The sequence below is a fragment of the Artemia franciscana genome, chromosome 13, assembly GCF_032884065.1.
Source record: "Artemia franciscana chromosome 13, ASM3288406v1, whole genome shotgun sequence".
NCBI classification, from domain to species: Eukaryota; Metazoa; Arthropoda; class Branchiopoda; order Anostraca; family Artemiidae; genus Artemia; species Artemia franciscana.
In genome coordinates, this window is record NC_088875.1 from 33,949,014 (window position 1) to 34,093,192 (window position 144,179).

Below are 144,179 nucleotides of genomic sequence, written 5' to 3' on the forward strand. Positions count from 1 at the left end.
TACTGTTTTTGAATTACTACAGTCCCTTTTCTAGGGTATTGGTACTTTGGAAATAACATAAAATTGATATAGCTCTCAGTAATAGATGACCCTCCGTGTTCAACTTGACACGAGTCCGTGGAATGATTTTTGAGGCTAAGCAATTGCATGTAATTAAGTTAAAAGCTGTTGTGGTAACCCAGGGAAGAATAAAAAAAAGCAAAGACATGTAACATACCCATCGACCAAACATAATTCAGAAAATATTATCGAAGAAAAGTGCTAGATAAATAATAATAAAAGGAAAATTTAAAGTTATGTTAACAAAGTATTTTATGAATATAGAGGCTTATGATCTTGTGACAATGATAAGAGCAGAGGCAGTAAGACAACAGGCACAAAAAAGAAACAAAACTGTAGCCTTTGTTCTTTTGTGTGGACCAAATCTTTTGTCCCCTTCCCCCCAACATGAAATAGGAAGTTTTCTTACCCCACCCCATCTAAAAAAAGAAAAATGTTTCTGAAAGTTTCAACACAAGTTTTTAATCCACACAGATAAAACCTGTGTTGTCTGATGTAGCACAACTGTTTTCAGAGCTGAAAACTGAGGATTGGCTCGGAGCCAATGAAATATGCAATTATCAGTTCGGGCATAGCTCATTAGATTTGAGGTGTTTCTATTTTTTTTAGGTTAGGATGGCTTATATTTACTAACTACGATATTGCATGTCTACGGAACCTTCTTTTTGATTGAATGTGTTTGGGTGTACTATTTGTCCTAGGTGATAGAACGGGTGGGTAGGTTCAAGGCGTCACTCAAGCGCTTTTCTGTCTTAATTAATAAATTAAGAAAACAGTTGTTTTCTCACCAAATAATTAAGTTTAACACATTATTATGGATAATCATAAAAATAATAAAAACCAAGGAATCCCCGCACCACGTCTAAAGTCCGAGGTGGAAGCAACACTGAAATCCCTTAAGTCCAATAAAGCACCTAGAATATAAGGCAGGCAAACAGAATTACTCAAAGTAGAATGTGACGTCGCTATTGATCTTTACCATAGAATAGTAGCAGCTGTGTGGCAAACAAAATACTTCCACGAGTTCTAGACGACATCCGTCATAGTCCCCTTGCTTGAGAAAGGATCAATAAGTTATTGCAACAACTTCAAACCCAAATCACTCACTGGCCAATCCACCAAAATCATCGCCGAAATGCTCCTAGATCACATAAGAAACATGGGAAAACATATATATGATTATTAAGCTGGATTCCTTCAGGACAAATCCAACATAGCTCAAAGCTTTGTTGTCAAATAAATCATGGCGCTCTATTTGGACTTCGGCAAAGAACTATACAAACTGCCCATCGACTTAAAGCAAGCATTTGACTTGATCTGACGATATGGTCTCTGGCATATCTTAGCTCACTGCAGAATCTCCTCTGATAATACTGACACTATAAGGAGTATGTATGAGAAGGGGAAAAGCATGATGCAGACTAGAGAATGATTTACTTAAGAGTTTTCTACCTCTACTGGCGTCCTTCAAGAATGGCTATTCTCATCCACTCTGTTTTGCCTAGTCCAGAATGATATATTGATGCTTGTCTCTAATGCTGCGGGAGTTGTCTAAAGGGGATATCTATTCGACCTAATTGCATACGCTGATGGCGTTAATCGTCTGAATGGAAAAATAGAGGAGATCCAAGCCAGTGCAAACACTATCGACGATGCAGGTAGTCCCTTTAGAATGAAGAAATCACCAGCAAGACCAATAAGATTAGAATAGCATGACACACAGAGAAAAATCCCTCTCACACCGACATTACTATTCAATAAGAGAAAATCGACTGAGCTGATCAGCTTGTTTACCTAGGGAGCGGTTGATATCCACAAGTGACTCCTCAAAAGACATCAAACGACTCCTGGCTCTTGCCTCCGTAGGTTTCAAGTCACTGACTTCTATTCGGAAATATTAGTGCCTGTCCATGATCCTGAACATAACTTTACCATGCTTTAGTTATTTCGGTTGTAACGTATAAACCGGAGACATGGATCCTAAAAACCCATGACAAACACCGACTGGTGTTCTCTTAACTCCTCTCAAACCATCCTGCAGATCCTCCAACTCCAACAGCTTCTATGGTTAGGACACGAAAATCGTATATTTCGGCCCAATTGCCTAAAGTAGCTTTTGAAGGAAGAATTAATACCTCTCGCCCAGGAGGATGACTTCCCAAGCTTTGGTGGGAAAACTTTTCCAACCGACATCCTCCCCCTCCCCCCAGTATTGCTGACGACTATGACAAACCGGGAAGCATACCAGAAATCATGCCATGATGCCAACAGAAGAGAAATCCCGAGTTGGCTAACCCGGTCAGGGCTTAGTGATTATAATGAGCAATCGGTAATGTGTGATTGGCTTGGAATCAACCAACATTAGCAATTCTGTAGATAGGTAGTAAAAACCAGACGATAGAGCAGTTTAAGCAATAAAATAGTACATAAGTAAAATAGTAAATAACAGTAAAACAGTATTTTTAAAATAGTTTGAGAGGTAAGGACTACCAGTTTAAAAGAGCAGAATAGGATAAAGCTTTTCTTAAAAAATAGGTATAGCTGACAAACAAATATGAGGTTTTTAGCTAGAAGAGAATTAGTTGTTCAAATTTCAGCAGCGGTTCAATCTTCAACTTCTTCTTAACGTTCCGCTAAGCTCTTAGCGCTGCGAGGTTAAGGAAATTCTAATTGTGCATAGGCAGCATTTGCTAAAATCGCAGGAACAAATGCTCTATTCGTTGAATGAAAGTAAATTAATAGCTTAATTAAAGCAGTTTTTATTTGTTTTTATTTTTACTTGTTCGTTTTTCTTCCTTTTATTTATTTACCAAAACTGTCAATTACTCATCAGGTACAACTTTGAACCTGATAAATTAAATCTATTTAATATTTTATATATCAATGAATATATCTATTTAATGATAAATTAAAAAGAAATAGAATGAGCACATTCCCTAAAATAGTTATATATTTTGCAGTCCATTTATTGAGAGCCTAGATTCTCATGGCTATAAGTGTGTATGCCCTAAATCGTTTTACTTAGTCGTTATTACTCAGCCCTCAGAATTTATTCCACCAACTTTAACTAATGAAATGTTTTAAAAGCTTGAGGTGCGTAAGACGTTTAAGATGTATTTAAATATGTAAGTTTTGAACAAACTTAGTGCCCCATCTTTATTTAATCTTTTAACGCTTGAAACATTTCACCACAAAAAATTATAGATATTTCCCTACTAGACAGTGTTCACTAACATCGAAAAAAATATCAAAGTTATTTTTTAATTAAAAACAATAGAATTACAAAAGAATAGTTTAAAGAACAGAAAAGTCCTGAGGCGTTTCAACTTTTTCCGACTCCGAATTCTGTATTCCACTATCGAACGAATGTTCTGTCCGCGAGAGCTCAGCTTTCTTAGCTTTACTTTTAGCGAGGCTGCTTTCTGAGTCTACTTTTGCAAGGCTGCTTTCTAAGGAATCTTCATCAAATGATCCAAAGTATCCACTTTCTGGCTTTCTTGGTTGCAAATAACACTCACTGATAACGTAATCAGGTATTTTAGTGATATTTTGATAGAAATGTTCGAACTCTGAGCCTGATTTTAGTTTAGTAGTAATTTCTATAAAAGTAGGGCGTTTCTTCGTTTCTCTTTGGAAACATCCTCGCATTATTTCACGAATGATCTTTGGGCATTCATTTGGTGGAGTGAGGTGAGTACCCCTGAGAATAATTTTCACAGCCTAAAATTAAAATAAGTTGTGAGCCTTAAGGTCTAAATGGAAATTTATAAAAAGCTCCCTCCCATTGGAACATTTCATGTAATAAATTTATTTCTTACTTAGTTTTTAAGCTAATAGGTTACTTGGAATGAGTAAAACAGCATACCGTTTCCCTTCAACAACCTATTCCATGTTCCATTCAAATAGTACCTATTCAAGTTTGCACCCAGGAGAAGGATTACGGGGTTAGAACTCCTCCCCTCCCCAAATTTTAACCGACCCATGAAAATGTAATAAAATGTAGTAATAATTTTAGTTTACGAACAAATTTTTGATGAGTAATTTTTTTATTGTATGACCTCCCCCCTGAGAAAATCCCCCACCCGGACAAAAATCCTTCCTGGATACGCCTTTGAACCTAATTCTAAGTATGCCGTTACAACAATCAGTGCACAAAACTCAAGAGCACAAGCTTAAGTGCACAAATATTGTCAATTATTTCTTCAATCAGCCACATTCCAATTCAGTACTATCGTGAGGAACAGTTTTTATTTCTTTCCCCTAACAATTATCATTTTTCCCCTCAAAATCATCACTGGTTGCATAACATTGACTAAAATAAATCAAAACTATAAATAAGTTTTATGCGTACAAATTTAAAATGGTCCTTTTTTTTCAACGAAAACTAAACCTTCTTGTCAAAAAGTACTACAAAGTAAAATTTTATCTTCTAAAAATTGTGCAGCTATTGACAATGGTGAAGATATGTCACAAATATCGGTCAAATATTTCACCAACTGGTCATATTCTTGTTCAGTGCCACCGTGAGAAATAGTTTTATTAGTCCATTTTCCCGCACAATCATCACTGGTTGTGAAAACTGAACCTTCTTTTCGAATAGTATTTCAAAGTGTAACATTGACGTCTAAAAATTGCGCAGTTATTGATAATGGTAGAGAAGCAAATTACTCCCACGTCATTTAAGGTTAATTCTACACACTTAATTTGCCTTAAATTATATATATAAAAAAATAAAATAGTTACAATCCCCCTTCCGATGCCTTTAACAAAAATTAAATTTCCAAAATTAAAATTTCCAAAATTTAAAAATTAAAATTAAAATAATTATATGTAAATGTCGATTAAAATAAAACCGACTAAGACCAGTTGGCTAGAGAAATCAGAAGAGAATTCGGTTAAGATCGAAGACCAGGGATAGACTACTGTTATTGGTACCTTGCTATGAGACAAATAATGTGCCCAACAAAAGTTATTGTCATTACTTGAAATCCAACTGGTTGAAGAAATCAGGAAACCCTTAAGAGTAGCAATCTGCTGTGTCACCCCTTTCTCTTCTGAGCTTTTGAGTCTAAGCTTTTAGTCAAGAACGTTTTACACATTCTTATCAGGCAGAAATAGAGAATCGGACAGACGTACTCATTTCTGGCGGATAAACTGAAGTTGGTGCTTCGGTACCCGGGATCGGGCCTCAATGGATCGAGGTTCAACCTGCTAATTCCACTACCCAGGAAATTTGAAAATATCTAAAATTCCGTGTACAGGCTGCTAATCTCAGTGATGAAGACAATTAATCAAGTAATGTAGATAAGAATAATGTAGATACCGTAGTATATTAAATGGGAACCGCTGCGATCATGACAAGCTAAATAAAATTATACTAGGAAAAAGAAGTTGATTATATATGCGGAAGAAAAAAGGAACAAATCTTCATTGATGTGCTATCTCCTTTCCCTTCCACCCAAGAGCTGAAAATGTAAATTTATGAGAGCAAAATATTTTATGTGCTATATAGAATTCATGGTGGCTCTAACCAAGGAGCGATGCAAGAAAAAATGTACCCCACCCCTCAAGGCCTCATTAAAAATTGTCAGAACTGAAACTCAACTTAGTGGAAATCCTAGGGTACCGTAAATAGAAAGCTAATCTAGTGACAAGCTGCGGTGGGAGCTTGCAAATCCTGGACCCAAAGGTCCCAAAATTAGTAAAGGGCCATCCCAATTTAAGATTCCACGGGGCACCGGCCCAGGTACCAAAGGCCCAATTTTAGTGAGAACCTAGTAATGGCCGCCACTTAGCCAAGATGGAATTCTGCACATAGTTGATTCTGAATACGAGTATTCTAAGATGTACAAACACTTTTTTATTTAAAAAATCATCAAAGTTTAACATCTTACGCTAATTAAATTATGTAAAAATAGGTACTTAGGTATTATACCGAGCATATTGTTGTTCTGGATCTGTTTAAAATCGTTTTCTCTGTGTGCATACGCAGACAATCAGGTTAGTCTGAGTGAGATAAACTGCTATGCAAGTATATTTTAATTAAATATTCAATATATGGAGGTGGTTGGTTAGGTATTTAATATATTGCGCCCTAGGCGGCCTGCTTCCCATAATTCTCTGTTGTAGTTTCCATAATTTTGTAACTAAAGTTTTATATTTTCATGATATTTTGGTATATTTCATTATGATTACCCTAACTTCACTTCTCGAGTGCAGTCGGTATAATACTCAAGTACCTAAAAATAGGCTAGGCGGGACTGGCCTTACCAAGGCTGCTCTGTGTTGTAAAATTTCCCATTAGCTTACCATGGCCTAATTTCCCTGGCCTTACCAAGGCTGCTCTGTGTTGTAAAATTTCCCATTAGCTTACCATCCTATTAAAGAAATAAGATTCAAGTATGTGTACCTCTTCATTGGAAAATCCATAATATGGTTGTTTGCCCCAAGAAAATATCTCCCATAACACAATTCCATACGACCAAACGTCAGATTCTAAAGTATACCGTCCATATACGATCGCTTCTGGTGCCATCCATCTTACAGGTAAAAGTTTAGAACCGCCCACCTGGAATATATAACATTATTACCAAAGAGTATGGGCAGCTTATAACAGTGGCAACTGGCGCTAGTGTCGACAAAAATAACTATCAATGCCATCTAGCGTCTGGCGATACTTGGTATTTTTACCAGTATAATTTTAAGAATATTTATTTAATTTGTGTAATTGATAGAATTAGGGTGGTAATAAGTGTTTGATCTCAGTTCCCAACAAAAAAAAACGATTATATAGCTTGAAAAAAAAGTCAAGTGTCGCTAAACGGTAGATGGCATTGATAGTTTTTCGTAGACACTAGCGCCAATTGCCACCCTTATAAACTACCCATACTCTTTGATTGCTACAACATATTTTACTTAGCGTCATCACATAAAAATCAGTAAAACGATAAGAGAAGGAACCCAATTATTTAGAAGCTCAGGAACAAAGAGAAAACACTTTTCTATAACTTTCTATGCATGCTTAGGGGGAATAAAATTAAGATTGCAGATATTACACCAAAGAGTCTTGAGTTTATTAGGATTATCAAAACTTTGGGAAAAACCTTGTGTTCGCAACTTAAAAAATAGATACTATAAAATTTAAGAAACACCAGTTCTTCCTTCTTTGAAACTAACCAGCTCAGCCTTCTTAGGTCAATAAGGAAAATTCTGTTGATTAAGAAGAAAAACCAGCAAAATTTTCTCCAAAGGAAACATACACAGTTAAGTACAAGGAATCCTCTACCGCGCTTATAGAGCCGTACAAAATTACTCAATGCGGTTCTAGGAACAAGCATTAGCGTTTCTAGAGTCTAGGCGTGGGCGAGGGGGTGGGGGAGAAGCTGCCACCTCTCCCAGTTTTTTTTAGATCTGACATTAAATCCCCTTTATTTTATATTACGATCCTATTTTTTTGTATACCTTGCCTTCCCAGTTTACAGGGCCTTAAACTGTTACTGGTGGAAAGTACTTGTTTGATTTTAAATTGACCACAGTCTTGAGATTGCTGCCAATCTGGTTTAAAACATATGTCGTTTACTTGCAGCCTTCAATAAACAATCCAAGTTTGCCAAGACAAATAAACAAAGTATTCGATGACAGGACCATGAGATGCTTCTAAAGAAAGCAGAGGGAAGCAAATTCACTCACAAGGGGAAAAAGGGAGGGGAATCAGTCGCCTTCATATCCTTAAAGATCCAAAAAGAGGAAAATCTTATAATATTTAGAGAAAAACGGAAAACTCCTTGGACAAGTCACATTTTCTCACAAACAGAAAGAGCATGAAAGATGGGCAGTTTGGCACGAGAGCCAACTCCCCCTAAGAAAAGACTGCATTTTCCAATTATCCCCGGGTTCATTTCGTATAAGATCTACCAGGTCACAAATCCACGATCTCAGATTTTGATAGAGCTGCAGGTTTATTCTGTTCATGAATGTTAGCCACTATTTTTTGCTGAGGGGGAGAGGTGTCTTTGCGGTTAGTCAAAGTTTTTAAATTCTGACTCTTCTATCATGGAAAACGCCTACAACAGAAAACAATTTATACCTTGAAAGTATTTTTGCATAAAATATAGATCAATTATAAAAATAAATCAGTCAATACTAATTTATTTCTCTGGAAAATAATTTATATTATTCCTGTTTACAGTCTAAATTCGATGAAATCATAAAATTTTCTTTTTAATAAACATGTACTACTGCTACTAACAACTCACTGCACTATCAAGCGGCCTGAAGCCGACAAAGCTACAGTTCCCCTGGTAGGAGCTTAAGATCTTTTCTTACGACATCGTACCACCCAATTCGGGGACAACCTGCTTTTAGTTTGGCCCTAGACGGTTAGCCGACAAGGATAATCTTTGGAAATCTGTCTCATCATTTCTCTCATTAAAGCCCTAGAGAGCCTATTAACCACATTTTTCATAGAGCTTACTGATTGAGATACGATCAGTTAGTTGGGCACCCAAAACAATCCTTAAGCAATTTCTCTGGAAAATATCTAGCAAATCCTCCTCCGTTTGGAGTGCCCACGCTTCAGATACCATATTTGCGGGATATAGCCACGTTTTCGTGTAGCTTACTGTTTTAAATACGGTCAGTCAAACAGGTACCCGAAAGAAACTGCTGTCAGCTGAAAACATCTAACAAACCCTTCTCCGTCTTTCGGAGTGCCAACATTTCCGAACCATGCTTGAACACTGTCATAACTGTAGCTACTAATAGTTCAATCTTGGTTCGCAGACTTATCTTCCTATTCTTCTAAACTTTTTTTAATGTGAAAGAACCCTGGATCTAGGCTATTCTACTTCTAGCATATTCGCTGCACCCACTATCTTTCTTAATAATATTACCTAAGCTGTCACTTCTTTACCTTCACTTATTCCTAGTCTTAGTGACTTAATAAAATTAACATCAATTTTTAAACCTATTCTTGCACCCTGAACCCGCAAATTCCGTTTTTTAGAGCTTCTTTACTACTAAACCAAGTCGCTGCTTACTTACAGTTCATTACTAGAACCGTTTGATAAAATTTTAGTTATTTTGTGTTAACATTTTATTGTCATAGCTTTTTGTTGTTTTTTCCCAAAAATTTCAGTGATAATCAGGTTTGAACCTATGACATCTTCATGCAAAGTCAAATACTCTACCACTGGGCTGCGTATTGTGTGTATACTAGTATTATATGTGAAAATTATGGGCAAATTGAGTAATTTATATTTTTTAATGTGAAAGAACCCTGGATCTAGGCTATTCTACCTTTAGCATATTCGCTGCACCCACTATCTTTCTTAATAATATTACCTAAGCTGTCACTTCTTTACCTTCAATCAATTCCTAGTCTTAGTGACTTAATAAAATTAACATCAATTTTTAAACCTATTCTTGCACCCTGAACCCGCAAATTCCATATTTTAGAGCTCCTTTACTACTGAACCAAGTCGCTGCTTACTTACAGTTCATTACTAGAACTGTTTGATAAAATTTTAGTATTTTGTGTTAACATTTTATTGTCATAGCTTTTTGTCGTTTTTTCCCAAAAATTTCAGTGATAATCAGGTTTGAACCTATGACATCTTCATGCAAAGTCAAATACTCTACCACTGGGCTGCGTATTGTGTGTATACTAGTATTATATGTGAAAATTATGGGCAAATTGCGTAATTTATATTCCGTTCCCCTGGGACTATGGAGGTCATTTCATAACCGAAAGCTTGATTATTGAACTTTTCAAACAGTTCGTGGTGTTACTATCGACCCGGCTCAATAGTAAATGAAACTCTAAAAACGGATTTTTGATGCTAAAAGATACATCAAAAGAATCGAATTTTCACGCTGATTTTAAATATATAAGTTTCATCAAATTTAGTCTTTGTCATCAAAAGTTACGAACCTGAGAAAATTTGCCTTATTTTGGAAAATAGGGGGAAGCACACCCTAAAAGTCATAGAATCTTAACGAAAATCACACCATCGCATTCAGCGTATCAGTGAAACCTATAGCAAACATTTCAAGCTCCTATCTACAAAAATGTGGAACTTCATATTTTTTGCCCGAAGACAGATCACGGGTGCGTGTTTATTTGTTTGTTTGTTTTTGTTTTTTTCCCAGGGGTCATCGTATCGACCAAGTGGTCCTAGAATGTCGCAAGAGGGCTCATTCTAACGGAAATGAAAAGTTCTAGTGCCCTTTTTGAGTGACCAAAAATATTGGAGGGCACCTAGGCCCCCTCCCACACTCATTTTTTCCCCAAAGTAAACGGATCACAATTTTGAGATAGCCATTTTGTTCCGCATAGTCGAAAACCATAATAACTATGTATTTGGGGATGACTTACTCCCCCACAGTCCCTGGGGGAGGGGCTGCAAGTTACAAACTTTGGCCAATGTTTACATACACTAATGGTTATTGGGAAGTGTACAGACGTTTTCAGGGGGATTGTTTTGGTTTGGGGGTGGGGTTCAGGGGAGGGGGCTATGTGGGAGGATATTTCCTTGGAGGAATAAGTCATTGGGGAAGACAAATTCAATTAAAAGGGTGCGGGATTTTCTAGCATTACTATAAAAAAAAACAAGGAAAAAATAAGCATGAAAAAGTTTTTTCAATTGAAAGTAAGGAGTAGCATTAAAACTTAAAACGAACAGATTATTACGAGATTATTACGCATATGAGGGGTTCTAAAAATACTTTAGCATAAAGAGCGAGGTATTTAGGATGAGATAAATACCTCGCTCTTTATGCTAAAGTATCTTTAGTAATTTCAACTATTTATTCTACGGCCTTTCTGATTCAGGGGTCATTCTTAAAGAATTGGGACAAAACTTAAGATTTAGCGTAAAAAGCGAGGTATTGATGAGGTGACAAACCCCCTCATATAAATAATAAAAAAATAAAAATATACAAGTTTGTTACGTAAGTTAATTCTTAAGTTACGTATATTTTTTATTAATAAAATTGTTCATTAAAAATTAAAAGTTCTAGTTGCCTTTTTAAGTAACCAAAAAGTTGGCGGGCAAATAGGCCTCGTTCCCCACCCCTTAATTCTCAAAATCGTCAAGTCAAAACTTAGAGAAAGCCATTTAGCCAAAAAAAGAATTAATATGCAAATTTCATTTTAATAATTTATGTGCGGAGAGCCAAAATCAAACATGCATTAATCCTAAAACGTTCAGAAATTAAATTTTAAAAAAATATTTTTTTTAACTGAAAATAAGGAGCGACATTAAAACTTAAAACGAACAAAAATTACTCTGTATATGAGTTGTCACCTCCGCAATCCCTCGCTCTTTACGCTAAAGTTTGACTCTGCCACAATTCTACTTTTTAAAACAATTAAAAACTTTAGCGTAAAGAGCAAGGCGTTGAGGAGGGGACAACCCATTTCATATACGGAGTATATGAATTATACTCCGCACGCACCCACGTACGGTGCGTGTATACCCTCCCACGCACATTTTCTCCCACGCACTTTTTCACCGAAGACATCCAATGAAAAGGCTATCAGCCCATCCCAGAGGTGGGGCAAGGGCTGTAAGCTATACAATTCGGCCATTCTTTACATATAGAATTTGTTATTGGGAAAGAGAGGCATGTTTGACCTTTTCTATAAAAAAAAAAAAAAAAAAAAAAAAAAAAAAAAAAAAAAAAAAAAAAAAAAAAAAAAAAAAAAAAAAAAAAAACAGTCAAAGGCATTCAAGGCATTCAGGTGAAGTTCTCAGGAAATGTTGAGGGGAGTATAGAACCAAACCAAACACTGTGAATGCAATTTGTCAAAAGAGCGTATTCCAAGAGTGACTCTGAGCATTAAGCTGGAACTTTCAGGGAATGATGGGGAAATAATCGATTGCTAAAAAGGCAATAAGCGCACGTTACTACTTCTACTAGCAATAGTCCTACCACCACCACTACTACTATTCCTACTACAACTATTATTTTTGTTGCAACTACTACAAAGGCTGTGAAAATTTCAGAAAATGTTGAGAAAGAAGTTGAATTAAGTCAAAACCGGTCGCCCAACCAAAGCAATATCTTACTACCAAATCAACCAAATTGATATTACCAAAGCAATATCTTAGGTAATTCATCACACGCTCTCTGCATGCAAAGTGTCAAAAAGGCACATCTCAGGAATGGTTAAGGGTATTAAGTTGGAACTTTCAGGGGAATAATGAGGGGGATGACCAGTTGACAAAACGGAAGTGTGAGCACATAACTACTACGATTACATTTTCGATTTTGATTACTACTAAGGCTAAGAACATTAAGGTGAAAGATTCAAGATGTGTTGAGGGGGGAGCTAAACTAAATTAAAACAAACTATGTGGAAATAAATTTTTAAAAGGGCTTATCAGCTGTATCTTAGGATTGATCTAGAGCATTTAATTGAAGAAACCATGACACGATGATAGGGATGCTCAACTGACCAAAAGACAATATGTGAATACTATTGTTATTACTGTTACTGCTACAACAACTAAGGCTAATAGTATGAAGGTAAAATTATCAGGGAATATGTTGGGGGAAGTTGAACTAGATCAAAACGCACATTACTTATGTAGGTTTTCAAAACAGCTTATCAGCAGCATCTTAAGAGCGGTTTGGATTAAAAAAGTTGAAACTTACGAGGCGATATTAGTATATTACTGCTATTGCTTCTACTAAAATTACTACTACTACTACTACTACTGCTACTATTACTATCATTACTACTACTAAAGCTAAGGATATTAAGCGTATTAACAAGCTAAATCAAAACACACTGTGTGCATGCAGGTTGTCAAAAGGACATATCAGCAATGTCCGAGAAACGGTTTAGGGTATTCAGTTGAAACTTTCAGCTTGTGTTGACGGGGATGTTGAAAAAACAAACGGTGGTATGTACACGCTGCTGCTAATACTACCACTAATACTACGGCTATTGCTACTACTGAAGTTAAAGATATTAAGGTGTAGCTTTCAGGGAATGTTTAAGGGGATGTGGAACTAAATAAAAACACACTATAAGGTTGTAGATTATCAAAAGGTGTACCAGCAATAATCTCAGGAAGAGCTTAGAGCATTAAGTTGAAACTTTCAGGGTATTTAGAGGTGGTTTTTAACAGACAAAACGGAACTATGTTCATACTGCCACTACTACAGATATTAAAATTACTGCTACAAGTGAGGCGAATAGTATTAAGTTGAAACTTTGGGGAATGCTTAGAAGAATGTTAGACGAGTTTCAACTTAAACAAAATATACTATGTAGATAGAGGTTGTCAAAAGGGCATACAAGCAGTATTTTAGGAACAGCTTAGAGCATTAACTTGAAAGTTTCAAGTCGTGCGGAGAGGGATATTGAACTAACCAAAGGTACTCCATGCACTGCACATTGGTACTACTGCTACTGCTGGTACTCCTACTACCATTACTACTACCACTGAGGCTAAGGGAGTGAAGCTGAAACTTTCAGGGAATGTTTAGAGGGATGTTGAACTTAATCAAAACACACTCCGTGTACGCAGACTGTCAAAAGGGCGTATCAGCAACATGATCTAGAGTATTGAGCTGAAAGTTTCAGGGCATGTCAAGGGCGATTTGAACGAACCAAAAGGTAATATTTGCATACTACTACTACTACTGCAAACACTACTACTACTAATGCTACTACGGCTAATGCTAGTAGTACTACTAAACCAAAGGGTATTAAAGTGAAACTTTTAGAAGATGTTGAGGAGGATTTTGAAATAAATCAAAGCTCATTATGTCGACTCAGGTTAGCAAAAGGTCATAACAGCTTTAATACCCTAAGGTGCTGCAAGGATATTGCTAATGCACTCGTTGGATAACCCACATGTGCATAGTATATTCCAATTCAGTTCAACACTGCCTTCACCATTCCATAAAAGTTTTGTTAATAACCTTACCGTTAGCAATAGTAGTAGTTATTTTAGCAAGAGCATTGGGAGTAGCATTAGTAGTACCAGTAATAATATTCACTTTGTGCCTTTTTGGTCTAATTGAACATCCCCTCCTCATGTCCTGATAGTTTCAGCTTAATAATTTAAGCCATTTCTTAGATTTTGCTGACCCTGATATGCCCATTCGATAACCTGTATGCAAATAGAGCGTTACGATTTAGCCAAACTTCCCTCCAACAGTGTCTAAAAATTAGAAGTGGATACCATTTATCTTATTAATAGTGGTGCTAAATAGCAGAAGCAGTAGTATACTACTACTACTTCTAGTTGTACTATGCAAATGATGCATTTTTAATAGTTCAACACACCTCTCAACATGCCCTGAAAGTTTCAACCTAATTCTCTATGCTGTTCTTGAGATACTGCTGATATGCCCGTTTGACAGACGGCATACATATAACATGTTTTAGTTTAATTAAAATCCCCTTCAACATTTCCTGAGAATTTCTCCTCAATACATTTAGCCTTAGCAGTAGTACTAACAGTAGCAGTAGAAGTATCAGTACTAGTATAAATATAGTACCTTTTGGTTGCTTCAATATCCCCCTCAATATGCACTTAAGTTTCCAACTAATGCTCCAAGGTGTTCGTATTATATAGTTCTTACACTTTTTTAATAACCTGAATTGACATATAGAGCGTTTAGAAATTATTCTTATATTCTTCTAAACATTCCCACATAGTGCCTGTTGGTTAGTCCAATATCCCCCCTAACAAGACCTCAAAGTTTCAGCTTATTACCCTAGACCCGTGATTCCCAACGTCGGGTGCATGGCACACCGGTTGTACATGGTAATATTTTGGTAATATTTGGGCATGGTAATATTTTGGTAGGTTAATGGGCAGGAAGTGCACCGTTTGGCTGACTATACTTTAGAGCCTTAATTTTGAAAAATAAAAACATTTTTCATGTGAATAACGTCATATTCATATGCATTTAAAGAGTAAAAAAGATAAACGATATACCCCCTCTTATTTGAGGGGAATAAGAGTATTGTGATTCCAACTTGTAGTTATTCGTGAATAAAAAAACCCTGAAAAATGTGAATGTTAAACTAGTTCACAGAACTTGTTGAAATTATTCTACATAAACTTCAACACACAAAATACCACGACCGAATCAGCATGTGAAACGTCTCTTTTTCATTATGCATATACACCTCTAAGTGTTCTTTGGGATCGCTTGTTTCCCAATAGTAAGTAATTCGAGGATTCGTTTGTTATACAAAGATTCGCTATGCGGTTGAGAAAATCCTACAAAATGAACTGAAAAAAGTTCGACGAAATGTTAAGATTTATGATTTGTGTATAGCTTTGTATTCACACCAAACCCCCTTTATTTTAATTAATCTTTATAAAGAAAGTAGTTCTTTCCTTTTTAGACTCCTTTTTCACTATTGAGACTTTCCAGCTTTTCTAATCAAGTTTAGATAATTATATTTTGAACACTTAGTACCATACTTCAATTTATGTGCAACATAGATATTCGAAATTATGATTATTGAGACAACAAACCTTATAATAATCAGAAGCATAAACATCTCTGCTCATCCCAAAATCCGCGATCTTCACAACAAAATTCTCGTCGACCAAACAATTCCTGCAGGCGAGGTCACGGTGGACAAATCTTCGGCGAGAGAGGTATTCCATTCCAGATGCTATCTGCCAAGCAACTGAGAACAGATCTTCCTAAAAGAAAGTTTACAACATGATGTTACTGCAAAGTTCAATTGTCATTCACAAATAATTTCATTTTTTTCTCTGTTTGAGAACTGTATACTGTCATTTTTATTGGTATTGTCAATTGTCATCCAAAAGCTTTTTTTCTTTTTTTTTGAGAAATATACTTCCTATTATCAATTTTAATTGACATTATGTATTGTCCTTCAAAAGCTTTTTATTCTTCTTCTTCCTCTTTTTGAGAACTGTACATCTTTTGTATGGAGCTCGAAACACATCGAGTTCCGACTCTCTGCCTACCTTTGCTTGAAAGCTAACGTTAAACTTTATTGTTTATTTAATGAATACGGTCAAATTGTAAAATATTTGATACACCGTCTTTGAACGACCTTTCGGCCATGAAGACACAAGAAAGGTCACATAAAAATGACTTATGACAATGGAATTGACACTATGCATAAAAAAAAAAAGATAAAGATCCTCCTGAGCCACTGCTGGCGCATAGGGCGTCAAATCAAGAATTCAGTTGCTGAGTCTTTTTACAGGGATAAGTAGCAAGCTTGTGGCACAACCTTGCTGCGGCGAGGATCGAACCCAGGGCTCCGTATTGCCAAACAGAGCAACAATCCGCTGTGCTACAACAAAATTGACACTATAATGGTCAAAAATTTGAAAAAAAATTATATCTGTAACGGAAGTTTGTGTAATTGATGGCTGATACCTTCGCATGGTTCACAAAAGTTTTACCAAATCTCTTTTGTTCTTGGAATGTATCTCTAAGGAAAAAACAGTTTATATAAATGTAAAAGCGGCGAAAAAACAGTCATCGTAAGACAGAAGAGGTTTCTGCAATAATCCACAATACTTAGAGACAGAAATGGTTTTACCAGCGCTTCTGAGCTAATTATTAAAGTAAGCTGAGAAACATTTAATCAATTTATAGTGATAATGAGTTTATGTGTGTATTAACTTTTTTAATTTTTACTTATTGACCACCATATTACTCTCTCATTAGTAGTAGAACAATTTTATTAGAAAAATTAATTAATTAACTAAAATTAATTAATTAACTCATTAAATTAACTTGGCGAATATTTATTTGATTCTCATTACCTTTTTGTAGCCTATTATGATAGCTCGAGTATAACGATTTTCATCTGGTTTGAGTCAAGGCTCAAGGGGAGAAAGTTACCAGATTCGAAACCCTTCCCCTTCTAAAATTTTTGTCCGACTCGTATATAAGCATTAAAAATGTGTATAAACGAATTTTTGATGTGTTTTGTAAAGTTTTTAAAATCCCTTCAATCCCCCCCCCTCCCAAAGAAAATACTCCCCGCCAAAAAAATTCCTAAATATGCCCCTAGTCTGAGTGCAATTTAATGCTACCGCAAATATAATCGCCGAATATTCGAACTTAGCTCCCTTTCGGACGGATTTAGTGAACTTGTTAAATTACCAATTAGCAAATAACGCATTCAATTCAACGTGCAAAATTAACATTATTTTTTACGAATTTCCATTCCTAATTGGAATACTAAGTAAATCTCAAGGGAGTTTGTAAATCTCATTTTAAATACAAAAGTACTGATGGACTTAGTGATTGGATTATAAACTGGAAATGGAAAGAATAAAAAAGAAATAACAAATTATTTATATTAAAAAAAGAACCTCAACTGACCACAATTTGTAGGTTAATATGATATACTTTTTTTTTTTACTTTGCACGGCAGCACGACCCTCCAAAGAAAATAAATAAGCTTTATACATTAAAAGTCATTTAACAGTTTATTAATATCATAATATAAGAGAATATGCTTAATCAAACGATATATAAAGGGAAGTCCTTACGCAATTATTAACAGAAATACGCTCAGCTAAGGCACAACTTGGGTAAATCAGTTTACCTTTTTATAACAAAATTTATTGGAATTAATGTAATCTTAAAAAAAAATTAGCAAGTATATTTAATGTTTCGTTTTATATCAAAATTTTCTATTTCTACTTCTAGAATATTCTGTCACATTTCCTACTTATAGAACACTCTTATTTTCTTTTTTCAATTAAATCAATTCCTCCAATCAGCAAATCAGTTCCAGCTTAGACCGTTGCAAAGCTTTAAACCTTTATTTATCGGCATAAAAAGAACGTGCATGAGCTGAGGTAAAAGCCCAAAGAGTGAATCAGAAATGAAAGAGAAACAATGAAAATAAATCAGAAAAGAGAGACAATGAAATGAATACTCGATCCACATAGGCACTCCATACGTGGAATAAAGCGAGATATAGAGAATATACCTTCATTTTTTTCGCTGAATTTTTAATTTTTATTTACTGAATTTTAAGTGTCACTTCCAGCTTAACTGCAACCCAGCTCCCCTCCGTCCCCCACTTATACCTTGATATAGCTCTGGGCTACATAAAAAAATGCTGATTATGTTGGAGTGCATTATTTTTTATTTGTTTTTTTTTATTATTATTATTTCTCGTCAACATTTGGTTCGCGATGACAAATAATCTTAATTTGAAAAATTACAAAATCAGCTAGCTTGTATATATAGCCTAGGACTATGGCAAATTAATAGGAGGGATGAGAGGATATTCTCAAGACAGTATGAACTGCACTGCTTTGAAACACACAAAAAACAAAACACCAAAAAATTAATACTTTTCGTCACATTTGACTTTTTTTGTCGGCAACATGGAGTCAAATCCGGTATTATACTATTTAGCGCATGCATATGAATAAATAATTTAATTAAAAGGGGGAATGGGCGCTGGTATTTTCTCTTCATAAACATGAATTTCCAAAGCTTACTGTTGTGGTAGGTCTCTCATGTTTCGTTTTACGACTTTATGAAAGTTGAAACTTTCAGGAAGATTTTTGTTTTGTTTTTGTTTTTTGTTGTGTTTTTTTTTTGGGGGGGGGAGAGATAGCTTAAAAATTTGCACCAAAGGAGGGGGTTGTTATTTTTTCTACAATTCTTAAAAAAGAGTATGCATATAGTATTTATGTTATCCGATAGGTTTTGCTGCTAGTTTAGTCTATATAATTGCATAAGGGTAGCAAGGACTAGATTATGGGGTGGTAGGGTCATCACAATAGTTATATTTAGCTAGCATCGCTTATCGTTATTTTAGTACTTTACTAGCCATACATCTAGAGTCGACACCACGACACAAAATAACCTCAAACTAAATTTGCCCAGTCATGGAAAATTTTGGTTACTAAGACTTCAGTCAATGTGATTTTTCAGCTAAAAGTTTCAATTTTTTGTTATATAGCATATTTCGTATGTTTTTAATCAAAGAATACAAGTTAATAGTAAATAATATAAGAATGTTCCTAATACTTATTTCGACTAAATAATATTTCATAAGGTTAATCTTCTATGTTTTTATGATTCTTTAAAAATTTTTACTTTTCTAAAAAAGTATCTCGGGAAAGTGGAAAGATTTTCAAATAAATTACAGTTATTATCTGTTGAGTCATATTGTTTGGGAATAGTTGTACATATATAAAAATTCCTCCCTGTATTTGACGGTTCGCTGGTCCATATACAAACAAAGTACAATATACCCATCTTCCTGATTCCCTCAGATTTGGTCCTCAGCTTGAATATGCTTGTTTTTGTACTCTGTCAGGACTTTTTCGCTTTTCGCTCCGCATCACCAGAACTCAACCGTTTAGACTTCTTAGTTCGATACGACTCTCAGCAAACAAACATAAGTATGCTTGATTAACAATTGCTTCACAAGGATATAAAGCACAAATAATCTTTTCTTCAGAAAAATAGAGAGAAAAACTTACTTGTTGTAATGAAACAATTGACTTGTCATCTCCCAATAGAGGGGTTTCTGCACGTAGTATTTTTGAAAGGTCACCATAGGCCATAAACTCAAATACAAGCCAGGGTACAGAGCCTGAAACAAAGAATTAGCTTTCGAAATATTAAGAGTGCTTATAGTAATTATTACCTAAATAAAATTTACCCGATGACGAAATTGACATCAAAAGTTAAAGTATCAAGGACAGTCAAGCTGAAATATGACTGTTTGAATAATGTTAGGTGGGAACTTAGACTGGTATATATTTCTAATTTCTTACAAAAATTTTTAAAATTTCTTCAAAAATTATCTTAATTTTTTTTTAATTAGGAAAGACTGGAATACTTCTAAAATATAGACCTCCTTAAAAAAAAAGAAACGTAGGTGAAAAATCAGGGGAAAATAGCTAAAACTATATGGCACCAAATAGCTCAAGAAGGAGCAGGTTTCCTTTGAAGGTGCAGTTGTCTTTGGAATCAACATGTTTTTGATGTTTGTATTTTATGGACGGAAAGCGCCGTCAAATTCAACTCATTAGTTTCGCTTATTTATTTTCACGGTTCAACTTGGAAACACTGACAAAAATGTGGTACTGTCAAAAAACCTCTTATTTTGAAAAGACCAAAAGCATAATTATTGAAAATTACGGTTTTCAGGTATAAATAGACCTGAGATGTGTCCAGGGGGATCTTTCTATTTGATGTCCTTGGTACTTCAAGTGCAAGTCTATTTTATGCCTTAATAAGATATCAATGCAGAGATTATGACAGGCACGGACAGTGGGGGCTTACGACTGAATGCCCTTCTTACCTCTCCCTCTGCGTCCTTTTCTGATTTGAGACAATCTTGGAATAAAACAGAGCCATAAGTATAGAATGTATGTTTAAATAGGCAGTAAAATAAAAAGCAGCAAAAATACACAGAAGCAGAATGGGGCCTTCTAAGACATATTGTGTTCTTGTTCTTATTTCTTGCTATTACTAACTGTCGTTGAGTCCTGACAGCCTCTCCTCTTGTATTCTTTACGAGCTCTAATGCATTTTAGGCTATACTTGAGATCAAAAACATAATAGATGGACATCATTACACACAAAAAAAAAACTGTAGTAACACATCTACAACTTTCTAAAGATGGTTTTTCTAAGCGTATGTTGAGGTTAATTTCCAGCATCAAACCTCTTGCCTTTTAATATAGATCCAGTAAGCACTCTAGTTCATATGGAGAAGTATCTGCGCAATTTTTCGTATTGTCATAATCAAGTTGGCATTTATGTTGGATCCCTCCTCGTCTGACGGTAATCCTATAAAGTGGAATCGAACTATAACTTGATCAAGACAGCCATTAAAAAGCTGCATACCCCAAAGATTATGTCTCATCCTTTGACTGAATGTTGCTTTATCATGTATCTGTATCCGACACAACACTATTCTCTTCAAGACGGCTGTAATGATGGTGGACGAACCTGCCTAAAATTTTGAGTGGTAACTTTCAAATTCAAATTATTCTAGGAGATTAAATGATCATGAAAGCACTAATGTGATTAAAAAGGGGAAAATGACACTGAAAAAATCTGATTCCCTCTAACTGAAACCAATACTGATTTCAGAAATTAATAAGTTATAGATTTTTTGTTTAGTAGACAAAGATAGCAATGATAATCACGATCTGTGTTTCAGAACTTCTTGAAGTGAGTCTCTCCCTTTTCTGCAAGAAACATAACGCAACAGCAATGAGTTTACAGCTAGCTTTCTTGTAACTTGTTTGGTAAGCACCTCTATTTTATACGATTGTTGACGTACTAATCTGAGGGGTTTTTGGATTCCGTAGAACTGCTGCTTCATACTTACAAGACAAGCAAGCGTTTGAAGTCCATTATTATAATTTTTCTATAACAAGAAAAAAGTTCCTGGAAAAAGTACATACTATTATCCCTCCGCCATCGACTTACAAGAAGAGTACACTGCTCGATGTATTTAGGATAGGTATATAACAGCAATCATGCAAGAAAAAAGAATTCAAAAATCAGGGAATGTATGTTGGTTGGAGGGAAACGTTGCAACACCCAATATTGATAAAATATTAGAATTGTGAACATATGGTGTTTGGTGCATGGCACTAGTAGCTTCCTGGTCCCTGAGAATGGTAGTTTAGCAGTTATTTTTAATGCTCAAGGCTATTTAGAACCTAAGATATTGACAAGACTATGTTTCACGGCAGCCATTCTGTGACATATAAGATGGCTGTCAAGTTGGACTTTCACAAGTAAAAACATCGTTTTCCTGAATATTTATGCCACACGTTTTCTAAAACTGTAGAGTTCTTAAACTCTCCACAAAAATGTGGCAAAATTAGACAGTGAATCAGACAACTTATATCATCTTCATTATGAAGAACGGCTCTGGAGGCTCTAGGCTCTATCTATCAATTTCGGCTTATGATTTTTATCGTGGCAACATGATTGAAGGTTATAAGATCTGCAAAGGACACTTTTATGGTAACATTGTACAAACCAACGTTCTACAGTTCAGTGCACCCAGTGTACGGGGCCATCAATTTAGGTAGACACTTCTTCTAAGACAACAAAATACCAACCTTCTCCAATCAGGTCATCAGGAAGTGTAATAGTCTACCTTCATCAATAGTAAACAGTCCAAATAATATTCATTCAAGTAAGAGCATGATAATTTTCGTGGACTTGATGGGCTTTCTAGTTTTCATTTTGAAGAGAATAATAAAAGGCTTGGAGATGCATTTTGTATTAAATCATTATTATCATATTCTTTCCCTAACGCAGGATTTTTGGACCTTGACTTAAGGATCTGCAGTTAGGCTAAACCCATAACTGCAGTCATGAATTTAGGTAAGATGATCTCTTAAGCAGAACTATTTCGTAAAAGGTGAGAGATCCTTCCAAGGGCGTTCATCACTGCCCTCTTAAGTGTCGCTTATTGTAAGACAAGTAGAGTTGAATTCGTGAAGTATAGGTTTTGTGCTCTTTCAAAGTGGAATATTAAATTTTCCCCAAAAAACATTGGAAATTATAATTCGGCGTATTTATTGGCATAAGTGGATTTAATTTGTAGCAGATGCAGATTTGAAAAAAAATTGTACAAATTATATGAATAAACGGAAACCATAAACAAAGTCACTGAAGTTGTAAGACTTTTTGAGAGAGAACACCCCTTGAAAAACTTAGAAAAGATTAAAACTAAACTCGTTTGTTAACCAAAGAATCTTTGTCTTATTTCATAAGCTTTTTTTTGTCTCTTCTCTTTTCTAGATTTAAATGATATAATACATTTATTTCGATTCATTTTATGAATGAATAGAAATCCAATATAAATAAAAATAGAAAATATTACCTTGATGAACTAAACCCAAAAAGTGATGATATTTTGTTGAGAGAACGTTGAACGTTTTCGTAAAAGGTGAGAGATCCTTCCGAGGGAGTTCATCACTGCCCTCTTAAGTATCGCTTATTATAAGACACTTCACAAGTAGATTTGAATTCGTGAAGCATAGGTTTTGTGCTCTTTCAAAGTGGAATATTAAATTTTCCCCAAAAGACATTGGAAATTAAAATTCGGTGCATTTATTGGCACAAGTTGATTTATTTTGTGGCAGCTGCAGATTTGAAAAAAAATTGTACAAATTATATGAATAATAACAGAAACCATAAACGAAGTCACTGAAGTGTAAGACCTTTTGAGAGAGAACACCCCTTGAAAAACTTAGAAAACGTTAAAACTAAACTCGTTTGTTAACCAAAGAATCTTTGTCTTATTTCATAAGCTTTTTTTGTCTCTTTTCTAGATTTAAATGATATAATACATTTATTTCGATTCATTTTATGAATGAATAGAAATCCAATATAAATAAAAATAGAAAATATTACCTTGATGAACTAAACCCAAAAAAGTGATGATATTTTGATGAGAGAACGTTGACATTACATGTGCTTCTCGTCGAATACTATCAGCAGCCGCTGAATCTGTGTACCTGCTCTTCAAAATTTTAACAGCCACATTTTTGCAGCCATTTTTTGATGCCAATTTTCCTATTAAAGTATAAATTATTTAATATTTACTTTTAACTGGGTAAACCTACATTATGCTTGAAATTCGGTAGTCTTGAAGGAGTATGCCCGTTTGAACTAGCGACAATAAAAGCACATTTCTTACTTCGTTCTAATCATTCAGATAGCCATCAGGTAATCTTAAAAATTTAACAGCCGTTTGTGAGTCATATTTTGATTTACATTTTTCTGTTTAAGTGTAAATTAATTTGCATATGCTTGTAATAGGGTGAATCTAAATTACGACTTAAATTGGATAGTCTTGCAGATTTTCGTAAAATTTCCCCCAAATAATCCACCCCTGTTTTATAATGACGGGAAAAAACATTTTATTCTAATAGCCATGTATGTGTTGCCATCTTGCAGAAGAACGACCAAAATTTACGAAAATTAGTCTTTATCTTCATTAAAAATAGAACCCAGGAAAAGCAGTATCCCATTTAAAAATTAAAACGATTAGAACGTTAGTAAGCTTGACAAAATGAAGGACATAGGTAGCTGATGAAGTCTTATCGTAATATGAGCTGAATATGAGTACCCTATTAAAGTTAAAAAAGTAAATATTAAATATTGTTTATTCACCGCGGATAATGAAATAATAAAGTGTATAATACTTTTTGTGTGTGTTTATTTCAGTATCCCCTGATGGCCTCTCACGCACCTCTTGTTCAGCATTTCTTTGTGGTGGCTTTTTGTTCTTTATTTGATTGACCAAGCTATAGTCTGTTTTTTTATTATTATGATTATGATGGGATGTGTTGGTGTATGTCCCACTATTTATATACTCAACTTTACGAGCCCTGCTCTCCGTTGGGGGTTGATAATTTTTTGTATCTTTAAATAGATTAGATGAACCAACTGAAACAGTTACTAAAACTACCTTTCCCGGGAACATAGTAGCTCAAACCTAAACCGAAACAAAAATGTCCTGATAGCAATAAGATAGATAGACCAACTGAAAAATTGATCCTATCTGTATTCTCAATCTTGTTATTGCAGAAATTTTTCATAATTTAAATCTTCTTTTGGTGTTTACTATGCTTTGGGCGAAGTTAAATATCTAGGATAAAAGGAAATTTTACCAGACGGTTCTGTCTCATATATCTCAGGAAACATCACCTGAACAAATTGAATTAGAACACGCCATCAGCTCAAGTATACAAACTGGTTTCTAATTGGCTGATTACCTTTACCTGAACTTCAGCAAGTTTACACAAACAAGCTACGTAACGTGAGTTTCTAACTAGCAATTTGAAAACTACTTTAATAGCTACATTCAATAATAATATTAATAATTTGATGAACTACCTTTGAAAACGACTCCAAAACATCCTTCACCTAATTTGCTGAGGAGTGTTAAATTTTCTCGCGGCAACCGTGCCACTTGGGAAATGTTTAAATTCTCTGTCTCTTCCACAAGTCCATAGCTAGGATTAAATACACAGCCTTGTGGGTCAGCTTTAGCCCCTGAATCGACAGATGTGATCTGAAAATCATATTAAAATATGTAAATTTAAAACTCTAAGGTTTACCAAAATATAATTCAAGGCGTATCTAAATAAGCAACGGCACAAAAATTAATTTTATTGCTGGATTTTATCATATTTACATACACCCTATTGTGGTTATCTAGTGGATACTTTATATTTCATATTCGCCATGACATTAAGTATTGAAAAGTTCTTCATATGCAGTGTGCATAGGGGAGGGCTCTCAGATTCTCCTAAAAAAACCATTTTTTACAAATCCTCATCCTCTATTTTCTATATGTCTTGCACAATTAACCTATCTTTAAAGACTTTTGACGAAAATACCTACCCCACTTACAAAATGTCAGAGGTTCCCTCCGAAGCATATTACCACTTATGTACCTATGTATATGCTTTTTGCAAGCCATGTAATGCTAAAGGTAGAAAAATTTGAGGATTCGTTAAATCAACGGTATAATAGGCATAATATTGAACTTGTGAAACTTTTTTATCTGTTGGATCACATTTTTTTTTTCAATCGTATGCTCATTTCCAAATAATGAGAGTGTAACGTTAATGGTGCTTTTAGGAAAAAGTATTATGTTTGCTTGTTTTATGCTATTGAAATTTAAAGTCAACAAAAAAAATGTTTTCTTATATAAAAAATTTGAAATGTTTCGACAGATGAGCGGGAAGCGAAAACCACAGATGATAAGATCTGTGAGATGGGAAGAGATGATAAGATCCACAGAGAGATGGGAAGCGAAAGCTACAGATGAGCGGGAAGTGGTCTGAACTTAGTGAACTTAGGCTAGCTATGGGGCTCAGAGGCACCATTGGGGGGGGGGGGGTCAAGGGGGGGGGGGCAAATGCCCACCCCAGATTTTCCAGGGGGCCCAAGCTTCCACCACAAAGGGCCCTTTTCCGGCCATAATTATCCATTATGTCCAACATAATCCATTCTTTTCAAATGATTTGAACTAACTGCACGCCTATTAGCCAAAGAGCGTAATTACCTGACGATCTTTGGGGTAATTACGTTGTTTGCTATTAATCATTGCAAACTTTGAAAGTAGGTTAGATTCATAATAAAAGTCTCAAGTTCTATCAAATGCCCCATGCCCATCCCAAGATTTTGCCGAAATGGCGCCTCTGATGGGGCTATATTATTAACCGGTTCAAATACAGAAGCAGCTTTTAAAACAGCATTGGTTGTCATTTTTCAGTGATGATGCCGACGCCATGTACAGCAAAAAATCAATGTACGCTGAACATTTACACTAATTAGGCCTTTTTCTTTTAGGATAGGACAATTTACCCAGTCAAAATACCTACAAAACGGAATAATGATTTGAAGAAGAAAAAAATATTAACGAATATACAAATTATAAAATAATTTAAAAAAAATACAATTTACGAGACTTGGCTTCCTCTACCTACCAGCACCTAAATTCCTCGCGATTTTTTCTGTTGTTCTTTCTTTTTTAAAAACAAAAATTCATTTTGCCGGCTCTGTGTTAAGAAAAACTACTGCTTTAAGACCTCGTTTTCGTCTCACACTGCTCAACACGCTAACCGTACTCGGTGGGACGGGCCATTGGTTCTTAAAATGGCCTATTTCTCCATCTTTTCTTTTATTCTGTATTGATTTTTTTTTTTTTTTTTTTTTTACAGGATGGTTCCAGAATCGATGTATAAGAATTGTCACGGTTTTGGCCTTGTTACGCCTCACACGAATCCATCTTGTTCTAGAGAAGCTTTTTCATAAATCTCTTCCATTCAAGATATAAGGGGGGGGCGGGTCACAGTTTTCGTAACCCCAAACTCTGCATTTGTTCTCACCGATCAGTCTGGAAAAAAAAAATTAAATTGATGTGATACTTAAAAATTACTCCGTCCCAGAATAAAATATTTCTGTTGAAGAAATACAATTTTGAGAACTTACAGTATCAACAAACATCTGTGCTTCTTTCTTCCTTCTTCTTGTTTTCAACCAAAAACCAGAACCAACAATAGATAGAGCAACGAAAGATAAAAGTAGAAACACTGCCAAAACGGCAGTTAAACCATCGTGGTCAGTCGTTGCGCTGGAATCTTCTTCCTAGAAAAAATAGAAAGAAATAACTTGCATGCAATCAACGACAGTTAAAACACTCAACATTATATATAAATTTTTACTTGAAACTAATCAGCCCTTTTTCAGTGAACCTTGAAGATTAAAGAAATCTGTAATAAAATCTTGAAAGAAGTCTTGGCAGGTACGTGCGAAGGAAGAGGGCCTCGGAGCCTGCCACCCTTCTGAAATCTTAATTTTTTTTTTAATTACTAGCTACTTCTTACTCAAACGAGAAAATTATTTATTTTCTGATATCGAGCACCTCCGCCCCCGGACACTCCTTGTATTATCCTCCCCAACTGAAAGGAAAAGTTGCTATTATAATTGCTCTATCAAAAGTTTGTGAAATGCTACTTAGAAAAATTAAATACAATGATACCTTGTTACAGCGCAGTACTTTCAGCCGGACCTTTCAACTGTAGGTGTCCAGTTCAATCGTGCATATAGGAAGGAATAAACTCTAAAAAGCTGTTTGGATAATTATTTTCTGTTTGACTTGTGTTCTAATATCTGTCTTAAATTTAAGTAATTTAAAATCTGTTTATTTAATATCAATTTTAAACTTTGTAATTTACATAAATCAAGGAATATTTTTGTCACAATTACATATTTTTTAATTTTTTTCTTTATATTTGGCCGAAGATCTAAAACGATTTATCATTCGTGCATAAAAAAAATTCAGATCCTTCAAGGATAACAATGCAATTTCGTGGTATTTAGGTTGGCTATAATGCTGTCTGTCCTTCTTCTTTCTTTCTTTTTTACAAGTTATTCCTTAGTTATATTCATTAGCATAAATAGCGTAAGGCAAAATACTTTCCTTTTGTCGAAATGAGAACCAAGTCCAAGTTCTTTATTATTATTCTTTATTATTATTATTATTATTATTCTTTATTATTATTATTATAGTTCTTTGTTATTCTTTATTAACTATACTATATTATTATTCTTTAAAACTATTCACATAACATCCCCGGCAGGGAGACTGGCTCGAAAGCCGGGCGACAATACAAATGGTATAAACAAACAAACCCAGAAGAAACGAATGTCATCACACTTCTCACTCTATCTCACACCAAAAATAAGTGTCAAAAAAACATTTATGAAAATTATTGTCATTATTTATCCGATAGCTGAAGGGCCGGGAACAACTCACAAATTAATATTTACTAATTAGCAGAGCTTTGATTTTAGTTTTTAATGTTAATAGCGATAGACTCTGATCAAAACAAGATTCATATATGTTCCAATAATTTATAATAATATTTTTAGGCAAAAATCTAGACCGTTCGGAGACAATGAAAGGCACAGGAAGCTCACTTAAAGAAAAAAGAGTATTATATGGTCGGACTGAGGGAGGGTCTGGAAAAAATGATTTAAAACAATCTGGTTGAAGATCCTTTAGATAACGAACACGGAAAAGTATACATTGAAAAGCTAAAATGTGTCTAACTGGAATGATATTAAAGTAACTGTAAAGACTCTTAGTTGGAGATTTACTAGGAAGAGAAACTGGGGAATGAAATAACATCTTAAGGATTCTCATTGCTTTATTTTTGTAACTTGACAATGAGGGAAATATGTGACTGAAATGTACTCAAATAAATAATCGAACAATGATTAATATACGAATGAACAAGAGAAAAATAGATTGATTTTAAAGCATTAAAAGGAAGGAAAAATTTAAGAAGATGGATTACACCTTCGTTTCTTCCTAAGCCTCAGGCTAGTGATATGAGCTTTCCAGCTTAAATTCTGGTCAACAATGACACCAAGATACCGAGTTGTTTGCACTCGATTTATTTTTATTACTCGACAACCAAATGTGACTTCAACCTCTTTTAACGTTGGTACTGCAGTAGAAGTTCTTGAAAAAAACATAAAAAGAGTCTTTGAAGTGCTGACAACCAATTTGTTACAATGGAACCAGTGAAGCATCTTTCTCAGTGATAATTCGAGATTTGATTTTAGAGATTGATGATCTATGTCGCAGATAAAGTTGGCTGTATCATCAGCAAACAGTAAACTGAGATCCATATCAGTCCTATGGCAGGTTAGGCTTAGAGGGAGATCGTTTACATAGATAAGAAATAACAGTGGTCCAAGTATAGACCCCTGAGGAACCCCAACAGCATTATATAGGTTTTCATCATCTGAAATGTAGCCATTTGCATCCAATATTTGTTTTCTGTCGTTGAGCTAACATTCAATTAGAAGACTCGCTTGTCCTTTAACACCGCAATTATGTAGCTTAGATAATAGAATTTTATGAGAAATAGTGTCAAAAGCTTTTTTTATGTCAACGAATATAGTTGCAGATAGCAGACCTTTATCCATGGCACCATTCAAAAACTGGGCACCAGTACAACTCCTTGTGGATTTAGTATTATTTACTTCGATTTTCAATTGGACTAAACAGTTCTTTGTAACTGCTGGTGTTAGTATTTCTAATCTGTATAAGCCTTCAGTATACTATCCTTTAATCTCTCTCCTCCTAATTTCCTAACTCTGTTTTATAGCTCTCTATAAGCCTTTCCTCCCACGTAGGGGGAGGGCTTTAAGATCAGGAAAACTACTTACACTTACTTTTTTTGTACTTACTACTTTTTGCACTGGGCTGTTTTAGTCCTAGTGAAGGCCTTAAGTCTCTGAAGCACAGATTCCACTTGGTCATTTGTCTTATGCTATTTGCTTTGGATTTAGGGGGGGTGATTTTTTTAGATTTATATATATTTATCTTAATAAGGATGGCTTGAATAGAATAAGTAATTCAGTATTACTGTAAAGCTAGGATTCATCAAACAGTTCGGGGTAACGAACTGTAAGTAAAGAGCAACCCGGCTGAATTGAAACAGAAACTCTAAAAAAAAAGTATTTTGATACCAATAGATAAATTGAAAGAATCGGCTTATTATGATGATTCCAAATATATAAGGTTCATTAAGTTTAGTTTTACCCATCAAAGGCTACGAGCCTCAGAGAATGTGCCTGCTTTTCCAAAAAAGGAGGAAACACCCCTTAAAAGTCATAGAATCTTAATGAAAATCACACCATCAGATTCAGCGCATCAGTAAATCCTAGTGTAGAGGGTTCAAGCTCCTATCTGCAAAAATGGTTTTTGCCAGAAGAAAGATCATAGATGCGTGTTTATTTGTTTTTTTTTTTCTGTTTGGTCTTTCTTCCAGGGGGTTATCGTACCGAAACAATGGTACTAAAATATCGGGAGAGGGCTCATTCACACGGAAGTTAAAAGTTTTAGTACCAATTTTTAAGTGACCAAAAGATTGGAGGGCAACTAGGCTCCCTCCCATGCCCATTTTTCTCCAAATCGTCCGACCAAAAATTTGAGATAGCCATTTTGTTCAACATAGTTATAAGACCAAAAAACTATGCCTTTGGAGATAATATGACCCCCCACAGACCCTGGGGAAAGGTCTTTAAGCTATAAAATTTGCCCATTATCTACGTATAGCATTTGTTATTGGGAAGTATGGATACATTTTTCGGGGGGGGGGGGCAAATTTTCTACTGGAGAGATTTCCCATGGGATGAATTTTTCATGGGGAGGGAAGTTTCTCGGGGGAATATTACGCTGGGGGAATTTGCCAGAATTCCTATACGAAATTCCTCTTATCTCTTTGTCTTCTTGCTGCCTCTTTGCCTAATCAATTTTACACGTGGAGATGTTAAGGGTAATTGTCCAGAGTACTGGGAGGGATTTTTCCGTGGAAGTGGAGCCAGATTTCCTGGCATTATTTAAAAACGACCAGAAATTAAATTAAAAAAAACAAGTTTTTTCAACTCATAGTAAGGAGCAACATTTAAACCTAAAACAAACAGAAATTATTGCGTACATAGGGCGGTTGCCCCCTCCTCAACACCTCGCTCTTTACGCTAAAGTTTAAATTTTGTCCCAATTCTTTAAGAACGACTCCTGAAACACAAGGTCCGTTAATTAGAACAATAAGAAGCCTTTTTGAAGGTACTAAAAAACTTTAGCGTAAAGAGTAAGGTATTGAGGAGGGGGCAACCCCCCTCGTATACGTAATAACTCCTGTTCGTGTTAATTTTTAATGTTGCTCCTTACTTTTAGTAGAAAAAACTTGTATTTTTTTTATTTAATAGCTAAAAAGCTCGCTAGGAAGCAGTAACACATTACAAATAACTTGGCTGCATTCAAGGGTTTGGTGACAAAAAATACTTTATTAACCTAAGTTCCAAGTCTACAAACTGGGGTTCCCAATTTTCTAAAGGAATATAATGATGCGGTTTCTTGAGACCCCAGGGATACTTATAGATTCTATCAGATAAACTTCCATAGAAATTTTCTTTCAAAGTGACATGGATTTTTATTTTTTCCTGTCATTCCGCAAAACGTCATTTTTTTCATGTATAGTTAAGTTTCTATAGTTGTTTTATTTGGAGTGCGCAATTACTCTGTTTCTTTAGGTTTAATTTTCTGCTGGTATGATCTTCTGTCTCTAAAGTTTTTTTTACTCCGGCAATTTTCTATGGATGCAATTTTCTATAGGCGCATTTTTTTCAGTCCCAAGACTCCCTAATCCTACGAAAATCAAACACTTGGTGAGAATAAGCATCAGTGAAAGGAAACCTCTCTTTTTGTCAGGGAGGAAGGTGATTTTTCGTCAACAGAGAACTAAATGAAAACATACTATGTGCATCCAGGTTGTCACAAGGGCGTGTCTGCAGTATCTCAGGAACGGCTAAAAGTGTTACGTTGAAGCCGGCAGAGCATATTGAGGGGGAAAGGATGATAATTTGAGAGAAAATTTCAAGGAGAAGTTGGATGCTAAAGCGGAGAGTCTAAAATTCGACAACGTAGAAGATGTATGGAATAATTATCAGAAAATAGTTTGTGAAGTCGCTGATGCTGTCTCAGGGAAAAAAGTTAGAAACGTATCTAAGAATAATAGTGAAAATGTTTTATATTTAATAGAGAGGAGGAGGGGATTGTACTAGAATTATTTGAGTAATAGATCAAATGAAAATAATTGGAATGTAAAGAAAGTGGAGAGGACACTAAAATATGAATTAAGTAGGTGTGAACTTGTGGAGGCCATGGATAAAACTGTTGAAGATCTGGAAGATATGGCTCGGTGGCATAGTAGTAAAATATTGCACTGGCATGGTAATAAATTGAGAGTGAGTAGTATATCTGGACTTGTCCCAGTTAAAGATAGGAACGGGGCAACAATTAGTGGTAAGGGAAGAGCTAAAAAGAGTTGGGCAGAATATTTTTAGAATGTGCTAAACCGCGATAGAGTTAAAGGGAAAGATATAGAAAAGAAAGAAAACGGCTGTGACCCTTTTGATGTCAAGGATGATTTATTTTGTAGGAAAGAATTAGAAGCAGTAGCCTACTAAAAGGACAAAAAAATAATAGGGCCCAAATACTGAATGCATGGTAAATGAGCCTTTTAAATACGGTGGTTATGGAATTAGAGGTAAATTACTGAAAACGATGAATATGATTTTTGAGAAAGGGGAAGTACCTAGCAATTTTAGGAAAACTCAATTTAAACCCATCTTTAAGAAAAGTGATAGGAGTGAGTGAAAGGTAAAGAAGATAAGAGTGAGTGTGGTTGGTTGGTCTGTTGATGACTTGGTGAGAAGGGTGCCCAACTGACTGACCGTATCTCAAACAGTAAGCTGTACAAAAAATGTGGTTCAATCTCGTTTTGTAGGGCTATAATGAGAGAAAGATTGAGATGGCTAAGACAAGTTCTGCCGATGAAGGATGACAGATTGTCAAAGATAGTTATTGTCGTCCAACCGTCTAGAGCCAAACAAAAAGTAGCTCGGCCCCAAATAGGGTTGAAGGATGCCGTAAAGAAAGATTTAAAGGAAATGAGAGCTTCTTGTGAGGGTGTAAAGAGGGAGGCTTCTAATAAATCGGGATTGGGGAGGAGCGTACGTAGCTGTGTCGGACTCAGGTGGCATGGTGCTGCAGTGAGCTATTAGTAATAGTAGTAGTAGTTCACCTAAATCAAAAGAAATGATGTCAATCAAGGCTGTGAAACGGGCATTATGTTGAACCTTTCAGGGAATGGTGAGGGAGATATTGAACTAAATCAAAATGCACTATGTGCTTCCAGGTTGTCAAAATTCCATATCTGCAATTTCTCAGGAACAGGTAAGGATGTTATGTTGAAACTTCCAGGAAATGTTCAAGAGGATTGCACCAGATCAAATGATGCCAAGTATATCTAGGAAGTCAAAACGGCATTTACAATATCTCAGGAACGACTTAGAGCATTAACTTGAAATTTCAGAGAAAATTTAAGGAGATGTTGAAATAAATAATCCAAAGACGCTACATACACCATGTTTTCAAAAAGGATGTATATGCAATATTGCAAAAAAGGCTAAGGAGATTAAACAAAAACTTTCGGGAAATACCTAGGGGGACGTTGGGTGATGAGCTGGATCAATAGAAGATGTGTGCATACATTTTGCCAAAAGGGTGTATCCACAATATCTTGGGAACGAATAATGGTATTAAGTTCAAATATTCAGGGAGTTTTACGTGGATGTTGAACTGGATTAGAGGACACAGTGTGCATCCAAGTTATCGAGATTGAGTTTCTGCAATATCTTAGGCACGTCTAAGGGCACAAATTACTGCCTTAAGATTCACAGCTGAAACTTTGAGGGATTATTGAACGTTTGTCGGGTACAATGAATTTTCGGAAATAATAGGTTGTACCGATTCTTAGAATTTGGTTGTATTTACTTTGTATGTGGGTGTAAATACTCTTGGTTTACATTGCCTAAAATCTTGTTTTTCTGCTTTAAAATCAGCAAAATATAACGCAATATGATTTTAAAATTAAATAGTCTATCAATATTCGTCTACATTCAAGGTTGTAACAGGATGGGAGTGAGTTCAGCCTAATAGAAGGCCAAAAATTATGTATATTTGCAATCCATTTATTTTAATAAAATTCCCCCTCCCCATCCATTTAAAACGTTATCGTGTAACTATTCTTAGAACGTTTTGTAAAAAGTTTTCCAAAATATAAATAGCAAGCAAAATTCTAAACTCTTAAGCAGAAAAACCGAGTATAACTTATCAAATTTTTCTTTTATCAACCAAAAAAAAATTCCAATTAAAAACAAAAAAAAATTAAAAAATAAACATTGTAAAAATAGAAGTTTTCCTAAAAAAGTAAAGAGCTACATTAAAGTAAAGACAAGCAGAAATTAAGTCAAATAACATTTCAAACTCAAAACGAATAGAAATCAATATCGACGAAAGAATGAGACCCAAAAGGAAGAGAAAGGAAAATTAATAAGCAAGTCAAAACCTAGAATGAACAGAAATTACCTCAAACAGGAGAAATGTTAACACCCCTAGGCCTTCTAAAGGCCAGAACGTCATAATTCATAGCAATTTCTGTCCGTTTTGGCTCTCGTTCACTCATTAATAGAGATTTTGGTTCACTTCAAGTTTGAATGACTATTTTAGTTTTTTTCTCGTCTTTGGCTTAATGTACCTTTTTACTTTTCTCTGAAAAACGTCTTTATTTGGGAAAAGCTTTTTGAATTATTATACACAAGCGATGGACATTATCACAGTGACATATACAGTCAACGAAAAGTTGTCTGATGATTGAAAATAAAACAATGGCACTTTGTAGCAGCAACAGATAAAAGTGCTGCCTCTTTGTACGGATTAAATAAAAAAAACAAGTTTTTTAAATGAAAGTAAGGAGCGACATTAAAACTTAAAACGAACAGAAATTACTCCGTATATGAAAGGGGCTTTTCCTTCTCAACGCCCCGCTCTTTACGCTAAAGTTTGACTCTTTCCCTTAACTCTACATTTTAAAACAGTGAAAAACTTTAGCGCAAAGAGCGGGGCGTTGAGAAGGAAAAGCCCCATTCATATACGGAGTAATTTCTGTTCGTTTTAAGTTTTAATGTCGCTCCTTACTTTCACTTAAAAAACTTGTTTTTTTATTTAATTTCTGAACGTTTTTAAATCAATGCATGTTTTGATTTTGGCTCTCCGCAGAGGAATAATTAAAACGAAATTTGTATATTTCTGTTTTTTGGCTAAATGGCTTTCTCATAATTTTGATCGAATGGTTTTGAGAAAAAAGAGCGCGGGAGGAAGCCTTATTGCCCTCCGATTTTCGGTTAATTAAAAAGGCAACTAAAACTTTCAATTTTTTACGAATCTTTTTATAAGTAAAAGATATACGTAACTCATAAATTAGCTTACGTAAAGAACTTTTGTATTCTTATGTTTTTATTACATATGTGAGGGGGTTCGCCCCCTCGTCAGTACCTCGCTCTTTACACTAAAGCTTAAATTTTGTCCCAATTCATTAAGAATGACCCCTGAATCTCAAAAGCCGCAGAATAAATAGTTGAAATTACTAAAAATACTTTGGCGTAAAGAGCGCGGTATTAGGAGGAGGTGAGCCCCTCATATGGGTAATAATTTCTGTTCGTTTTAAGTTTTAATGCTGCTGCTTACTTCCAGCTGAAAAAAAACTTTTTCATTGTTTTTTTAAGTAATGCTAGTGAATCCTGCGCTTCCTTCATGGAAATTTTCTTCCCCCATGACAAATTCCTCGATGGAAAGTTCCCCCAGCATATTCCCCTCTTCTCAACCCCTGCCTCTAACCACAAAAGCCTCCTGAAAACGCCTGTACACTTCCCAATAACCATTATTATATGTAAGCACTGGTCAAAGTTTTGAACTTGTAACCCCTCCCACGGGGACTGTGGGGGAGTAAGTCGTCCCCAAAGACATAGTTATAAGGTTTTTCGACTACGCTGAATAAAATGGCTATCTCAGAATTTTTGATCCGTTGACTTTGGGAAAATAATTAGCGTGGGAGGGGGCCTAGGTACCCTTCAGTTTTGTTGGTCACTTAAAAAGGGCACTAGAACTTTTCATTTCCGTTAGAATGAGCCCTCTCGCAACTTTCTAAGACCATTGGGCGATACGATCACCCCTGAAAAACAAAAACAAAAACAAATAAACACGCATCCGTGATCTGTCTTCTGGCAAAAAATATAAAATTCCACATTTTTGTAGATAGGAGCTTGAAACTTCTACAGTACGGTTCTCTGATACGCTAAATCTGATGGTGTGATTTTCGTTAAGATTCTATGACTTTTAGGGGGTGTTTCCCCCTATTTTCTAAAATAACGCAAATTTTCTCAGGCTCGTAATTTTTGATGGGTCAGACTAAACTTGATGAAACTCTTTTGATGTAACTCTTGATATCAAAATTTCATTTTTTAGACTTTTGGTTACTATTGAGCCGGGTCGCTCCTTACTACAGTTCGTTAACACGAACTGTTTGAAAAAAGAATAATAATGATTTTCAAAACAGCCAACGAAAAAAGTAATATTTTGTCCGATGACGAAGAAAAGGATGACCCTTTTTGCAGTGACACTCTGTATGACAACAGAAGAAAACAATGTCACTTTGTGCAATGATACTTTTATAGTGTCCATCTCAAGTTCCTTTTATTATCAATATACATCCATTTATAAACAAAAATATCCCAAAGGGCTCAATGGCCCTTTAATGATGTTAGACGTCATCGACCGAAAAATTGATGACGTCAAAACAAAGGTGGAATGTTTTTAGGGCAAACTGTTTGAATTTAAAAACTAGTCCTAGTACCAAATGTATCGTTTAAAGATTATAAATTTTGGGGAAGCCTTTGTAATATTTATTAAAAAAACAAGCTTTTTTAACTGAAAGTAAGGAGTGACATTAAAACTTAAAACAAACAGAAATTACTTCGTATATGAAAGGGGCTGCTTCCTCATCAACGCCCCGCTCTTTACGCTAAAGTTTTTTACTGTTTTAAAAAGAAGAGTTGAGAGAAAGAATCAAACTTTAGTGTAAAGAGCGAGGCGTTGATGAGGAAGCAGCCCCTTTCATATGCGAAGTAATTTCTGTTTGTTTTAAGTTTTAATGTCGCTCCTTACTTTCAGTTAAAAAAACTTTTATTTTTTTTATTTAATCGCAGTTAGAGCTCTGCTGATATAACAACAATTAAATTCCGAACAGAATCTATCGTTTTCCCAAACCAGCATGAAAAACTGTTTCTAAGCATTGTAGTCAAAGGTTAAGCAAATCCTCTCAGAATTATTATGACCTAGAATTTCTAGAATAACCCTAACCATGTAAATTTTCTTGAATAAAGCTCATTTCTTTGAAAATCTTCTAAGTTCACACTCCCCTACAAAGCTGAAAAAATGTTGTTAAAGCGAGAGACCAGTCGTAGGTAAGATATTAAATAAGCTTTTCAGTTCGTTCAGCCAAATTCTATCGGGATTTAAAAGTAATTCAAACAAAAAAGAGCTTTGAGCTTTCATCATTTCTTCCTAGAGGCATCTCAGGTTTCTAGCAAGGAATTCACATTAGGGAATTATTATTTGAAAACAGATTATGACGTTAAAGGTATCCTCACATGTAGATGTGCAACTTTTATATTACAGTAATGTTTGAAGTTGATTAGCAGTCATATTTAGATCAAAGTTGTGTTTTCATGCGCCAGATTTGAAGCGTGTTTTGAGGGGTTTGAAAAAGTCGTTTTCATGTTCTCCGTGTTCATCCCTGTGAAACCTTAAAACGTTTTCATCTTGCGAGTTCCAATCCTGTTGGACACTAGCTCCTCAAAATTGTAATGTGCCAGAATAGTATGGTTGAATACGGGTTCTAAGACTACATTTACCCGCTTTGAAAACGCCACTCAAAACGGTAATCTGCAAAACACGTGCTGAACTCCGTGTTGGATGTGGGTGGCCTAAAAGCACAGATCAAGAGAAAAGAGAGATTAGTATCACATACCTCCGTGTTAATAATTCATTAGCGTTATTTTTGTGACATCAATCACCCCATTTCTGTAAGCCAATCACATTCTTCCTTAAGGCATGTCAGAGAGGGAAGTCAAACAACCTCACCTTTTTACCCGTTGTTGTATTTACCTGTTGTTACTTTGTTAAATTTTGAGGCAGTAAAAAGAAATTAAAACTTGAATATCTTTTCTTATGAAATTCAAGGCAATTGAATTCTTAGAAAAAGTTGCCGAGTTACGACATTTTTGCAAGTAAACTTTGTGTTTAGACATTTTTGAGAGTAAAGTCTATGCGCTTAAATATTAAGAGGCCATTGACTTTTACTAGGTCATTGACCGTTAGACATTACTAATGATCTGATTCAGCTCGCTCCGAAACCTAGCTTTAGCCTATCCTGGAGACTTGATTTGACTACTATTGACTACTATTGACTACTATTGACTATTTTATTTAAATTACTGCTAACAAATATTTCCTGTAGATTATTCTGATCTCACAACATAAAAGATGTCACATGAAAAAGACATTACAAGGCTACAATCTAGTAAATCAAATAACGAATAACGACTTGAAGTCCTCTGAAATGACGGCAAAGTGAAATAAAAGTGCTTCCTTAAAACTGTCATGTCAAAAAACAATCAAATGGAGGTTCTCACCCCCCTCATCTTGAAAATCCACAGAAAATCGAAGTTCATTTGGGTCACACTAGCAGGTGCCCCTTTTTTCCTACTTCTTCTTCATACTTGGCTAAATCAATCTCTGGGTCCTTGCCAAAATTCTGCTGAGAAGAAGGTTGGACACAGCTACCTCAAGACTTAGTCTTAGATGAATCTCGGTAGGCTGTTGGTAAATTTTCCAGACTAATTATTGTACGGGAGGGGGGGGGATAAGAGAGGCCCGGTACGAGTACAGAAGTAAAAATACTTACATAACAGTAAATTACTAATATTTCACAATTTGCATTTATAAATTCAGATTCCGGAATAGTATCGATAACAATGTGAACATTTAGTCATTTACATAAGGTACTGAAACAAACAGGTACTGAAACAAACAATACCTGTGAACTTACAGTACCTGTAAGTTCAGGTACTGAACTTACAGGTACTGAAACCAACAGTGCGTGACTCGGTGTGACCCGGCTCAACAGTAGCCATAACTCTAAAAGCCGGAATTTTGATAACAATAGATACAGTAAAAGAATTAGATTTTTATGCTGATTTTAAATGTATAAGTTTTATTAAGCTTAGTTGTACCTATCAAAGGTTACGAAACTGAGAAAAATTTGCCCGAATGTCACAAAAAACGGGAAGCACCCCCTGCAACTCATAGAATCTTAATGAAAATCACACCATCAGATTCAGCGCTTCAGAGAACCTTACTGTAGAGGTTTCAAGCTTCTATCTTCAAAAATATGGAATTTTGTATTTTTGTCAGAAGAAATATCACGGATTGTGTGTGTTTCTTTTTTTTTTCTTTCTTTCTTTATTTTTTCCCTATGGGTGATTGTATCAGCCCAGTGACACTATAGCGTCGGGATAGGGCTAATTCTAACGGAAATTAAAAGTTCCAGTGTCCTTTTTCAGTGACCCGGAAATTGGAGGGCAGCTAGGCCCCTCCTATGCCACTCTTTTTCAAAGATCATCCGATCAAAATTCTTAGGTTGCTATTTTGTTCAGCTTAGTTGAAAGGTCCAATATCTATGTCTTTTGAGATAACATGACCCCTCACAGCCTTGGGGAAAGTTCTTTGAGTTATAAAAATTTGCCCATTGTTTACGTATAGTATTTTTTATTGGGAATTATGCATCCATTTTTGGGTGGGGAGGGAGGATGAAATTTTTGCTGGAGGGATTTTGCACGGGAAGATTTTCCATGGAGAAGGAAGTTTCCAGGGGGTGAACTTTTCAGGGAAAATTTTATACTGGGGGATTTTCTAGAATTCCCAAACAAAATTTCTTTATTTGTCTTGCTTTCTCTTTACCGATTCAATTTTACGTAATTATTAAATAAGATAAGGGTAATTGTCTGGGACAAATTTACACCAGGATTGAGTGGTTTAGAGAATAAACCAATGGGGAATAGGCACTTTTCCGTGGAGGTTTAGTTAGATTTCCATGCATAACTTGAAAAATGATCATAAATTAAATATATAAAAAAAAAAGTTTTTTTCAGCTTAAAGTAAACAAAAACATTAAACTTAAAATGAACAGAAATCATCACGTATATGAGTGGGGTTGTCCCATCCTTAATACCTCGCTCTTCAGAATAAAGTTCTTTAGATCTTTTAAAAAAACTTCTTATTTTTCTGATTAACCAACTCTGTGTTTTTAGAAACCGTTTTTAATGAATTGGGATAAAAAATCAAAGTTTTGCGTAAAAAGCGAGGTGCTGAAAAGGGTACGACCATCGGGTGGCTGCAATATAGATGAGGTTTGTCCATTAAAAATTTTTTCATTGCTGTTTATTTTGATTTGAAAAACTTCTTTTTATTAAATCTTCGAAAGGCAGCCAACTTTTACTTCTTTGAACTTGTGTTATAATGTTGGTAGGAATTGATTCAATAGAGAAAGTTTGCAAAGGTGTGCATTGAATTGAAAGTTTATAGATTAGGTCAGCAAAAGCGGAATTTCTTATAGAATATGTTAAGTTTTTTTCCACTAGCAAGAAAAGTTGAGTTTACGCAAAGCTAAGCTAGCTGCAGCCTACAACAGCCTGAGAATAGGTTTGATAAAAAATTGAAAGTTGATTAGAAAGCCGAATGAATATCCGCTAGCATTATCAGCCAGTCGGTCTATAAATTTGAAACTGTTCTGGTACGATCCTTATGGCTAATAAATAGCCATATGTCAATCCCTATGGCTAACAGGGTAAAATTACCAGAATCACACTGAAAGTTTCACCTTTTTGATGGTTAAAGAATTGAATTAACTAAATAATGAACCAATAAACAACGCTAATTACAGAGGAGAATTTAGTTAAAGAAATAAAAGCTTTTGAAAACTTTTCACTTCTTTGTTATCAAAACTTATTGAGGAGTATTTATTGAGCTGTTGCATTACTAAAAACGAACACACAACTGAAATTTGAGGTTCATAAGATATTGAAGACTGTACTGTAAGTAAGTTATACTTTTCTAGGGTTTAAGATTCATTGTAGTCAAACCCTTATTAAAGAAAAGCCTCTAAACTATTTGGCTGACATAGCTAAAAACTTACCTTCGTGGATAAAATTTCTGCTAGTATTCATTACTGTACCCTGGATTATTTAGATATAACGGTGGCCTACTACCCATTAACTCCCACTCTTCACATTAAAGTTTGCCTTTAGCATAGCGGCACCTCGAGAAAAAGAGATCACTTACTGTTTTAGTTTTCAAAATAAAATGAATCTTCATAAATTAAATGACGCTCGTGCAATAAAAGGGGAACTTAATCCCCTAAAGTATGAAGTGCACTGTAGGGGTAGATGGCACTAGTATATCATCCAATCAATAACAAATTATTTTTTAAAGATTACAGCTACTTGAAGAATTTTATCCTCTTCGGATAATATTTGATATATTACGGAAGACAGCACACTGCTGCTCCCAGATCTTAAATAATTTTAATAATTTAATAATTTTTTCCGGGAGGGGGGGGGGGTTGTGCTTGGGGTGGATTTCTATAGGGAGAATCTTCTTCGGGGAGAAAAATTTCTGGGGGCTGAATATTCCAGGGAAATAATTTCAAATCTTTCGGACCCCATTCCCAAAATATGCGTCTTTATTTATCTGAAAGTTCATTGAAAGTTGCATATAAGTACTTCTTTAGGCTTACGGCACACTGTACTCCCACTCCCACATTAGGATGTACCGGCCCTTCTTCATAATAGTTAAGTCGTTATTATACATCACTGTGCATAATTTACTCAAGTCCCAAGTAAATAAAGCAATTTTAATGAAGCAATAAAACCATTATTTATATTAACTGTTCATTTTGCATGAACTGTGTGCAACTTTAAGAACAAAAAGGCCAACGTGCAGTGCCATTAAATCTAAAACTGGGAAGCAAAATTTTAAGTTTGTAGATAACTTTAATTCGCTGGTCTATCTAGTTTGTCTAGTTCTTCACAAAAAAAACTTTCAAATCATCATTCTCTTGGCTTGAAGGGGAATTCTGTGAACAATCCTTTTATAGATAATATAATTCTTTATGATATTAAATAAAAAAACTAGTTTTTTTAAATGAAAGTAAGGAACGACATTAAAATTTAAAACAAACAGAAACTACTCCGTGTACGAAAGGTGCTGTTCCCTTCTCAAGGCCCCACTCTTTACGCTAAAGTTTGACTCTTTCTCTCAATTCTACTTTACTAAACAGTAAAAAACTTTATCGTAAAGAGCGGGGCGTTGAGAAGGGAACAGCCCCTTTCATACACGGAGTAATTTCTGTTCGTTTTAAATTTTAATGTCGTTCCTTACTTTCAGTTTAAAAAACTAGTTTTTTTATTTAATTTCTGAACGTTTTTGAATTAATGCATGTTTGATTTTGGCTCTCCGAACATAAATTATTAAAATAAAATTTGTATATTAATTCTTTTTTGGGCTAAATGGCTTTCTCTTAGTTGTAATCAGACGATTTTGAGAAATAAGGGGTGGGGAAGGCGGCCTAGTTGCCCTCCAATTTTCGGTTACTTAAAAAGGCAACTAGAACTTTTAATTTTTAAGGAACGTTTTTATTAGTAAAAAATATACGTAACTTAAGAATTAACTTACGTAACGAACTTTTATATTCTTATATTTTTATCATGTAAATGAGGGGGGTTAGTCCCCTCACTAATACCTCACTCTTTACACTAAAGCTTAAATTTTGTCCCAACTCTTTAAGAATGACCCCTGAACCAGAAAGGCCGTAAAACATATAGTTGAAATTACTAAAAATGCTTTAGCGTAAAGAGTGAGATATTTAGGTGGAAACGAACCCCTCATATGCGTAAAAAAAGTTTAAAAAACTTTCATATTTATTTTTTCATTGTTTTTTTTTATAATAATTCTAGAAAATCCTGCGCCCCCTTATTGAATTTCTCTGCCCCCATGACATAGTCCTCCAAAGAAAGATCTTTCCACATAGCCCCCTCCCCTCAACTTCCCCAAACCAAAATAACCCCCGTGAAAAAGGTCTGTACACTTCCAAATAACCATTACTGTATGTAAACACTGGTCTAAGTTTGTAACTTACAGCCCCTCCCCCGGGAACTGTGGGGGAGTAAGTCATTCCAAAGACATAGTTATTATGGTTTTCGACTATGCTGAACAAAATGGCTATCTCAAAATTTTGATCCGGTGACTATGGGAAAAAATTAGCGTGAGAGGGGGCCTTGGTGCCCTCTTATTTTTTGGTTACTTAAAAAGGGCACTAGAACTTTTCATTTCTATTAGAATGAGCCCTCTCGCAAGATTCTAGGACCACTGGGTCGATACGATCACCCCTGGGAAAAAAAGAAAAAAAAAACAAATAAACACGCATCCGTCATCTGCCTTCTGGCAAAAAATGCTTGTTCGTGTTAAGTTTTCATGCTGCTCCTTACTTTCAATAGAAAAAACTTTTCATATTTATTTTTTCATATAATGCTAGAAAATCCTGCGCCCCCTTCATTGAAATTCTGTTCCCCCATGAGAAGTTCCTCCGTGGAAATATCCTCCCACGTAACCACCCTCCCTCAACTCTCTCCCCGAAACCAAAATAATTTCTCTGAAAACGTCTGTACACTTCCCAGTAACCATTACTATATGTAAACACAGGTCAAAGTTTGTAACTTGCAGCCCCTCCAACGGGGACTGCGGGGAGTAAGTTGTCCCTAAAGACACAGTTATTAGGTTTTTAGACTATGGTGAATAAAATGGCTATCTCAGAATTTTGATCCAGTGACTTTTGGGAAAAGATGAGCGTGAGAGGGGGCCTAGGTGCCCTCTAATATTTTTGGTCACTTAAAAAGGGCACTAGAACTTTTAATTTCCGTTAGAATGAGCTTTCTCGCGATATTCTAGGACCACTCAGTCGATACGATTACCCCTGGGGGAAAAAAAGAAATAAAAAACAAATAAACACGCATCCGTGATCTGTCTTCTGGCAAAAAATGCGAAATTCCACATTTTTGTAGATAGGAGCTTGAAACTTCTACAATAGGGTTCTCTGATACGCTGAATCTGACGGTGTGATTTTCGTTAAGATTTGATGACTTTAAGATTGTATGACCTATTTTCTAAAATGAGGCAAATTTTCTCAGGCTCGTAACTTTTGATGCGTATAACTGATCTTGATGAAACTTATATATTTAAAATCAGCATTAAAATACGATTCTTTTGATGTTACTATTGGTATCAAAGTTCCATTTTTTAGAGTTTCGGTTACTATTGAGCCGTGTCGCTCCTTACTACAGTTCGTTACCACGAACTGTTTGATAATCATTTTACAATTCCAAATTAAAAAAAATACTAAAAATTCTCCAGAGTCCTATTGCCTGTAAATTCTCCAGGGTCAAAAACGATCAAAAAATATAGAAAGAACCTGTTCCCAAGAAAACTCATGGGAAAAGCTACTAGAAAATCCCCGAATAATATCTTTCAAATTTCCAACAATTCTAAGTGGGTATAGACCACGTGAATCTATAATTTGAGCATGCAAATTATGCTTTGACTATTTACATGGCAAATTATACGTTAGATTATACTTTAGAATCTAAATACACTGTCAATTTACATTCTATACAAAATTAAAAAAAAGAATTATGGAAGAATGGCATAAGCTTTTTTTTAATCAAATTCTTCCAAAAGAATCACATAATCATTCATTACAAATTTATCTTAACAAATGCTTTTTTCCAGTTAAACTACGCAAACGCTTCACTAAGCACAGCATCAATTCTCAGAATCGAAACAAATTTTGAGTTGACAATATAAATATGGTTCTATACGAGTATGGAAAACAAGGGGGCTTTGCAGGAGAATTTTAACAATAGGGTTCAGTGGACAGATTTGAGTTGCCACTTTTTACAAAGGAACGGGTTTTAACCTACTCAATATATATATAACAAAAAAGAAGCTATGATGACTCAAAATGTCTTCAAAATGTAAAATAATAAAACAAAAAAACGTAAAGTCCCGGGGATACTTTACAAAATAGATTTCCGGAAAAAAAGGTGGACCAGGGGTGTAATTTACTATGGGGTAGGAATGGGAGAGCAACTACTATCCCCAAATCTCAGTCCCCCCAACTGAAATTAAGTTTCTTCAAAAATCTTGTCAAAACTAAGATTCAAGCATCCACAGAAACAGGCCAGTTTTCTTTAGTACATCTTTACCTTTACGGAACTATATGGCTCATTTTTCAGTTTTCACTGAGATATTCACTTGATTTAGGAAAAAAGGCACCAACTATCCCCCCCAAGGATTTTTACGAAATTATGCCTCTGGAGTAGACAGAGAGCTCCCAGAAAGGCTGAGATGAAACCATAAAAATAACCCAAGTCTTTGGGAGTATCAGAGTTGAGACTTGATTTATTCAACAGAAAATTTGAGCAAAAATTAAGAATGTACCATCATATTCTTTGTTCAAAGCTCTATGGCTGGGAGTGCAGAGAAGAAAAACCCATCAAAATAAACAACAGACACTATAAAAAAAAATGGCAAACTGTCGTTCACCACACGTCAACTGCCGTAAACTAAGCTAAAGCGAGGTCCCATGCTCAATAAACCTTACCAGCATACGTTTTTAACCTGGAACGCGGTCAAAATTGAAACTTAAGCATAGTAAGAAGAAGAAGTATTCGACAGTATTTCGGACACTGAAAGCTTAGAGCATAACGACTTTGTAGAAGTAATATCATAAGGTGACTAAGATATTAGCCTTGTTTTAATCGCGATAAATAACGCTCAGTACCTGAGTATCTAGGAGACGGACGAGGTCTGTTCGCTGTTGATGATGCTGCTCAAGGAATGTCATGTTTATATGCTGAGCGGATTTAATTTCCTTGACATTGACATTTCTGGGAAATGTGTCGATAACTAGAAAAAAAACCACATTACTATTATTTTGTCATATTAACTACAATTAATTGTATTCTTATTTTTACATTAAAGCATTAATTTATCATTCAAAGCTAATAGATATAAATTAAATGAAGTCAATCCTTGGTAAAAAGACTTGAACAAAGATTAAGTATGTTAAAAGAACAGGAGAATAAACAAAAAAAACCGCTGGTAAAATAAATATTTAGACAACAACCGAATAGCTTACAATCCCACAACAAAACAAATTTTCATTAACAATCGAACTGTGATGGCCGGATTTGGAAACATAGATTAACCATTTCAAAGCATGTTGTGATTTGGATTGAGCTTTCTATAGCCCATTTGCAGTCCAGAGTCTCAAACCGATATACAGAGTCTGGACTCTGAATTCGATATATCGACATATCGGTTCCGAGCAAGACTATCAGAAAATCATGAAAAATTCAGTACAAAATCGATAAATTAAATTTTAAATTAGATTTTAAATTTAGTCAATGAAAACATAGTACCGTCGGAGAGCCAAAGAATAAAATAGGACTGAAACGTCTTATCAACCTAAACATTTCAATTTCTCATTAAAATTTAGCTTAAATTGTTCTTGTTATTGATGATATTATTATTGAAAACTTGATTATAAATAGTAATCTGGTTTGTAATATTTTCGATTTTCATCGAATATTCGAACACTTCAAGAGAGAATCGAATTTGTGGAAGAAAAAAAAAATCTACAACAGAAGATTAGTCAAGTGGACAACTTCACTTACTTGCGTAATATTATTAATAAAGATGGTGGTTGCATTGAAGATATTAAAGTAGACTAGCCAAGGCCGATATTTTTTCACAGTTGAATTTTTTTTCGAAGAATTGCGAACCAAGGTTATAATGCTGGAACCTACATTGATGACAGAGGTCAAACATGGTTCTAAAGCGTGGGCACTCCAAAAGAGAGAGGATAAATTTTCCATTTAACATGTTTTCCAGAGAAATTGCTTAAGGACTGTTTTGGGTACCCGACTGACTGACCTTATCCCAAACAGTAGGCTGTCGAACAAATGTTTTTTTTTTAATTCTGCTCTCTAGGGCTACAATGAAAAAAAGATTGACTTGACAGGTTGTCAAAGATAGTTCTTGTCGGCCAACCGTCCACAGACAAACGAAAAGCAGGTCGTCCCCGAATGGGGGGGGGGAGGATGTCGTGAGGAAAGATTTAAGGTAAGTGGGAACTTCTTTGGAGTGTGTAAAGAAAGAGGCTTTAAATAGATTGGGATGGGGGAGAAGCGTGCGTAGCTGTGTTGGCCTTCGGAAACTTGGTGTTGCAGTGACTCGTTAGTAGTAGTAGTAGTATAGAAATAAAATAAGAGTAATTGAAACAAGCATAGATGCAAAGGAGCAAAAACTTATTCTTTGAATGTTTAAAAATCTATAAAAACAACAGAATCAGTCGCAATTCATACTAGAACTAACAAGTAAATGAAAGCAGATCCATAGATTCAGAAAAAAGAATAGAGACCAGATTCAGCTAAATTTTAGGGTCAGGTTTCCCCGTTAACCAGGAGTCACGCAATGCATTCGGAATTGAACCTTTATAATGGAAGAATAGAATAAATAAACAAGAGCCTGTGATATTTCGATCCCTATTCATTTTTCTGCCGCAACATCTTGTTCACCGTTACTGTACCAGAGAACGACTGTCAGAAAGCGGCAGTGCTGATCCTTGTGCATTGCAAGAGAATTCAAAGAAGTGAATCATTTGAAAGAAGAAATAGAGCAACATCCTTTTTATTTCAAATCCACATTATTAGATAATATACTAAATACCTTTAGATGGCTAAAAAAGTCTTGTTTTGCAACAAGAAATTTAGAAATTGATATTCGTAAATTAAGATTTTTTTTTCCAATCGTGTATAAGCACAGCCGTAATTTATAATAATACTAATAATAATAATAAAATATGAAGAACCAACCCCCGAGTTAGATCAATTAACAGCATACCAAAAAACAGACCGTTTTGGCATAGTTTCTTTTGAGGCAGCATACAACTTCTGGCGAGGGGGGACTTGAAAAAAAACAACAAAAAACGATAACATACACAAAAAAACGTAAAAAAGCATAGAAAACCAAGAACAAAGCTGTTCTCTTAAAGGCTCATTCACAATAATTTTCACCAACACTAAGATTTAACTAGCCCTCATTTGAACCAATCAGATTTTTCATAGAATTTTCTGATCGGTTGAATAAGTGTCTAGGAAAAATTCTCAATGGCTCAAATTAGCGCGAGCTAAACCTTGGTTCAAACAATTCGTGGTAACGGATTGTAGTAAGGAGCGACACGGCTCAATAGTAACCGAAACTCTAAAAATAGAATTTTGATACCAATAGTTATATCAATAGAATCGCATTTTAATGCTGATTTTAAATATATAAGTTTCATCAAGATCAGTTAAACCCATCAAAAGTTACGAGCCTGAGAAAATTTGCCTCATTTTAGAAAATAGGGGGAAACACCCCCCAAAAGTCGTACAATCTTAACGATTGTTCACACCATCACACCATCAGATTCAGCGTATCAGAGAACCTTATTGTAGAAGTTTCAAGCTCCTATCTACAAAAATGTGGAATTTCGCATTTTTTTACCAGAAGACAGATCACGGATGGGTGTTTATTTGTTTTTTTGTTGTAATTTTTTCCAGGGGTGATCGTATCGACTGAGTGGTCCTAAAATGTCGCAAGAGGGCTCATTCTTACGGAAATTAAAAGTTCTAGTGTCCTTTTTAAGTGACCGAAAAAATTGGAGGGCACCTAGGCCCCCTCCCACGCTCTGTTTCCCAAAAGTCACCGGATCAAAATTCTGAGATAGCCATTTTATCCACCATAGTCGAAAACCTGATAAATATGTCTTTAGGAACGACTTACATCCCCGCAGTCCCCGTGGGAGGGGCTGCAAGTTACAAACTTTGACTTGTGTTTACATATAATAATGGTTACTGGGAAGTGTACAGACGTTTTCAGGGGGGATTTTTTGGTTTAGGGGGGAGAGTTGGGGGGGGGGACGTGGGAAGATATTTCTATGGAGGAACTTCTCATGGGGGAAGAAAATTTCAATGAAGGGGGCGCAGGATTTTCTAGCATTATTTGAAAAAAGAATGAAAAAATGAATATAAAAAGCTTTTTCTACTGAAAGTAAGGAGTAGCATTAAAACTTAAAACGAACAAAAATTATTACGCATGTGAGGTGTTTACCTCCTCGTTATACGTTATAGTATTTTTAGTAATTTCAAGTATTAATTCTACGGCCTTTGGGATTCAGAGGTCATTCTTAAGGAATTGGGACAAAACTTAAGCTGTAGTGTAAAGAGCGACGTATTGACTAGGATAGAACCCCCTCATATACGCAATAAAAACATACGAATATAAAATTCGTTACATAAGTTAATTTGTAAGTTACGTATATTTTTTCACCAATGAAAATGTTTGTAAAAAATTAAAAGTTCTAGTTGCCTTCTTAAGTAGTCGAAAAATTGGAGGGCAACTAGGCCTCCTCCCTCGCTCCTTTTTTCTCAAAATCTTCCGATTAATTGCAATTAATTAATATGCAAATTTCGTTTTAATTATTTATGTGCGGAGAACCAAGATCAAAACATGCATTAATTCAAAAACGTCTAGAAATTAAAAAAAACAAATTTTTTTAAATGAAAGTAAGGAGCAGCTTTAAAACTTAAAACGAACAAAAATTACTCCGCATATGAAAGGAGCTTTTCCTCCTCAACGCCCCGCTCTTTGCGCTAAAGTTTCTTAATGTTTTAAAAAGTAGACCCGACACTAAAGTTTTACTCTTTCTCTCAATTCTACTTTATTAAACAGTAAACAACTTAGCGTAAAGAGCGGGACGTTGAGGAGGAAAAGCCCCTTTCATATACGGAGTAATTTCTGTTCGTTTTAATTTTTAATGTTGCTCCTTACTTTCATTTATAAAAACGTGTTTTTTTCATTTAATATTCAAAAGAATTCATAGTGAATGAGCTTAAAGTTTTAAGGTGGAACATGGACCTCAAGATATATCTTGCCACTAGATACATTCTAAAACGTTGAAATACTAAAAAAAAAGGTCAGTAAAAGGATTGTCCTTTCAATGAGTTTGAAACTGGAGTGTTTTGAATTATTATTTTTAGCTTAATGAGATTTACTTTTAAAGAGGTTAATCCAACCTATGGTCAAATTCCAGTAATTAGGTTTTGTAATGTCAAGTCTTACAGCACTTGGGTTGGGCTCAATTTTTTAGAAAGTTCGCAAAAAAATATGCCAAAATCGCAATTATAATTTTACAAATTTTAAAGGTTTTTATACAGTACTGATGAATCAATTAAACTGATAGCAAAAGTCGTAGAAAAAATAATCGAAGAAAGTTGTAGAAAGATAGCAAAAGTCGTAGAAAGCAGCTAGAGCGTCAAGTCTCTGACAATTGAGGTTTTATCCAATTGCTTAGCATTTCAGCCAAAAGTGTGTTGTTAAGTGCAGGAAATATTTATATTTGTAACTTACCAACACGTCTTGGGCATGACCCATCTGGAAGAGGTGGCGAATGATCGTGAGGGCACACGCAAACAGCTGTTGAATTCGGTAAGACCAAACATGCTGCTTCATCTCCACATTTTTTTTTGGCACATAATGATGCTATTAATAAATTATACTTAAACACACTTAAGACAAATATTAAAAAACTCAAATAAAGAGTTAATAAACAAAGAACCACGTTGGAATGCTTTTGCTTCACAATAACCCACAAATTACGCTAAAGTCTTGAAGTTCTTTAACAATACTTCTCATTCAAATTCAGCGGCCTTGTGTCTAATGTTAAAGAGGGAGATTGAGGAAGGGGTGGCCCCCCTTATGCAAGGAAAAATTTCTGTTAATTTTAAGTTTTAATGTTGCTCTTTACTTTCAGTTGAAAAACAATTTTATTTTGTTTGATTTCTGACCGCTTCTTAAATCTGCCAGGAAATCCCCTCACCGAGTAAAATTTCCGCTGTAGAATTCCCGCTGGAATCTTTCCTCCCCGCAGGAAGGCCAATTCTCTTGGCTTATCTACTGTTATCAAAATTCCGCTTTTAGAGTTACTATTGAGCCGAGTCCAAACTTAATTACAGTTCATCACCACAAACTCTTTGACTGTCGAAAATGTTACCAACCTTATCTAATCTTAATAATGAACTCCTACAACAGTCACTATTACCATAGCTAATCATACCATGAATAATCGGACCACAACCCCAACCAAGGCCATTTCTACCATGAAAGTTTCTACTACGGCTTGAGTACAACTAAAGCTAAACCAAAGACAATTTTAACTTTCAAAACTACAAAAGAGTCTTTCTATGAAAGGTAAATTTAGAATTTCAAACGAGCAATATTGATGTTATATAATATCAGACAGTTCGTGGTAACGAACTGTAAGTAAGGAGCGACATGGCTCAATTGTAACCGTAACTCTAAAGAAACAGTGTTATGATAATTTTTATGCTGGTTCAAATATTTAAAGCTATTTAAGTTTAATGTTACCCATCAAATGTTACGGGTCTGAGAAAATTATCTCGAATTTTAAAAAGAGAGGCCATCAAGTTCACCATATCAGAGAGCCCTATTGTAGAGGCTTCAAGCTCCTACATACAAAAATGTGGAATTTCGCATTTTTTGCCATATCACAGATCACGGATTCCTGTTTATTTGTTTTCTTGTTGTTGTTCCTTCGTTGTTTTCCCCAGGGTGATCGTATCGAATCAGTGATCCAAGAAGATTGAGACAGGGCTCATTTCATAGGAAGTCAAAAGTTCTAGTGCCCTTTTTAAGTAGCCAAAAAGATTGGTGTGCAGTTGGCCCTCCTCCCATGTCCCTTTTTTCCCAAAGTCGTCCAAAAAAAATTTTGAGATAGTTTTTTGTTTAGCACAGTTGAAAAGTCCAATAACTATGCCTTAGGGGATAACATGACCCCCATAGGCCCTGGCAAAAGGGCTGTAATTTACGAAGTTTATCCATAGTATATGCTATTGGGAGGTACAGAGATATCTTGTTTGTTTTTTTTGTGGGGGGAGGTATTTTCTGCTTAGAGAGATTTACTACGACGAAAATTTTCCGTGAAGAGGGAATTTTTCGACAGTGAGCTTTCCATGGGAACATTTTACACTAGAGGAATGGCCGAGCTTTCAATAAGCCGCAAATGACTCCCAAGCGACTACTTATAACCTATAATCGAATACCATCTGGATCGCCGTGGCCAAACTAGGAGGTTAGTGTTGCCAGAGTCTCTGGGGGCATTAGCAATCTCAAATAAAAGCCAATAAGAATTGATGCGAAGCGGTGCTATATTGTGAAGAACAATGGGGCATAGATCATCTAGGCTTCAAGTAGCATTAATTTCAAATGATTTACATAAGAAAACACTAGGCAATATTTACACGTGGTTTACGTAATCTAAGCAAGTTAATCAGAATTTTCTCAGAAACTATCGTCTTTTCAAATGCAAGAACTAAGTTTTTCGTTTATTTCGTAAGGAAAAAATAGGAGAGTCGCCTCTTTTGATGTAGCATAAATTACAGAGAATCTATATTCCAGTTTGAACGGTACAAAACTAAACCAAAACTTCTGCCATTTATGTATGGTTACAAAAATAATCATAACGCTTATAAGAAAGTGGTATTAAATGGGGAGGCGAAACAAATCAATCTAATACCATATTAAATAAAAGAACAAGTTTTTTTAACTGAAAGTAAAGAGTGTTATTAGAGCTTAAAACGAACAGAAATTATTCAGTATATGAAAGGGTTGTCCCCTCCTCAACACTCCACTCTTTACGCAAAGTTTCTTATTGCTATGAAAAGTGGAGTTTTTACAAAGAGTCAAACTTTAGCGTTTTTTATTGTTTTAAAAAGTAGAGTTGTGAGAAAGAGTCAAACTTTAGCGTAAAAAAGCAAGACATTGCGGAGGGGACAGCCCCTTTCATATACGGAATAATTTCCGTTCATTTTAGGTTTTAATGTCGCTTCTTACTTTCAGTTAAAAAAAACATTTTTTTTTAATTTCTGAGGATTTTTCAACTAATACAGGTTCAAATTTGGCTCCCCGCACATGAAAAATTAAAACAAAATTTTTATTACGATTTTGGCAGATTTATTCCGTATGTAAAGGTTTATTTCCTCCTCAATACCTTGCTCTTTACGCTTTAGCTGTTAGCACTTTTTAAAAAGCTTCCTATTCTAATTAAACGGCTCCCTTGTTCCAGTAGCCGTTCTTAAAAAATTTGGATAAACAAGAATATTACATCGTCTTTTACTTCGTATTTAAGTGCCGGTTGAAACTAGATCTGAGCCAAAGGAATCAAACCCGAATCTTACGAGTTTAAATAATGACAAAGGAATTATATTAAAAGACTATCCCATATGCCTGATGTATGCTTGAGGAAATCTAATATGCTACTCAACAGAGACACAAAGAATGGTTGTTCTCTAGTAAATTCAAGAATTTCAATTTCCGCTCGTAGTTTAATTTGGTTCTTAACTTTTCTGTAAATAAATCTTTTTGGCGTGTGAACTGCTCTTTCAATAGACTGCTGGAGATAACGATTATATTGAACGGGCAAGTAGGCTTGAGGGAGAGGTAGGATTCATGGGGCTGCCAAGCTCTCGAGAATCCTATAAACAGGAGGATGTTACGAAAAATAAAGATGCTAAGAAAAATAGGGACAAAGTCGCAAAAATAGACCTTCAGAAGGCACTGATTACGCACCTTGTAAAAACATGAAAATTTTATTTCTTTCTTCTATTTACGTAAATTCTTTCGTATAAAGTGGCAAAATTAGGAGTGTTGTCCATGATGCTCAAATTGAGCTTAAATGTTAACAGTGACGCTAATTAGGGAGGAAAGATAGGGGGACAGCTCACTCTAGATTTCTAAAAAAATCAGTATTTTCTTTAAAAACAAATAAAAAAAAACCCTGTGACCCCTCATAGACTTTGGAATTTACCTTTTTCTTTTATCTACATTAAAAAAAACCTTGAGATAAACTCTTGGAGCTTAGGAGAAGAGAATATCACAAAGTCTGCTTTAGACAAGGTGTCACCCGCTGTCAAAGATGTTGTACACCTGGTACATGGCAGAAATACGCCACACATTGCACGAAATAGACAATGCCACACGAAGAAGCACGGTGCCGCAAAAGTCTGCTCCGTGCGGTAGAACAAGTGGCACTTAAAGATGTAGACTAACAGCAGGTCATAGGTAGAGGGCAGCCCCTTGGCTACTGGTAGATTTAGATTTCTTCAACATTCGCTGTACGATTGTCCAAAATGAAAGGAAATTTCTTACATTACTCATACTTTTGAGTTAAATGCACAAACTGAGGTTGTCAGCCGCGGTTGATCGATTGGTGAAGCCATTGGAAGCACTAGGTATAGCCGTTTTGATTTCATCCAATTTCAAAGTCGTCGTGTACTAGCAATTTTCCCTCTAACCTAGTGACTTCCGATTTAAAACACACTATTTATGCCATAATATGAAAATACAGCAAGTGCTCATCAGCGTTGCGTGACTCAATAACATTATTTACGAGTCCAGAACCATCGTAACGAATCACAGAAAAAAACTGTTAGAATCAAAATTGGTACATGTGAAACGATTTTATATCTAATATATGCAGGAAAAATATAAGCAAATTAGCCATATTGCTTCCAGCTATTTCTTTCCTAAATACGAAAAAAAATAAGAAGACATTATCTGACATATTCATAAGACCATAGTTTTAATTCTATTTTCAAACCAACCTTCATCTTCTATCATTTAGTAGCGAACGTGTTTTGATCTTGGACGGCCGTGTGAGAAACGTATTAATTTTGTTTATCTCCTTTATTCTTAAATTTCAAATTGATCATAATAAATACACCGTAAGTAAAGAGCCACATGTACCAAAAGTAACTGAAACTCGAAAGAAAAGAAAATAATACTAATGGTATAGCTAATTTATAGCAAAAGTTTGGCTTTTCCTCTCTCTCGGTGCTCCAAAAATGAAACACACTGAAGTAAGACAAAAGATTAGCTTTTTTTTACCCCAATACTTCGAAAATTAAATCACTTATTTATTTGAATTTATATTCAACATTAAAATTGTCAGTTTAAACATTTCGACAGGCAATCAAAAAATGACACGCTTGCTATTATCAATTGGCTCTAAGTGCTTTACTCTTAAATGCTATCATAACAGCTTTAGTCAAGCTTCAGACTAACGAGTGAAGGGGTTGAGGGGGCAACAGCATACCTCGTATATATGATTATTTCTGCTCATTGTAAGTTTTAACATCTAAGCTTTCATTTGAAAAAAATAACTTCTTATATGGCCATATTGTCCTGAAATCCCTGCACTACCTAATTTTGTCACGATTTCTGAATTTCATTGGATGAAGGATCTAACTAAGGAGATTCTTATCCCAGCAAGACCTACTTTTGTCCTGCCTTTATAAAATAGCGAATATAATTGTACTTAAAGAACAACACTGCAGTCATACTGTCGATCCAAACAAAGACATGTGAATGATCCGTGTTTTTCATGGATTTTAAGGGCACACTTGTGTGCCCTTACATGGGTTACTTTTATTTTGGTCAGTTTCATAAAAAAAAATCAGGTTTAATTTGAACTATTACGAAATTAGCTCAGGTACTGAAGTATAACACTACTGTGGAAAAAAAAAATCTCGCCCCGAGCGCAGAAATTCAAGGAGTATAAATTTTCAAATAAATAAAAAGCTTTATATGCATTTTCGTGTTTTTTTCCCAACGCGCTAAATATTACTATCAATCTTGCTTTGTTGATTACTAATGAATGAGATATAACTCGACATCAGATTTACGTCTTTTACCCGGACTGTGTTTAATAGGATGTCCAACTCCTTCCCTAAATCTCAAAGTTTTTACAATGTTTCTCATAACTAATATGCATTTATATATATCCTTTTTTAACTTACCCCCCCCCACCTAGTAAAAGCAAACCCGTCTTGGTCGCATTATGCACTAATCAAGAATTTTTCCCCTGGCGCAAGAGAGGCCAGAACAGCCACTGCTGACTTACGTTGACTTTTATAAAAGTGTCAAATGTAAAAAAAAAACTTGATCAAAAAAGTGAAATTGCCTGAAAATAATGGTGCACCAACTACTTCTACCACAAGAAGTTCCAAGTAGTTGTTTTCTAAATAAAAATAGTTTTATTAAACAAATTTTTGACTTCATTCTCATTCTCAGAGTGTTATAACGAGGTCCAAGAGGTCCAAGAGAGTCCGAGGTCCGAGGTCCAAGATATAAATTGCTATTAAGCAGTTCAAGAATAAGAGTTCTGAGACTCTAAGCTAATGCACGTAGTAAAAACACAGCGAAGCTATCTTTCTAAACGGGAGTATGAGCATCGCAAAGTATGATAAGTGTAAGTTTGTATGGTCAGTGAGCATATAGGGGAATCGGAGGAATTTCTGTAGACCTTTCTCCCTCTGATGGCTTTTACTTCGTGGAGAAGCTATGTCTAAAATGTTGAGGTATGCACTGCGGGAGAGGGGGGGCATCTCATTTTGATCATTCTTAGAATCCTTCCCTATAATCTGCCCACATCCAATCCTGTTTGGCATGTTTATAAATTTTTCACCTTCCTACAAAACACCCCCTTTCCAATCAAGGACGAAAGATTTATTTGCTTGTGCCAGCCGAAGGCAATTAACTTATAATTACCCTCCCATTACAAAGACGTTGAACCTAGAAATGTGGTATTTTGTGGAGGTATGATACAGCATTGTTGGTTCCTATAAAATTTTGGATGTGCAGTATGCACCAATAGCCTTTACATGCACTTGCATACATTAATATGGCCAATAACGATTCCACAATTATTCCGGAGAGACAAACTTATTCAAAGAAGGATCTTTCTGTCAAAAAGTGTCCTTAATCCTTTGAGTATTACAAACTTTAGTACTTTGTATTTATTTGGGGTCTCCCATGGTGGGTCGCTCACTTTCACCCTCTCCTCTAGATCCCCTCTTCTTAGTATAGACTGTAAGAAAAACCAACACACCCAGACATCTTTGCTAGTATGCTTAAGTAAACTCAAAATTATTATTTTAACCCTTACTGAGTTTCCCAAAAGAGATCCAAAAGAAGGGATTATATAAAGAACGATCATTCCAATTTCACGTTACTTTTTATTAAAATTTTCAAATATGAAAAACTGATTGCAATAATCCACAGATATTAGAGAATAAACAGAAATTCAACATGAATCCTTTTGTGAGAAGATATCTTTAATTGGAAAATTAAATAAAAAGACAGGTTTCTTCAACTGAAAGTAAGGAGTAACATTAAAACTCAAAACGAACAGAAATTACTCTGTATATGAAGGGGTTTCCTCTCCTCAATACCTTGCTCTTCAAGCTAAAGTCTTTAACACTTTTATAAAAGCTTCCTTTTCTAATTAAACGGCCCTTGTGTTTCAGGAACAGTCAAATTTTAGCATAAAAAGCAAGGTATTGAGGAGGAGGGCAACTCCTTCACATACGGAGTATTTTCTATTCGTTTTGATTTATAATGTTGTTCCTTACTTTCAGTTAAAATTTTTTTTATTTATTTAATTTCTGATCGTTTTTTAAATAATGTCGGTAAATCTGGCTTGCCCTCCATGAAAAATTCACTCCCCAAACGGGAAACACCTCCGTGGAAAGTTCCTCCGAAGTAAAATTCAATCTCCTCCCGTAAAATTCCTTCCGCACAATTCTATCATCGCAGAAAATCTACCACCCTCCGTTAAATTTCTTGCAGAAAATTCAGCCTGAAAAATTCTCCTCGGCATACTTTCATTTGAAAAAGACTTTAATCTTTAATAGTTTTATCAATCACTCCGGAACCCCCCCCCCCCTTCAGTGGAAATTATTTCACAGAAATCCAAACACGCTGAAAATTCCCCCTGGTCAGTTATCCCGGAATATCTCCGCATGCAAAATTGAGTAGGCAAACAGAAACTAAAACAAATAAAAAGAATTTCGTATAGTAATTCTGTCAAATAACCCCCCCTCCCAGTGTAAAATATCCCCTGGAAAGCTCACCCCCCCCCCAGAAATTTTACTCATACGAAAATTATCCCTATGGGAACCAACCCCAATCACAAAACTCCCCCGCCCAAAAGTGTCTGTAAACTTTCCAATAACAAATACTATAAGTAAACAATGGACAAATTTCATAAGTTGGAAACATATCTTCAGGAGCTGTGGGGGGGGTCATGTTGTCTCAAAAGCCATAGTTTTGGGACTTTTCAACTATGCTGAACAAAATGGATATCTCAAAATTTTGATCGGTCAATTTTAGGAAAAAAGGGACATGAGAGGGGGCTAGTTGGCCTCCAATCTTTTTGGTCATTAAAAAAGGCGCTAGAACTTTTAATTTCCGTTCAAATGAGCCCCCTCTCTATATTCTAAGACTATTGGTTCGATGTGGTCACCCCTGGAAAAAAAAATCAAAAATAAACACGCATCCGTGATCTTTTTTCTGACAAAAAATACAAAATTCCACATTTTTGCAGATAGGAGCTTAAAATCTATACACTAGGGTTCTCTGATACACTGAATCTGATGGCAAGATTATCACTAAGATCCACTAGCTTTTAGGGGTTTTGCCCCCTTTACAAAAACTAGGCAGATTCTTCAGGTTCGTAGCCTTTTATGCGTAACACTAAGCTTAATGAATCATATATATTCAGAATCGGCATAATAAGCCAACTCATTTGATATGCTTATTGATACCTAAATTAGAGTTTCGGTTACTATTGAGCCGTGTCGCTCCTTACTTACAGTTCGCTACTACGATTATGACGATTATGCTACTACGATTATGCAATTTATGATGTTGTACTGACGCTGAAGTGCGAATTCGGCCCTTTTGGGCTTGTGATAGTCGCTTTGTTGAAATAAATATTATCTTATTAACGAACTTCTTGAAATAGACTCAAGCCCCCTTCCCACCAAAAAACTAAAACAGTACTACTACTCACACTGCTAGTTGGGCGAATACGCAGCAATAAATTTCAGGTTTCGGCGGTTAGCCTTCTTATTAGAGGGGTGGGGTAGAATTGGCACATGAACAAAACATTGAGCGAGTTGCATGCACATATTTCAAATTATAGGCAGTCATAAAAATAATGCAACCGTAAAGGAGATACCCTCCTCCCTCCCTAACTGAGTGCCTGATACTAGTATTATAGTTGAGGCGATAAGGACCGAGGAAAGTTATATCCTTTGACAGTTCCCTTGCTGAGGCTCTTTCACCGCCCAACACAATGCAAAAAACAACTAAAAATCGAACCCAGTAAGAGAAAAAACGAAATTGAATAAAAAAAAACAACTGAATAAAATTAAAAACCCCATTTGGTTGCCAACTACCCAATTAAGGTGGATTGGCCAGGAAAATACCTATTAACCAGGAAATCATTATATCACATAATCTAAATTTCATAAAATTAGACGTTTTATTTCAACTACAATAAACTTTGATCAATACAATTTTAGAAAAATATAACCTAAATTGTTCTTACCTTTTTTTAGGTTTCCCATCCGAAATAGAATAAGAACTGAGGAAGGAAGAGCCAAGCGATAAACGGGTGGCCAATATCATCTTGGATGGCTCTTAAACTGTTTGTTTTAATAACAACTTAAGAACCCTAGGCCACCTGTCGGCTATTGATGAGAAGTAGGTGTTAGAAACATTATACTCAGTCGTAAATTCAACTTTCCAGGATGATTGCAAAACGGTCAATGCGGTAGCCAGGATTCATTCGGGTGTCGGGAGTTTTTTTTTTTACCAATCCAAAAAGAGAAGCTTTATATGCATTTTTGTGTTTTTCCAACGCAATATAAAAAGGTAAAGGATACGACATTAGACTTTACAGTCCCTACCGGCGGTGCTGATCTCCGTTTCTTGGCCCTTCAGCCAGGAAGTGCAATGGGGGGTTGGGGGCCAACCATCCGGTGCTTTCGCACACCCTTCCTGTTTACCTTCCCCAGATTCCTCCAGGTGCCCATTTAGAGCTGGGTCGCGCTATATACTGATATAAATCCTTCTTGGTTGATTACTGATGGATGAGATGTAACTCGGCATCAGATTTATATCTTTTACCAAGATTGTGTTTAATAGGTTGTCTAACTTAGAGCTATAACGCGCTATATATATTGATATAAATCCTCCTTGGTTGATTAATGATGGATGAGATGTAACTCGGCATCATATTTATATCTTTAACCAAGATTGTGTTTAATAGGATGTCCAACTCCTCCCCTAAATCTCAAAGCTTTTACAATGTTTCCTATAACCAAATATGCATTTATATATGTAGCTTCCCACCCCCAGTAAAAGCAAACCCGTCTGTGTTACAATATTATTTTGGGTGTTTGCAAATAGTAATCAGTTTTGTAGGTTAGTATCTGTCATATTTGAGTGCTTTTAATTTGGTCAATTTCATTAAAAAAAAAAATCAAAAAAAAAAAAAAATCACAGGTTTAGTTTGAACAAGAGCACTAGCAACTTTAATTGCCAGATTCCTCAAACCGGAAATTTTGTCTTTTGCGACGTAAGTGTTATAAAACTTTATTTTTAATTCAGATGCGGCAAAAATATATCAATGTTTCGGAAATACGTGTAAAATCAAATTCAGTTTTTCTTACAATTTCAACAGTTTTCTTTTGCTTTAACACCTTTGTTTTGCGCTAACCAGAGCAAAAACAGGCATGTTCAATGAGACACGAGATCAAGGCAAATAGTTTGAGACGGGATAAATATTTAACTCATTATGAGACGTGTCTGTCACCAAGATATGGAATTCAGTGACGCACTTGAAGAGTTTTTAGAAAGCGTGCGACACACACAGAAAACAAACTGACGTGTGCTATACTGGAACTCGCCCAGGAAAAAGATTCCTTGTGGATGCCTTAGAACCCAGTTCATTTCTAACAATAATAGTGAATCTAAGAAAAATGCCGTTGCTAATCCAACCAAAAACACTATACAACGGATGCCTAAATTTTGTGAATTTCATTATTGATTTGACTTGTGAATCAATTGCAGAAGAAGATGAAGCATATTTAAATTTTAGAATCGCGAAATTGCAAGAATTATTGCAGCAGCTACCAATAGAGGTTTTGGATGATATTTGTGAAAATAGACGCTTATTGGCAGGCCGGATGTCAACAGATGTGCGAGTCTGTGAAATAAAGTTGCGCGTTTATATGCACCGCCAAATGCGCCACTTCAAGATTGACACAGGCTCAAATGAGTGCCATCTGAAACTTGATGATCGCTTCTGGCGGAGTCAGATATATCTATTATCCAGAATTCAAGTTCTTGATCTTCATCTTGTCTGCACTGATGAAATTTTAGAAATGATTTCAAAATTTTGTCCAGAATTGGAAGAAATTAATATCATATCAAGGGTTGTTAGAGAAACGAGTCAAGAGCCCCCTTCAACAAAAATAAAGCAGTTTGTATCTGATAAAGGATTGACAAGTCTTAGTAAGTGCACAAGGCTCAAACGCATAATACTTAATAAGAGACAAACACTAAAGGCACATCTTGAAAGAAGTGTTACTGCTGTGGGTGTGAAAGAAGTGTTGAAACGTCTACCATCACTTGAATACATTAACTATTCTGAAATGGGGGAAGTTTTTGAAGATCTGCGGCAGATTACTCGGTTAGTAGCTATTTACGATTCTAACCCATCTTCAGAAAGTTTATTTAATGCACTTTTATATTGCCCCTTTGTGACCCAGATATTCTTATCGATGTCAAAGGAGCTACCAGACAAGGAAAAAAGAAGTGAAGCAATATTCAATTGTTTGAAAAGAAGTGCTAATCAGTTCACTAGAATTGAGCTACAAGGAATAAATACAGTCGGTTATTTAAGTGAATTTCTACTAAAAAAAGGAGAATATTTAAGAGTTTTATCCTTAAATGACCCTAAAAGAGTATTGACTTCGAAGGAGGTCATTTATATTGGAAACTTGTGTGCAAATTTAACACAGCTTTCGATACGAGACTTAAGTGACGAAAATGAAAGGCAAATAATTAAACCTTTACCACACGCTTTTCGAAAGCTACAACATTTAAATCTCTCAGGAAAACAATGGAACTTCCAAAAAGTTTTAGTGCCTGTGCTACTAAAAGCTCGACACTTAGAAAAATTATCTTTACTGAATCTCCATGGAATGACCTTTGAAATAAATGAAGTTTTACAGAAAGTGATTAAAGAAGGATGTCTACAAAATTTACGCGAACTGTATCTTAGATGTGGTTGTTTTGTTTCTCTTTCTCTTTTGAAAAAATTGCTCAAAAAATGTAAACAAATTGAAAGCATTTCTCTTCGGCCGAATGTCCTCCTCCAAAAAGCTGACGCTGAGATGCTATTAAATAGCTATTTAGAGAAAAATTATAAAATTGTGTTTAACTTTGATTTCTAAAGCAAATACACATATGAAGTAAAAAAAACTCCCCGCGGAGAGAGAGAGGGGGGACAGATAATTGAGCCTTCACCCCTGAGACTTCATACATTGCAGTTGTAGCACCCAATGCGTGATATTTTACCAAAATTTAATGAAGATGTCCTCCCTTTACAATTTCTCAAGCTGCGTCAAATAGTGTGAAAAAAAGGCTCTAGAATTTGTTTGTTTTTTTTTGGTACTTGTATGATATACCCCCGACCGCTCATGTTCTTCATTCATTGACGTAATGAAGAACTGTTTGTTTGTTGTTGTTTTTTATCCCAAGGTATATATGCATAGGTACTTATACGTTATAGCGCCTATGTTACGTTCTTCATCCATTGACGCAGTGTAGAACCGGTATCTTTGTTAGTTTCTTTCAGCTTAGCGTGAGACAAACACAAAGACAAGTGACAGAATAGACGGAAAATATGTAATTTGGGCTATATATTTGCACATTGGGGGGGGGGTTAAATTATTTGGACAGTATGAAGTTAGAAAACAATTCTCACTACATAAGATGCAGAATAATCGTACCTAACACATTAGGCATGCAGACCCACTACACTTCACTCCCACCCCCTAATGCGCAAATATATTGCCCAAATTATATATTTTCCATCTATTCTGTCACTTCTCTTTGTCTTGTCTCACAATAAGCTGAAAGAAACTAACGAAAAAAAACCGGTTCTACAATGCGTCAATGAATGAAGAACATGAGTGGTCGTGGTGAGTGACCACTCACCATTGGTGAGTGGTCGGGGGTATATCATACAAGTACCGTTTTTTTAATGGCATTAAAAAGGGTCTTTTATTTGAGATATTTGTAAATAGTTTACAGTACCCATTACGATTCATCTACTTTTAATATTAGAAATTAGATTGGCATATTTGTGAGATATTTCTGTATTTTATGCATCTTTATACATACATTGTGTTAATTGTCTACACGCATCCCAAATGAAAAAAATATGTTGAAATGAGCATCTGTCTTTCACTTGAAATGTTGACATTTACACATAGTACCTATATGAAAAGGTGTTAAGAAAGAAAAATAACATATGTGAATCAAATGATGGTCTTAACAACTATTTTACCAATATTGTCACTTAAACATATTTCTCTAATGAGAGCAATTTCTCTATAGAAAGTTTATTATTGTAAAGTTTTAGAATTGATATAACAAATTCTATCAGGAAATCAAGAATTTGAAATTAAGCCCATTTCCTCCAAAAGTGCGCTTTCCTTTTAACTTTGTTATTTTTTAGTGTGTGTGGGCGTCAAAACTCAAAGCTTAATTCACTTCCCCATCCTATTATACGTAATCCTTTATGTGAATTCTAAACCCGAAGTTCTATCAATTACTTCGCGGTAACGAACTGTAGTAAGGATTGACCCGTCTCAATAGTAACCGAAACTCTATGAAACGGAATTTTGATACCAATAGTTACATCAAAAGAATTTCATTTTAATGCTGATTTTAAATAAATAAGTTTCACCAAGTTTAGTCTTACCCATCAAAAGTTACAAGGCTGAGAAAATTTGCCTTATTTTAGAAAATAGGGGGAAACACCCCCTAAAAGTCACAGAATCTTAACGAAAATCACACTATCAGATTTAAAGTATCAGAGAACCCTACTGAAGAAGTTACGAGCTCCTATCTACAAAAATGTGGAATTTTGTATTTTTTGCCAGAAGCTCATTTTAATGGAAATTAAAAGTTCTAGTGTCATTTTTAAGTGACCAAAAATTGGAGGGCACCTAGGCCCCCTCCCATGCTCATTATTTTCCCAAAGTCACCAGATCAAAATTTTGAAATAGCCATTTTGTTCATCATAGTCGAAAAACCCAATAACTATATCTTTGGGGTCCTCCCAGATAACCTCCTCCCCTGATTCACCCCCACCCCAACACGAAAAGTCTCCCTGAAAACGTCAGTATACTTCATGACAACCATTACTATATGTAAACAATGGTCAAAGTTTGTAACTTGCAGCCTCTCCCCCAAGACTATGGGGGATTAAGTCGTCCTCAAAGATATAGTCATTAGGTTTTCGACTAAGTTAAACAGAATGTCTGTCTCAAAATTTTGATACGTTGACTTTGGGGGAAAATGTGCGTGGGAGGGGGCCTAGGTACTCCCAATTTTTTGGTCACTTAAAAAGGACACTATAACTTTTAATTTCTGTTAGAATGATCCCTCTTGCGACATTCTAGGACCACTGGATTGAAATCACCCCTGGGAAAAAAAGAAACAAATAAACACGCATCCGTGATCTGTCTTCTGGCAAAAAATACGGAATTCCACTTTTTTTAGATAGGAGCTTGAAACTTCTACAGTATGGTTCTATGATATGCTGAATCTGATGGTGTGAATTATGATAGAATCTGTGAATCAGATAGAATCTTAACTGATGATTCGTTAAGATTCTATGACTTTTAGGGGGTGTTTCCCCCTATTTTCTAAAATATGGCAAATTTTCTCAGGCTCGTAACTTTTGATGGGTAGGACTAAACTTGATGAAACTTATATATTTAAAATCAGCATTAAAATGCAATTCTTTTGATGTAACTATTGGTATCAAAATTCCGTTTTTTAGAGTTTCGGTTACTATTGAGCTGGGTCGTTCGTTACCACGAACTGTTTGATTTACCAATTGTCTTTCAAAACATTTGACCTTAAAATTTTATTGTTAAACACAAATGCAAATAAATCAGTCATTTCATTCAGGAAGTGCTGTAATGAAATAAAATGAAACCGAACGATATTCTACAACTCTTGGCTCTATTCCAGCAGCCCTTGTGACCGTATTATCAGGTGAACTTAAGAAGGAGGAGTTTAGGGAGTCCTTCAATCATGCAGCACACATTGTAATGCAATTTCCCTCAAAAATTTCTTCATTTGAAACTAGTCAGTCCTTTTCAAACTTGGATTATATTGCTTACCAAAATAACAGTAAGATCCTGAGTTCACCAGTGCATAGCAAGCTTACCACAGCCTTGAACCCCTACCCAGAGGGATGCAAAGTTCGGGCTATCTTTAGAAATATATCTTTATATTTCATCATTTCAGATTATATTGGTAACATTGAAGTTTTGACGTAACACAATCTTTAGCCACAAGGTGTCCATAAGGAGGCACAGGAGGGAGCATAACGACCCTCCACTCACTTCCTCTTCCTTAAAGAGAGAGCTGGTGGAAATGAAAACATTCCGACAAAATAAAAGCCACTCCAAAATTCTACAACCACCGGTTCGATACGACCACCCTTGGCGAAAAAAGAAATATACATAAGCAAAAATAAACACACACCCGTGACAAGGGACATAGGAACTTTAACATTTTCGTGGTAAGGGACCTCAAAATCGTGCTAGGAGTTTTTCTATATGATTTTGCAGGCATAATTAAAATCAAAGCACTTTTAGAGAGTCACCCCCCCCCCCTCTCCTTCCTCAAATAATGCAATTCCTCATGCTAAGAATTCATGCTGGGTACCTTTAAAGTTAAGAAGTTTTCAATGTTTAGAATCAGCGTAAAATAGAGATTCTTTGGATGAGAGAACCTCCAAAATTGTGTTTTTACAGTTATGATTACCTTTGCTAAGGGTCACTCTTTACTTACAGTTTGTTACCACCAAGTGTTAAAATTCAGAAAAACAGAAACCGATCAATGGTTGTGGATCTGAAAGGCCAACAATCAGAAAAGTGGGCCGTCATGGCTGAGTGGTTGGCGCGCTGGCGTTGGAACTCTGTGTTCAAGGGGCACAGATTAAATCCCAGTTGTAACCACTTATTTAGTTTGGGACGGGGGTCAGTGGCGTGACATTGTAAGCTCAGCCAGAGTCGACCCAGCTCTGGCCGGTTTGGACCTTAAGGGTCTAATGCCGTCTTACTACTTACTTTTTTTTTAGAGTTAAAAATAGAAAAAAGAAAACCTTTTTTCAGGAAACATCTGACTTCGGATTTTTTTATTTTTTATAAAGGCTGGTAAAAAAAAAAGAGTAAAGGGTTCGCACTAGAGATGAAAGTACAAGATGATTGCATCTTGTCTCTACTTTAAAATGTTGTTCTTAACCCTAACTCTTATGAAATTTTATTGTTTGTGCAGTCTTTCATTCATCTGTGTAGATTTTTTATGTCTCTTACATGTATTCTTCTTCTATTAAAATTTAGTTATGTTACTATCTGACCTTTATAGTCTTTGATAAGGTCTCAAGCCGCTCATTTTCAAAGCTCCTTATTTAGGAAACATCAAATTTCCATTAAAAACAAAATTTTGTTCTTAGGAATATTTTATTGGAGATTTTTTTACAAATGCTGGTAAAAAAAAAGAAGAAAAAAGAGCAAAAGAGCGAAAAGAAAATGGTCACTAGGCTGTTATAGATGAGTTTTTGCTTGTTTGGATGAGTGTTTGGCGTTATGAGTACTGTTATAAATGAGTGTTTTTGCTTTATAACTATATAAATATAAATAGGTTTTGATTTTGGCTCTCCGCAGATGAATAATTAAAACGAAATTTGCATATTTTTTTTTTTTGCTAAATGGCTTTCTCATAGTTTTGATCGAATGATTTTGAGAAAAAAAGGAGCGGGGGAGGAGGCCTAGTTGCCCTCCGATTTTTTGGTTACTTAAAAAGGCAACAAGAACTTTTAATTTTTACGAATGTTTTTATTAGTAAAAGATATACGTAACTTACAAATTAGCTTACGTAACGAACTTCTGTATTCTCATATTTTTATTACGTATATGAAGGGGTTCACCCCCTCATCAGTACCTCGCTCTTTACACTAAAGCTTAAATTTTGTCCCAATTTCTTAAGAATGACCCCTGAATGACAAAAGCACTCGAATAAATAGTTGAAACTAGACCTCCGTTGCCTGTGCAACGGGAAGTGTTGCAACAACTGTGCCCTGTTCCTTAGGGCACAGTTGCTGAGCAACACGTGCAACTGTGCCCTACGGAACACAGTTGCTATTTCCGGGAAATCTGAAAGAGATACGGAAATAACGTCTTATAGTTTTCTGCTTAACTTTTGATGGTCTAAACTAGGAAAATATAAAACAAACCAAATTCACCAAAAAATTTAAATTGCCCCGAGGGCATGACAAAACTTCCAAATAGAAAAACCCAAAGAAGGAATTTTATTTCGGAGAAACTATTGTAAGCTCCAGTTGTTAGGAGATCGAGACCTGTCGAACCGCGTTGGAAAAAAATTTTTAGCTGGTCCAGAACAGAAGTTACCTCTAGAACGTCGAAACTTCGGAAATTATTTCTTAGAGAACGAAGCAACTTGGCATATAGAACACTTCACTTCTTCTTGCATACTTTTCATAGCACTACTCGATAAAAATATAAGAAACATCAAAATCGAAAATTTGAGAAAATTCCAAAAAAAATCGGAACGAGATGGACTTTTCCAGAATTATTTCCGGGAAATCTCTAAGAGCTACGGAATTTTGTGCTCCGGTTCTCGAAGAGACAAATGAAAGTTCTACATGAGTTCAGCATAACTGTATTTCTAACAAGTTTATTTCCGAAGCTAGGGTCGTCTTAACTTGACGCCAAACATCGAACGCAGAGTTTCTAAGAAAGAAACGGTTTATTTTTTTTATGGAAAACTGTTAGAAATTTTAGGAACTTCTCTGGAACTTTTTTACTCTGTTTCACGTTTCCCTTCCCTCTGAAAAATCTCAAATTTTTAACTCTTACCACTTCGGAGCTACAGGTCGCTGATTACGGTGAAAAAAAAAAAAAAAAAACTACGAAAGCAGTGGTGTTGCTCCGCAACACAATTACAAAAATACTTTAACGTAAAGAGCGAGGTATTAGGAGAAGGTGAACTCATCATATACGTAATAATTTCTGTTCGTTTTGAGTTTTAATGCTTCTCCTTACTTTCACTTGAAAAAACTTTTTCATATTTATTTTTTCATTGCTTTTTTTTTAATAATGCTAGAAAACCTTGCGCTCCCTTCATGAAAATTTTCTTCCCCCATGCCAAATTCCTCCAAGGATAGTTCCCCTAACATATCCCTCTCTTCTCAACCCCCTCCCCCTAACTTAACAAGAGCTAAGAGCTCATATGGCACTTGTGACGAGGCAAGAAGAGCTAAGAGCCAAGAGCCCATATGGGATGAGCTATAACAAAATTCTAAGAATCAATGGATTGATTTAAAAGGAAAATCAGAGGCTTAATACCGGTCAGGAGTTAAAATAAGAGCTCTGAGTCACGATGTCCTTCTAAATATCAAAATTCATTAAGATCCGATCACCCACTCGTAAGTTATAAATACCTCATTTTTTCTAAATTTTTCCTCTCCCTTTAGCCCCTCAGATGGTCGAATCTGGGAAAACGACTTTATCAAGTCAAATTGTGCAGCTCCCTGACACGCCTACCAATTTTCATCGTCCTAGCACGTCCAGAAGCACTAAACTCGCCAAATCAATGAACCCCTCCCCCAAACTCCCCCAAAGAGAGCAAATCCAGTATGGTTACGTCAATCACGTATCAAGGACATTTGCTTATTCTATCCACCAAGCTTCAACCCGGATCCTCCACTCCAAGTGGTTTCCAAGATATCCCCCTCTAACTCCCCCCAATGTCAAAAGATCTGGTCGGGATTTGAAATAAGAGCTCTGAGACATTAATTCCTTCGAAATATCAAATTGCATTAAGATCCGATCACCTATTCATAAGATAAAAATACCCCAATTTTCACGTTTTCCAAGAATTCCGGTTTCCTTATCCGACTCCCCCAATGTCCCAGGATCTGGTCGGAATTGAAAATTAGAGCTTTAAAGCACAAGATCCTTGTAAATATCAAATTTCATTCAAATCTGATTACCCTTTCGTAAGTTGCAAATACCTCATTTTTCCAAATTACCCCCCCAACTCCACCAAATAGAGCAGATCCGGTCCGGTTATGTCAGTCACGTATCTTATACAGGTTTTTATTCTTCCCATCCAGTTTCATCCTGATCTCTCCGCTTTAAGTATTTTCTAAGATTTCCGGACCCCCCCCCCCACACAACACCCCCCCCCCCCAATGACGCTGGATCCGGTTGAGATTTAAAATAAGAGATCTGAGTTACGAGGTCGTTCTAAATATGAAGTTTCATGAAGATCCGATCACTCCTTCGTAAGTTAAAAATACGTCATTTGTTCTAGTTTTTCAGAATCAACCCCCCCCCCCTAATAGAGCGGATCCGTTCCAATTATGTAATTCACGTATCTAAGACATCTGCTTATTTTTCCCACCAAGTTTCATCCCGATCCCTCCAATCTAAACGTTTACCATGATTTTAGGTCCCACCCCCAAACTCCCCCGATGTCACAAGATCCGGTCGGGATTTAAAATATGAGATTTGAGACCCGATATCCTTCTAAATATCAAATTTCATTGGGATCCGATCACCCGTTGAAGTCTCATGAAGATCCGATCACTCCTTTGTAAGTTAAAAATACCTCATTTTTTCTAATTTTTCAGAATTACCCCCCCCCCACCCCAACTACCCCAAAGAGAGCGAATCCGTTCCAGGTATGTCAATCATGTATCTAGAGCTTGTGCTTATTTTTCCCACCAAGTTTCATCCCGATCCCTCCACTCTAAGTGTTTTCCAAGATTTTAGGTTTCCCCCTCCCAACCCCTCCTCCCCAATGTCCACATCCAGTCGGGATTTAAAGTAACAGCTTTGAGACACGATATCCTTTCAAACATCAAATTTCATTAAGATCTGATCAACCGTTCGTAAGTTAAAATACTTCATTTTTTCTATTTTTTCCGAATTACCCGGCCCCCTACTCCCCCCCCAGATGGTCAAATCGTGAAAACGATTATTTCTAATTTAATCTGGTCCGGTCTCTGATAAGCCTGCCAAATTTCATCGTCCTAGCTTACCTGGAAGTGCCTAAAGTAGCAAAACCGGGACCGACAGACAGACCGACGACAGACAGACAGACTGACAGACCGACAGACATTTAAACAAGGGGGAGTAAACAGTATTCACCTTATTACTATTCATTTACGTCCGACCTGGGTTAATCAAATGTATGCAGAAAATTTATATGCAAGAGAATTATACATTAGAATTTTTTGACATTTTCTTTAGGACAGTTGTGACTTAGGCAGAGTTTATTTGTGAAAAAGCGATCTACATGCGCCACGACAAGTGGGAAAATTTGTTTACAGTCTTAATTTTTATTTTTAAAATGGATAACGTTACATTCATATGCGTTTTATTATTCAATTTCCTTAATTTGTGTTTCCAATTCTGCTTAGGGCACTGGATAGTACGTTCGACTTCCGATCCAAAAATCGCAGGCTCGACTCTTGCAGCAGTCAAATTTTTCATTAAGATTTTTTTCATGGTCGAATTTTTACAACATTTTTCACATGAATAACGCCACAATTACTTGGAAAAGTCTTAATAAATTTTTCTGAAAATGACGCTAAATGAGCTCAATATTTTTAAAAGTATATTATAACTTAATTTGATTGTCAATAGTATAGAATAATTTGTTGATATAAATATGCCTAAACGTTTGCCGAATTAAGTAAAATTAAACTTCTTAAAAAAAATGTTTTTCTTTTCATCGAGTAAAAGCTCGGTTCCCTGATGCTGTCCATAAATTTTGCTAAGAAATTTGGCCCTGCAACGCATCCAAAATTAATTCATATTTATCAGGTATTCTTACTACTTCTACTGACAACTCACCGCAGCACAGAGCCGCCTGAGGCCAATACAGCTACGCACACTCCTCCTCAATCCCAATCTATTCAAAACCTCCCTCTTTACACCTTCGAGGAAGATCACATTTTTTTTAAATCCTTCTTTATGACATTTTCCCACCCCAGACGAGGATGACCTGTTTTCCGTTTATCCCTCGACGGTTGGCCGAAAAGGACAATCTTCCGCAATCTTTCATCCTTCATCTGCATAACACGCCCAAGCCATCTCTACCTTTCTTTCATTATAGCTTTTTTATTCTTTCACTACATATTCATTATATATTCTTTCATTTTTTCATTACTGAACCACGTTTTTCGTACAGCCTACTGTTTGGAATACTGTTAGTCAGCGGAGTACCAGAACAATTCGTAGGCAATTTCTCTGGAAAACATCCAGCAAATCTTCATCCACTTTTCGGAGCGCCCATGCTTCAGATCCATATTTGACCACTGCCATCACTGTTGCTTACAATATTCTAATCTTGGTGTGCAGACTTATCCTCTTATTCTTCCTAACTTTTTTTAACTGTGGAAAAACACCCTGAGCTTTGGCTATTCTACTTTTGACATCTTCACTGCTCCCACCGTCTTTACTAAAAATCCTACCAAAGTAAGTGAAGCTCCCCACCTAATCAATTTTTTCGTTAACCAACGTCACCTTTTCACTTAGTCTTCTTAAAATTAATTTTCAAACCTATTCGAGCACCCTGAACTCGCAAAACCTCCAAAAGTTCATTCATTTTGCTGACACTTTCATCTAGGATTCTTAAATCATCAGCATAATCCAATTCCAGGAGAGTTTTTCCTTCCCATTTGATTCCGTGGTCTCCCACTGCCTTTCTTGTGCTCCTTGAGACAAACTCCATCAAGATGATACATATAAAGGGGGGTAAAAAATAACTCTGCTTAACTCCTGATCTGATACAAAACAAGCTGCTAACCTCTTTTCCTACCTTAACCGCAGCAGTGTTATTCTCGTACAAAGCACAAATCACTTTAATGTATTTGTCTGGTATACCATACAAGAATAAGACCTTTGCTAAAGCTCTTCTATAAACAGATTGAACCCTTGCTCATAATCTATAAAACTGAGGACCAAAGGTGTTTGGTAACTCAGGTATTTCTCAATTATTAACGTAAAAGTAAACATTTGGTCGAACCACCCTCTACCTTTTCTACAACCGCACTGTTCTTCTCTTAAAACTTTGTTCAGCATCTCTCAGTCTAAAAAGTATCTTATTACTATATAATTTACTACCTAAAGAGAACAGACTAATGCCTCGATAATTACCACACTCACTCTTATCACCTTTCTTACACAGTGGTTGAATTAAAGTGTTCCTAAATCGTTAGGTACTTCCCCTTTTTCAAAACTCAAATTCATAATCTTCAGTAACTTATTTCTAACCTCAGAGCCACCATGTTTAAGAAACTCATTTACCACACTATCAGCACCTGGAGCCTTATTATTCTTTCATCCTTTTAGTACTGTTGCTAATTCTTCCTCAAAAAAAAAATCTTACTTCACATCTAAAGTATCAAAAACTTTTTTAATTTTCCTCTGTATTTTTTCCTACAGCTATATCTCGGTTTAGCACGTTCTCAAAAATGTTCTGCCCATGTTTCTTTAATTCATTCCTTATCACTAATTGTGGTCCCGTTCCTATCTTTAACTGGGACAAGTCTGGATTGACTACTCTCACTGAATTTATTAACATGTCAGTACAATATTTTTCTATTATGCCGTCTAGCTCCATCTCCCAGGTCCTCTGCAATTTTATCCATGGCCTCCACTTCACACCTCTTTATTTGCTTTTTCTACTATTTTTTACATTCCTTTTGTTTTCATGTGATCTATCACTCAGAAAATTCTTGTACAAGTCTCTTCTCCTAGGGGTGTCCGAACTTTCTTCCTTAAGACACCATCAACAACTTCACAAATTTTTTTTCTAAAATAATTCCAACCATCTTCCACGTTGTCAAATTTTAAACTCTCAAGTTTAGTATTCAACTGTTCCTGGAAAGTTTCTCTCAGATTCTCATTCTTGATTCTACATGCATTATAACTTCCCGGGAGGTAGTTACCCTGAAATTTCAGCTCTAAATTAACCCTAGGCATTATTAGATGGTGATCTTTACTTTTAACATCAATAACAGCACTACTATATAGTACCTCTCTAGTATGTTGTATTGATCTTGCCAGTCTTCGATTTACTATAACATAATCAATAAGATTTGTTGTCTTACTATCTGTTAAAAACCATGTCAACTTATGGGCTATTTTATGATCAAACACCGTATTGGTTATAACTAGATTTTTATACCTGCAAAAATGCAAAAGTCTGTAGCCATTACTGTTTTCTTTTCCTATACCAAATTTACCTAGGCTAGGATACCATCTGTCCCTATTTCTTCCGACCTGGGCGTTAAAATTTCCTAGTAAAAACACCATATTTCTACCTGGGACCCTGTCTATTTGCTCCTGTAACTGTAAGTAAAATTCATCTGAGTCACTAGTATCTCCGTCAGTCGGTTCTACAGGGGCATATACTGCTACAAATGATACCCTGAACTTTTTAGTCATAAAATGAGCAATTGGTATTTTATTATTAATACCTTTCCAGCCTAAAAAAGACTTAAGCAGCTTTCTTATTCATCATGAGCCCTACTCCCTGTCTATGTATTCCATCCTTCCTGCCTGAAGAAAAAAAAAATTCTATATCACCTAATTTCATGCTTACTACTCATGGGATATGAGCTTCTGAAACTTCTTATAAGTCCAGTTCGAATCGTCTGAATTCACCAGTCAAAATGTCGATACAATAGTCATTTTTTAATGTCTTAACACTCCAATTTCCAATTTTCATGCTTTTTAAATCATTTAAATTATTTTGGCCTCAGGGAAAGCAATGATCCCGGATATCAGGTATTCTTGGAACCCAATAATATTAGCTCTAAAAGCTTTGAACCAAAAAAATTTTGTTTTTTTCTAGCCACAAACTATTTCCTTGAAGTTTGTTTTTGCAATACATTGAGTTCGTCAAAATCTGTTTCCTAAGGGCTACATTTAGCAATGTAGTTAAATACAGCCTAAAATAAATACAGCTTAAGTTATCATGTACAAGAATAATTTAAAATAAGCAAAATAATCATAATAATATTCGCATTTTCGAGCGGAGAACTATATGAAGACCTGCGTATCGTTAGATGCCAGTAAAGCTTTGGGCCTGGCTTTTTCTATCGTTAATTCAAGCCTAGACTTTAATATAACTAATTAATTAATTTGATGTCGCTTAGTGGTAATACCAAGCGAAGGACACCTTTTTTTCTAATCTTCTGACGATGTGGAACGTTATTTTTTCAATAAAACTCAATATGTATAAATGATAGCTACGACATGGGAAGCATCCAACATAAGCATCACTCAAGGAAAAAAATACATCTTTCTAGGCTAAGAAATAAACACCAAGACGATAAACCAATTGAGATGTTCGCCTCATTCCTCAATGTGATTAGTCAGGCTGTAGCCCAAAAATTCGAGGATCACTGAGTCTACCCAAGACTGCCAAAGAGAAATTAACTGTTACCCCAGAAATATTTTAAGCGTTGTGCTCTTAGAAACTTTAATTTCAAATACTGGTCTTTGGCGTAAGAATATATGAACAGAGTGAAGACTCTCGGAGTTAAAGAACGCACCCTCCAAATATTAAGGTTATCACAGTTTCATCTATTTATGTCTTATATTTTTTAGATAATTTGGCAGTTTTTTTTTGTAAATTTGCCCCCCCCCTTCTTCCCACTGGAATGGATCTGTCTTTAAAAATCTGCTTTAGCGCTATTCTTACAAGTCTGATATCAACTCCAGCTTCTTGGAAGAACTAATAGTCCAGTAAGGGGTAAAAATCAAAATGCCAAAATTATAAGTAGTAAAGCAGATATTTTCCACATCTGATGTTGATGAAACCTAGAAGACTTTAAGCGCTTACTATTCTCATTCAGCGCTTGACTCCAAGAGAGTTGATAAACCGGTTTACTCGCTGAGAAGAACCTCCCTTAAACTTCGGGGGTTAGGTGACCAGGAACCGACGTTTCCCCTAATTTTTAGGATATTTTCTATTTTGAGCAGTATTGTCAAAGCATGATCTCTGTACTCTCGAAAGCGCCCCGAACCTTCGTATTCTCGAAAGTCCGCCACAATTTTAAACTGCAGCAGCGTTGTTACTTGCCGAATTTCAGCAAAATTGGCTTGTGTCTCTGTGTCAACCTCTAGGTCATTTTTGATTATTGATCACATTATTGATCACATGAAAAGTCCAGATGATCAACAGTGGTTTGGTCTTTTCTATTGTCCAGTTCTGAATTTTATTCAGCACAGTATTGACAGCAAACACGATTGCAGTACGATTGTTAAAGACACGGCCGAATTTTTCAAACTTGAGGATATTATTGAATCTAAGAAACTGCTTTACAAGAATTGCTTCCCCTTTAAGGTGATACTAGGACAGCCAGAAGCAAATAGTAAGACAAGTTCTGTTTCGGATATCATAGCGGGGTTTAACCGGTCTTGTGCAGAGAATATCACTAACCAACTTTTGTAACTAAATCGCCATCCGAAGTTCCTGTCATTCTAGATTCAGCATTTATAGCTCTTAACACTAATGTAACCAATTGGTTTGATCTATTTAAGCTCTTGATTAGTGCTTCATGTCCAGATGCATCGTTTCCCTGATATGGTAAGCCAAATATTGCCAATGCGAGCAGTTTAAAACCGTCTTTTGCTGGGGTTCTTAAGAATCCGCCGCCTGATCTTAGGGGCCCTATTTTACTCAAAAATAAGCTTGATGCGCTTGCTGGCCATGATGTAATCCTTTTGGTTAAGCCCACTCATGATGGTTCGCGCTGGCTTGTCGTTACTCTTGACAAAACTCTTTAGCAAAATAATTTTCCGCCGCGACCTCGTCAAGCCTACCTAATATTCGAGCAAAGGTTATCAACCGGGAAGTAATCAGTGTTGTTAGAGGTGTCTCCAGTAGTATTTCGAGTGAACACCTTGAATTTGTAATCTCAGGGCTCGTTAAAACTGTTCAAATTGGATTGCCACGTGATTTTCGGTTAGACTTCCTTGATTTTGCTGCCCGTGATTCTACCATTACGTCTGGTTTTCGGCTTGGATAGATCTTTCGAGTATGCAATACAGAATATATACCAAGGGGATGTCTTCAATTCCAGTCCGCTGCTCACTTGATTAATAGTTGCCCTCCTAAGCCCACCGAGAGGAAGAGCTCTAGATGCGCCGGCCCCCATGTAAACACCAAGGACAATTCGTCTATCGCTTTGCCAGAGCGTGTAAATTGCTGTAAAGACCATGTGTCCTACAATCTCAGATGCGAAGTTCTAAAGGAAGCTCTATCTAGCGCCTCAAAATGGTTCACTCAACGCAAGTGAGTTTAAAACATAAATGATATTAAGGATAACGGCCTCCAGCTTGTCAATCTGTAATATTGTTTTCCTGCAAGAATACTTTTAAAAAAGGTTAATATTTCTAGTCTCAAGCAATCTCCTTCTCACAACTCGCAGGTAAATAAAAGGGCCGTCTCCCTGGTGGTACAGCTATTTTATTCAAGTTGTATTAACGCCATCTATGTTTTATTGTGACGACTTAGTTTTAAAAATCTCGTCCTAGTAAATTTATGCCTTCCCTGCGATCGCCGCATTATCACATCTCTCACTGCATTCGCCAGATGACGCTCTAGGCTCAAAACGTTCTTGGAAAATATCCATTCTAAGAATCTGTGTTGGATCTTAGCTGGTGATATGAACTATGACATCCCTCATGATTCGGATAGATCGAATCCTCTCTTAGAATCGCTACCCAGTAGTTATCATATCACAGCGGAGAGCCGATCATTCATATATATTCGTGATAGAAGTTGACTCAAGCCTAATATTGATCACGTAATTGCATCAAGTGCGTCATTGATCGACTCAGTCATCAATGTCGATGAAGAAAAGATTGATGATGACCATCTTATTCTAAAGTGTGGGACCTCCTCTGCCCATTGTCAGTTAAGCTTCTTCCATCCAATTCTAAATGGCTCAGTAAGTATGACTGCAAACGTATTGATCTCCCTTTATATATCACCGCTTTCAATCCATTATTATCTTCAATTAGAGTCCCTTAGCATTTGCTTCAAACTTCTGTTCCTATTCAAGCTGCTCGTATTTAAACTCTTATTACTACCAAATATCTGCTTGTTTGAAAGCTGCCGTCAATGCCGCTGTGTCTGTTGAGAGAATTCGGTCTGGTACCAGAAACCCTTCAAACGTGTTAAAACTAAGGCAAGGTTTAGGTTGCGCCTTTGGATCGCATGTGACCGTCCTTCCTCTGGACCCGTTTTTAAGATTAAACAGAAAACTAAGCGTAACTATAAAGCCGTTTGCGCCATGCTCGCTTGAATGTGTGGAGTTAGACCAAGTGATAAATCCTTTGAGGAATATAATTAATAGTGAAAGTACATATCCGCCACGCATTGAACTTTGAAGTTAAATGACTTTTCTAACCATTACCATTTAGTTTTTAGTGCGGTTAATACGTCCCTCAAAGCAATATTTCTTGTAAAGCTAAGACCATTTTTACCAAATCATATTCGACAATCTGATGTTCTATCAGTCTCATCGGATGACATCCGTTCTACTCTCGAGAAAGTGAAAAGATACAGCAATCTCGACAAAGATGGTATTTCTTTTAATCATTTTTTTATTGCCCCGTTCTTACCTGTCATTTAAAACCGCTATTTCAATCGTGTCTGGCTCAATCTGTTGAACCAGATAGTTTTCTAATCGGTCATATTAGTTCTATTCTTAAGCGAGGAAATGATCTTGAGAGTTGCAGTAGCTATTGACCAATCACTCTGTCATGTTTTTTGAATAAAGTATTGGAATATTTATAATAACCGGAAATTAGTTCTAAGTGCGATTTTACTTCTATGCAGGTTGGTTTTCTTAGTGGTTTTAGCTGCTCGCACCTTCACCATATTCTCACTTGCCTTATGACAGATACGAATAAATCCAAAATTCTACTTTATTGCTTAACAGTTCATATTTCTGGAGCGTTTGACAACCTCGTTCATTCTAATGCCTAATGTTGGCACCTTTTTCTGTACATTTATTTATATGTTATTATGTCAATTGATTAATTAATTAAGTCACTACGCACAGGATATTTAGTCTTCTAGTAGTGGCTATGTTTGTTAATTAATTTTGTTGTTGTGAAATTAATAAAGCTTTTCTCTCTCTGTGTATCTGGAGACTATCGCTCCTGGCAGTCTTACGGTATTAGAGCTAAAGTTAGAGTAAAACGGAAAGGGGAGCTTTTAAAGCTCATTCCCGTTTTTAAAGGAGATTATCGAGGAATTGTATTATGGTCCAGTGTATTCAAGTGCGTATTAGCTCAACGCCTACGGTCTCTACCATCCTCAATGTTTTATGGTGAAGTCGGATTATCATGTATCGCTTATACCGAAGACTTTCGTCGATTAAACCGTAGCCAATGAAGCCTCATTGAATTTTTTTTTCAATATTTAAGTCGCGTCTTAGTTCCATTGGTCTGTCAATTGACCCTTCTAAATATGATTTTATACCTTTCAATAGTCTTTACCAAGTGGCCGCCTTAGATCTTGAAGATACTTTTCTTCCTTGTTCTACTTCAGTTAATTGGCTGAGAATTTCTTTCGGTTGTTCTCCTTCTTCTCCATGTTCAATCCTGATAAAAAGAGCCGTTAGAATCTAAGGGTAGCACACGGTAAAATTTCGCCCAATAAAGGAAGAATTAATAAAAAGGTCTTTGTAGTTCATACCCTAGTTTTAGTTCTCCAGTCATTATTCTCCTTTAGGATATTACCCATTTGTTTCATAGAAACCGTTGTAATACCCTAAGAGTGGTATATATTAAATATTGTAAATTTGTGCTTCGTTTACCACGATTGTACCGAAACAGTAATTTAGAAGATAGATTTGACCTTATTGACATACCATCTCAAATAAATGGTCTTACTGAAGCTTTGTGTGAGAACGTCGAATTATATTTCTGACTATGACCCTTTTTTGCCCTTTTTCCTTCCTGAAGTTGGTTAATCAATTTTTTTGCTCATTGTATTTGAAGTCATTTTTGTGCTATTTTTGTTTCCTATTCTTTTCATTTCTTTTCCTGTACTTCCCACTGTTGTTTTGCTTTTTGTGGGTAATAAATTAAACATACATACATACATAATAAAGTTGAAGAATGATTATCAAATCCGACAAATAAATCTTCAAAATTAATAATCAAATAATGTAAAACTACTGTGTTTATCTATGAAACTTCAGCTTTTGATTTCAAGAAAGTCAATTCTTCAAATCAATAATTTGAAAAATGTAAAACCACTGTTTTTATCTATGGAATTTCAGCTATTGATTCCAAGAGCTAAATCGAAATTTTTGCAAATATCGTATCAAAATTAAATAAAAAAATCCCACCTTTTTACACAACGACGTTAAGGTATATTGTTTTGTAACTTTTTTTTTCCAAATTCGAGTGTTTGGGCTTATTAAAAACAATAAATTATAATTCTTTAGGAAGGTTTTGAAAGCAAACAGTTTTGAGGACCCTTTATTTCCATTTTATCTCTTCTTGCTTTGACACTGTTGGCTCTAGACTGAACGACTCATTAGAAGCTATGACAACAGATTCGGAAAACTTCTAATGGACTCGGATTGTGGACTCGTAATCTATGGACACGTAATCGGGAAACATCTCCACAAAAGTGTCAATCCGACGACCAATACTCATCAGTAGCCACAATGACCAGTATACTACTCTCAACGGCGCCACCTCACCCCATCGTTAAAACCCTTAATGGCAAAACACCAATTTATTTCTATTTTAGCGTTTCTTACTTTTCTACCATTAGAAGATAATAATAACGAGGTAGACATTATAAAATAATATTTTATTCCTATTCAAAACATATTTTGCATTAAAGACGTCGAAAAAGAATGATTTTAAAGCGTCAATAAAAAATAAGAAGTAAAGGCATAGATATTAGATAACTCACTTAAACTTTGCGTCGTTTGGAATCCGGTTCTTCCAAGCCTTTTTCTAGGTGACGCTACAAAGAAAATCTTTGATAAAATTTTGGTTGAGGTGAAACAAATTATCTACAAAATTACAAAAAAAAAGAATACTGTTTACAGGTTATTTGTTTATAACTCCATTCTGACACTATTTTGGCTTAGCCAGTAAGAATCTCGTCACTTTGAGGAGGGTTTCCAGTCAAAAATACGTACGTGCCTAGTCATCCTTATCCTGATTTAGTTTTCCTTCTCTTTTGTAAAATAAGAGAAGCCGAAACTTCCAGCAAAATCACCTATTTTCGACTAAAGCATAAAAGCTATAACCACAAGAAAGGACATTTTTATAGGCTATCACTAAAACTTCACCTTCAATAGTTTCTATATTTTAGCTTGGATCTAGCTATTTAAATCAGTAAAAAAAAAAGAAAAAAAAAGTGTTCCTAAATCAATTTTTGCTCCCGAACAGGGGCCTCGGATGCCCCCCTCCCCGGAATCCTAAATTTCTGGAATATCTGAGCCCTTCTTACTGAAATTATCAAATGACATTTTCTTTTAGTTTTTATTTCCCCCTTCCCCCAGAAAAAAATCGAGCGTAAATGCGTATACAAATCGGAAAAAAAATCACATTCAGAAATAGTAGCTTAGCATTCTCTGGTAAAACAAGAAATTTTCAGACAAGGGGGGGGGGCTAAAAGAAAGATATATTTCCAGTCCATGTTCTTTTGTGTAGCAATCACAGGGCCTTTCTAATATATATTCTCCTTTTCAATTGCTTCTATTTTTCGAATGCGTATTCTTCTTAGTCAGAAATGATATCTTTTGAATCTCAATACCCCTTCACTTTCTATTTATTATATTTTGCATCACTATGACTGCCATAACAGCCGTTTCATATTCATAGATTTTCTAACATATTCATTCATAGATTTCTAGAATTCATAGATTTCTTTTTCTATTTCTATTGATATTCTATTTATTTTGATATATTTCTTTTGATATATATTTGATATTTGATATATATATATATATATATATATATATATATATATATATATATATATATATATATATATATATATATATATATATATATATATATATGTATATATATATATATATATATATATATATTTAATTATATTTGATATAAATATTTGATATATATTTTGATATATATTTCTTTTGATTTGATCTTTTGATTCTTTGACTCTATTTCTATTGATATAGATTTCGATTGAATTTTATTCATAGATTTCTAATATAATTCTTAATGTTTCCCGAGCAAGACGATCTCCGAGGGATGAAGCCACAAGGGTTACTCTGCATGCCCTCACCAGGTACGGATGCCAGAGAAGAGACACAAGCTTGACATTCAATAGGTGCGTAGATAAGATATTATTTATTGATAAATACCACCAATGTCATATCCTTTCTTTGATTTTTTCCACATTTTATGCGCATAAAGGAGGGGCTGCATCTTCTTAGGGCAAAGGACCAAGGAGTTGAATTTTAGCATAAAAGGATTCGTGAAATATAAAGTCCAATAATAAAATGCTCGATTTCCCAAGCCTATCCGTTCTCGGAATAGTTATTTACTGCCCTAAGAGCATTGCCACTTAAGATAGAAGTACTTTTTGTGACTAAAGTCTGTACAGCTAGATTTACTTTCGAAGGAGCACTTAACAAACTGTATAGGGCTACTATTAGTTTTTAGCCAAACAAAATACACTGAGCATTTTCCCGGCAGGGCAGCAATAATATAAAAAAGAAGAGCTATAGCCCTAATCAGGAAGGTGAATAGCCTGACATTCAACATACACGCGTCTTTAGATATGTCAAATGTCGTAATTTGGATCTAATTCTCAATTTCTATCAATTTACAAAACATGGGATTTTTGCCACAGTGCGCCATCACTTTCCACATTCCAATTTTTTGCAACAAAGCTTTAAAGAAATTAAGATTTATTTTTAAATGAAAGATTGGTCTCTTCTTTTTTGGTATTAGCCAAATTAGTATGCAAGCGCAAATAGAAAAGGAATCTAATACAAGTCATATATCACTGTTTTCTAGAATCCTTGTTGTTCTAGGCTGTGGTTTGTTCTTTACTAGGTTGCACCTATCGCTGTAACCATGACTACCCAATGAATATGCACTCTATGGGAGTTTTTAATTAAGTAGTCTCTGGTTTGAGGGTGCTTCAAAATCTTGCTTAACAAAGAACTTGAGTTAAAAGGGCTTAAGTAAACAGCAGCACAGATTTGAAAGATGAAAGTAACTTCACGGTAAAAGTAAACAAAACAGGGGTCATCTACATTTTTTAGAGAGATCACCACGCTGTAAAATAGATGGCAATATAATCTTTTTGTATTTCCACCAGAGAAGAAGCTCCGCAAATTCACGGAGCTATCACAGAGTAGCCTAACTTACTTCTTCGTCAAGTTTTACTAGGCAATTTCCTTATAGATGTTAATTTTTGACAGATTTTCCTTTTTCGGGGTGGGAAGGGGGGTAGGAAATTAGTGTCTCCATGGAAACCATCATCAATAATTGATAAGTCAAATTCGCCAGTAAAAATTTTTAAAATTTTTAAGCTGATATTCTCGCCTACTAGTTTTCCTCTTGACTGCATCTTTCTGCACCCTCTTGTAATCCTTCAACCCAAACAATAGTCGCACTTTTGAATACCTAAACCCTAGTACTACCAACCTGAAGCCATAATCACTTTTTAAGTGTTCTCTTTGCAAAAACAATGGTGTGCTTAATGCTTAGCCTTTGACAATAAATTATATAAGGTGTATTACAAATAAATAAATTATATTACAGGTATTTTACCATAAAATCCCATATACTAGAGAATAATAATCCCGTCGGAAGCCTCATGCCTGAGGATACAAAAACAAGCGAAACTATTCTGACTTTAGGTGTACAGAAAAAAATAAACTAAAGAACAGAATAGATTGGATTGCTGTGATCTAGATAAATACAAACAAAACAGTTAAAAAAGAACTTACGCTTTTTGTCGCGTGCTCTGCAGTCCATGATCTGGCAGTCGCATTGAATTTCTCACGATTTTTTAAAAATTCTTCAGCCTATAAGAAAATCCAGCCAGAACTTTAAACTTCAAAAATTAATAGATAAAGAATGAATAAAAATGAATGAAAAATGAATAAATAAAAATGAATAGATAGGTAATCAGATAAATAAAAGCTCAAAAACGGTTCAAGAAAAAAAAATGGGCGGTCTACAGGGCTTATTCTTGACCCGTAGATCATCTTTTAGAGGGTTCAACAGAAAAAAAAGGAATGTTTAGAACTTACCCGAACAGGGCTAAATTTGTAAGACTAGTTTTGCAAAGTTTAGAGCTAATCAAGGTAACCACCCTTGGATTTTCCACCGTATAGGGTAATTTACCGTTGTGTACCCTTCCCTTGGATTTATCGCTTGGTAAAGCCATACCCATGGCCTCTCAGGCATAGCCATGGCTTTGCCAAAGCTACCGAAAAAACTGGTTGGACTTTAACCGAACCATTACAGCTAATGTGGGGGAGGATGGATATTCTTGCTTTAGTGTGAATATTCTTTCAGCAAATTTACAAACTTACCCAAAATCCTCATAAAGACTACCAATTCACGTTTTGAAAGAGAGCAAGATTTCAAAACAGGCGACAAATAGATTGTAGTTCACGACTGATAGTCAAGTCAAATTGATCGTTAAAGAGGGGAAATTAAATTGACAATGAAAGAATGCAAAGGAACTAGAAAGCTACAGACAGAATTACGTAACAATTCTGAAAGAGCAAAACAAAATATATTTAGAAAGAGATTCAGGTGAAATTTCTGATTACAGCGGAAAAAAATTCGATTTACAACTGCATAGTAAGTAGAATTAATTTGGCGTTATAATAATCAGGTACATTACTTAGATTTTGTACCGTGTAGCCACGGTAATTTACCACTGTGTATTCTCCACTTGGATTTATCGTTTAGTAAGACCAAACCCATGGTCTCTCAGGCTCATTCAAAAACTTGTCTGTAGGAGCGCTACTCTAAGTGCGTACACATAAATACGTTTACAACCCTGCCACGAATTCGCCAAAAAATCATGGAATAGGTAAATTATGCAAATCATACAAAATCCCGCAGCACTCTATGGATTTTCTTAGAATGCCTTCCCCCCCCCCAATTTTTCATGCATAGAAACTGAATGTGCTAAATCACCTGCATTTTAGCAACTAACGGATTTTAAATATAACATATTTTCAACTGTTTAATATTAATGTGATATTGAATAGCAGACGACAAATCAAATCTGTGCAAGTACCACCTGAGTGCAAGTGTTACTTTCAAACAAGCTTTCCATGAATCAAAAGTTAAAATTTACCGTAAAAAGTGTAGGGTTGGGGAAGCGGCAGTCCTCTGTTCTATTTAGAGTAATTTGTGTCTTTTAAAGTTTCAGGGTTATCCTTTATTTTTACGTAAAAATCCTTGGTGGAAATGAATTTCGATTTGATAAAAGCGGACACAAATGTCTTTTAAATTATAAGAGCCAAAATATGGTAAGATTTTCCGAGCCATAAGGTAACAAAATCAAACATTTACATAAGAATTCAAAAATTTGCTAAGGATTCGAACTATAGATAAATCAGCTTAAAAGATGATCGAATTCTATGAAAATTTGATTGGCTCAAATTAATGCTAGCTGAATTTCGGCACGCTGTAGAGAAATTTAACCAGTACGTTCATCTTCCAAAAAATATTTTTCTAATACAGTCTCTGTGCGTATAAAAGCACCTCCCATTTTCTCTCCAATCAACGATCCAGTGTATATTTCTCGGCCAATGAACAGTGGTGAGAATTTTTATATTCATGATTGCAAAAGCAGAAAGAAATGGGGTGAGCCAGCGAAGTGCTTTGGTATAAACTTGGAATATTTCAGAATTGTGTTAAAATTATTTTAACGATTCTAGTTACCAAATTTATTGTCAGTTGCCAATCGCACTTTTTTGTCGAGGGCATGTCTGGAGCCAGAGAGGGGGGGGGGTATGGCCCCTCACTAGATCCACCAATGGCCTTGCTTGCCTAATTTGCTGTAGTTTAATTATTCAGCTTTAATATGACTAACAAAAGACTTCTACAGATGCCAAGACAAATGATTTTAATAATGTGCATGTCTAGAATTTTCTACTTGGAGATTGGCAGAGGGTTGAACTTCTTGTTTTTCTTTTTCTTTTGATTCTTTGCATTCAGTTTTCGTTTTAGCTGTCTTGGCATAATTAGCTTCACTTTCTAAGAAACTTCACTTATGCTTTTGAGCGGTAACTAACAGGGTTTTATATTGCCCTTTTCTTCTTTTAAATATCTTTGTCTTATCTGGCTGTAGAGCCGGATAAGACACCGTTATCTGAATAAGACACCATTATCCGAATAAGACACCGTTATTTGGCAGCTCATGGACTTACAACGATTCTCAGTTTTAAGGATTGGAATCCTCTTGGTTTCTCAAAAGTTGCAAAAAAGAATGAAGTTTTGTTCATAACGCTACGAAACATCCTCATGACTTCCGGAAAAATTTGTCCAATTGGTGTGATTTTTTACGCCATTAAACTTAACTTGAATGCAAAGACCTGAACTGGGAAGCTGGATTCAAGGACTTCCTCCTTTAACAATTTATACGATAGTTTTGCGCACAAGTGCATTTTACGAAGTTAAATTTAAGAATCGTGAAATCAACAAAAATCCCTATCAAGGAAAATAAACTAGTAAGCAATTATTTTAGTTTTAGTAGTTTAAATATTTGATTATCTCCTTTTTTGAACAAAGAGGCAAAAGTTTTAAAAGCTAGTATTTGATTATCTCCTTAGTGAGGTCCCCAATGCTACAGACAACAAAAACCAAACCAATATCAATAAACACGTGTGAAAAAGGAAGTGACTAAATTTAATTTAGCTGCGAGTCTGCATTCTTGCCGACCACATAAATTCCCTTAGAGAAAAAATTGATAAAACTATGGAACTGAAATATCAATGCGAAGCGCCAAATTTCCTAATCAAATGTCATCATAGTATGGCACTTTTCAACTAAAACTTATCTTTACCTTGATTATCCTTATAAATTCATTCTTTTGTTTTTCTTTCCATTCTTAAACCAATGTTATCTTTACCTTTTGCAATATTACAGCCATTCCAATTATTCTCCTTTTTTATCTCTTCAACGTATTGTATTCTTCCTTAGCCCCTAGACGCCCAATTTGTCCTTTTTCTTTTCCTGGCTGTGAATACAGATGACACACGCTTACCCACTCATGAAAACATCTAATATCACTTATTTTTCTTTTTGTTTATATGCTCTCCGGAGGAGGAGTATCTCAATCCGGCTTTGTCTAAAGGTTGAGATAGGGGATAATCTTACTGTACAAATTTCTCTATAGTATTTCGGTATTAGCCAATTCACATTTTGAATGGCCTTCACATTTCTAAGAGTGATATCTTTGTAGATCTGAGCCTTGGTCATTATCTTCTATAATGCATTTCCATCAGAAATCAACGCGTGCAAAGAATTTCAAAACAATTGCGCCAAGAGGAGTGGGTGAAGCACTGATTATTAGATTCAATGCTTACACTTCTTTGACCTTCACAGACCAACTTAAATAAAAGAACTTCATAAAAACAGGGACAATGAAACTAATCGTAACTCAAGAATGAAAAAAGAGAATACGGCATTGGATTTTACAATCTCTACCGGCGGTTGATCTCCGTTTCATGGTCATTCAGCCAGAAAGTTCAAGTAGAGTTCAACTTTCGCTGAGCTTACGGAGTCACGCCACTGACCCCCGTTCCAACCAAACAACCATCGGCACCAGGACTCGAACCCCTGTCCTCACGAGCAAAGGGTCTCAAGTCTAACGTGCTAACCAATCAGCTAGGACAAATGGCTGAATTGCCTAGAATGGCTGTTTTTATAAAGTACGCTTGTAAAAAAGCACCTTGTAGCAAACAACCTACTACAGACTAATTGAAACTCTTTAGAAAATGCATTATATCATAAAAGGCTCTCAAGTTCTGAACATGATACAAATAATGGTGAACCCCACTAAAAATGGATTTACACCACTTTAAACGAATAATAAAAACAAACTCACTATTTCTGGCATTAAGGGATCATTTGGGTTTGGTTCCGATAGAAGCAGTTGAACTGAAATTAGTAAATGAGACAGATGAATAGTTGGTTTCCAAGTCCCAGTAGGCTGAGACTTCAGCAAATCCATACAGATTCTTCCCCTATTATCAATGTTTGGATGGTATACTGGGGTAGTAAAACGAACACCAGGTGCCTCAAACGGATATCTAGGAATAAATTAATAAATAATTTAATAAAAATAAATAATACATTGTGTTATTGCTTATTTTGTTACTTAAAGACTTGTAATAGAAATGCAGCAATAGTAAAAGCATTGAATTCGACAAAATTCTTATGCGGGACAATAGGTAGATGATGGAGCTTAGAGAAGAAGGCCTTAGGTGCGATAAATGACTCCCATTTTTATATCAAGAGGGGATCCCATTCTCCTTCCTCGTAATTTACAACTGTAACATCTCTCTTCATTGAAGCTCTTCCTCTATCCCAATCTGCTCAATACTTCAATCTGCTAAATCTCTCGTTGAGACATCCCCCCACCCCTTTCAGGGATGACCTGCTTTTCGTTTGGCCCTCGATGGTTGGCCAACAAGGATAATCTTTGGTAATCTGTCATTCTTTATATGCAAAACGTGTCTTGGGCACCTCAACCTTTCTCTCCTTATAGCCCGCGGGCTTCAACCACATTTTTCGTACAGCTTACTGTAAATTTTCCTAACCTCTCAAAGCTACACTTTTCTCTACAGCTTTCTCCAAATCAACCAAATCTTAAAGTTTACTCGAGTTAACGAGCACATTAACACTTAAAACGAACAGAAGTTATTACGTATAAGAGGGGGTTCTTCCCCTATTCAATACCTCACTCTTTACGCTAAAGTTCGAATTTTTTTCCAATTCCTTAAGAATGGCCCCTGAATCACATTAAATAAAAAAAACTAGTTTTTTTTAACTGAAAGTAAGGAGCGACGTTAAAACTTATTACGAACGCTAAAGTTTGACTCTTTCTCTTAACTCTACTTTTTAAAACAGTAAAAAACTTTAGCGTAAAGAACGGGGCGTTGATGAGAGGCAGCCCCTTTCATTACGAATTACGAAGTAATTTCTGTTCTTTTTAAGTTTTAAAGTCGCTCCTTACTTTCAGTTAAAAAAAACTTGTTTTTTTTTACTTAATTTCTGAACATTTTTGAATCAATGCATGTTTTGATTTTGGCTCTCCGCAGACGAATAATTAAAACGAAATTTGCATATTTATTTTTTTGGCTAAATGGCTTTCTCATAGTTCTGATCGAATGATTTTGATAAAAAAGGGAGCGGAGGAGGAGGCCTAGTTGCCCTCCGAATTTTTGGTTACTTAAAAAGGCAACTAGAACTTTTAATTTTTTACTAATGTTTTTATTAATAAAAGATATGAGTAACTTACAAATTAGCTTACGTAACGAACTTCTGTATTCTCATGTTTTTATTACGTATATGGGGGGGGGGGGTTATTCCCTCGTCAATACCTCGCTCTTTACAATAAAGCTTAAATATTGTCCCAATTTCTAAAGAATGACCCCTGAATCACAAAAGCCATAGAATAAAGAGTTGAAATTACCAGAAATACTTTAGCGTAAAGAGCGAAATATTAGGAGGAGATGAGCCCCTCATATGCGTAATAATTTATGTTCGTTTTAAGTTTTAATGCTGCTCCTTACTTTCAGTTGAAAAAACTTTTTCATATTTCTTTTTTCATTGTTTTTTTTTAATAATGCTAGAAAATCCTGCGCTCCCTTCATGGAAATTTTCTTCCCCTATTACAAATTCCTCCATGGAAAGTTTTTCCAACATATCCCCCTCTTCTCAACCACTCCCCCAAACCAAAAAATCCCCCTGAAAACGTCTGTACACTTCGCAATCACCATTACTATATATAAGCACTGGTTAAAATTTGTAACTTGTAGCCCCTCCCACGGGGACTGTGGGGGAGTAAGTCGTCCCCAGAGACATAGTTATAAGGTTTTTCGACTACGCTGAATAAAATGGCTATCTCAGAATTTTGATCCGGTGACTTTGGGAAAATGGTTAGCATGGGAGGGGGCCTAGGTGCCCTCCAATTTTTTTTTCACTTAAACAGGGCACTAGAACTTTCCATTTCCATTAGAATGATCCCTCTTGCATGACTCTAGGACCACTGGGACGATACGATCACCCCTGGGAAAAAAAAATAAACACGCATCCGTGATCTGCCTTCTGGCAAAAAAAATACAAAATTCCACATTTTCATAGATAGGAGCTTGAAACTTCTACAGTATGGTTTTCTGATATGCTGAATCTGATGGTGTGATTTTCGTTAAAATTCTATGACTTTTAGGGGTTGTTTCCCCCTATTTTCTAAAATTAGGCAAATTTTCTCAGGCTCGTAACTTTTGATGGGTAAGACTAAACTGATGAAACTTATATATTTAAAATCAGCATTAAAATGCAATTCTTTTGATGTAGCTGTTGGTATCAATATCCTATTTTTTAGAGTTTCGGTAACTATTGAGCCAGGTCGCTCCTTACTACAGTTCGTTACCACGAACTGTTTGAAAGGCCGTTTAATTAGAATAAATAGCTCGTTTGAAAGTACCAAGACAAACTTCAGCGTAAAGAGCAAGGTATAGACGAGGGGAAGAACCCAGTCATATACGTGATAATTTCTGTTTGTTTTAAGTTTTAATGTTGCTCCTTACTTCCAGTTGAAGACACTTTTTTTTTGTTTAATTTCTGACCGGTTTTTAAATAATGCTGGGAAGTCTGGTGTCTCTTAGTATAAAATTCCCTTCACCCACGAAAAATTCCTCCATGGAAAGATCTTCTCACGTAACCCCCTCTCCCCGACCCTCCCAGACAAAATTACCCTTGAAAACGTCTGTATGCTTTGCAAAAACCTAAACTATATGTAAACGATGGGCAAAGTTCACAAATAGCGGCCCTTCCCCCGGGACTGTGGGGGTTTGATTCATCCTTAAAGACATAGTTATTATATTTTTCGACTATGCTGAACAAAATGGCTATCTCAAAATTTTGATCCGCTGGCTCTGGGAAAAATGAGCGTGGGAGTGGGCCCCATTTGACCTCCAATTTATTTGGTCACTTAAAAAGGGCGCTAAAACTTTTATTCGAATGAGCCCTCTTACGATACTTTAGGACCACTGGGTTGATACGATCACCCTTGAGGAAAAAGAAAACAAACAAACACGCATCCATGATCTTTCTTCTGGCAAATAATACAAAATTCTACATTTTTGCAGAGAGGAGCTTGAAACTTCAACAGTATGATTCTATGATTTTTCAGGGGTGTTTCCCCTTTTTTCGAAAATAAAGCAAATTTTCTCAGAATCGTAACTTTAGATGGGTAAGACTGAACTTGATAAAACTTATATAGTTGGATAAAGATACCATACCATAAATGGTGTCATACCATGAAATTTCCCAGACATAAATTTTACTTTTTTGACTTTAGAACAATATGTTGTAGCAAATAACTTGAACTAATGAGACATACAGCTGAGAAAATCATCTTCCTTAGATTTTTTTTTCCTTTTAATAACATAGTCTTGATCAGAGATTTTTTTAAGTCTAATCACTACTATTTTATCAAGCAAAATACTTGAACAAGTACACACAATTAAATGTACAGTCATCATGAGTTTAATATATTACATAATGTGGGTTATTCCATAACTACAGAAATGAGTAATTATCCAGCTTCACGACTATCTATCTTAAGGCTTCTTGTAGTCCATTTGAAATTTTCCAAAAGTCATCTAGTATTGGCTGAGCTTTACTGACTTTTTTGAAAAAGTTGAATAATGTTAAACTTTTTTCTGACAGCAATAAAGCCAACGAAGCCATGTGAAAAACATAGTTTATTAACTTTATTGGCACCATGGGATTCCTCCGTTAGTGTAAATAACAGTTTCCTCTCTGGTTAAGGTCTTATCTATCAGGGAGATCTCAGTGTATTTCGGTTAATGATACTTCTTCCTCTATTCTGCCAATATTGAAAGGTGTCCCATAGGGCTCTGTACTCAGACCACTTTTGTTTTTTAATCTACATTAACGATCTTGTTGATGGTCTTCACCCCCATGTTCACCCTGTTCTTTTTGCTGATGACAGTAACTCTTTCATTGCAGCGGTGGACCTGCCATCTCTCACTTCCATAGTTGAAGGTCTTCTTGATAAAGTAAAGGATTGGTGATGGTCAAATGGTATGGCTCTTAACAGCCAGAAGAGTGACATTGTTAATTTCAGGACCCTATACCGTATGAGAGACGTACAGGAGCCAATCACCCTGACTTATGGAAACGATATTACTATAATTGCTACTTTTTTTTTTTTTTTTTTTTTTTTTTTTTTTTTTTTTTTTTCTTTTTTTTTACTGAATGGTAGTGTTTATTCTCCTTCATCTTTATTTCACATGTATTGTTTGATTTAGGGTATCATTTCTGATTCTTTTAGTGCTCTATGGTTGTGTTGTATAGCCCATAACAAGCAAAGCTTCTTGGGCTGAATAACTTTTTTACGCTTGTAATAGTGACTTGATATTAATAAAATGATTTCTGATTGGTGTCAGAAGTAAGAAATAGTGAAAAAGTTGCAACTGTCAAATATTATTTAGAAGCTGACTAAGCAACACAATAGGCTGTTGGCGTTAATTTTATTAGCATTTGTGTCATAATTTTGTTTTTTGCTCTTTTTTCTGAATTTTTTATTCCACTATTTATCTTTTTGATGTATTTGGGTAATAAATAACATTATAATTATATTAATATATCCAACTGAGATGGGAACTTCAAGATATATATGGAGAGGAACGAGTCCCTAGGAAACAAACTTCATCAGCTCTCGTGATGGCTTCAACTTCGATAAAGTTGGTATGACAGCTCAGGACGATAGGGAAATGTGAAAATTGAAATGCAGCATTGTTAATAGTGCATATAGCGTCAGATGATGACTTTAGGAATCATACATATAAGAATTCACCTATATTATAGGATATAAGATTGAGATTCACAGATGGTCCTGTTTGGCCAACCGTCTAGGGCTAAGCGGAAAGCAGGTCGTCCAATGTTGGACTGGTAGGATATCATAAAAAAAGAATTAAGGGAAATGGGAACTTCCTGAGAGGGTGTAAAGATGAAGGCTTCAAACAGATTGGGACAGAAAAGGAGTGTATGTAACTGTGTTGGCCTCAGGCAGCTTGGTGCTGTGGTGAGTTGTTAGTAGTAGTACTAGTATTAGTGAAACTCAAATTAGGAACCTCAGTTACTTCTTATATTTTTTTCTTTTAATTTTGTGGCCATGGTCCTGTGTTTTTTTTTTCCAATATACTATACTATAATGTTCCTCGGTATCCTTGAGGTAACACATCAGTTTTGAGCTAAGTGAATTTTTGGTGATACTGTAACCAATTTAAAGTTTTCTACACATTTCTCAAAAAAAAAGGTTGTAGCTTATTGGAAAACACACAAGAGTAGGTTCCTTAAGAATTTTGAGTACCTGTGAGTAGCTTATTAGGTAATACAACCTTAAGCAGGTGAAGTAGAATTACATTCAAGCCTATTCACTCTCAGTAAATTATTAATTAACATAAATGGCATATTTAAATCTTACTACAACAGCGGGGTAGGCGGAAGGAGGGGTAGAGTTTTTGAAATAAACATGACAGCGATAGCTCCCATAAATCCTTGCATGGGCTTAACCCTCTGTCTTTTTCTTTAAAAAAAACGTATGAAAAATATGCACTCCAACAGTGGCGAAAATGTTGCAGAGGCAAGGATTGTAGGGGACAGGGGGGTAAAAACAACTAGTTAGTCAAGATAAAATAGAAAATAGCTACAAATTAGAAATAAGAAGATATTTTTCAAAGTCTGGGGGAGAGTCAATTGGGAGGAAGCCAGGAGACACGCGCCCCCTCAATTCCCCCTCCCTAGATTTCGAAAAGTCTTTTTGGCGTTTCTCCATTTGTCACCTATTTGATTTTGGAAAAAGACATTTTGCCCCCTCCCCCCCCCCCAAAAAAAAAAAATCGTGAATCGAAGCCACTGTCCCAGCCCATGTCCTTGGTCTAGTAATAATAAAAGTAGGTTACATATTGTTTTCTTCAGCTAAAATATGATTATTACTTGGTTACCCACCTTTCTGGGATGGTGATTTCTATATCAAACTTCCCTCCTTGATATGGAGTACCAATTAACCCAGCAATTACTGAAAACAAAAATTATATTCAAAAAGTATTGCAATAATTAATTCTAAAAAAATTAGCTTAATTCTGAAAAATTTACTAAAGAAATTACAGTAATTACAAAATTGCTGATGAATTCTCACAAAATTACTATAGTAACACATCAAGAGCACTAAAAAGAGAAAGTTGTACACTTTGAAATTGTTGAATACAATGTCCTTGTACCACTGGAGCAGTGTAATAGTAATACAGTTTTTAATCCTTCCTAAATAAAATATGTGAAACAGGGCAGATCAAGCTTATAGATATGATTTCAGACACAGAGCAAAAAAAGTAATTCTAAGAGAGTCACAGATCAGGAAAAGTCCGTATGCCAGAAAAGTATGATCATGATGTAATATATTACAAAATGTTGCACTTTGTATATTTTGCTATATATATATATATATATATATATATATATATATATATATATATATATATATATATATATATATATATATATATATATATGTATATATATATATATATATATATATATATATATGTATATATATATATATATATATATATATATATATATATATATATATATATATATATATATATATATATATATGTATATATATACTGTATAGTTGGACTTTATATACTTTTTTACTTTATAAATTTGGGCTGCTACCCATTAACAAAATAGAAAACTGACATTTGCCCATTACCCTGTATGCAAGCATGACAAAACCCAAGGTTTATTGTGTTTAGTACAGTCCAGGGTCTTTTTTCAGGGAATCAAAGATTTTGACTTGCAAGTCGAAACTAAGTACAAAGAGTATTGGTAACCTATAAAAGTGGAAACCAGCACTAGTCTTCACACAAAAACACTAATGCTATCTAGCGTCTGGTGTTTCTTGGCATTTTTTCTTTAATAATAGATCAAAATTACATTAGTAATAAATGCCTGACTTCTGAGAAAAACACAATTAAATCAGCTTGAAAAATGCTAAGAAATATCAACACTAGATGCCGTTGGTGGCATTTTGGCAGACATTAGTCTCAGTTTCTGCTCTTTCAAGTTGCCTATATTCTTTGACTAAACATACCTAAGAATGTTCTCATATATATATATATGTGCTGAAAAACACAATTTAGCATGATGACCAATGCTAGACTCTAAGCATATATAATGGGTGAAATTCAAAAAGGCGTTAAGGTGTCTAAATTTCAGAAGACATTAAAACTTTGTTCTATTTCTTTTTTGTTTCACTTTCAATGTATGGTTATTTGGAAGATTATTTCTATTTACTGTCTTTTGCAAAGTAAGTATTTAGATTTTGTATTAGTTCCTTTTGATATTGCTGTTCAGTCAAAGAACAACTGGTCATATAGAAACTGTATCTTCATAAACAAAAGTGGTACAAATTTAATTTCTGAGACTTGTAATTTAAGACTTTATCTCTACCATACAATATTTACTAAAGATTCCCAACGAGTGGAAACTCAAGATAAATTTTTAAAATTTACTGGCAGTCATCATTTTATTTCAAACCCAAACGTAAGTGGAGTTTCTAATGAAAAACTAACAAAATAATTCATCTGAAGTTCTGCACTCTGAGGTTTAGGCTATATTTTGAAATAAAGATTAACTTGTCTTTGTTGTATTTATTTCATTTTTGACACACAAACACAGGCCCTTTTTCTTGCAATGAAACTTGCCAATGATATAATCTTATTTTATTAGTTGGTAACTGTGCATAACATCTAGCTAATCAGGCTATTAGTGAGGTTATGAAAACGAATAGCTCAAGCAAATATTTCCCCACAAGTACTTTCAAAACCAGAGTTCAGTCGGTTTGAGATCTTTTAAGAGAATATATCCTGTTTTGACACAAAGTGGGAAATCTAAATAAAAGGTTTTTTGCAAGGGGAGGGGGTGAAAATAACTTTTTAAAGAGCATACACATCGTTTTGTTTGCTTTTTTATGCCAGTAGTCTGACTATGCTGTACAGCAGTTTAGAACTGAGACTAATTTATCCGGGCATATTCAATCTAGTATGAAGAACGAACAAATACAGGCCACTTTTTTTAAACAAAAATTTCCTCTCTCATATTTTTATTTAACAAAATTTGATGTTTTTGAGAGCTAAACCTTCTTTAGCTTAAATATCATATCATTTATTCCTAAAATCCACTTTCCATTGTCAAAAAGCCATTGCCCAATTATGGTTGACATCATAAAATCATCAGTCAATATAACATATAGATAAGAAAAACAATAAATAACAATTTATTAAAGGGTAAAACTGTACTTGTTCATGAAATCTGGGACAAACATTCTCTCATACCATACGTTTTGCATTTATTTCTATCAGCCTAGGGGCTGGCCCCTCCAATAAACCTTGCACGTTGTTTGGGGATAAAATCTGAGGGAAAGATACCGTGGTGTTATGTTAGAATACAACAGTTAAACTATAGTAACCTTTTTGCTATTTTTGAAAGTTGTTCAGTTGAGTAAATGAAACTGTCAGGAATGGCTCTATAGCCCAGAAAAGTATATGAAGTTTCTAATATTAGCCAATCCCTGCAGACTTTCAAGATTCTATGCAGACTGACCACTTACTTGTTTTAGAGCACTTACTTATTTGAAAATCGCTTTTTTTCTGAAGTTTGGCTTTAGAAAAGCTCCCCTGGATTACAAGCCATGGCCAAGTTACTCACAGATCTTGAACTGAAATCTAAGCAAAACTTGAATTTTTGTTCAAAATTACCAATTTTAGAAGAATCTAATGCACTTTGCTCATTCAAATTCAATAAATGAAAAGAATAGAATTTATCAGATAACAACATGAAACATCCTATTCTCAGGAATAACTGCAGTGCTTGTTGTTGTTGTTGTTGTTTGGGGTTTGACGCGTTCGACCAATAGGTCATATGCGTTCGTATCACTCAGTTGTTCTGTGCCTTCTATGATCACTAGCTTGCTTGGGTGTCACTTAGTCATTATTCACTGAGCCAGAACAGTATCGCTTGATACTATGATGCTTGATACTTGATACAAAGCTACTAGTGCTTTGTCCTAGTAGCTATTTATTTAAATTTGATGAATGAGATGAATGTAATGACATAACAAGATGACAAAAGTACTTACAAGGCAACACTGAGATCTTGACCTGTCAAAATCTTGTTCTCAGTTAGTAAATACAGCAATTTTACCAATTAGATTCCTAAATTAGCCAAAAAGGTGAATAAATTATAGGTTTAATGAAAATAGATGGCAAAATTGAGATCCAATTCCAGAATTTGTATGAGGGTATACAGACTGCATAGTCCTTTCACCCCTTTGACTTCAAGATGGCACTAGCAATCCTTCTTTTTCATCCTCTCTTCTCTTCTGTTTGGTTTGTGGGAAGTGCGAGTACTTGAGCTGCCTGTCCCCAGCAGTTTAAGGCCAAGAGGCCGGCTGGTACCAATACGGCTCTTCCTACTCAATCTCGCTCTCTTCTGAACAGTAGACCTTCATTAATAAATTAGCTCGTTTTCCATTGTCTTTTTCATAATTTGGATCATCACCCTATAGATTGGCCTTTCAGTATTAGGAGGTAGTTGTAAGCTAATGACGGAGTCAAACATTTCTTTAATCTTTAGTTTTTTACAAATTATCTTAATCTTATTAGTTTCGGGTGCAAGTATATGGCAATCAAAAAATATGTGTTGGGGAGTTTCCTCTGTTGTTAAACACCACCTGCATAGTGGAGAATGATATAAATTCCATTGAAATTGGACAGAATTCAGAAAAAGATATCCTGATTTCAGTCTATAGTACCACACTGTGTCTTCTCTAGAACGAAATGGGGAATTCCGATATGGTAGACACTTTATTTGTCCACGGCGTTTCATAATATCTCGTAGGTTCCCCAATTTAGATTCTGGTTGGGGGTCAATATTTGCTGCTTCATTTGCTAGCCTATCAGCAGTCACGTTATGAATCAGTCCTTTATGACTAGGAATATGCTGGAAGCAAACAAAAATACCACATTTATTTAATCTTTGTAGATCATCTCTTATTAATTTCAAATCTGAATCAGCAGCCTCATAATTTATTTTTCCTATTAATTGAATTGCAGAATTTTAATCTGTAAGGATTAACACTTTCTTTGACAAAAGGTTTAGTCTGGCCATAGTTTCAAGTGCTTTATGTATAGCAAATAACTCTGCTGACGTAATTTAAGTGTGGGATGGAAGAGTTGCTGATATATTCAAGGAAACATGAGGAATACACACCCCTGCTCCTGCTCTTGATCCTTTTACTGAACCATCCGTGAAGGCTAGAATATGTTCAGGAAAGTGTGAGGATGTCTTATTAGCAAAGAGTTGACAGACATACTGATCTGAATAATGTGACTTGTCTTTAGAAACTAACTGAAGATGACATTCAGGAGCCACCATTTCCCATTGTGGAGATTTTGGAAAAGGGTAACTATCCGCCTGTTCATTTTTCCAATTTGGGTAATCTTTTAGATACTGGCTAAAAGAAGATAGTAGGTGTTGGAGCTTAGAAGGATTTCCAAAAGTGGAGGGAAAAACTGCATGGATTTTGCCATATGTTTGTATTTTTGTGAAGTAGCAGTTTCTCTGCATAGTAGCCCTGTCTTTCAGAGCAGGTAGTCCAGGAAGTTCTTTGAGCTTAACCACTGCAGTATGTTTGTGGACCCCAAAGCAATTCTGATGGCTGAATTTTGGAGTGTCTCAAGGGTATTGAACAAAGTAACTGGAATGTTTGTAAGAAATTGTATGCCATATTCCAATTTAGATCGAATATACATTTTGTAAAAGTCAATAATCAACTTTGGTGAAGATCCCCATTTAGATCCTGCAAGTCGTTTGAGGATGGTTAGCCGTTTTAAAATTGTCATTCTTAACATCATTAAATATGGTTGCCATTTTAAACGAGAATCAAGAATCATGCCCAGTAGCCAAACTGACGGCTCATAGACTATCTCACTCTCCTCTATCCTTAAGGGTTTCGGAAGGGTTACTTGTCGCTTATGGAACACAATTGCTTTTGTTTTTGGTATAGAAATGGGCAGTCCAAAAGCTTTAGAAAACAGGCACACATCATATATGTCTTCCTGAATGATGTTTTGGAGTAAAGTTATGTTTTTATGTCTGTTCCACACAAGGAGATCGTCAGCAAATTCTCCATGTTTTGACTGGCTTCTAAGTTTTAGTTCAGAAATATATAGTGTAAATAAAAGAGGGCTTATGACAGTTCCTTGTGGGAGACCATCTTCAACTTGCTTTCTTACAGACAGTATTTCATTAATCTGTACTTGAAAGGAACAATCACATAATAAATCCCTTATAATTGAGATCACCAGAGGTGGAAAATTTTTATTATGCATAATTTCTTGTAACTTTTTACGTTTTACATTCCCATATGCATCTGTCCAATCAAACAATACAGCAATACCAACTTCGCCATCCTGTAAAGCATCTGTCATATCTGTTTCTATTCTGGTTATGTTGTCCATTGCACTATGACTCTTTCTAAAACCTGTCTGAGATTGGGGTATTATTTGATTTACCTCTGCAAACTATTCTAATCTCCTTAAAATCATTCGCTCAAATATTTTGCCCATTGTGTGGAGAACTGATATTGGTCTGTAAGATACAGGATCTTCTGGTGGTTTTCCAGGTTTGAGGATTGGGTAAATAAGTGCAATTTTCCAGGGGGTAGGAAATTTCCCTTCTGTCCATGTGTTGTTACATACTTCCAGGAGCTTAGCTTGAAAAATGTCAGGTGTTTCAATCAACCATTTGATGTGTATCTCATCATATCCTGGGGCTGAATTTAAGTTGCATTTTTCAATAGCTGTCTGTAACTCAGATAACGAAAAAGGTAACATTAACGACTTCTTATGTTGTGCTACAGAAGGGAGGACACATACAGGTGGATTTGGCAAAATACTGTCTAGAGGTTTTTTCATGAATGTGTTTGCAAAAATATCAGCTTTTAGGAAATCAGAAGTTATTAGTCGACCCTGGTGTTTTATTTCATATTTGCGATCATCAAGTGTCATTCTCTTGCCGTTCATCTTGCTAACATATTGGTGAATTTTAGATACTGCAGTTTGATGATCTATGTTAGTCATAAATTTTTCCCATGCCTCTCTTTTGGCCTATAAACATGTTTTTTTTTACTTTTGCTGAGCTACATTTACATTCAATTGCAGTGCTCATTGATGGATGTCTTTGAAATGCCTTTTTTGCTACGTTCTTAGCTTCCACTGCAGATCCTATCTAATGCTACATTTAATGGCTAAGAGTATTTATTTGAATTGTATTTTTATACGATTCATTGTATAGCATATGCAATGGGTGTTTCCATGAAAACTCTCTTTTTTTAGCAACTGGTTGGAGAACTGGCTAGTGTAGTGTCAGGGGTCAATTTGACTATTCATCTTAAATGGGAAAGAACAGATTATCCCCGGAAATATAAGTTTGTCAAGCTTATGAACTAATTAAATGCAAAAAAAGTTCTGTGAAGTGACCTCAAATCTTGAGACTGTCAGCATTTTTGATAACATGCAAGGTCTGTTTTTTTGTTGTTTTTTTTTTGTACGTTTCTAAATTTTCCCCAACCATAAAAGATCCCACCCCTAAAATAAATTTAGGTTTATGTGGTGATGTTTCTGTAATTGTGGAGAATTTCAACACTCTTTTTTAATTTTTTCATAATCAAACAGAATGGAAGGCTTATTTAAAATATTTATTTTAAATATTTGAATCAAGCAAAATCAACATGTTTGCCACTAGCAAAATAGATACTCAAAAGAATTTTTTTTTAACTTGAAGGTTCATGGTCTTGAGCAGGGGTGGGATCCAGGGGGCACGGTCCCCCTTCCAAGATTTTTCTGGCACCCTCATTTGTTTTTTCTCTTTTTTCACCTTTTTTAAATAAACTTGTTAATTTGGTCAATTATTGGCACCCTTATCATACTCTCCCCCCCAAGAGTTTGCTCTTAATCTGGCTTTGTTCTTGAGGCTCTCTGTCTCTCTGGTCCAAATTAGCTTAGTTTTACCAGTGAAATTGGTATTATATCTTTGTTGGAAAGCTTATTTTTATTAATTTTCGTGAAAAATTAAATAAAAAAGTTTTATCAAATGAAAGTAAAGAGCAAGATTAAAGGTTAAAACGATCATAAATTTCTCCATACATGAGGGGGATTGCCCTTCCTAAGCCCTCACTCTTTCCACAAAAGGTTTAAAGTTCTTTAAAAACACATTATACTCAAATTCAACAGTGTTTGAGCAGTCTCTCTTAAGAAAATGGGACAAAAAGTCAAACCTTAGCATAAAGAGTGAGGGTCAAGGAAGGGGAAGCCCACCTAATTGCTAAAACTGCTAAACTAATCAGGATAGGATGAGGTTTTACATCTTGGCAGGTCAATACTTCACTGGTTGTAATGTCAGTATATTCGTCTTACTATTCTTTTTCCTGATTTATTGAATTTACATGATTAGCCATAACTCACCTAAGAGACAAAACCATCTCTTTGAAGATATATCTCCACTGAAGTCATCGGTGGTGTCTCTCAGGGTATGGTTTTGGGGCCTACCCTCTTTCTCATTTACATCGGTGATATGACAAAGGAAGTGACCTGTAACATTACACTCTATGCTGATGATTCCAAGATCTTTGGACCAGCAGACCAACAAAGCCTACAGTCCAATATCCTGGAAATCCAAACCTGGGTAAGTGATTGGCTGTTAGAGTTTAACTCCACTTTGGTGACAATAACCTATGCCATAAATATATGATGCTTGATAAAGGGTCACAGTCTTACATCCAGCTGCAAACTAACCATGATGAAAGAGATTTGGGTGTTATAGTAGACAGCCAACTTAAATTCCATGAACACTGGCAATCAGCAGTACTAAGAGCAAATTCTAATCTTGGTTTGCTAATATGGACCAGTTGCTCTCAGTCTGTCTTCCTGAGGCTGCATAAGGCTGTTGTAGGTAAGGACACACCTTACCTACCCCTCCTATAAAAATGATATCCTATAAAAATGATATTAGCCTAGTTGAAGGTGTTCAAAGGCATACCACAAAACGCATAAATGGCCTGCTAAACATGCCATACAGTAAGAGCCTGAAGCACCTACAACTCCCAACACTCATCTTCAGATGCTGGTATGGTGACATGATGCTGACCTACAAATATAATAGCCAACCAAACAATATTCTCTTCACAAAAAAATGCAAGTCAGCATCATACAAGAGACCATTTGCAAAAACTTTGTTAACATACTGTGAAGATGTGACATACAAACCAGCAACCCCCCCCCCCCCTGCCCTACAAAACTCAGAATCAAATCCATCATTTGTTCTCTTTAGAAAGTTTCAAAATAAGAATCTTTTAAATGTCTAAAGGTTTCAAAGTTAAAATTCATCATTCCATAGGATTTGTGATTTTTGGCACAAGTTTTACAGCAAGTGAAAAATGATACTTTTTAAACTATCAAATTAGATTAAAAAAATGTAACTTTTGAATAAGCCAAATAGAATCCAAACTTTTACTACTGGTTTGGTCAACAAACTAGAGGTGAAAATCCTCATTATAAAGTAACTCTTTTGAGAGGAAGCTAGACCATGTGTTGTGTTTTGAAAAGAACAGGGTCAATCTACCCAGTTCTCAATTTAGAAATCTGGATTGATTCTGGATATAACATAGCCCTGGAAGCCAGGGGAGTATTCAGTTTAGTTTTGGCATAGATGCATGCCACTCAGCTAGCAATCACTGAAGTTGTATGTTAGTACAAAAATAAAATTATTGTCAAATAATCATCTTTTGTCTATGAGCCAAGGTATCAGGTACAGTTCCTCTTGTCTATTGGAATGCTCCCAAGGGAAAGTATACAACTCAGGAGACCTGGACATCACTGAGATGATTCTGTCTCCAAGATCATAGGGGATTATTTACAGAGCCTTCTTATTCTATTGGCTACTTAGCTCCCATATTTAGATTTGAATATCCCATATCACATATTGGTATTAAGCTACCAAGATCAAAGAAAGTCCCAGTTACCTTGCAGTAATAAAACCCCAACAATCCTCTGTAGAATAATCTCCCTGTAACTTCATTTCTTGAACAAACCCCCTCCCCCCATAACAGTGGCGCAACCTGTAGGAAACCACCAAACCCACAAATACAACACAACTACTTTGCTGAAAATGTCATTAATGACTGAAACAGCCATCAAGATAAAATGGTGACTGCACCCACAACTGTATCCTTCAGGTCCAGACTTGACAAAGAATAGAGCAACAAGCCATGGAAATACTAGTAGGACTCTTTGTCCCATCAGCCACCTACTGATTATTAATCCAAGTTTTTCATGAGAGTGTGTTGCCAGGAGGTTGATGCCACTTGTCATTCCCAAGCATCTTGCACACTCTATCCAAAGTTACTGTTGTGCAGTAGTGTCAGCTCTAAACCACTAGAGAATGGTCCTTATGTATCATACCCACCTTGTGTTCACCAATACCAAGTGGGCTTAAATTGCATCTCTCCAGCAAATCTCTCTCAAAGCATGTCACTGGGCCCTTAACAGTTGTGTTACATTACACTGCCATCAATGGAACAAAACAGACCATGTATGGACCTTAATATTACTCCAAAGTGTGAGTTAAGGTAGTAGGATTTTGCATCACAAATTAAATTACTTACTTTTAAGGAAGCTTGTAAGCTAAGCTAGTCAATTTGCAAGAAGGCTTCTTCTGAGAAACACTATAATAATAAAAGAGTAAAGTCTATTCTACAGCAAATTCCTTAACAAAAGAGCTTGCTACTAATATGTGATAAAATCTGGCTGGCCTTTACTTCAGGTAAAGGTCTAAATTATGGGTTATTGAGAAGGAAACATGTTAAGAAAACAATGTTCTCTAAATAATATGCAGAATAATTGTAGCTGATACATTTTGCAGACAGCCCTGCTATACTTTACCCCCCTCCCTAATGTGCAAACATATAGCCCAAGTTAGATATTTATAATGTATTCTCCCACAGGTTGTTTAAACCTATGTACCTATAAATTGAATCAATTGTGACAGAACAAGAACCAGAGTAAAAAGAGTGACAGGTAGGTGAATGTATTGGAAATATATAATTTGGGCTAGGCTATATATTTGCACATTAGGGGGGTTGGGGGTAAAGGGTAAACATTGAGCAGTTCATATTAAAATATCAAAGCCATCAGAAGAAACATGGCAGAAGGAAAGATGGAGAAATTGTTTTGGATTTTTTATCTAACTTAATTGTGACAAATCAATGCTAGCAGATCATATAACTTAAAAAAAAACGGATTTTATAGTGAAATAGTAAGTTTGAAACCAGTTTTTAACTGTTTTTACATCAAAAAACATAGAAAGAAATTATTCTTTTCAAAGGTCCAAAAAAGGCCTAAAATGAATGTTTAAGAAAAACAATTATTATAGTCAGAAAGAGCATGAAAAATGGTATCTAGTGGTATTTTCACTTTATTTGTAGGTCAATAATATGAACTCCTCAATATTTACAAGGTAAAGTATACCAGGGCTGTATGCAAAATGTGTTGCCAAGCTTTTTCATAGACCTTCTCTCAATTTTTCAGTCTCATTTGACCAGAAGATCTATTTTTGTTGGGTTGGACTTTTATAACAGACAGATTTTAAAGGTCATGTAAGGTCAGTGCCTTATAGAGGGAGAAGGAATGGAGATAATTATTCAAAATACCTTCCTAGGACATAGTTTAGTCTGTAAATCTATCCCTGAAAGTTTTATTTTCCTGATCAAACCTCTTCCCAAGATAGCCAAAAGCAGCTAAACTAGAATTTTATTGCTATTATTATTCTGCACGTTATGAAATAGGAATTGTTTTTTTTTTAACATGTTTCCTTCTCAATAGCCTCTTATCTATACCTTCACCTTACTATAAATTAAGAGTAATAGGATTAAAGATAAACTCTGGTACATGTAGAGGATTTTAAATTAACTGGCCTAGCTAAGAAGAAACATACCCTTAGAGTCAGAATTGCATCTTGAATCTAAATATAACATTCATTTGTAACAGATATAAATTTTAAACCCACTCCCTAATGTACAAATATATAGGTTGGGGTTAGGTTATATAGCCTATACAATTTGGGGTATCCTATTTGCACATTATGGGGTGGGGGTAAAGATCACTTCCCACAGAAATGAATGTTATATTTGGATTCAGGATGTAATGCAAACTCAAAGGTATGTCTACTTCCTAGTTCTTAGCCTAATTCTCACTCCACCATATTTACCAAAAATCTCTCTCTTTCTCTCCAGCCTAGTAGCCTATGATTAAAGAACTTAGGCTTGAGTTAAAACCAAAACAACACATAATGTAAAAATATACAGCTCAATAGATGTTCTTATGATTGCATTGTGGACTTTGAGGTTTAAATAATTTGATAAAAGCTATTAGGCAAGGATAAATAGCTTAGCCTAAACTGGTACATAAATTCATCCTAGGTTAAAAGAATTTTGTCACTACAAAAAAGTTAAAGTCAACAATTCAGACCTGCTTTTAAATGAGTAAAATCATTTCCATCTTTGAACCAGCAAGAAATTCCCTCAGGTGGGTTCAATTGGAGCGTAGACATCTCTTTTTTGATTCTGGGTAGTTTTTGCGCCATGTTTAATTCAAATTGAATTTGCTGCGTAAACATTAATCCAGGAAAATATGGTTGTCAGCGAAACAGCAAAAAACTATACAGACTATGGAAAACTAAAGAGCTTTTATTCTAGATAGTAGACCCTTCAATTGGTCGCAGTTTTGAAGAAGAATCAAAGTTTGTTGTGAGATTTGTCTAGAAAATGCTTGGAAAACTCCAACAAGTTGAACTTTGATTAAACTGAATGCTATAGAAAGAAATTAATCATTTTTGAAAAATACCAGTCATATTATTGAATTACAGGTAGCCTATTGTTATTTTCAAATTTTAGAGTAAAAAAAATACACTTTTCTAAAATATTAACATAATTTCAAAGGTGTTTTAGTTTTTTTTGAAAGGCCTGTAGAGAAGCCATACAGTTCAGGTGAACCTATCCTAGACGAGACCAGCCCAACCTACTGGTTGTTTAAAAAAAATCCCGTCCATCATTTTATCATCAACAATTGCTTAATATTTTGGGTGAGATCTAAATTCAAAAGCGTACTGTCTGTTGAGCTGATTAACAATCTAGCTTTTTGTCACATTCGTTCGCTCACTCAGGCCTTCTTCCCAAAAGACATTAGGTAAGAATGAAACAGGGCTGTCTTAAGATCAAAAAACTTAGACCGCCTTATTCTGTCTGACAGCATCTTCTCGATCACCAGTAATTATATCCATATGTTCAAATTTACATCTCCTTAATTCTTTTCTTTCGTCTAATTCTCATAAGATCTATTATTCAGAAACTACTTAGACAAAACTCTTTTCTTCTCCGATAAATTTAAAGCTTTTTGTTAATATTCAAATTTGATTTTCCAACTTTTCTCATCAAAATATTTTCTGTTACTTCGATAAATTTTTTTATCAAATCATTCCATTTCTCTTTTACATTATCAATTTTTAAAGTCTCTAGCTCATATTTGACTATTCCTGCATGGTTCCTCTCGAATTTTCATGCTAATTTTAGTTGTTTTTTTTTTACATGTATAATTTGTTCATATGTCTACCAAACATGTTTGATATTATAAGTTATATATAAATGCAACATATTTGTTATATATTTGAAATAACCTTAAATCTCATATGCCCATCAGCATTATAGCTACCGTGTAAGCGACTACCATTCCTAAGTTTAAGCTTTAAATTAACTTCGTATACTGCTAGATGGTGATCTTTACTTTTAGCATAAATCACTACTACCACTACTAACAAGTCACCACAGCACCAATCCGCCTGAGTCAAACTCCTTCTCGATCCTAATCTATTCAAAGCCCCCCTATTTACACCTTCTCGGGAAGTTACCATCTCCTTCAAATATGTTTTTTATGACACCCTCCCAACTCAGCCGCAGACTACCTGCTTTCCGTTTTTCCCTAGAACGTTCGCCAAAAAGGACAAAAGCATATCCTTTTATCCACATTATGCGTTTATGCCAAAAGCTTTTGGCATAAATGCTTAATAAATTATTTTGGCACAAAAGCATTTATACCAAAAAGGATAAATTATATATCCTTGCATTGAGTATCGGTCCTGGCAGTCTTCAATTTATGGTGAAATAGCCAACAGTATCAGCTATCTTACAATCAAGGCAGATCCGTGTAAACTTGTGTGCTATAGCATGAAAAAGTACCGTATTGATGAAATCCAGGTCATCGTATCTGCAATATTTTATCAGACTTTTAGCATTGCAATTTTTCTTCCTTACACCAAAACAGTCTAAAATAGAATAATACCCCTATATATAACAACCCTGGCCTAAAAGTTCCCTATTTAAAATAATCCCATTTCTACCTGATATATTGCTTATTTCTTTTCGAAGCTGTAAGCAACCTCATAGAAGTCGCCGCTTTTCCATCAGTCGGCTCTAGTTTTGAAAATACCATTATAACTGATAACTTGTATATTTTATTTGTTATTACAAATAGCGGTAAGCATCAATGCTTGTCGCAAAAACACAAAAAACAAGATCATAATACTAATCTAAAGTAAATTGGCAACGACAAACTAAACAGCAAAAACTTCTAAATAACACGAAACTACACAACAAATGCGTCTAAATAAAAAGGCGTATTCACTAATGCACTCTTAAAAATTCGAACACTCTCTGCCTCGACAACCTCCAAAGGCAAACCATTCCATGGTCCGGCAACTCTACTAACGAAAGATAACTGACCAATTTTTTTCAGTGGTTTTGGGGGATATCATTTATAATCATGCTGACGAGTAGAGTGATAATGGCTAAATTTAAAAATAAATTTGGATCAACATCATTCACTCTTTTAATTTTGCGAAACACATTTAAAAGATCATGGACTAGACTTAATGGAAACCAAACAGAAGTATGATATTCAAGAAGAGGGCGGACCATTGATTTGTATAGTAGTAAGAAATTACGAAGGTTAAACCTAATAAAGCTTCTCCTTATTGACGATAAACGATAATTTGCATTCTTTACAATTTCCGAAAAATACTTATCAAATTTACATTGGGTATCAAAGTAAACGCCAAGGTCACGCACTATTTCGTTAGAAGGGATTGGTATGCCAGACAGCTGGTAAGTATGCACAGGTGGGAGTTTACAAGCATAGTGTAGAACAACACACTTAGAAGGGCTTATGAGCATGGAATTAGATTCGCACCAATAAGTTAGAGAGTCATGATCCTCCTGTAAAAGTTGCACATCGTTTTGGTCTTTTACTGGTAGATAAAGTTTTACATCATCCGTGAACATCTTGACAGTAGAATACTGAACAGAGGAAGGAAGATCATTAATAAATAAACAAAATAAAATTGGACCCAGTCAGCTACCCTGGGGGACTCCGCTTAACACATGAATTTAGGATGATATAGCTTCACCAACAACAACCTGCTGAGTTCGTCCATTTAGATAATCAGCAATAACTGCAATTGTTTTTTTACCCAATTTATACGTTGCACATTTTTTAAGACGGATGGGTATTGAGACTTTGTCGAATGCCTTCGAGAAATCGATGTAAATGCAGTCAAAGGATATAGCTAAATCGGCAAAACGTTGAAAATCCAAAATAACCTCAAGAAGCTGAGTATTACAAGACCTATTTTTTCGAAAACCATGCTGAGCAGGATTCCAAAGATGATTTCCGTCAAAATACTTTTGAACGCGTGAAACAATCAACTTTTCCATCACTCGGAAAAAATAGACGTAATTGAAATCGGCCGATAGTTTTTAAAATCCAACTTAGAGCCACTTTTGTGAAATGGCTTTACCAAGGCCTTTTTCCACCCTGACGGACACAGTCCATGTGCCAAAGTTAATTTAAGTATATAGGTAAGTGGTTCTGCATTTTCATGAGCAATTTGTCTTATCATTATGTTCGGGAAACCATCTATACCCGGCGCTTGAGACGTATCCAATTTTATAAGAATAGTATAAACTTCAGTCAATGAGAAATCCGAATCATCAAATGGAACAAGAATGTCCGACAACGCAATCGACTCTACTTGAGATGCAAAATTAGCTTCATTTGAATGAATTGGCTGTGTTTTAACAAAAACTGAAGAAAAAGTTAAAAATAAGAGCCTTCTCAGAATCACTATCAGTCTATTGGTGTGTATCCTGATGTGTGAACGTAGATGTAGATGTTGCAAAGTAAGGTTTATTCCTATTTACATATTTCCAAAATATTTTAGGTGATGCGGTGCTTGAGTAAATAATACGCGACTCAAGCTCTTCACGATTAGCTCTAAGAAGCCAAGTGACCTTTTTTCTCGCTAGTGAGTACGCATGCCATTTACCTGGATCCTCTTGCAACTGAGTATCCAAATGCCCTTGTCTGAATACTTTACTATGTCGTGACTCAATATACTACCGCCAAAGACTATTTTTTTCACGTATTGATTGGAGTATGTGTCTCGGAAGTTTAGGATTATTTCTACGACCGGAAAAATTCTTCACCAAAGGAACAAATTTATCCCTACATTCCCTCAACACATTTTTTACAAAATCAAACGCGGTATCCGGAGAAACATGATTATTTTTTATTTCATACATGATATTAATAGACGAAATAAATTGTCGCATTGATTCATAATCGGCTTTAGCATAATCATGCCGATAAAGCTCAAAACCTCTCTTTTGAGCATCAATATTCATGTAAATATCTAACACAACGTGATCACTTTTGCGTAAAGGCGGACTGAAATCTATACTCAAAATATCATCGATTGACTTGGTAATAACCAGATCTAAAATCGATGGAATAGCACCATTCCTGGCTCGAGTTGGCCTATCAATATGTTGTTATAAGTAGAGATCATCCAATCTATCTAGAAATTGCTGCTCATACGATGAAGTGGACAAACTCGTACTATGCACACCCCAATTTATCAAAGATAAATTGAAGTCACCTAGAATAAGGAACTTTGAACTACGACCAACAAGACGAGAAATACACGCTAGAGTATTGGCATTATTAACTGGACTCGATAAATTCACAGTAGGACTACGATAAAAAGCTGCCGTACACATGTAAGTACTATGATAAGGCAATTTAACATCAACCAAAAGACACTCCGACACTGAGTCTACTAACGAATCAACAACCACAGAAAACTTAATAGAACCATGAATATAAATACAAATCCCTCTTTTAGCTGAATTTTTAGATACTAAATTATATTGTGGTAGAGGCTGAAAATAAATAGACGGGTCACTGAAATGTTTTGGTAAAACTTCGGTAACAACAACTTAAAGTGGTTTACGTTGCTTTATTAGCTCACTAAACTCTTCCCATTTCGATGATAGGCAGTCTGCATTTGTATATGTCACAAAAAATTTATCACTCAGACACTTCAACTTTTTTAGGGAGTCACTCTTCCATGCTCGCGTAGCTATTTAGGGTTTCACGAAAAGAGTTGTTATTCACGAGGGTTAGTCCGTTTTTGCTACTTTTTATTTTCCAGCTAGTTTCGCCAGCATCCAATTTCGATTTCAGCTCCTGTTTCAGGGCATCGTACTTTTTTTTCCAACAGTTCAATGGTAGTACGATCATGAGAGAATTTGAACAAGGGGTATGTAGCTTTGATACTAGCAGTCTCGGATATCAGAAAGAAACAAGCTGTATCTCGTTCTACCGGTGTCTTAAACATTAACTTAATAGGCCTAATCCTACCAGGCGTATGTTTACCAAGTCTAACTGATTAGCTACATTTTGCAGGGCAAAGTACAAGTAGCGCGTCGTTGAAAAATTTGCAATCGGTCTCGTTTTGTTGTCTACGAGCTGACAAAGTATCGTCTTCAGCTAAACCAAACACGATCAGGTTTTTTTGTTTTTCCACAAAATCTGACACATAAAATGAACTTACATTTGAGCTACTGACACTGATTTCCTCGTCCTTTTTCACAAATTTTTTAGTTAGGCTTTTTTCCAAGCTCTGACACTTCACTCCTATTAGGTTCTCGATAAAATACTGGACGTCTGAAAGTGTGCACTTATTTTTCAGTCATTCTCGATTTCAGTTACTTTCCGTTGGATAGGCTCTAATAAAGCGCAAAACTTATCCTTCATCGCCTTAAATGACGTTTGAATTTCACCCCTCAAAATATCCTTAATTTCTGCCAATGTTAGTCCTTGGTTTATCGAGTTTTTCTGTTGTTTACATACGGGGCAGAACCAAAGTGACCCGAGCCTCCGGATCATTTTTGTGAATAAGTTGTATTCTGGCTCTGTCATTTCGAAGCATACGATGCATACTCAGGATTCCCATGAGTCGCAAAGCAATGCAAAATCGTCATCTTGCAATTTGGAGTTATAACCTTTGCACTCATCAACACCTTTTTTAGGCGAATGTCTTGGTCTTTTTTGGGCAACTGAGTTAGACGATCCATTATTTTTCTCCATAATCTACCGTTCTAATAGTACAGCAGTTCGCGCGCTAAGTTTGAAACCAAGTGTACACGTGGGCTAATTAAAAAAGGTCAAACAAAAAAGTCCTTAAATAACAAGATTGACCTTAAAAATTCGAGTTAGGGTAATACACCACTCTATAGGTTCACTTATTAGGAAAGCAGATTGATACTTATTTCCTCTGATTTTTGAAGATTTTTGAAGATTTTTAGATTACACTTAAGATAACAAATATTGGTTAAGATAATAAAGTACACAATTATGATCATGTAATTAAAGTTTTCCTAGCCTAAATCATGCTTAGTTACATTTTAAAGAGAGAATTCAAACTGACATTTTTGAGACCATTGAATTAACAATGCATCCCCAGTTTGGCTGTTCAAAAGAACTCAAAAGATGTTACTGATATTTGTAGTAGAAATAATAAAATTGATTTTGAGACTCCACCCCCTTATTTTAAGCACATTCTACCGATTGGTGAAACCCTTTTCCCTTATTTGGTTCCCAAGATACACACATAACTAAGCAGTGTATTGTATCTTTTCTCTTGTGCACAGAAGTTTTTGAGAAATAAAGCTTCTGACTTTAAATATTTTTATGTGTCAAAGATGTTTCTGAAATTTGTAATGAAATTGAGATGTAGAGTCTATCCCTTCAACATAAGCAGTTTCTACCAGTTTCTTCAACCTTTTCCTCCTAAGGTAAGACAAATGGTACTGGGACACTTTGATCGCTCTGCCTATTCTGGGACAGAATCTTTGATTGGATTACAACATGTCCAATACTGGGACAAAAGACTTTAATCTTGGACACCCAATTCATACATTTTTCTGGGTGACTTCCAAAAAACCTGTTGTCTTTTGTCCCAGTATTGGACATGTTGCAATCCAACCAAATATTCTGTCCCAGAATAGGCAGAGTGATTGAAGTGTCCCAGTACTGGTCATCTTACCCTATTCTTATTCTCAAGATATGAGAATAATCTGGCAATTTGTTATATCTTATTTTTCCCATCTACATACTTTAAAGTTTTTTACTTTAACAATACAATACCATTACAATACTTTAAAGTTTCTTACTTTAAATATATTTCTGCTGCAAAGACATTTCTGCCATTTGTAGTAAAATCAAGATTTACAGTTCCCTTAATTTATGCAATTTCTAATGATTGGTTCTGTCTTTTGGCTAAGGCACGTTCTGCAGATGAAAGATGACAGATTATGAAAGATTGACCTTTTGAGAAAACCCTGGGCTAAACCAAAAGTAGAATGTCCATGGTAAGGGTAGGAGGATGTCATAAAGAAAGACTTAAGAGAAATGGGAACTTCCTGGGAGGGTGTAAAGACAGAGGCTTTGAAAATATTGGGATAGAGGAGGAGCATGTGTAGATGTGTTGGCCTCAAGTGGCTTGGTGATGTGGTGAATTATTAGTAGTAGTAGTAGTAACATTAGTTATTTTCTCATTCACAGATTTAGCTGAGGAATGAAGCTTTTGGATTATAATTTGTTGTTGTTTTTGTAAAGGACAATATTGAAATTTATATTAAATCAAGATATATAAACAATCCCTTTAATATAAAAATTTTTTATCAAAATAATTGGGTCTTTAATAACAGCTCTCCTGAATATGTACATTGTGTAGCACAGTACTTTTTTATTTAGTGCTTACAGTCAATTTATTCTACTACATCTGTCTCTACATTTTGAAACATACAGTCAAACAGAAAATGGTGTTGTCCATTAGAGAAAAGTATATAGCATACAGCATTTATTGCTGAGAAACCACCTTAAAAAACCATAATATTCATTCTTCAAAATGCCAATTAATTTATTATCTCCCAGTTGGTCTTGAAAATGCTGCCTGGCTATCATTGCAGAAAACCTAAACAGAGTTAAATCAAGCCCTACAACCAGTAATGCCCCTCCAAAAACCAGCAGCCCTGGCAAAGTTGAAAGAAAACATAAAGGAAAGGAAGCTATACCTAGCCCAGAAGGTAGTAGTAATAAGATACAGAGACCCAGGTTAGCTCCCTCACACACCAATATCTAGCTCCCTTCCAGAGCTCCAATTAAATATCTGGGGATTTAACTAAATTAAAAGAATAGAACTCCAAAAAATTTAACACTATTCCAGTGAAAAATGGCCTCACTCCCCAACTGCAATACATGTGGAGCATATGAAGATATAATTGACATCATCTTTAATTGTAAAAATATGAAAAAGAGAGGAATATAGTAAGAATTTGTTGTGAGATGGCATTTATTGCATTCTGTTTTGGGACACCACACGTCTCCTCCTTGGGCTAGGTGACTAAGCACAAACCTTTAGGTAGATTTGTTATGACTACTGGTTTGGTTCATTCCCTATAAGTTTTTTTTACCATCTATTTACCAGTTGATTTTGAGTTATCCTATTTATCATTTGAGATTTATTTTATTTGGTTAAATTTTTATATTTGGTTGTATGAGACTGGTTTTAATGTGTAAAATTGTATTATTTATTAAAATTGTGTTGTATATGTATTTCAATTGCTGTTTGATGGTGCTTAGCTGCAGTATTTTGATTCCCGTTTTTCAATGCAGGCAGCTACTGCAGGCAAATAACCCCCCTCCATTAGGAAGTCAAGTGATACTGTTCTAGTTCAGTGAATACTGACTGAAGTGAAACCCAAGCAAGCTAGTGACTATAGAAGGCACAGAACAACTGAGTGATACAAACGCATATGACCTATTGGTCAAATGTGTCAAACCCCAAACAATAACAACAACAACAATTTATTATTTTTCTACAATTAAGTCCACTATGTGTGAAAGGAGAACATAAAGTATAAAAAGTAGTTTTCAATTGACTTTTTACTGCTATTAAGGACCAACTGTGTTTTTATGCTGTTTCTACAGTAGATTTAAGTATGTCTGATAGGAGAACCAGAGTTTGGCATCAGTGTTGCCAAAACAAATTATACAGAAGGATGAAAAAAGATTGAAAAGGGTGGTTTATGATTGACTTTTTAATACTGTTAAGGACCAACTTTGTTTGCAAGTAAGATTTTCTTTAGAATAAAAGATTTAAAGAATCATATCAGAACGAAAACATCAATCTCTCAACTAATTCTTTGAGTGAAAAAGGGTATATAAAGCCAAATGAGAAAAAATTACTGGTTCTGTAAATACAAGTTAAAAAATATTAAAAATATTTTTTAATATTTTAAAATATTAAAAATTTAAAATACTTTAAAAAATCTAAAATACTAAAATTTAAATACTTTTAAAAATATTAAAAGACTTTTGCTCTGTTCTTTTTCTGCTAAATTGTAATTGTCTATACCTAGGTTACACGTAAGATGCTTAAACAAAAACACTAATCCATTTTATTGTAATTTAATATTAGAATATAATACCTGATATTCAGAAGATTATATTTCGGTGGGCTATGCAGCGTTATACCTCTGTCTATCTTGATTTGTGTACAGGTTTTTTAATTATACTGGATTCCGTTTAAAAACTTAACAACAACTATAGTTTATCAGATGTCAGGTTCTTTTGCTTTAACTTTTTTTCTTTTTGATGTAGAGCATTTTCTTATTTATTTTTTTATGTTTTGACTGTTTATTCTGGTGTGTATTTCATTCATAAAGACTTTGGGACGTGAAACGGAAATATTTGGGATTTTATTGTTATATATATTTTTTTTTGATTTTTGTATTTAAAAGCTTTACCGTTTTATATAGTTTTTAATTCCATTTTGATTTTTGTGGTAAAGTATGAGTTCTAGAACTTTTTAAGAACTGAATAAGATTTAGAAACTTGCAGAGTTAGAGAAAATGGACTGTAAATATAGGTTAAAAACAATTTTAGATATTGCCTTTTTGAAGTAAATATCTAAATTTCATTGACAGAGCAGAAAAATTTATTCTGGATGCCTTCAGACCATGACTCTACATATTCTGCATTGGTTATGGTAATTTGTAGGGTGTTATCCTAGTTAAAAAAAAACTTTTGTTAACCAACCCTATTTAAAAAGACAGCGTTTTATTGACTGGTCCAATGTACTTTTTTTTATAGCCAATGGGGTCTTCAAGATAGTTAGAAAGTTAATGTTTTTTCAAGAATTTCTAGAATCTCCTTTTTTCAAATCCAGCAATAGGTAGAAGGGCAAGTTTTTAATATCAAAACTGAGTTTTGTCTTGAAAGCTAGATAAAAATATGTTTTTAAATTAACTATTCCGTAATAATATTGGAAAACTTAAGATGTTATTTTCAGTTTTTATGGTTTCCTATAAAATTAATACTGTGTAACCTAATGCCTTCTGAAATACAGCCGGCAATATTCCTCTATTGAGGGATCAAGTGTCCATTTTATCTTGCTGTTTTATTAAGTCGTTTCTGATGCAGAAGTTGCTTCCATCGTGATTTTTACTTGACTAAAGATAGCTGTTTTTTAAAGATAGCTTTTTTTTAAAAGATAGCTGTTGGCAGATATGACCAGGATCGCATTTTAATTAAAAAAAAATATGATTAAGTTAGCATATTAATTTGTTTGTTATTTAAAAAAAAAGTTTTTATTATGGAAGAAGAGTGTGAATGGGAAACTAAAAATAAAATAAAATATTGCTTCACAGATTATACAAAATAGATCAACAAATCTGGTTCAAATATGCAAAATAGTGATATTTCTCTGCATTGGTAGCTTTCAAAAAACTAGCACTATACTGAAAACTGAGCTTCCTTGGGTCTAAAAAAAATTAAATTATATACTAAAAGTCACTGATGTCATAGCTTGGAAAGCTTGTAAATTAGTTTTTATTTCCTACAGGCTACTTATGAAATTTTCAACTCTAAGAGATGAGAGAACAATCAGTTTTTGTGTCGGTTTTGAGTTTTCAGTAATTGCTAGTTTATAGATTTCTGCAAATATCACAAAATATTATGAGTCAGTTTATTTAAGCTGGTTTAATATGCACATCTTTCACAATCTGCGAAACGATTTTTATTGTTCGTTGTTGCATGAGCTTTTTACAAAATTTAAATTGTACACTATAAGTTATCGATACCAAAGCTGGTAAAAGACTATTGAAAGGCATTTTAACTTGTCGTTTTTTTCTGTGGGCTAGGCATATGGACTTTTCTGCTTGTAACAAAACATTCTGTTTTTGTGCTGGTTTTGTGATTTCAGCTAGTTTTTAGAATTCTAAACAAACAAATAAACACACCTCCGCGATCTGTATTCTGGCGAAAAATGCGAAATTCCACATTTTTATAGATAGGAGTTTTTGTGCTGGTTTTGTGATTTCAGCTAGTTTTTAGAATTCTAAACAAACAAATAAACACACATCCATGATCTGTATTCTGGCAAAAAATGCGAAATTCCACATTTTTATAGATAGGAGCTTGAAAATTCTATAATAAGGTTCTCTGATACGCTGAATCTGATGGTATGATTTTCGTTAAGATTGTATGACTTTTAGGGTATGTTTCCCCCTATTTTCGAAAATGAGGCAAATTTTCTCAGGCTCGTAACTTTTAATGGGTAAAACTAATCTTGATGAAACTTATATATTTAAAATCAGCATTAAAATGCGATTCTTTTGATGTAACTATTGGTATCAGAATTCCATTTTTTAGTGTTTTGGTTATTATTGAGCCGGGTTGCTCCTTACTACAGTTCGTTACCACGAACTGTTAGATAAATATAGGGAAATTTCACAAGACAGTTTATTTGATCTAGTTTAGCATATATATCTTCTATGTTCTGCAAAGCAACAATTATTTTTCGTTTTAAATTTCAACTAGGCTCTTTAGTTCCGTAAAGAAACTGCATATTTGAAAAAACAATTTCTTGTTCGTGTTTTTTAAATATACATATAAAAAATATATTTTAAATATCATTTGTAACATAAGCGATGAAACAAAAGATGGAGACATATTTTTTTTGAAAAATGGCATGGCATTTAATGTATGTTTTAATTTCTACCTCTCTTAAACTTTCTGACTGGAAATGTAAAGCTTGTTTACATAGACATATGAACACCTCACATATCAATATGAATAAGATATGTGATCGTATTGACCTCTCGGAGCTCGCAAAAGTCCGAGAGATGTGCATCACCAGCTTTTTGCTGAGTTGAATGTAAAAAAAAAATCAATTATTTTTCTGAAAATCAAAATAAACAAACCCATTTTCTTTCATCTGGCAGGTTTTTTTAATGTGTTTTATTTTAGACTTACTAAGAGGGCTGATCAGGAAATATATAAGAGGGGGAGATTGTAAACCTGCAGCTAAGGGTTTCAGCCAAGGAGATTACAAAGGTATCCATATTTTATTCCCAGCTTTTCTATTCCAGATATGGCACCAAAAATTGCTTTTTTTGGTACCATTTGTCACTCTACGATGGAATTATTAAAATATGGTTATAAAAAGCAAGTAAATATGAGCAGTAGACTTTAAATTTACAACTAATAATTTCTTTACGATCTTGTGGTGGCCTAGTGACCTTGGTGGGAAAAAAGAAAAAAAAGGGAATCACTGCATTCAATGCAAAAAAACAATCTTCCCTGTTTTTCAAGACAAAGGGGTAAAGCAAGAGCTAAGAGCTCATATGGCACTTGTGACGAGGCCAGAAGAGCCAAGAGCTCATATAGTATGAGCTCTAACAAAATTCTAAGAATCAATAGATTGATTTTAAAGGAAAATCAGGGGCTTAATGCCAGTCGGGATTTAAAATAAGAGCTGAGTCACGAGGTCCTTCTAAATATCAAAATTCATTCAGATCCGATCACCCACTCAAGTTATAAACCTCTTTTTTTCCTATCCCTTCAGCCCCCCAGATGGTCGAATCAGGGAAAACGACTTTATCAAGTTAATTTGTGCAGTTCCCTGACACACCTACCAATTTTCATCGTCCTAGCACGTCCAGAAGCACCAAGCTCGCCAAGGCATTGAACCCCACCCCCTAACTCCCCCAAAGAGAACGAATCCAGTACAGTTACGTTAATCACGTATCTACGACATTTGCTTATTCTACCCGCCAAGCTTTATCCTGATTCCTCCCCTCTAAGCGTTTTCCAAGATTTCCGATTTCCCCCTCCAACTCCCCCTAATGTCAACAGATCTGGTCGGGATTTGAAATAAGATCTCTAATGCAGGAGTTCCTTCTAAATATCAAATTTAATTAAGATCCGGTCACCCGTTTTTAAGTCAAAAGTAGCTCAATTTTTCAAATTTTTCCAAATTAACACCCCCCAAGCTCCTCCAAAGAGAACAGATTCGTTCCAATTATGTCGATCCCGTATCTAAAACTTGTGCTTATTCTTCCCATCAAGTTTCATCCCGATCTCTCCACTCTAAGCGTTTTCCAAGATTTCTGTTCCCCCCCTCCAACCTGCTGTCCCCGGATCCAATTCAAGTCGAAAATAGAGCATCTGAGGCACAAGATCCTTCTATATATCAAGTTTCATTAAGATCCGATCACCTATTCGTAAGATCAAGATACCCTAATTTTCACGTTTTCCAAGAATTCCGGCTTCCCCCTCGAACTCCTCCCCCCAATGCCACAAGATCTGGTCGGAATTTAAAATAAGAGCTCTAAAGCACAAGGTCCTTCTAAATATCAAATTTCATTAAGATCTGATCACCTGTTCGTAAGTTACAAATACCTCATTTTTTCTAATTTTTCCGAATTATTCCCCCCTAACTCCACCAAAGAGAGTAGATCCGGTCCGGTTATGTCAGTCACGTATCTTGGACTTGTTTTTATTCTTCCCACCCAGTTTCATCCTGATCTCTCCGCTTTAAGTATTTTTTAAGATTTCCGGTCCCCCCAACTGCCCCCCCCCCCAATGACGCTTGATCCGGTTGGGATTTAAAATAAGAGATCTGAATTTTAAAAATACGTCATTTTTTCTAATTTTTCAGAATTAACCCTCCCCCCAACTCCCCCAAAGAGAGCGGATCCTTTCCAGCTATGTCAATCACGTATCTAGGACTTGTGATTATTTTTCCCAATAAGTTTCATCCCGATCCCTCCACTCTAAGCGTTTTCCAAGATTTTAGGTTCCCCCCTCAGTTCCCCCCAATGTCACCGAATCCAGTCGGTATTTGAAATAAGAGCTCTGAGACACGATATACTGCCAAACATCAAATTTCATTAAGATCCGATCACTCCTTCGTAAGTTAAAAATATCACATTTTTTCTAATTTTTCAGAATTAACCCTCCCCACCCAACTCCCCCTAACAGAGCAGATCCTTCCGGTTATGTCAATCACGTATCTAGGACTTCTGCTTATTTTTCCCACCAAGTTTCATCTCGATCCCTCCGCTCTAAGCGTTTTCCAATATTTTAGGTTCCCCCCTCCAACTCCCCCAATGTCACCAGATCTGGTCGGGATTTAAAATAAGAGCCCTGAGACACAATATTCTTCCAAACATCAAATTTCATTAAGATCCCATTACCCGTTCGTAAGTTAAAAATACTTCATTTTTTTCTACTTTTTCCTAATTAACGGCCCCCCCCAGATGGTCAAATCGGGAAAGCGACTATTTCTAATTCAATCTGGTCTGATCCCTGATACGCCTGCCAAATTTCATCGTTCTAGCTTACCTAGAAGTGCCTAAAGTAGTAAAACCAGGACAGACAGATAGACAGATAGACTGACAGACAGGCAGACCGACAGAATTTGCGATCGCTATATGTCACTTGTTTAATACCAAGTGCCATAAAAAATCGGATGTATGTTCTATGAGTATGAGAAATCGATTGGCTATCTTAGAATTTGTATTTCTTAGTAACTTTTGTTCTCTTTGGGTAAAATCGATGCTTTCTGGCATAAAATGACAATAATCGGAAATTCTCTTTGGCATAAACTCTTTTGTTACTTTAAAAGGGTAGTAGATATTGTGACTTCCGTGAACCCTCTCTCAATATTCTACGACCAACTGGTCGATACGACCAACTGGTCGATACGACCACCGCTCGAAAAAAAACGGAAAAAAGGAAACAGATTAGTGCTACCAATGCAAAAGATTAATCTTTTTTTTGCTAAAGTTAAGGTAGGCTACTGTAAGTCTCCAGTTCATGGTTTTCGACAGCGGTGATTTCAGAGGTGCACTGTTCATGTCAATCAGTCACCATTTTATGAGGGAATCAAGCTCTGTTTCAAAATATTTGAAAAAAATTTTCCATTCAACGAAAAGTTACTATTATGTTAAAAGTGTATAATAATTAACATTTCTGAATCACATTTATATGAAAATTTTCTTCTAACTAAACCGTTTTTTTTTTTTCAAAATACCATTTAACTTTCGGTTACTATGGGCTCTGGTTTGCTCGTTACTAGGCGACAGCTGTTGCTGCAACAATGTTACAAATGTACATTTTACTTGTATCTTGCTTGTATATAACAAATTTTACAGTATTTCAGTCCTCGCATCTGATCTTTATTTTTAATGTGTCTCTTATAAACTAACTACAGAATAGTTTGGGCTTTTTGTAGCAACATGAAATCCAATTTAGGACTAAAAATTGAAGCGCTTGCCGTAAATTGGCTAAATCAACCCTGTAATTGCTTTGCTTAGTTCCATTTAATTATGTTTGAAAAAACCTAACAACTTCTAAAATTACAGTGATTTAATAGCTTATCCACAAAGAACCGTGAACTCCGACATCATATATTCAACCCTTATCGACCATTAGACACATAATGAAAGTGAAATTTTCAATTTTGACTATTAATAACAATTTTCTCGTGAAACAAATTGGCCAAAAAAGAAAAGAGCTTTGATCTTTTTATAGAATAAACGGTATTAGCTATATTTATGCATGGCATGAATGACGGTAGGGGGTCAATGGGCAATGCAACGCCATCCCCCTGGAAATAGGAAGAAGTTAAAAAAACGCATAAAAATAGGAAAATGAGAAATATCTCTATTTAAATCTTGGTAGCACAACAAAACTCTTGGCCAGGGGCGTAGCTCCAGCATTTTTATTGGGAGGGGCAAGAGGGGTCTACATCTGGTATAGTCAAGGCGAGTCAAGACTCTAAATTATGGAGGGGATGGCAACTGCCTGCCTTAGCCCCCCATAAACAACGCCAATGCCCATGGCTACACTTGCCCTCTTAAGCTAGTTCCTGGGAGGGCTTCTAATGCCTGGGGCAACCAAATGATTTTATTTATTATCTATGCATAAGTTTTCCCTTGTAAAAGATGCATGAATAAATATTAGAAAAAATGTAACCTGTATTACATTTTAGATTTTTTCTACACTTAGATATAGAGATATCATTTCAGTTCTATTTTGAGGGCTGAAGGAAGGAAAATACACAGAAATTTGCCTTGAGGAGATGGTTTTGCCATTCAGAGGTCACAAAATTTAGTGTCACAGTCCCTAATACAGGTCAAAATTAAGTCACCTCATTACTCCTTATCTATATATATAAAAATAAGTTGTCTGTCTGTGGATCTGTGGATCAGGTGACGTCATGTTTCTGTGTCGGCTGACGTCATGAAATTAGTTGTCGTCATTTTTGTTATGACGATGCTTAGTATATTGTAAAACACATTAATTTGGTTAATAATATACCATTTAAAACACCAAAATGAACATGCTGGAGTAGTCACTCGGTGAGAGAGGGTGTCAGAACGGAGAATGAAGGTCCCAGGTTCAAATCCTGGTTAGGCTAAAAAAGGTAAAAAACTAAAAACTAAAAAAAAAAACTGGAAAACTAAAAAAAGGCAAAAACTACAAAAAAAAACTAAAAACTAATAAAAAAATAAAAAAGCTAAAAAACTAAAAAAACTAAAAAAAGGTAAAAAACTAAAAAAACTAAAAACTAAAAAAAAACTAAAAAAAAGGAAAAAACTGAAAAATAAGCTAAAATAAAGGTAAAAACCAATAAAAAACTAAAAAGAAAAAAAGGAAAAAACTAAAAAAAATTTTCATCTAAAAAACTAAAAAAAACTAAAAAAGGTAAAAACTAAAAGAACTAAAAAAGAAAAAAATAAATGACGACACTCAAAGAGAAAGCGAACAGGACAAAAGGAATGTTCGATTAGCAATCAACAAAGCACCGGGACACAGGGAGTATAAATGACGACCAGGACATAAGTAAAAAAAAAAACTAACAAAACTAAAAAGAAGGTAAAAACTACAAAAAAACTAAAAAGAAAAAAAAACTAAAAACTAATAAAAAAATTAAAAAATCTAAATAAACTAAAAAAGAAAAAAAAAGGAAAAAAATAAAGGAGAAAAACAAAACTAAAAAACGAATGTATATACAGACCGGGACACCGGGATACAAATGACGACCGGGACACAGGGAATATAAATGACGACCGGGACACAGGGACACAACTACAACGGGGACGCCGGGGGGCACAGGGGGATATAAATGACGACCGGGACACCGGGACAGGGAATGGTCGATTAGCAATCACCATCAACAAAGCTCAAGGGCAATCATTAGAATCATGAGGTATAGATCTGAATACGGATTGTTTTCCCATGGACCATTATATGTTGCATGTTCAAGAGTCGGTAAACCTGACAATCTATTTATATGCACAGACAATGGGACAGCAAAGAATGTTGTATATTCGCAAGTTTTACGTAGTTAAAAACATATATATATATATATATATATATATATATATATATATATATATATATATATATATATATATATATATATATATATATATATATATATATATATATATATATATATATATATATATATATATATATATATATATATATATCTATATCTATATTCACAGGTGGGACATAGGGACACAACTACAATGGCGCGTAACTAATATGGCGCGTAACGACTTACGCGCGCGGGGGGGCTTGAGGGGGGGGGCGCGAAGCGCCCCCACCAACTATGTGTTGGGGTGGCGCGAAGCGCCACCCCAACAGCTAGTGTTTTATAATAACTATAGCGCGATTTTAAGTTTTTACCGTTGTTTTTTTTTTCACATCCTTTGCGGCGCCTGGCTACCAAAAAAAGGCTTCACATGCCACGAAATTTACTTCTTTTTCATCTAATTTTCTTTTCTAGGGTTACGTCAAAGCAATATCTTTTCAAGGAATTAACAGAAGGATGTTTTAGGAAGATGTCCCTCAGTGGACTTTTCAAAGTGAAAATGCATTGTTTGACAAAGTGGTTTTACACACAGGTCAGGGTGGCGTCTTTCCTCTTATAGGTAGTCATTGTGTGCTTTATTTCTACGTGTTTGTCGTGACATTAGTGTGGTACTAGTCGAAGAACCTCGTAAGAGAGAGGGCACTAGATGTACTTCTATCCATCAAAAATTGCCACTGGCACCCACCATATATTTTATTTGTAACTAATAATGGCGTTCGAATGGTGATACAGTTCACCCTTAAGACCCTATTTCAAATTATCTGGAATGGTGCCAACAAGGTTTTAGGAGTCCCTGTCGAAACGAGCATCCAGATTCGGGAATTGGTCTAATGCAAGACTTGTGGAGAGTTATGATCAAGGAAGATGATAAAAGACTTTTAAAATGAAGAATCAAACCCAGGTTTCTCGTACAGGAGGACTGTACCAAATCAAGGCGGAAACCCCAATGAGAGACTTAATGAAAAATGTACACTCAGACATGGTATGTCAACCCCTTTGAAAGCTTTACCTTTAAATATGATGTCAGGATGTCAACAAAGGACGTTCCACTGGGTGGCTGATGGCTCTTACTCCCCACCCCCTCCTTTTCTTCGAACGGAAATCCTCCAGAATCTTGTTAAGAGAATATATTCAATTATTTAACACCATATATAAGCATATAGTCTCTCGAAAGAGACATTCGAATTATCGTTTATTGTCACTAGATGGCATTCCTGTACTAAGTTGGTTGAATTTTGTTTGAAGAGTTTACCTAGTCTAAATACTTTCCGATAGATGGGATCTGTGACTCTCTATTTGGAAATTTTTTGCTGGACACTATTTTTGACAAACTTGAAACAGCTCAAAATATTTTCTATACATTTTGAAAATATTCTTTGCCTCCCCCCATCACCCTGATTTTTGTGAATTGACGCCCCTGCCTGTTTTACAACGAAATTGTTTGTTTTAATAATGATAAAGTATGTCAATAAAAGCTTATGGTTTAAGAAAAGCCCTGTTTATTTTTCCTTTTGGAATGTTTCTTAGAAAGTTTCCTAAGCAGTGACAAAAAAAAAGATTTCCTTTTTTGCTTATGTCAGATTTTAACTACTGTCAAAATAGTCTATTCCATTTTCATGAGAAAGTTTATAATAAATTTGTTCTAAAACCCAGTGAAAGTGAAATCTTATGTGTTATGAGGACTGAGTGTTCGCCTCCCTCTCCTTCACAGCCAAAACAAAATGAATAGAAAAAAAGATTAGGATTTTTCCCCCTAAAGATTAGGATTATTACAAAAGGACTTGAATGTTTTTTGGCATCAAATACCAAATACTTTTTAAGAGCTAGCTTGACTAACTACATTCCTAGATTTTATCCCCCCCCCCCTCTCATGAGCTGAAAACCACCTCTTTTGGTATATTCATTGAAGAATTAAAAGAAATGACAACTTCCCCCCCCCCACCTCTGGATACTAAAAAATAAATTTTGTTCCCCCTTCCCTAAATTTTTGTGGATTGATGCCATGGGTGCCCGTATGGTGGGAATAGAGGGGCTATAGCCCCCTGGCTGAATAATACTGTTTATATTTTCGTTTTGAGATTTCTATTATACAGCATTGGATTAGACCAGGTATGCCCCCCTAATATTCAGCTTATGGGGACCCATGATTAATGCCACTAGTTCTAAATATGCATAAGCACATGCAACATACTCTCAAAACCACAACACTGAGTTCAAATCAGCGCTGTGTTCAATTGGTACGTTCAATTAATATGTTCTGTTGATGTTTCGCCATTTTTAGCCGAAATAGAACTCTGAGGTGGAAAGAAAAAATATAGAAGTGTGTACATTGTTCAAATATTCAAGTGAAAATGTGTCAAAAAGTTCATTTTCGTAAACTTAGATAAACATAGCGCTTTTCTTGAAAACAAAGAATTCTTTACCTCTTATAAAAGTTGTTGTCAGGCTACCCCTCCCATGGAAAAATTCATATTGATGCAAGGCCGAATCCAGGATTTTTTTAGGGGGGGCGGTAAAAAAAAATTAAAAAACGCATTAAAAATTTATTTATTAAATTTTGTAACGTTCTTGTGACTCGGACAAACATTTCAAGGGGGAGGGGGGTTCAAACCCTCTACCTCCTCCTGGATACCCCCTACTCCCTGCCTTGTGTGGATGGGACCCTACCCGAATTAAAATCGCATAGTCAAAACCAAGGATTAGATAGGACTCAAGTTGAAAACTCAATCTGAACCCATCGATGACACCTTCTCAATGCTACGCTACAAAGTGACTTGATAAGATATGAAAAATAGTAATTATTCATTACGGAATGCAGTTAAATCGATACAACATGTCAATCAAAAAATAAGATTCGGTCATTAGCTCGTGGCACATCCGCTACTCCCGTAGGCGCACGTTGCGCACATATGTTCATGCGCAGTGGGAATCCTGTTCGTCACAATAGGGGCATTGATAATTAACTAACCTTCAGAGACTAATAAACATTGATCAGTATCAGCCTTCGTTAATAGCCACTGCCTAGCCCTTTTAATTTAATCGGAAGCTAATAGACTTCAAACAAAGAAGCAGAATAACATTTGAGGGCAAATTTTTAACCTTTAACTTTGCTTAGCTACCATTTACTATTGCTTATAACTAAACTGCTAGGAATTGCATTGGAAGAGACAGCAATCAGAATAAAAGCAAAATTCATTAGAGTTAACAATGAAATAAGTCTTGTTTTGTTGTAGTTATTGTAGCGACATTGCCTGGGGGGAGGGTTGATGCTCTCATCGAAATATGAGACAGTGTAAACAGGTCTCTGTTGAAATTATAGTATACTATAGCGATTTATTCTTGCTGGTTAGACACCCCTCCCCCACCCTGAAACAGAATCCTGGTTTGCAAAATGGAACAATGAGGTACTGAACGGCTACATGTTATGTTCATAAATTAAATAATATGTAGTGAGTCCGTTCAGATGACAATCTTGTGAGCAGGAACGTAAATTGTTATGGGGCAGGGGGCAACTGCCACCCTTCCCAGCTAAAATTTAGTTACCTCAAAAATCTTGTTAAAACTAAATTAAGCCTGCATAATTCAAGCATTCAGAAAAACGCTTAGTTTTCTTTAGTATATCTTTGCCTTTATTGTGCTATTGACTCAGTTTTCAATTTTCGTTGTCATTTTCACTTGATTTGGAAAAATCAGCTCCAACTTTGCCTCAGGATTTCGACGAAATCACGCAACTGCTTGTTAGCAAGATCGTATCCAGGGGGTTACTGGGTTTGACCCCTACATATAAATAAGTTTGATGCGTTTTTTAAAGTTTTTTGTGCCCCCCCCCTTCCTCCGAACAAAAATCCTGGATAGGGCCTGGCTTGTGAAGGATCCATCACTGGACAAATCAAGGTGACATTGATGAAGTTGATTTCATACCGGGTTTCCAAAGAAGCTCTTGACAAAATGAATATATTTGGTTCCATCCTTCAACTGGGCTAGAACAACCTAGATTTTAGTATAGGGTGTCTAAAAAAGGAAACCGTTTTTGAAAAGTTAATATTCTCCATACGTTTCCCCCTTTTTGTCAAAAAAGCCAATTTAGCATAATCTAATTCTAGGATAGGGGAAGGTTTGCCTCTTGGGTATTCACGATTCAAAGCTACTGAATAGCAGAGCTTTATTTGCGCTCTACTTAAAAATTATATTGATTACTTACATTGCAATATATTTTTTTAATTCAATAAATTTCAACATAAATTTAATAGGGGTGGAATTAAAAGTAAGAAAGAATTTATCAAGTTGTTTCGTTATGGGTTTCTTAAACCAAATTGATTGCTACAAATTTGTGAGTGACGGAAAACAAATATTTCCGGACGTTTTAATAGTGTATAATTTTTTTAAATTACGTTCTAAAAAGGAGAATTGTAAGGACAACAGTTTGTTTCCATTAAATCACAAATAAAACTCTGGACTGAATGGGTGGCAGTTGAGAGGGGCTACAGAACAGACCTCATTTGTGGCATATGTGTGTTGCGGGAGTACCACTTTAGTTTTATCTGTTCTGTTTTTATTCTAAGCCTCCGGCTTCAGTTTGTTGCGAGAAAATGATATAGTCTAAGGTCTGTGTCTTTAATGAAAAGTTTGAGAATAAGGCTGGAATGATGAATGTGACGTGGTATTTTGGAAAGCTGCCAATAAATGTTGCCTCTGTGAAAAAGGAAGGTAGTCACCGCTTTTCTTGAGCCAGATCCTGAGAGCTCACAGGAGTTGTATTGTCTACCTGTAGAGGATTACCTGTAGTTTTTGCACCGGTGTTTTCGTTTCTTAAAACCATTAAATAAAAAAAAAATTTTCTTAACTGAAAGTAAGGAGCGACATTAAAACTTAAAACGAACAGAAATTATTCCGTATATGAAATTGGCTGTCCCCTCTGCAATCCCTCGCTCTTTACGCTAAAGTTTTTAATTGTTTTAAAAAGTAGAATTGTGGCAAAGAGTCAAACTTTAGCGTAAAGAGCGAGGGATTGCGGATTTCATATACGGAATAATTTCTGTTCGTTTTAAGTTTTAATGTCGCTCCTTACTTTCAGTTAAAAATACTAGTTTTTTTATTTAATTTCTGAACTTTTTGAATTAATGCATGTTTGATTTTGGCTCTCCGCACATAAAGTATTAAAATGAAATTTGCATATTAATTCTTTTTTTGGCTAAATGGCTTTCTCTTAGTTTTGATCAGACGATTTTGAGAAATAAGGGGTGGGGAAGGAGGCCTAGTTGCCCTCCAATTTTTCGGCTACTTAAAGGGCAACTAGAACTTTTAATTTTTGACGAACGTTTTTATTAGTCAAAGATATACGTAACTTAAGAATTAACTTACGTAACAAACTTTTATATTCTTATATTTTTATTATGTATATGAGGGGGTTTGTCCCCTCGTTAATACTTCGCTCTTTACACTAAATCTTAAGTTTTGTCTAAATTCTATAAGAATGATCCCTGAATCGGAAAGGCCATAGAATAAATAGTTGAAATTACTAAAAATACTTTAGCATAAAGAGCGAGGCACTTATCTCCTCCTAAATACCTCGCTATTTATGCTAAAGTATTTTTAGAACCCCTCATATGCGTAATAATCTCTGTTCGTTTTAAGTTTTAATGCTACTCCTTACTTTCACTTGAAAAAAACTTTTTTATGATTATCTTTTCATTGTTTTTTTTTATAGTAATGCTAGAAAATCCCGCGCCCTTTTCATTGAATTTCTCGTCCCCCATGACATATTCCTCCAAGGAAAGATTTTCCCACATATCCCTCTCCCCTCAACCCCACCCTAAAACCAAAAAAAAATCCCCTTGAAAACGTCTGTACACTTCCCAATAACCATTACTGTATGTAAACACTGGTCAAAGTTTGTAACTTACACCCCCTCCCCCGGGGACTGTGGGGGAGTAATTCATCCTCAAAGACATAGTTATTATGGTTTTCGACTATGCAGAACAAAATAGCTATCTCAAAATTTTGATCCGTTGACTTTGGGAAAAAAATGAGCGTGGAAGGGGGCCTAGTTGCCCTCCAACTTTTTGGTCACTTAAAAAGGGCACTAGAACTTTTCATTTACGTTAGAATAAGCTCTCTTGCGACATTCTAGGACCATTTGGTCGATACGATGACCCCTGGGAAAAAAAACAAATAAACACGCAGGCCGTAATCTGTCTTCTGGCAAAAAATACGAAATTCCACATTTTTGTAGGTTGGCAGCTTTAAATTTTTGCTATAGGGTTCTCTGATATGCTGACAACGATGGTGTGATTTTCGTTAAGATTCTATGACTTTTAGGGGTGTTTTCCCCTATTTTCCAAAATAAGGCAAATTTTCTCAGGCTCGTAACTTTTGATGACAAAGACTAAATTTGATGAAACTTATATATTTAAAATCAGCATGAAAATTTGATTCTTTCGATGTATCTTTTAGCATCAAAATTCCGTTTTTTAGTTTATGTTTACTATGAGTTTCGTTTACTATTGAGCCGGGTCGCTCCTTACTACAGTTCATTACCACGAACTGTATGATTCATTTGCTTTTGAGTGGAAAGCTTCAGCCTATATAGCAAGGAAACAATTCAAACAACTGAAAGGATCTGAAAGGACTTATGACAAGGGCATATACAGGACTTTTGTCCGGGAGGGAGTACAAAAAAACTTTACAAGATGGGTCAAAATTTGGTTTACATGGATTTGGTTACTTTTTTACGTTTAGGAAAAGATTTAGAGGGAATTGAAAACTGTGAGCCCCTCCCCTGGAGACGGCCTTGGCTTATGCTGATCGACGGTTACCTGATTCAAATTTTAAGATGTTTCCTAATGATAACAAATACAATTGTTGAGATCCAAAAAGGAACAACTTTTTAAAAGTCTAAAGTTGCTGGTATCCACAGTTATAAGCCATTTCTGTGTGGGATTTTAGTTGAATTTGTCATGTCATTTTCTGGATTTGGGACTGAGGAAGAGAAATGACATCAGAAGTTCTTCTCAAACTTTACTAGTTCTCTAATTACTAAAGGAATTGGACTTAGCCCTTTCTTCTTTCTTATAAGTAAAATTAGATAATTTACCCGAGGTAAGAAAATGGATTTTTAAATTAGTGACTTTAAACTGTTTTAGGGTTTATAAGATGCACCAATCGGAGAATCTTGAGGGCTGACAACTTCATCGCTTAGGTATACACTGAAAATTCTTGATTATGTTTTAAGTATGCTATTACTTCTGGTGGCGAATTTTCTGCAAATATGTTCGATTTTTCTACCCATGCCTATAAAAAAAACAACATGTAATGGACATCATTAAAATGCTTTGCTGTAATTTATAAATATTATCTACAAATATACGCTCTTATTTATCATATGTCTGACCACACTACTCCCCACTCTTCCCTATCCCTCAAATTGTTTCCCTTTTATTTTTTTTTCTTTGAATTATGTATGGATATCCTTGTGTTATTGTTTTTGGCCAAGTGTTCTAGCTTTGCTCTCGATTTGGCATAACATTAAAAAACAATAGTTTTTCTGGTGGAAAATGAAACTTAAAACAAAAAAAGCTAATGCTTCGCAGGTCTAACTAAACTGACTCGTAATATTTCCCTAAATTCTTGGAATCATAAAAAAACTAGTGCTTTATTGAAAACCAAAAATCAATACAACGAACCACGATTTGGAGCAGAACCTTCCTTAAGTACCCTGCAGAAAATGGAAGACTAATTTATAAGGCTTTTAATAGTCTCTCACCGGCCACAAAATCGGTTACTTTTATTATGCAATTCCAATTCTCTCAAACTCTCAAGTTAATTAAGTTTTCAGTAAAGTGCTAGTTTTTTAGAATTCCACAAAATTAGGGAAATATTAAGAGTCAGTATGTTTGTACCAGCATTGCAGATAAAAGTTGCATAAAACTAGAATCAATAATTTTCTTTCGTTTTGAGTTCCATCTTTGCTCTTTAATTCCATCAGAAAAACTTTATATTTAAAATTAATTTCTGTTCGTCTCCCGGTTTTAGAAATATCCACAATAAGCTTTACACAAAGATTTTTGTTTAAAATCGATGAAACTAAAGAAGTTCTATGAGTTTTTGGTAAAATAGGGCATTATACATGCAAAGGTTTAAGGTCTTAATTCATATCCCTCGTAAGCTTCCCCTTAGAAAAATTTGGAATTTTGCCAAACAGAGTCCAAGGTGTATATTATTTTCGGTAGCTTTAAGAAGTTAAAGATAAGAATTAGTGCTGTTTGTGAGATTGAAATTCTGCTCTATATGAAATATAAAGAGATTTTAGATAACTGATGAACGTTAAATAAAGCATAGGTGTGTAGTTTGACTTCTTCTCCCAATTCTTTAAGAACGTCTCCTGAAACAAAAGGGCCGTTTAATTAGAATAGAAAGCTTTTTTATTAGTTCTAAAATACATTAGCGTGAAATACGAGGTATTGAGGAGGGGACAACTTCTCTCATATACAGAATAATTTCTGTTCGTTTTAAATTTCAATGTTGCTCCTTACTTTCAGTTGAAAAAATTTTTCTTTTAATTTAACTTTAACAATAACGAGTCCAATAATGTACTTTTCATTTCGACCCAGCTCCATTTTCGAAGAGGCTCATTCAGGCTCGTTTTTGAAATTCCTGTAAATTTCTTTTTACGATTTAAAATTTTCATTTTACTACTTAGACTAATCAAAATATCAATTATGATTCCTAAATCGGCTAAAAATGACATTTTTTTCTCGAAAAAAAAAACGTTTGATTAACTTGAAGAACAACTTTATTGATGCCATGGGAGCTCTGCACAAGTTGAAAGTTTGATTTTCTTGCAATGTCCCAACTGTCCAATAATAAATGTTGAAGCTGTTGTAAATGAATCCCTGGTTGACCGTTTTAACGTCTTGGATGATTACTCATTCATTTACCAGCAAGGTCCACAGATATACAACTACTATTAGTAGCAACTAACTGCAGCACCAAACCGCTCGAGGTTAACACGGCTGCTTACGTTTCTCCTCCATCCCAATCCCCTCCCCCTAGAAACTCTAATTTCTCTTAAATCCTTCTATGCGACCTTCTTCCACCCTATTTTTAGTATGACCTCTTTTTCGGTTGGCCCTAGATGGTTGACCGAAAAGGACGATTTTCGGTAATCAATCTTTAAACCGCAGAACGTGTCCTAGCCATCTCAACTTTTCTCTTATTATAGCCATAGGAAGCTGGATAGAGCCACGTTTTTCGTACAGCTTACTGTTTGAAATACGATCTGTCAAACAGGTACCGAAAAGAATCTATTGACATTTCCTCTGGAAAACAGCTAACAGATCCTCCTCTGTCTTCCGGAGCGCCCATGTTCTTGAAACATGCTTGAACACTGTCATAATTATAGCTCCCAATAGTCTAATCTTGGTTCATAGCTTTATCTTCCTATTCTTCTGAAAAAATTTTAACTGTGAAAAATACCTAGGACCTTGGCTTTTCTACTTTCTGTATCCACCATATTTACTAATAATTGTACAAGATTGTGAAGATAAAATTAATACAGTATCCATCCATTTCACCTAAATTTCAACAAATTTCCATAGTTTTTTCGCTCCAAATTTTGTTCTGGACTTTTAGTTTTGGTATTATTGCTCCAGTCTAAAACCGAAGTCTGGCAATGCAACATTTAAAACCATAAATTTGTGGTAGGAAGCAGCTGTATCTTATAGAAAAGGCCTTTTACCTTTCTCCTACCAGTTGTCAGTCTTCTTTTATTAGTTCTATAGGTCATTTATTTCCTTTTCATTTGAACGAATAGCTTCTACGCGTGTCGAATTTAACGCACGTGGTCGTACCCTTAACAATGCTGGGTTTGGTACCTACAATTAAGAATAACTTATGGCTTTATTTGTTGTTTTTGATAGATGAGAGGGATTGGCTTCTTCTTAGTGCATCAAATCATGCACAGAGGAACTTAGTTCTTTTGCTGGGAGGGAGAATATTTTGGGAGGGAACTGAATTAATGAAAAGGAAAAAACAAGTAATTATATTTGAATTGAGGGAGGGTATGATCCAGAATTTAGAGAAAGGAAGTGATGCTTATTTCAATTCATGAGAACCGTTTTAATTAACAACACATCACAAAATCTTGAGGGTAATTTTAGGCCCCGGGTACCCCTGGTGTACATGTCTTATTGATACATAAAAGGATTAACTGTAGAATATAAGAAAAAAGTGTTAAGTGATAGTAAGTGAATTTTTATTACAGGCCTTTTTCAGAATTTCAAATACTTACAGAGGCTTTCAAAGATTTTAACGGAAAAAAGTGAATATGGCCGCTTTTCAAGACTGTAATGCTTTTAATATTCATATCTCTGTCTCCTCTACCGAACTTATTGCTCTGTTAGAGGCTAGGGCTCTTTTTGTGCCTTGTTGTGCTCAGGATTGGGCTTGAGCCCAATCCTGAGCAATTGTCACTCGTGTTGCTGAGCAACCCATGCGTTCAATAACCTACAATTCCTCACGAGGCTTTGGTGCTGGAGGTCTAGTTGAAATTGGGATAGATTTTGTCATAATTTTCTTCATTTTTAATCCACTTCTTTTTAATGCATAGAAAATCAATTGGTTGATCATTTATTGATTTGCCAGTTCAAAACATTGCTTCAACAAACTAAACATACTGTATCAAAAATGAACGTTTTAGATTTACAAGCGCTACGTAAGCACCTATGTTTTATACTTTTAAACGAAACGGAATGATAAATAAAAAAAAAAAGATACGAAGAAGAAGTCTCCTTTTGATATACTAAAAATCAACTGAAAGTCCGGAAGATATTTTTTTTCATCCCGTGACAAATAGAAAAAAAACTTCCAAAATACATACTGTTTTCAGTAAAGCATAAATGGAATTCTATTGCCTTGAAAAAACGAAACGGAATGATAAATAAAAAAAAAAGATACGAAGAAGAAGTCTCCTTTTGATACTAAAAATCAACTGAAAGTCTGGAAGTTTTTTTTTTCATCCCGTGACAAATAGAAAAAAAACTTTCCAAATTACAGACTGTTTTCAGTAAAGCATAAATGGAATTCTATTGCCTTGAGAGGGAGAGACATTTTGGCAGTATTGCTCTTGCTTGTGGCACTTTCTGTATGCATTAATTTCGGTGTGACTATGCATATTAATTTCTGTTCGCTTTCGGAGTTGTTTATTCACTCGTAATATTTTTGTTTTAAGAGTTTAATAGTCTAAGAGTCTAATATTTTTATTCTCACATTCACAAATAAATATATAAACTAAACAACACTTTCGCGCTGGAGAAAACCTATGAGGGTTTGTGGTCATACGAAAGCCCGAACAACCAATTAACACAACTATTTAAAAAAAACTTCAATTATTTAAATAATTCTATCACATTTAAACCAAAAATGAATGGACTATAACCTACATATTAAAAAAAAAGTAGAAAAAATTAAAATAAATAATAACTGATTTAAAATAATACTAGGTAAATAAAAACATGAAAATAATAATAATAACAAATCCAGTCTCCATCGCTCTTCAATACCCAAATCCCCCACCCGACCGTCCCAACCCCACCTTAATCCCTTGCCCACTTATATTATTTTAGTTGATTATTTTCATTTCAAGTTGCTATGTATTGTAATTTCTATTCCTTTCTGGTTTCATTTATTAATTCCCAGTAACTACTATGCGTTCTAAGTTTAACTTACTGTATGACTTTATTTCTGCTCATTTTAGGTTTCAATGTAGCTCCATACCGTTCTTTGAAAAACTTTATTTAAGGAACACTTATGAAACTAATCTCTAAAACAAAGGTAATTGTTTATCAGATAATGCAGAACTACAAGCAAAGTAAAATAATAATAATAAAAAAAAACGAATGGACACCGGTAAAAAGTTTCGTCTCAATTGTGAAAATTGTTTTCATGTCAATTTTAAATAAGATGATTATCTGTCAGATATGGTCCAAACCACTTATACCCCTCCTCCATTCAATTATCATCCTTTTATCTTCTATAAGAAAAGAGCATCTCATGTTATCTGATCTAAATAACGGAAATTTTCTTTTATCAAGCTTGTCTTAGAAAGAACGACCATTTCGTCTTTACTACAGTTCGATATAAGGGTTTCTGTAATACTGTCTTTAGAAACTTATCAAATTACGGATGTTATCACGTTGCTTGTAAGAAAAAAGCAAAGAATCTTTTCAAACTTTATTTTCGACCGTTACAACAGGATTAATGTTTCATAAAAATTATATATGGCAAGATGAATTCAACTACACAAAATTTTCAAATTGTTTTAAAAACAGTCTTTTCAAACAGTTCGTGGCAACGAACTGTAATAAGGAGCGACCTGACTCAATAGTAACCAAAACTTTAAAAAACGGAATTTTGATAGCAATAGCTGCATCAAAAGAATCGGATTTCAATGCTGATTTTAAATATATAAGTTTAATCAAGTTTAGTCTTACCCATCAAAAGTTACGACCTTGAGAAAATTTGCCTCATTTTAGTAAATAGGGTGAAACACCCCCTAAAAGTCATAGAATCTTAACAAAAATCACACCATCAGATTCAGCGTATCAGAGAACCATACTGTAGAAGTTTCAAGTTCCTATCTACAAAAATGTGGAATTTTGTATTTTTTGTCAGAAGGCAGATCACGGATGCGTGCTTATTTGTTTGTTTTTTTTTCCCCAGGGGTGATCGTATCGACCCAGTGGTCCTAGAATGTTGCGAGAGGGCTCATTCTAACGGAAATGAGAAGTTCTAGTGCCCTTTTTAAGTGAACAAAATAATTGGAGGGCACCTAGGCTCCCTCCTACGCTAATCGTTTTCCCAAAGTAACCGGATCAAAATTCTGAGATAGGCATTTTATTCAGCATAGCCGAAAAACCTTATAACTATGTCTTTTAGGACGACTTATTCCCCCATAGTCCCCGTGGGAGGGGCTACAAGTTACAAACTTTGACCAGTGCTTACATATAGTAATGGCTATTGGAAGTGTACAGACGTTTTCAGAGGGATTTCTTTGGTTGGGGGGAGTTGTTGAGAAGATGGGCATATGTTGGGGGAACTCTCCATGGAGTAATTTGTCATGGGGGAATTTCCATGAAGGGAGCGCAGGATTTTCTAGCATTATTTAAAAAAAAAACAATGAAAAATTAAATATGAAAAAGTTTTTTCATCTGAAAGTAAGGAGCAGCATTAGAACTTAAAACGAACAGGAATTACTACGCAAATGAGGGGTTCACCTCCTCCTAATACCTCGCTCTTTACGCTAAAGTATTTATAGTAATTTCAACTATTTATTCTATGGCCTTTGTGATTCATGGGTCATTCTTAAGGAATTGGGACAAAACTTAACCTTTATTGTAAAGAGTGATGTACTGCTGAGGGGGTAAACCTCCTCATATACGTAATAAAAACATACGAATACAAAAGCTCGGTACGTAAGCTAATTCGTAAGTTACGTATATCTTTTACTAATAAAACGTTTGTAAAAAATTAAAAGTTCTAGTTGCCTTTTTAAGCAACCAAAAAACTGGGGAAGGGCAACTAAACCTCCTCTTCCGCTTCGTTTTTCCCAAAATCATTCGAGAAAGCCATTTAGCCAAAAAATTAAATATGCAAATTCCGTTTTAATTATTCATCTGCGGAGAGCCAAAATCAAAACATGCATTAATTCAAAAACGTTCAGAAATTAAATAAAAAAAACAAGCTTTTTTAACTGAAAGTAAGGAGCGACATTAAAACTTAAAACGAACAGAAACTACTTCGTATACGAAAGGGGCTGCTCCCTCCTCAACGCCCTGCTCTTTACGCTAAAGTTTTTTACTGTTTTAAGAAGTAGAGTTGAGAGGAAGTATCAAAGTAGGCTCATTCTGTTCGTATGAGCCTCTCGTGATATTCCAGGACTACTGGGTCGATACGATCACGCCTGGGAAAAGAAAAATTAGTTTAAAAAAAAAACAACAAATAAACACGCATCCGTGATCTTTCTTGTGGAAAAAAAAATTCCACGTTTTTGCAGATAGAAGCTTGAAACCTCAACAGTAGGGTTCTCTTCAAGATTCTATGACTTTCAAGGGGTTTTCTTCCTTTTTTCGAAAATAAGGCAAATTTTCTCATGCTTGTAACTTTTGATGGGTAAGACTAAATTTGATGAAATTTATATATTTGAAATCAGCAGAAATATCCAATTCTTTTGATGCATCTATTGATATAAAATTCCAGTTTCTACAGTTTCAGTTACTATTGAGCCGGGTCGCTCCTTACTTACATTTCGTCACCATGAACTGTCTGACAGAGTTCGTAGTAGCGAACTGTAAGTAACGAGGGACTCGACCAAAAAGTATCCAAAGCCCTAAAAAACAGATAACAATTCTGATAATAATACATACATCAATGGAATTAGCTTTTTATGCTAATTCCAAATACATAGATTCATAAAATTTAATATCACCCATCAAAAGCTACAATCCTGGGAAAATATACCTGATTTTAGAAAAGCTCCCATCTGTAAAAAACTTTGCATTTTTGCATTATTGCAACTTTGCATTTTTCCCCAGAATAAAAGATCACAGATACGTGTTTATTTGTTTGTTTACTGTTTGTCTTTTTTTGTTTTTTGTTTTTTAGGTGTGATTCTTCTAATAGTTTGACTCTTTCTCACAACCCTACATAAAAAAAAAACTTTAGCGTAAAGAGCGAGGTGTTGAGGAGGAATTAGTAATAAATATACGTAACTTACGAATTAACTTACGTAACGAAATTCTATAATTGTATATTTTTATTACGTGTATGAGGGGGTTCTCCCCTTCCTCAATACCTCGCTCTTTACACTTAAGATTCAACTTGGTCCCAATTCTTTAAGAATGACCCCTGATCACAAACGCCGTAGAATAAATAGTTGAAATTACTAAAAGTATTTTAGCGTAAAGAGAGAGGTATTGTGGAGGAGACGAACCCCTTTATATACGTAATAATTTCTGTTCGTTTTAGGCTCTAATGTTGCTCCTTACATCCACCTAAAAAAACTCTTTTTTTATTTTCTCATTGTTCTTTTAAATAATACTAGAAAATCCTGCGGCCCCTCCATGGAAATTTTCTTTCCCCATCATAAATTCCTTCATGGAACAATCCTCCCACGTAACCCCTCCCCCGACCCCCCTTTAATGTGAAAAGTCCCCCCGAAATCGCCTGTACACGTCCCAATAACCATTACTTTATGTGAAGAATGGTTAAAGTTTCTGACTTGCAGCCCCTCCTCCGGGGATTTTGGGAGAGCCAGTCGTCCCCAAGACATAATTATTAAGTTTTTCGACCATGCTGAACAAAATGGCTGTCTCAAAATTTTGATTCAGTAACTTCGGGAAAAATGAGCGTGGTAGGGGGCCTAGGTGCCCTCCAATTTTTTTGGTCATGTAAAAAGGGCACTAGAACTTTTAATTTCCATTAGAATGAGCCCTCTCACGACATTCTATGACCACTGGTTCGATACGATCACCCCTGGGGAAAAGAAAAAAAAAACAAACAAATGAGCACGCATCCGTGATCTGTCTTCTGGCAAAAAATTCAAAATTCCAAATTTTTGTAGATAGGAGCTTGAAACCTCTACAGTAGGGTTCTCTGGTACGCTGAATCTCATGCTGTGATTTTCGTTAAGGTTTTTGACTTTTAGGGGGTGTTTCCCCCTATTTTTTTAAATAAGGTAAATTTCCTCAGGTCCGTAACTTTTGATGGGTAAAACTAAACTTGATGAAACTTATATATTTAGAATCAGCGTAAAAATGCAATTCTTTTGACGTAGCTATTGGTATCAAAATTAGTTTTTTTAGTTTCGGTTACTATTGAGCCGGGTCGCTCCTTACTACAGTTCGTTACCACGAACTGTTTGAAAAAAGCATGAAAAAAACTTTTTTTTTCTTATGTACCTTTGATATCAGGTTATACCTACTTTGGATGGACTTTGTTTTTGTTTAAATTATACGGAAAAAAACTCTCAAAATTCTCTTCACCAAAAGTTGAGTTTTCTTGAGATGCACCTTTAACACTCGGCAGAAAAGTCTCTAATAGTCTCCTACGTCAAAGTGGGAAAATGCTGGACTTTAAGCTCCCCCAAAAAATACCGTAATAAAGGCTTTTAACTTTTTAAAAGCCCCCATCCCTCCTCGCCTATTGGTTTCAAAACGCTAACGGAAATAAATGTTTTAAACTTTTAAAAGCCATCACCCCAACCCCGTCCTTGCCAGAATAGGACTGTAAAGGCACCAACGGAAATTGTTTCATAAGGCGTTATTAATGATTGCGATAGCCTTGACTGCACACATGCGGGCCGGTTCGTGCACGGGTGAAGTGAATCAAGATGCGCCGGCTGTCTTTGTGGAGATATCCGCAACTCTTCCTTGTTCACAGGAAGATGTTTAGCTCAATCGTCTCAAATTTCTTGGGCAAAATGGTTTTAATCGACTGCACTTCCTTCCTTTTAAGGAAGTTGGATATTTACTCACAACTGGAATTTGCTGAAAAAAAATTGTTGCTTTTTGTCACTGTTTGTTTTACTTCCTAAAAAAAGAACGGAAGATATGTAGGGCATGTAAAAAGCCATAGTACTCGGGTTATAGTCTATAAAGTCATCATATAGTAAAATCAATCTTCTATTATTTTTGGAATTACTTTCAACTTTGCGTTGCTTATTCTGTATAAGTGGAGTTTCCAGGAATTTTTCAGAAAATCATTTTCAAAATTCTTACCAACGATGAGGACAAATTTCAAAATATGAAAATCAAAACAAAGCAGATATTTCGGCAAGTATATACTCTATAGCAAAAACTAACGTTTAGAAGTAAACCGAAAAAAGGAGCCACCAACGGCACGAAAGTGAACTATTGACTGAAAACCGCAGCAACAGTATATATATATATATATATATATATACATATATATATATATATATATATATATATATATATATATATATATATATATATATATATATATATATATATATATATATATATATATATATATATATCTATATATATAAAAATAAGTTGTCTGTGTGTGGATCAGGTGACGTCATGTTTGTTCGCATATGACGTCTGAATTATTTCACACTAATACAAAAGAAGAAAAAAACTAAAAAAGGTAAAAACTACAAAAAAAAAACTAAAAAGAAAAAAAAACTAAAAAAGCTAAAAAACTAAAAAAACTAAAAAAAGGTAAAAATCTAATAACTAAAAAAAACTGAAAAAAATAAAAAAAGGCAAAAACTACAAAAAAAATAAAAACTAATAAAAAAACTAGAAAAGCTAAAAAACTAAAAAAACTAAAAAAAACTAAAAAAAGGTAAAAAACTAAAAAAAACTAAAAACTAAAAAAGAAAAAAACTAAAAAAAAGGAAAAAACTGAAAAATAAAAGAGAAAAAGAAAACTAAAAAAATATGAATAAATATATATAAAAATAAGTTGTTTGTGGGTTATGTCTGTCTGTCTGTCTGTCGAGTGACGTCGTGTTTGTCCGCATATGACGTCTGAATTATTTCACACTAATACAAAAGAAGAAAAAAAACTAAAAAAGGTAAAAACTACAAAAAAAAAACTAAAAAGAAAAAAACTAAAAAAACTAAAAAAAACTAAAAAAAGGTAAAAAACTAAAAACTAAAAAAAAACTGAAAAAACTAAAAAAAGGCAAAAACTAAAAAAAAACTAAAAACTAATAAAAAAAACTAAAAAAGCTAAAAAACTAAAAAAACTAAAAAAACTAAAAAAAGGTAAAAAACAAAAAAAAACTAAAAACTAAAAAAGAAAAAACTAAAAAAAAGGAAAAAACTGAAAAATAAGAGAAAAAGAAAACTAAAAAAATATTAATAAATATAAAAAATATAAATATAATATAAATTAGCAATCAACAAAGCACCGAGACACAAATGACGACCGGGACACAGGGAGTATAAATGACGACCAGGACGTAAAAAAAAAAACTAAAAAAACTAAAAAAAATGGTAAAAACTACAAAAAAACTAAAAACTAATAAAAAAACTAAAAAATCTAAAAATCTAAATAAACTAAAAAAGAAAAAAAAGAAAAAAGGAAAAAAATAAAGGAGAAAAACAAAACTAAAAAACGAATGTATATACAGACCGGGACACCGGGATACAAATGACGACCGGGACACAGGGACACAACTACAATGGGGACGCCGGGGGGCACAGGGGGATATAAATGACGACCGGGACACAAGGAATATAAATGACGCCCGGGACACTCAAAGAGAAATCACAGACTGGAACACCGGGACACAAATGACGACCGGGACACAGGGAATATAAATGACGACCGGGACACAGGGACATAACTACAAAGGGGACGCCGGGGTGCACAGGGGGATATATAAATGACGATGGCGACTCAGGGAATGGTCGATTAGCAATCACCATCAACAAAGCTCAAGGGCAATCATTAGAATCATGAGGTATAGATCTGAATACGGATTGTTTTCCCATGGACCATTATATGTTGCATGTTCAAGAGTCGGTAAACCTGACAATCTATTTATATGCACAGACAATGGGACAGCAAAGAATGTTGTATATTCGCAAGTTTTACGTAGTTAAAAACATATATATATATATATATATATATATATATATATATATATATCTATATTCACAGGTGGGACATAGGGACACAACTACAATGGCGCGTAACTAATATGGCGCGTAACGACTTACGCGCGCGGGGGGGCGCGAAGCGCCCCCACCAACTAGGTGTTGGGGTGGCGCGAAGCGCCACCCCAACAGCTAGTATATATATATATATATATATATATATATATATATATATATATATATATATATATATATATATATATATATATATATATACTAGCTGTTGGGGTGGCGCTTCGCGCCACCCCAACACCTAGTTGGTGGGGGGACTTCGCCCCCCCCAAGCCCCCCCGCGCGCGTAAGTCGTTACGCGCCATATTAGTTACGCGCCATCTCGAACATGCAACGTACAATTGTCCATGGGAAAAACAATCAGTATTAAGATCAATACCACATTTTTCTAATGATTGACCTTGAGCTTTGTTAATGGTGATTGCAAATGCTAATCGAATTGGGAATTGCAATCTTTTAAATTGAAAAGGCAGATCTCTCGCTGTCCAGGTGGATTTTCATCTAACTGCGCGGTTTTGCGTTCTTTAGCCGCAAGCCTTTTGGCATTAACCCTTTAAGCAGATTCCTCGGCTGTTTCTTCTGCCATTGTAGGATTTATACTAAAATTTCTCTTTGAATTAACTATTTGTGCAGCTTCCTCGGCTGTTTCTTCTGTCATTTTAAGATCTACACTAAAAATTCCTCTTCACGTGCCAAGCTTGCTAAAGCTCAACAATTTATAATAAACCTCAATATTTTAAGTATCTTTTTTAAGGTTTTCAAATTACTTTAATCTATTGTCAAAATATTTCGAAATATTTATGCAATTCCCAGTTTTTACATTTAAACCCTCAACACAAAAATACATACAAAATATTTATATATATATAGAAGATATAATCTGGCGTAACAGACAAAGTGTAACAGACATAACCCACAGACAACTTATTTTTATATATATACTAGCTGTTGGGGTGGCGCTTCGCGCCACCCCAACACCTAGTTGGTGGGGGCGCTTCGCGCCCCCCCAAGCCCCCCCACGCGCGTAAGTCGTTACGCGCCATATTAGTTACGCGCCATTGTAGTTGTGTCCCTATGTCCCACCTGTGAATATAGATATATATATATATATATATATATATATATATATATATATATATATATATATATATATATATATATATATATATATATATATATATATATATATATATATATATATATATATATATATATATATATATATATATATATATATATATATATATATATATATATATATATATATATATATGTTTTTAACTACGTAAAACTTGCGAATATACAACATTCTTTGCTGTCCCATTGTCTGTGCATATAAATAGATTGTCAGGTTTACCGACTCTTGAACATGCAACATATAATGGTCCATGGAAAGTTTTTTCTTTTTTCAGTTTTTTAGCTTTTTTAGTTTTTTTTTAGTTTTTTATCTTTTTTTTTACGTTTTTTCTTTTTAGGTTTTTTCTTTTTTAATTTTTTTAATTTTTAATTTTTTTTTTAGTTTTTTCTTTTTAGTTTTTTTTTTAGTTTTTTACCATTTTTCTTTTTCGAATTACTTTAATCTATTGTCAAAATATTTCGAAATATTTATGCAATTTCCAGTTTTTGCATTCTAGTTTGTTTTCTTTTATTTATATAGAAGATATAATCTGGCGTAACGGACAGACAACTTATTTTTATACATATAGATATATATATATATATATATATATATATATTAACTACGTAAAACTTGCGAATATACAACATTCTTTGCTGTCCTATTTTCTGTCCATATAAATAGATTGTCAGGTTTACCAACTCTTGAACATGCAACATGATAATTGTCCATGGGAAAACAATCCATATTCGTATCTATACCGCAATTTTCTAACGATTGCCCTTGAGCTTTGTTGATGGTGATTGCTAATCGAACATTCCCTGTGTCCCCGTCGTCATTTATATATCCTCCTGTGCCTCCGGCGTCCCCGTTGTAGTTGTTTCCCTGTGTCCAGGTCGTCATTTATATTCCCTGTGTCCCGGTTGTCATTTGTGTCCCGGTATCCCAGTTTGTAATTTCTCTTTGAGTGTCCCGGTCGTCATTTATATAGATATATAGATACAGTTTCATTTCAGTTTTTTTTTTCTTTTTTAGTTTTTTCTTTTCTTAGTTTTTTCTTTTTTAGTTTTTCTTTTTTAAGTTTCTTGTTTTTATTGATTTGTTTTCTTCAATTTGTCAATGTTCATTCTAACATTGACACTTGGAAAAATCTTTACGTGCCAAGCAAGCTAAAGCTCCAACAATTTATAATAAACCTCAAATTTTGGGTATCTGTTTTAATGTTTTCGAATTACCTTAATCTTTTGTCAAAATTTATTGAA

General features: G+C 35.1%; 4 protein-coding genes and 1 long non-coding RNA gene across 8 annotated transcripts; 1 reads left to right on the forward strand and 4 right to left on the reverse strand.

Moving 5' to 3' along the window:
• Positions 1–3,307: 3,307 nt before the first annotated feature.
• LOC136034846 (tyrosine-protein kinase transmembrane receptor Ror-like) lies at positions 3,308–79,157 on the reverse strand. 3 transcript variants are annotated; one of them, XM_065716308.1, is made up of 10 exons: positions 59,727–59,834; positions 50,666–50,797; positions 45,996–46,120; positions 27,052–27,207; positions 24,946–25,123; positions 23,458–23,619; positions 19,545–19,657; positions 15,573–15,746; positions 6,470–6,628; positions 3,308–3,780 (listed from the first exon to the last, which is right to left on the reverse strand). In XM_065716308.1, the coding sequence occupies exons 1-10, from the start codon at positions 59,743–59,745 to the stop codon at positions 3,355–3,357; spliced, it is 1,644 nt and encodes a 547-aa protein (XP_065572380.1). In that variant the 5' UTR covers positions 59,746–59,834; the 3' UTR covers positions 3,308–3,354. The 3 variants fall into 3 exon arrangements, with proteins under 3 accessions (XP_065572380.1, XP_065572382.1, XP_065572381.1); XM_065716310.1 differs by lacking the exons at positions 45,996–46,120; positions 59,727–59,834 and adding an exon at positions 79,031–79,157; XM_065716309.1 differs by lacking the exon at positions 45,996–46,120.
• LOC136034303 (craniofacial development protein 2-like) lies at positions 73,252–73,974 on the reverse strand. Its single transcript, XM_065715440.1, has one exon. It carries the CDS (start codon positions 73,972–73,974, stop codon positions 73,252–73,254), a length of 723 nt encoding a protein of 240 aa, XP_065571512.1.
• Positions 79,158–80,356: 1,199 nt separating the features above from the next.
• Positions 80,357–105,587, reverse strand: LOC136034847 (ubiquitin-conjugating enzyme E2 T-like). Of its 2 annotated transcripts, none has more exons than XM_065716311.1 (5): positions 105,438–105,587; positions 93,799–93,868; positions 87,641–87,845; positions 83,514–83,591; positions 80,357–80,536 (listed from the first exon to the last, which is right to left on the reverse strand). In XM_065716311.1, the coding sequence occupies exons 1-5, from the start codon at positions 105,583–105,585 to the stop codon at positions 80,483–80,485; spliced, it is 555 nt and encodes a 184-aa protein (XP_065572383.1). In that variant the 5' UTR covers positions 105,586–105,587; the 3' UTR covers positions 80,357–80,482. The 2 variants fall into 2 exon arrangements, with proteins under 2 accessions (XP_065572383.1, XP_065572384.1); XM_065716312.1 differs by lacking the exon at positions 105,438–105,587 and adding an exon at positions 96,612–96,719.
• Positions 105,588–108,406: 2,819 nt separating this feature from the next.
• On the reverse strand, positions 108,407–108,733 carry LOC136034304 (uncharacterized). Its single transcript, XM_065715441.1, has one exon. It carries the CDS (start codon positions 108,731–108,733, stop codon positions 108,407–108,409), a length of 327 nt encoding a protein of 108 aa, XP_065571513.1.
• Positions 108,734–111,474: 2,741 nt separating this feature from the next.
• Positions 111,475–124,591, forward strand: LOC136034848 (uncharacterized). Its single transcript, XR_010619254.1, has 2 exons — positions 111,475–111,579; positions 123,514–124,591. It is a non-coding gene; the product is annotated as an uncharacterized LOC136034848 (long non-coding RNA).
• Positions 124,592–144,179: the final 19,588 nt, after the last annotated feature.

Coding starts and splice junctions, on each gene's coding strand:
- LOC136034846 (XM_065716308.1), bottom strand. Junction 23,620..24,945: donor TTTTGGAGTCGTTTTCAAAG/GTAGTTCATCAA, acceptor ATACTTTAATAG/GAAAATTGGCATCAAAAAAT. Junction 6,629..15,572: donor ATGCTTCTGATTATTATAAG/GTTTGTTGTCTC, acceptor TATATATTCCAG/GTGGGCGGTTCTAAACTTTT.
- LOC136034303 (XM_065715440.1), bottom strand. CDS start 73,974: ATGACTAAAAAGTTCAGGGTATCATTTGTAGCAGTATATGCCCCTGTA.
- LOC136034847 (XM_065716311.1), bottom strand. CDS start 105,585: ATGTTTACGCAGCAAATTCAATTTGAATTAAACATGGCGCAAAAACTA. Junction 93,869..105,437: donor TTTTACTCATTTAAAAGCAG/GTCTGAATTGTT, acceptor TTTTGTTTTCAG/TAATTGCTGGGTTAATTGGT. Junction 87,846..93,798: donor GAAATCACCATCCCAGAAAG/GTGGGTAACCAA, acceptor ATTTATTCCTAG/ATATCCGTTTGAGGCACCTG.
- LOC136034304 (XM_065715441.1), bottom strand. CDS start 108,733: ATGGAAAAGTTGATTGTTTCACGCGTTCAAAAGTATTTTGACGGAAAT.